A 138,896-nucleotide genomic window follows, 5' to 3' on the forward strand; every position below is an offset into this window, starting at 1 on the left:
GACTCCTGGGTTCTCTCCCCAGCTCTTTCACTGGCTCACCCCGTGCCTGTAGACTATTGGCTCCCCTGCCTTTCTAGATCGAAGGGATCCCCCGTGCTCCACCCTCGCCGGAGCCAGGAGGCATCTGTCCAGCTTGCTTGGCTTGGATCTGTCTTTTTCTCCTGAGACACCCTGCCTAGCCCCACAACCTTGTCCAGCCCCCCACGTCCTCCCCAGCTGGCTGGGTTAGCATCCCTCAATGGGGCCTCGGGCTCCCAGTCGTTCTCTGTGAATTTCCTGGCTCTGGGCGATTTCCACTGTAAACAGATCGGGGGGGCCGGGGCCGGGGTGACATTGTCCAGGAGGCCTGGCCAGCCCTGCCAGGAACATGGAGCAGCTGGGAAACTGATGCAACATCAGCATGGCTGGCTGGCTGGGGGGGCCTCCCATCCGGCCCCAGGGAGGGGACTGGCAGGTTTGGAGGTGGGGAATGAGGCACGGAGCATTTTCTCTGGGGGAGCGGGGAACCAGGACTCCTGGGTTCGCTCCCTGGCTGGTGGTTAGAGCAGGGAGAGGCTGAGCACCAGGACTCCTGGGTTCTCTCCCTAGCTTGGGGAAAGGAGCGTGCTCTGGTGGTTAGAGCAGGGAGAGGCTGGGAGCCAGGACTCCTGGGTTCTCTCCTCGGCTCTGGGAGAGGAGTGGGGTCTGTTGGTTGGAGCAAGGGGGAGTTGGGCACCCGGACTGCTGGGTTCTCTCCTGCCTGCTGGGTGGGGGGTTACAGTTCAGACACTAGGACAGTTCCACCTTATCTCAGTATCTTTCCTGCCTTCCACTGACGCTGTGTCCAGTAGACAGTCGCTAGGCAGGGGAACGTTAGTGTAGTCAAGGAAGTTGGCATAGGTGGGGCTGGTAATGGGGCCTGGCCTGTGTCACGCATGGTGCTCGGCGCTGGCCCTGGGAGCCAGGACAGGCTAGGGGAGGGGAGCAGGGTCTAGTGGTAAGTGCAGGGGCTGGGAGCTAGGACTCCTGGGTTCTGTCCCTGGCTCTTGGAAGGGAGCAGGGTCTAGTGGTAAGCGCGGGGGCAGGGGCTGGGAGCCAGGACTCCTGGGTTCTGTCCCTGGCTCTTGGAAGGGAGTGGGGTCTAGTGGTAAGCGCGGGGGCAGGGGCTGGGAGCCAGGACTCCTGGGTTCTTTCCCTGGCTCTGGGCAAGGCCAATCAGCAAATTGCTCATTCACCATGAACACCCTTTGCCCCCTGCTGGAGGCCTGGGGTTTAGAGCCATATAAAGCCACCGCCTTTCCCATCAGCCCTTGCAGCTCCCTTTACAGTCCCGGGCAAGTGGCCAGGTTGGGAGGGGCTGGAGCCCAGAGCAGAAAAGCCTCCTTCCGGGCCGGCTCAGGGCAGGTAACTGCTGATCAATGCAGCAGGATCGGCCCCGGCAGCCTGCTCCCAGCAGGTCAGGCCCCATCCCCTGTCCCCTGAGCCAGCCAGTCCCTGCCCTGGGGCCGGCTGGGAGCCAGCGCCCCCTAGAGGGGACAGGCCCCTGCCCCATCCCCTGCCCCCCTGAGCCAGCCAGTCCCTGCCCCGGGTGGGAGCTGGCGCCCCCTAGAGGGGACAGGCCCCTGCCCCCCTGAGCCAGCCAATCCCTGCCCTGGGGCCGGATGGGAGCTGGCGCCCCCCCGGAGGAGAAAGGCGCCGGGCCCCATTCTCTGCCCCCCTGAGCCAGCCAATCCCTGCCCTGGGGCCGGATGGGAGCTGGCGCCCCCTAGAGGAGAAAGGCGCCGGGCCCCATTCCCCGCCCCCCGAGCCACCAGTCCCTGCCCTGGGGCCGGCTGGGAGCTGGCACCCCCTAGAGGAGAAAGGCGCCGGGCCCCATTCTCTGCCCCCCTGAGCCAGCCAGTCCCTGCCCTGGGGCTGGGTGGGAGCCGGCGCCCCCTAGAGGGGAAGGTCCCGTGCCCCATTCCGGATTCCACCCCCCCTCAGAAGGGGAAAGGCCCCACTCCCTGTGCTAATTCTCTCTTTGCCTTGCAGACCAGACTCTGGTGACGCAATGGAGGGACGGGGCCCATCCACTGGGAAAGCTTTTGCTGCCCCCCAAGCTGACCCTGCAGGGGGAGCCCCGCACACGGGATCCGATGGGCCGGGGGCGACAGAGCCAGCCCTCACGCTCAGCTCCCCCTGCCGCTTCTTCTTGGAGGGCGGTTGCCGCTTTGGCGCCCGTTGCCGGAACCTCCACCCCGGTGCCCCGCCCGGCACCCCCCAGCCGTCCCCTGAGCCCAGCAGCAAGAAGCCCTCCAGCAAGAAGCCCCCCATGAAGACAGCAGGGGACGTCATCTCCCGCATCCTCTGGGACCATCAGCTGCTGCCCAGTGAGTTCACCGTGGGCCACCTGGACCGCTTCTCCGGCGTGCGGGAAGACGCCTTCACGGCCTTCTGCTGGGAGGACCTGGCCTCGGTCGGGCCGGAGGTACTGGCCATACCCCAGCACAGGATTCAGTACTTCAAATATCGCGGCCGCGTGGTGTGGGACAAAGCCAGCCGGCTGGACGATGTCTTCGGCTCCACCGGTGGTGGCCGGACCATCCTGGAGGTGATGGAGGAAGAGGCCAGGCACCAGCAGGCCGTGGGAATGGGGGACGGCGGAGCCGGGGTGCTGGAGGAGGTTGTAGCTCTAGAGAGTGAAGAGGAGGAGGAAGATGATGAAGCTGAGCCTGGAGATCAGAGCCACCCCCCAGCAGCCTCCCGCCCCACCCATTTTGTGGCCGTGCGCATCACCAGCCCGGAGCTGCGGGGTTCGGTGGCCCGGCTCCAGGCGGCCCTAAGCCAGGCCGACCCTACCTTGGCCGAGTTCTGCGCCCCACTGGCTACCCTCCACCTCACCCTCTGCCTCCTCCGGCTGGACGGCGCTGGTGAGATGCAGGCGGCTGTCACTGCCCTGCGGGAGCTGCAGGCCGAGCACCGGCGCCTCCTGCCACCCGCCCCGCTCCTGCACTTCTGGGGCCTGGACACCTTCCAGCGCCGGGTGCTGTATGCTGCTCCTGCGCCCAGCCCGGAGCTGGCGGGGCTTGCCCATGCCCTGGAGCGGGGATTTGCCTGCAAGGGTCTGACCGTCATCCCGCTCCTGGCCGACGATTGTTTCCATCTCACCGTGGCCAAGATCCCGGTGGGTGGGGAGCCGAAGCTGAGCCTGCCCCCGGAGGCCCCTGGGGAGGAGCTGGGGACCCAGGCCGTGGAATCGCTGTGTCTGTGCCAGGTGGGTGGGGGCAGACGAACCGACGGGTTTTACAGCACCCTCGTGGAGCTGGATCTGTACTGAGACGGCGCCCCACGCCAGTCCCCAAATCCCAGCGCAGATCCTCTCAGCTGGTTTTGGGGGGGGGGGGGCGGGGAGGAGGCTGGGAGTTAGGACACCTGGGTTCTTTCCTCACTGCAGGGAAGGGAATGGGGCTTAGTAATTATGGGGGCGGGCAGGGCTGGGAGTCAGGACTCCTGGGTTCTAGCCACAGCTCTGACAAGGGAGAGGAGTTGAATGGTTAGAGCAGGGATGTAGGAAGCCAGGACTCCTAGGTTCTAGCCGCAGCTCTTGGAGAGGAGCACGGTCGAGTGGTTAGAGCAGGGGCATCTGGGAGACAGGACCCCTGGGTTCTAGCCCCAGGCTCTGCTCCCCAATTCACCTTGCCTTCCATGCATATAATCCCCTTCTCTGGCATCTTCCACCTTTCCTGAACCCGGAGTCATTCACCCAAGCGGCAGCCACCGGGGAGGGCATTCCCAGCTGAGATGCAGGGCCCGGCTCATCGTACAAGCTGCCTAGGGGCTGTTAGTCCTTTGCCAGCTGCCTCTCCCCCTGGCAATCCAGGATGCCAGGCTCCTGCCGAGCAAGCTCAGCTCCCGCAGGCAGAGGGTCCAGGCTGGGTCTGTTCCCCTCACCCCTGGGGGTTTGCCCACGGAGCTGGGTAGAATTTGATGCTCTTGGATCATTTTGCCCCACACTGCAGCTGTTTCTTTTTAAGCAATTTTCTCTACAATCAACAGCAATTTTCATAGCTCCATTATACCCAAGCTGGTAACAGCCCAGGACAACCTGTACCAAGGAACTAACCCTTCTCAAGCAGCTTTCTCTTTGCCTCTCTCAGTTCAAAGTGCTGCAGCTAGAAATGGTCTTTCATCGACATGTGCAGATGGCAAAAACTGGCATCCACCATTGGGTCCCAATAAAAACATCTCACTCCTTCCAGGCTCTTGCTACGGATACGAACAGGCTGATCTGCAGGCTTTGCTGGTGCTACCAGAGGACTAGACTATCTGCTCTCGCTGGAGCGGGAATTAATTCACAGCAGGGGTCGGGACTTGGCTTCTCCAGTTCAGACTCAATGATGAACAACCAAGTGAGAGGTATATAGACACCTAAAGATGCAGAGGCCAGCAGCATTCACTAAACTAGCTTAGCACAATGAGGGTGCGATTAAATTGGAATGTTCTTAAGGTTTTCTCTGAATACTGTGTGGGTGCCTCAGTTTCCCTTATGCATTTCTTAAGTATCTAGGTGGTAGGAAAAGGGGGTGCAATTGTTGCAGAGCCCTAGAGGGCAGATGTGATGGTGTCTGCACAGAGAATGGACGATACCCTGTCTCCTGCTGGCCTGGGCCCCCACCTCTGCAAAGGTGCCAACTGGAGGAGTTGGAGAATCAGAGATCAGGTGACCTCTTGGCTGCAGGAGACACAAAGGCCAGAGGAGGGGCTGGAGGGGTCTGGGCTCCCCCTGGACCTGACTGAGGGGTCCTGTTCTCTGTACCTACAAGCTTTGTTTGGGACTAGGTTCCTGTCATCTAATAAATCTTGTTTTACTGGCCGGCTGAGAGTCCCGGTGAATCACAGGAAATGGGGGGTGCAGGGCCCTGACTCCCCCTCACTCCATGACAGACGGTTAACCAAGTCCGGCACCTAGGCCCACTTGATGGCACATCAGGCATCTGCCTGCATCTTTCAACATCTAAATCCCTTTGGAAATGTGGCCCCGAGCGGTTTGCCCAAGGTCACAGGCACTAGGGGCAAACGCCGGCATCCCAAGTCCCCCATGGGAGCCCCTGATCCAGCCTCAAAAGAGAGACAGCGGCCTGAGGCATTTCTTCCTACGTTTGTCATTTTTATTAATGTTCAATTTCGAGAAAAATACTCCTCAAAAAAGGAAAAAGTTTCTGGAAAGAAAAAAAAGAGCATTTGAAATCCAGCTATTCATGCTGTCGAGTGCACATCAGAAAGTTACATATGTCCAACAAAACGGAAGGAAGGGGGAAGGCTTGGGAGGAGAATGAGACGCTAAAGAGACTATAGGAAGAAAGGGAAAAAAACTGAAAATAAAAAGACGATTAAACTGAGGGCGGGGAAAGGGGAGGGAATGGATCATTACCGAGTTACCTGTAAAGAAACTGAGGAAATAGGGGGAAAATAAATAAAATAAAAATTAACTAAAAACTGAGCATAGACAAAAAAACTCCAGGACATAGAAACGGTGAAACTTAGACGTGATTGGAAGATTTGCTGGCGACCGGTTGAATCCATTAGCGGAGGGATGACCAATTCCCGGCAGCTGCGTGGTCTGCATCACCCCAATTTCACTCTCTGCAGCAGGTTCCCCCAATTCTTTCAATGTCTCTAAGCAACAGTCTCTGAGGCGGGGGGTGGGGGAGCCGATTGGGGCTCGACCTTTCGGCTTTTGTTCTCCACCACTGCTCTTTCGGCTGTTTTCTCTTTTTGCCCAGATGTGCCTTTTGGCTTTCTTTCGAAGGCTGGCCAAAAAGCTCAGAAGCAGGGGTAAGAGAGAAAGAGAAAACTGAGACAATGTTAGTTTCAGATCAAGGTGGAAATATATACAATATCCAAAGGATCTACTCTTAAAAAACAAAAACAAAAAACCAGCCCCCAACAATGTCAACAAAAGAAAACTCACACCCCGACCTGCTAAAGTTTATAATTAAAAAAAGTAGAAAAGATACTTTACAAAATACAATGGATTTATCTCCTTATTTACATCGGGGGGGGGGGGGGGGCGCTGTACAGCGTATCCTGAAGAAATATACACAGAGAAATCACATTTCCAAGAAAGGATCAGCATTGCACAGAGGAAATGGTTTCCTTGGCTTTTAAAGTGCCAGGAGGATCTAGACTCGAGTTCTGGAAAACATTTCCAGCCCGGCCGGCTCTAGACGTTTGCTTCCTGTTGCTAGGGTGGTTTAACTAGGCAGCCCAGCTAAGTTCTGGGTTTCTTTCCTTCCGGAGTTCACTTCCGATTGCTCCGGGCGGGAGGAAAGGAAAGTGTGTTGTGTTTCGTAGCTGATTCCTCCCGACACCCTTTGCACAGATCGCTGGGGGTAGGGGTGGTTCTTCGGCGCAGCACACGCCCCGCCCGTGTTCGAAGACTGAGGCGGTGCGGGCTGGCACGGCCGAAGCAGTCACACTAGGTGAGGACATTTGGCTGCGGAGGACAGGCTGACCCTCCCCACCCCAGCGCCCCTGGAGAACCAACGATCCGCTGGCAAAAGACTAAAGAAAAGCGTTAACATCGCATGGGCCCCTGCCCGACACGCCATGGAGGAGCTGTCCAGCAGCTGGCCGGCCGGCTTACCCTCGTCCGTCTGCGGGGGTGTGTGGGGGCAAGGGGCATTGCCCCGGTGGCTGGCCTGTGGCACACACCGAGCCACCATTACCCTTTGGTTGCGAATAGAGGGGTTTGGGGGGTGGGGGGGGCGTGTGTTAGAAGTTGGCCAGGACTGCTAAGCTCTGCCTGCAGTCAATCTTGGTTGCGTCGGTGCCCGTGTACACCAGGGACAGAGCGGCTAGGAAGAGCTGGCACTCCTCCGCAGCCTCGAAGGCCAGCTCGGACTGAACGTAGGAGACGGGGAGCACCGGGCGGAAACTGAAGGAAACAAAACGAAACAAATAAACAAAACCCACCAAGGAACGGGGGGGAAAAACGCAGCAGGAGGCAGGTTAGGACAAGCACAGACTGAACCACCACCTAACGGATCTCGGCCCCAGGGATGTAGCCAGTACACCCCTCCCCCTCACCATGCCCTGCCTCCCAGGTCTGATCCCAAGGGACTTGCCCCCCACAACATCCTGCCCCGTTAGATCTGACCCCACACCACCATTCCCCCCGGACCTGACCCACAAACAGCCTGCACACACACTCCCCCCCCCCCCCCCCGTATCTGATCCCCCCACCGTTCCCAGACCTGACCCCCAGGCAGCACCCCACAACAGAGATCAGAGCCAAACAGGTAACTGCCTGCCCCAGACCGCTAGCTTCCACCCATCACCGCCATCAGTTCAGTAGCCTGCACCCCCCACAGCAACTATCCGCATCCCAGGTCAGGTGGTGGGTAGCAGATACCTCCTTCCCCTCACACCCCATCTTCAGCCCCATGTCCTTAAGGAGCAATACGAGGTCCCTGGTTTTGAGAACAGGGAAGGCAGCTGCCGTGGGACACGATCTGACTGCTAGAATCTCCCTGTGTGGCCAGAAGACTCTCCTACAGTGGCCTCTTAGGCCACTCCCAACCCTCCCCATTCCTCTGGCCTCACTCTCTAGCCTTGTTCCCCCGCCAGCAAGAATTTGCCTCCTCCACCGCTTTAGGCAGCAGCCTGGCCCCTCTGAATCTCAGCGAGGGCAGCAGAGCCTCCTCCGCTCTGGGAGGGAACCACCAGCACTTTCCGAATCAGAACGGAGAAGGTTTCAGGAATCTGACCTCCAGAAAAGTGCCACCATCCAGCACAACAGGATCCCCCCCATCCCAGTCCTGTCTGGGGGCTACAGCACTAGGACACCTGGATCTGCCACCCTTCGGCAAGGTGCCAGTGTTGATCTCCCACAAATTAAGCCCCCCATGCCTGGAAGATTCGCTGCTGGGCTGCAATCCCCTGCCTCAGCACAAACCAGGATGGTCCCAGCTCCCTGCTTTGAGCCAAGGGCTGCCCAGCATCTGGGCATGGAGCAGAGCCAAGTCCCCGGAGCGGGCCCCACTGCACACTGGCTACGTTCTACTTACCTGCTGGAGGGAGACGGCTGCTCAGGACCAGAGGGGCTGGTTAAGATTATGGACAACCCTCTCACCCCCCCACCACACCCCTGAGCTAGGTCACCCCCCTACCAGTGTGAGATCCTTCCTAACCCCTGCCCTGTCTGGCCAATCGGACACAGCCATACAGACGACCGGAGGAGAAGGAGAGAGGTGACTGGATGCACCCACATCTCTACCCTGATTGAGACAGGAGGCGCCTCCGGAGGCCAGTGCTCAGCCAGCGAGGGGGCACCTCGGCCCAGCCAGCAGGCAGGGGGTGAGGTTAGTGGGCAGGGCGCCCTCCCGGCCTGACATACGTTTTGATCATGGCTTTGAGTGCCGCTTTCCTCTCCCGCTCGGCGAACTTGTCGATGAGGTAGCCGGACATGCAGGGCGCCTGGCGGTAGAGCCCGAAGAAACGGTGGTAGTTGGACAGGGCCCAGGCAGCGCGCAGGGCCAGTGCGTGGGCCACGCAGGGGTCTGCCTTCAGCTCCTTGGTCAGGTAGGCCAGCTCCGTGGTGATGTCTGCAGGGGAGGGGAGGCAGGCGGTTATGGTGGCTGGCCACAGGCCCGTTCCCAGCCCTGGGGTCGCTGCAGAGCAGGTGTGGTCTCCTGGCACCGGCTGGGAGGCTCCCCATCTCCGATGGCCATTTTCATTGGTGTCCCTGGGACTCTATGGCTCGGAATCCCTGGGGAGTCCTCCAAGGCTCACCATAGAGCACCAGACTGAAGCAGGGTGAAGGGAGAGTGGCAGGTATGCAGGCAGCTGCTCTAGGCACAGATCTGCAGCCCAGGGGGGGACCCCACGCGAGGGCTGGGCAGCCCCGCTCTGTGGTCAAGGGCCGAGCTGGGAGAGGGATGACTCCCCTCTAGGGCAGGAGCTCTATGGTTAGGGAACGTGGGGCCAGCTGGCAAGGAGGCTCTGCGTATTCACACTGCGTGACCCTTCCCCTCCCGTTCCCGGCCCGCTCACCGCCCGAGTTCTTGGTGAAGATGTAATAGAGGATGCGGTAGGCGGTGAACTCCCCCACGTTGCCCGGCAGGTTCTCCGCATAGAGAGACTTGAGCTGGGTCTGGCACTGGTTGAATTCCTCATGATCTCCCTGGGGAGAGACAGGAATTCCTGTCAGCGGGGCGCGAGTCACCCAAGGCCCATTATTGAGGGATTGGGGAGAGAACCCAGGAGTCCTGGCTCCCAGCTCCTCCTGCTCTAACCACTAGGCATCGCTCCCCTCCCAAAGTCAGGGATAGAACCGAGGAATCCAATTGGCTGCTCAAACTGACTTGTCCTTTTCTGCCCCCCTTAAACCCAGCCCATTCCACATTGCCCCCAACGCTCAGGTTTTATCTCAGCGGACAGACATCCACCCCACCTGCCCCCCAACAGCTACCCCCCCAACGACGGAGCGAGCAAGCAAGCAGGCGACAACCCAGACGCCCACCTCTCCTCACCTTCTCCAGCGCTATCCGGGCGTGGGTTTCGTACACCTCCACTGTGAACTCCGTGCGGATGCCCTGAACCTGCATGGAGCGGGGGAGAGGGGTTACTCCAGACACAAGCAGGGATCCCCATGAGACGCTGCCACCTTAAGAGCTCTGACTAGCTGTTCCCCCAGGGGTGCCAATAGGGCAGGCCAGCGAGGTGGGCAGCTGCGGGGAACGAGGACACGTTAACCCCGTGGCCCAGGACTCAGCATGGGGGATCCGAGGGCCGGGAGGAAGAGGTTGTACACACTGAATATAGTGATACAGTAACACATGAAGCCCCCTGTCTAGGAAGGGAGAATTCCTCTCCCGACTCAAGACAGGAAGTTGTTTGTAGCTGCCACCGATTTTGAATGAGGTCAAACAGCAAGTGAAGTACAAGTGGAGAGAGAACCCAGGAGTCCTGGCTGCCAGCCCTCTCTGTCTAACCACTGGACCCCACTCCCCTCCCAGAGCTGGGGAGAGAACCCAGGAGTCCTGGCACCCAGCTCCCACCCCTCTAACCACTGGACATCACTCCCCTCCCAGAGCTGGGGAGAGAACCCAGGAGTCCCAAGTCGCACCACGTCTAGCCATTTAGGGCTTGTGTACATGGAGAAGTTAACCAACACGGCTATAGTAGGAGAATGACCCAGTGTGACCCCATGTGGACACCCGAGACTGGAGTCATGACTCTGTGTCCAAAGTGGCTCGTTTCCCCGTGCAGAGGGGCCCTCGGAGGAAGGGCCTCTGCCAAACCCATTTTTGCAGCTCAGCTCTCCATGGACCCCTCCCGGGAGAGTGGCGGCAGCTTACCGTGAGGTCCTGCCGGATGGATTTCATCTGCTCGCAAGCAAAGGCGTAATCCTGCTTCTCCTTCCAGTGCGACTTCACCATGGACAGGGATTTCTTCAGCACCTGGGGACGCAGAGCGCCTGGGTGAGCGGGGGATGCGAAAACGGCGACACCCAGGGGACAGCAGCACCCTCACCAGACAGGACAGTGTTAAGAGTCCCGGCTGTGACGAGGAGCGGCGCCTCAGCTCCCAGCCCCAGTGCTTCACGGGACAGCAGGTCGCGAAGCCAGGCTGGCCTGTGGGCTGGCTGATCGCTGCTTTGGAGGGGTGCGCCTTTGGGGGTGATGACCATAGTGCCAGGGGCTGCCCAGACCCCAACCCGAGATCAGCCCCTCATGCCCAGACCCCAACCCGAGATCAGCCCCTCATGCCCAGACCCCAACCAAGCTCCAGGGCTCACCCTCACCCAGCTTCCATATGTGGAGTGCTGCCTAGGCAGAGTCCCCACACTGGACTACAGCACAGATAAAGCCTGGGAGCGGAAACTGAGGCAGGAAACAGGGAAGTGACTTGCTCCCCCCAAGCATCCTGGACACCAGTCTGGCGCTTGGCCCACTAGCGCCCGACGGCACCAGCAGAGTACTGGGCCTGCCAGCTTTCATGTGGCACAAAGCATTAGCTCCTTGCCTTGCCTGTTCACTGGACACCCTCAGAGCTGCGATCTCAGCTGGGACACATCCTCGCTTCCCAGCATTATGGTCCCCCACCCCCCCACCAATCCCATCTGGGGCCCCGGGGCACTCCAGTAACCTCAGCGGAGGCTGCCCGCACTCACCGAGACAGGCCGAACGGTGGAGGGGTCTGGGGCGCACGTGAGCCGCAGGTAGTGCTTGGTGATCTCCTGACAAGTGCCCATAATCTTCAGCTCATTCCAGTCCAGGCTCTCCGAGCCGGCAGGGTCCAAGCTATTGATAGACAGGATGAGGGGCTCCAGGCGCAGCTTCTTGGAGTGGCCGTGCTGGAAGCGGGCCGCCCGCCGCTGTTTCTTGAACTCCTTCTCGGGGTCCTCGTAGTCCATGGCGTTCCGCCGGCGGTTGCGCTTGGAGGGGCCCTGGTCATGCCTGAAAGGGACGTGGCCGGGAGGCTCGGCTCAGCAGCCAAGTGGAGGGGGCAGCAGATTTTCCCAGGGTCACATGGCAAGGGAGAGGAACTGGGATGGAACCCAGGAGTCCTGGCTCCCACCCCGCAACCACTAGAGCCCACCCCAGTGCCGGGCAGAGAACCCAGGAGTCCTGGCTCCCACTCTGCCCTTGCTCCAACCCACTAGCCCCCATTCCCCACTGAGAACCCAGGAGTCCCGGCTCCCCACCTGCGCTCAAACTCGGCTTCTCTGCACAGCAAAGCCATGGACTGACCTGAAGCTAAGCCAGGCTGGTCCCGAACCCAAAAGCCCCCGACCTAACCACTTCCTGGCTGGTGAGCCCAAGACCGGGACGCAGCAGGGTTACCTTTTACCCCTCTGCATCCTCATGCGGCCCCGGTCCATGTGGCCCCCTCGGCCGCGGTTTTTCGGCGTGCTCCTGCGGCTAGCCAGGCGGCAGTCGGTGCCGGAGAAGGAGCTGTCGGAGTCCGAATGGGAATCGCTGCCCGAAAGATGCAGGGTTAGAGCCCGATGCCAGCCCTGCCCCCTTCCCCCAAAGAGCCTGCCCACAGCAATCCTGGGGCCCCCTCCACCCCTCCCCCAAGAACCAGCCCAGGGCTGTTCCCCAACTGTCCCCGCCACCCCCAAGTCTCCTGCGTGTGTGTGGGGGGGGCGGAGGGGGGGGAAGAGCTCCCCCTGAGGAGAAGATGCACAGGCAGTTCTCCCCACTCTCAGAGCAATGGGCTCAGGCTCTTGGCAGACTCAGGCAGGTGTTGCTATGCCAGTCACACTGCGGTTCCATTTCCCATGTTGTCTCCCCACCCACCAGGGCAGCAGGTTAATTTAGCTTTTCAGTGTCCTGGAGGGGCCCGAGGGGCTGAGCCACGGTGGTGTCAGGGATACCAGCTTGGCTACGCCTCTTGGTCTGATCCAAGGAAAGGCTGGGGTGGGGAATACCAGGCTAGACAGGCCCAGGGGCCTGATATGGGGGAGTGGGGAAAGAGACACCTCAGGAAGGACAGGCCCCGGGGTCTGATCCTGTCTCTGATCACATCACGCCCTCGGGGTCTAGCTAGAGCATCTGAGGGGCTCAGCCCTCATGTATCTCGGTATTGGTGAGACTCCCCGAGGACTGGCTGGGCCCCCACACAGCCCCGGCCCCGCAGACCCCCTACCTGCGCCGGAAGGGGCGGCTGGGCGAGCGAGAGGACGAGCGGGAGCGGGAGCCGGCACTGGAGGACGAGCTGTTCTCCTTCATGAAGACGTTGCGATTCCCGAATTTGGTGGGGAAGCTGTTCCCTCGGGCCCGGCTGGCCCCGCCACCCCCACCGCGCTGGGACTGGGAGCCCACTGCGCCGCCCCCACTGTTGCCCCTCTGCTGCTGCTGCTGCGACAGGCCGGCGGGCATGGGGCCCCGGGGAGTGTGAAGCGAAGACACCTCCCAGCGCTTCTTCTTGGGGCTCTCAGCCATGCTGTCCCTGCCCAGCCTGGAGGGGAGAGCGCACGTTACGAGAGGTGCAGCTGGGGGGCCAGAGCGGGGCGCAGATCATCCCTGTTTTACAACAGTGCCTACTCCTGACAGTATCTGGAGAACACAGGAGTTCTGGCTCCCAGCCTGCCCTGCTCTGACCACTACATCCCATGCTCCTCCAAGAGCTGGGGATAGAACCCAGGAGTCCTGGCTCCCAGCCCTGCTCTGTTCCGCCCCCCGACCCTCACCCCACTGGCACAGTGGCTCACCCCGGCAGCGGCTCCCTGCTCCAGTCGATGGTGTAGGCCGTGCCATCTTGCAGCCTGGCTTGCAGCACCTCTTTCAGCAGCTTCTCCGTCCGGTCCTTGTCCTCCTCCGACTCGCAGGCGGTGAAGCAGCGCTGGACGTACTCCTTCATGTCCTGGGGCCAGTCCTCTGGTTTGCCAGCGGATGAGCTGTGGGGAAAAGGACCAGAACAGAAGCCAGATATCAGAGACCCATGGTGAGCCACTGAAGCAGGATTTGGGATAGGAGATAAACTCCTGCAGTCCAGGGCATAGACCCGCCCTGAGCTGATGGGACTTATAGATCCCAAGATGGAGTAAACATCTGGATCAGGCCAGATGTTTCCAGAAGATATGGGTGTGATATGATGCCCCACATTCTTCACTGAGATACGGTCACGATATGAATATGGCATAACTAAGATGTGTTTTATGCAGCATGGGTCATATGAGGGATCGGAAAAGTTCTGATTTGCTGAACAGGATTATCCAATTTGTATGCATGAATCATGTCTGTATCTGAAGTTAGGAATACCGACTATGTAACAATTACAACTGTGTGTACACCCAGGGAACACCCACCAGACAGTATGCAAACAGCCTGGATGGGCCCTTAGGAAGGGCAATAGGACTTTTAAGATACTAATCTCCTGTCTTCCAGTTTCCTGGGAGGCTGCACTGACATTACAGGGTCAGGTGATCACGTCACCTGGTACTAGGCTCCATCTTGGACTTCTAGTGTTTTTCCATTAAGAGAGGGTGGGTTCTTCTCCACTGCCTCCCCGCCCAAGGAGGGAGACTGCTGAAAACACCTGAAGAAACAAAGGACCTAAGCTGGGGGGAGGGAGGGCAGGGGCTGAGCCCAGGCGAGAAAGGTCTGGCCTGTAAAAGGAATCCCTGGAGATTTAAGCTGCAAGCAGCGCGGTTTACCTTCAAGAAACTCTGCAACCTGCTTGAAACAACATCTACGGTGAGAAATTATTATTTGTAGCCAGGATTCTTTAGTGTATTAAGCTTAGTTTACTGAGCAAATAAAACAAAACACGCCATCTGCTTTGTTCTGTTTGCTCTCTCTTAGAATCACTTACAATTTACCTTTTTCAGTTAATAAACTTTTTTGCTTATTCTGAACCCTGGTTTGTGCAATTCATAACCAGGGAGGGGTTAAAAAGCTGTGCAGATCTTCCTCCACGTTGAGGGTGGGAGCGAATTGCATGAGCTTACGCTGTATAGATCTCGACATAGCACAAGACAATATAATTTTGGGTTTACACTCCACAGGGTCTGTGCACCAGAGTGCTGGGCAATCCCCCGAGCTGTCTTCCCACACACAGCTGATTGCAGACTGTGTGATTCTATAGCTGAGCATGTCCCTACCTGTGTGTGTGTGTGCGCGCGCATGCGAGCAGCAGGACAGGGTGAGGGAGCCCACGCTGGTCGAATGGGTGGGCTCAGTGGGACCCCAGTACGGGGGTCCAACCAGTCACAATGGGAAGTATTAACGCTGTTGGACAAAGCACTGGAAAGCCTCCAACTGGAGTCCCGTGTCCAATTTCGGGCACCCCTGGGTCTTTCCAAAGCCAGGAGGCACCGTTGTGATCATCCAGTCTGATCTCTTTAACACGGGCCGGAGAACTCCCTGGAAATAATTCAAGGAAGAGGAAACCAAGCCAGACGGGAAGAGAAGGGTGCTAGGACAATCGGGGGCAGAGACATGATCTTATGAGAATATTTTGCCCACAGGGAGTTTAGGGGCACAGCTGGGACTCTAACTCAGCTGTCGCTCCCAGCCCTGCATCACTTCCCCCTTTGTAGACCATCCCACCTCCCTTAGGGGTAGAGTGGGACTGATGGAGCGGCAGGGGAGTGAGACACGTACCCTTGGTTGTGATGTTTCTCTGAGTTCTGCTGCGACCCGAAGTTGCCGTGCTGGTCCGAGGCCCCAAAGTTCTGGTTTGTTAGCACGAAGGGGCGTTTCTGGATATTGAATTTCAGTCCGCCGGCTCCAGGGGCTTCTGCTGAGACAAGAGAGAAGTTTACCGGATGGCTCAAAGCAGGAAGTGAATTCTGAGTTTATTAAATCCTTGGATTTGAGGGACTCACTTGAGATCAAGCACCCAAATTAGATACACGGGACCCCAACATCTGTCGGACTTGATTTAAGCCAATCCACCGTCTCTCTAATTTTACTTGGACACAAGCTCCTTCACTTCCTGTCCTGAACTGCTGTCGCCTTGCTGTGCTGATGCTAAAACCCTTGTATAAACAGCCCTATGTCCCATCCCAGAGGTGGCTTCACCTCCGCATCAGGCGAGGGACCCCTGTCCTGTGCCCCACTACCGAGGTGGCTGCATCTCAACACCAGGACAAGCATCTCTGTATAGTCAGTCCCATGCCCCACCCCAGAAGTGGCTGCATCCAAACACAGGGCAAGCAATGCTGAGTTCTCACAGGAGGGGAGGGGAGGGGAGTGCTTCTGGAGAGAAGGCAGAAGGTTAACACACTTGATGCCCCTTAAAGGAAAGTCTCCATTGCAGAGCACGCTCCCACGAGGTGGGAAGGGGGATTAGTTGTTTTGACAGACTGGGAATGAGCACAAAGCGCTGATAAGCTCTGAAGAGCTGTGTACGCAGCTCTGTGTTTATTACGTCTCTGTTTATGATCCCACAAGCTCATTTACGAGTCGAGAGATGCTCTTCCTCTTCCCCTGGGCTCTGAAAGTTACACTGGGCACCAACTCTCACGTCCACCACCAGTGGACAGGATAGGTCAGTGACAGGAACCTCATCAACAGCTGGGATGCTGCGTGAGCCAAAATATAGTCCCGCTCCCAATGCCAGAGCGGGGCTGGCTCTGTGCTGCCAATGGGGTGAGTGACTGACCTGTGAGACCCACTCCAGCTCATCCAGCCACTCAGCTGAGGAGAGCCCAGGAGACCCAACCACCAGTCTCCCCAATCCTGCTTTAACCCCTAAGAACTGCCCAGAGCTGGGAACAGAACCCAGAAGTCTTAGCTCCCCATCCTAACCACTAGAACACGCTCCCCCAGAATGGCTGGGTTCTGTTCCTGCCTCCCTTCCCCCTCCCCCTTGCTCTAACCCACCAGACCCAGGGAAAGAACCCAGGAATACTGGCTCCCAGCCTCCCCTGCTCTAATCCCCTAGTATTCCACTCCCCTCCCAGAGCTAGGGACAGAGCCCAGGAGTCCTGGCTCCCAGACACCCTGCTCTATTCTTTTGACCCCTCCCCCAGCCTGGTACCCAGGAGCAGCCATTGGCACCCAGGGCCAGGACTCACGTTTCATGCGGTTCCACAGCTGCTGCCCCTTCTTGGGCTTGGGTCCCTCTGAGTAGGCGTGCTGGCTATAGGAGGCGCCGGAGTTCTGCTGCAGGTGCTGGCCCCCAGACGAGCCGCCCTGCTGCTGGCCCATGGCGCCCCCGGGGTGGTTGCCATGCTGTGGGGGAGGCTGCGGGGGGTTGGAGGTGGCCATCTGCTGCTGTTGGCTAGGGTAAGCCATGGCTTCCTCCATGCCAGGGACCGGGGGCTGGAGGGGAGAGAGAGAGACTCTCAGGGCACAGGTGTCAAGGCCCGGTGAGAAGCAGATTATGGGTAGAGGTGTAGACAACTGGCCCATCCCCCCTCCCAGATACACCAGTGTAGCCCCATGGCCTTCACGGGGCACCGGGGGGGGGGGGGGACTGGGCGAACAGCCATTTTCAGCTCGTTGTCTTAAGAACTGGAGAGCGGCCAAGGTTTATAGAGGCTTAAGAGGAAAGGTCTGTACTTCAGTTTCTTGCCTGTTGTCATACAACCAGCAGGTGGCAGCCCTGACACCCAGTCCCTGTGCTCTTCCTTACCCCACTCCCAGAGCTGGGGAGAGAACCCAGGAGTCCTGGCTAACAGCCCCCTCTCCCCCAAACCACTGGACCCCACTCTCCTCCCAGAGCGGGGAAGAGAATCCAAGAGTCCTGGCTCCCAGCCCCTGCCCCGCTCTAACCACTAGACCCCACTCTCCTACCAGAGCTGGGGAGAGAACCAAGGAGTCCTGGCTCCCAGCCCCCATCTCTAACTAGACAACACTCCCACCAAGAGTTTCAAACAGAATCCAGTCACTTCTCATTCCCAGTCCCTCCTGTTCCAACTCCCAGGGAACATGGCACCTCTGAGCCAAGGATTGAACCCAGGTGCTCCATGTTCTAACCACTAGGCCACAATCCTGACATGAATCCTGGCCCCGGGCGGGAGGAAAGAACCTAGCGCTCTCCAAAAGGCCGGGCAGCATGACCTCTGAGCACTCTGCAAGGGCTGGGACATTGGGACCTACCTGGTTCACGTTCCCTTGGTGCTGGCCTGGACCTTGTGGCTGCTGGGCTGCCGAAGAGGAATACGACCCCGTGACCCCGTATTGGTTGGCGAAGCTGTAGCCTGGGTAGACGTTCTGCAGAGAAGAGCCCAGCCCCACAGTCTCAGGACACAGCACTTAGCCAGCATTTGTAAAACACTTGCCAACTCCCCCCCTCCCCACACACATGCCCAGCCCCCCGCAAAAGACATTAAAGCCTCCCTGCACGTCCCAACGTCAGCTCCCACCGCCTCTCATGAGCTCATGCGCTGGGGCTACAACCCAGGGCTCCTAAGAGATCACAGACACACAGCAGGGGATAAACTGCTCACCATTGGGTAACAGTAATTATAGGGGTATCCGAAGCTGTACGGCTGGTACCACTGGTAATATTGCTGCTGCTGCTGCATAGCGTTTGGGTCTCCTTGCTGGGAGGCATACTGCAGAGAAACATACGAGATCATCAGGAAAGGCTGTTTGTTATAGAAGTGGATGGGTAGGGTTCTGTGGCCTGCTTTGTCCAGGGGGTCGGACTAGATGATCACATTGGTCCCTTCTGACCCTAGAATCTATGAATCTATAAGGCAATGTCTAGGGAGTGCAGACTGGACCCCACTAGCCTCGTGAAGTGGCCGTGGTTAGTCCTCTGTCGGCTATCCCAGGGTGCACTGCACCGGGTACCAGACCTCTGGATATGAGCTGCTGCTGTGGCAGCAGGGGATGGCAACCCAGATTTTTCCCAGCATGCACCGATACCCAATAAGATAGTGTTGTGTGTGCGCACACACAACACTGTCGACAGAAGACTCCGTTTAAACCCAGCGTGTGGACACAACCCAACCAGGTCAGACAACAGACTGGAAGCTCACTGGGGGCTTTTTGTTCTGGAGTTGTACAGGAGCTCACATGACGGGACCCCAATTCATGGCTGTGGCTCCCGAGGGCGGCAGCCATGCAGATAAAGAGTGAATGTGTCCAATCAGCAAGGTATAACGTAGTCATCTCAAGTGGTCTGAGGTGATTTGTGGTAACAGACGGGGGCCCCGCAGCGCTTGGAGACAGTCCCTGCTCTAGAGAGTTTAATGATCTAAATGGACAAGACAGGCAGAGGAAGGGGACTGGAGGGTGATTTCCCCAGGTTCACCCAGCAAAGCCAGGTCTCCCAAGTTCCAGTCCCGTGCTCTATTGACCAGGTTACGCTGTCAGCTCGAGTCACATAACAAACTAAGTGAAACAGCAGGGAAATGAATCCTTTGATCCTTCTCTTGGGAGCTGGGGTGGGGCAAAATCTCCCGGCACGCTGGCTCCCAGGAGACCAGAATCCCATGAAAAAGCAGGGGGCCTGTTACCTGTGTGTTAGCCGGTCCGTTGCTGGAGCCCTTGCTGGTCCCAGAGGCGGCGTTGGCTTTGCTGATACTAGCCAGCGCCTGCCTGGCTTTCTCCCACTCAGGGTTCTCGTGCGCCTGCCCCTCCATGGTGTTTTCCCGGGCCGCGCTGTTCCCTAGATTGTACTGGGGAGCCCTGGACGTGTCAAGAGAAAGTCAACAGTTACGCTTGGAGCCTGGGAATCCCTCTGCCCTGGCTGCACAGGTACGGGTCAGCCCCATGCAGTGGAGGGTAAAGCAAGCTGCAGTTTTAGCTAAGAGTAGAAGGGAGGCAGGAGTGCCACCAAGAGGACAAATACAGCGATTCTCTTGGCAGTCACTCTACTGCACACACCTCATAACTCTGCTGCTGTGCCCTCCGCCTCCACTCTAGGGTCTCCTGCTCACACATGGTAACTAATGAGGACACACTATGATGCTTATCTGCCCCTGCTTCCCGCTGTAGTATCTAAGCACTCTGCAATCTTAATGTATTAATCCCCACAGCAGCTGCACGAGGATGGGCAGGGCTATCACCCCCATGCTACAGAGGGGAAACTGAGGCAGAGAGGCTAGCAGGGAAAGAAACCCGAATCATTAGGTCCATCCTGCTCTGGGAGTCGTGTCTCCATAACCCCCCACAGCCAAACATGATTTGACCACTAGGAATTGGACTGATACACTTCATTTCACACAGATCACCAAACAGCTAGAGGGGAGCAGCCTTCACTCATGGGATCCGGAGTCAAACTTAGATGTGTCTAGCTCTGTCCCTTACTGCCAGTACCCTCCTCCATCCGAGAACCTGGCCTGCCGTGAAAGAGGCGAATACGCTCAGATAGCCACACCAGACTCAATGGGACTATTGCACTAGATGCCCGGGAGCGACTTTATGATGACACAAACAAATTTTCGTCTTCACAGGTAAGTCAGAGGGCAACATTACAGGGTGTTATACCTCTGCCCTTCCCACCTGCATTTTGCTCATTAATCCACCTGCTGCCACAACTACTTCTATGCATCAAACCTCTGAGTGACTTCAAAGAGTTGTCAATTTAATCTTTTAAAACAATAAAAAAGGAAATCATGCTTCCCACTTCAAAATGACACGGCTTATTTTCAATTGTCCAATATCTGGCAAGCCCCAGGGCTTAGAAAACACCCAGCTAAACCATGAAGAAAACTATACAGTCATCTTGCTTGGCCAGGGAGGGGATATTTTAGGAAGCTGAGAAGAATGCCCCTAAACTGGTCAGATTTCATACCAATGTTGTATCTCCTTTTGCTTATAATGAAGGCGCTAAGAGGTTTTATGGTAGACATTCATGTCTTGTCTACCCAGTTCTTTCCTGGAAGACTCCATGGTTGACTGGATAAAAATCAAAGATTATTTTTACAAAATCAGATTTTGATTATTTAAATTTTAATAAGATTTACTTTTTTTAAAATAAACCTGTTTAAAAGGAAATCTGAATTTAATACGGGCTATGTTAGGCCTAAAGTAATTAAAAAATAAAACTGCTGAATCCATGAGCTTCTACCAAAAACCTTTGAGTTTTAAAGGCTGCTTTTCTATACAAAGAAAGAATCTGTGGAAAAACATCTAACTTTTGACAGCAAACTTTATATATGGCACCCCAGTAATAACTAAGCAATATCTCATTCACCTTTTTCCAACATATTAAAAATGTACAATTAACAATCTGACACTATAAAGCTATATAATTGTTTAAATAAGTGTCTATAGATATACTGTACACCCAAAGACAGCAAAACGATGTACCACATTGACTGTAAAGGAGCTACATTTTAATGGTTCTATCAACCAATGAGAATGCACCTTTCATCAGAAACTAACTGAAGAACAAATGGAAAAGTTGATTTAAATGGATGGTTTAAATGCAGGCTTTCCACCTGGTGATTCAAATCATGACTGATATCTATCCATCCGGCTGGAGAACTGGCAGGACTATGACATCACAGGTACCAAGGTGACATGAGGAAAGTTAAGGTTTTGCAGGATTCTAAGCCAAGGGCTGGGGAAGATTGTCAGACTCTTTTTCCAACACTGATTTAACTCAAACCTGATTGTTAGGAGAAAAAAAACTCTCTGAATCTTTATCCAACGCCCCATCCTCTTGGCTTCATAAAAAGGGTTTTGACCCACATCATGATGCAGCACAAGACCCAGTGGCTAGATGTTAAAGCCAAACAAATTAGAAATGAGTCACAAACATGTAACCGTAAGGGTCAGTGGCCAATGGAAAAATTTCCACAGGTTGTGCTGAATTGAATTCTCCATCTCTTGATGGTATCAAATCAAGCCTGGATGCCTTTCTGGAAGATGCTTGTTTAGTTAAATGCAAGTTATTGGGGTCAGTACAATGGGAATTATGAGAAATGCTATGGCCTGTTAAACAGGAGGTCAGGCTAGATGATTTAATGTTCCTCCCGACCTTAAAATTTTGCTAAGCTATGGCTCGCTTGCCTACCACATAAACCTCCCCCTCAAACATAGGTAAATCCCAACAAACAGTTAACAGTAAGAGATTTCTTTATACATCACAAAATAAGAAAAAAAGAAACACCCTCAGTTTTCCTCCTACCCCCCGACAACTTTTAAAACCCACAACACCCTGGTATGCAGCAAAATGGGTCACACCTAGTTTTGAGGCCTTTAAAAAGGAACTGAAAATGTGTGTCATTTCCACTCCAGGAAGGTCCCATCCTGCAATGAGCTCAGCGTGGGCCCTTCCAATGAAGTGGACAGGGGACTCATTCGGCCAAGTGGTTTTGCCTGCGGAGAATTCATTGCAGGACTGGAGCTCAGAACTTTACAGCACTGAACCCAGCCATGCAAATCACGAATGTTACAGTTAATACCAACATCTGCCAAACAACATTAGCCTATTTGACTAACACGAATTTGACAGGTTCTCATGCTAAGGCAATCTGCTTTGGGCTATATTTCTAAGCCTTTCACTTAATGTTTTGACAGAGAAACCACCCCCTAAAATAATGTGAAATCCACAGACCTCTTAAAAGGTTTTACTGCGGCTCTTTAGTGATCAGCTCTTTAATTTGCTTCTGGCTTCCTTGGCCACTCGGATTGGCTCTTTCAGATTTGTGCTCAGAATTTTTATCCTCACACCCTCAGTACTAACAAACATTTCAACTTACTGAAGCATTTAAAGGGGTTCACCTATCTGCTCTAGTCATACTCGACATAACAAAGATGCAGAAGACTTGTTCAGACACACAAGCCAGACCACTTTGATACTGGTATAATTAAAGCCGGTGCATTAATCTTCCCTGGTGTGGATGCAGTTATCGAGGTGTTTATAGTGGTATAGCTCATTCCCACATGAGGGAAATCAACTTTACTGGTATACCTTTATACTGGTGTAGCTGCATCCACACAGGCATAACTATTTCAGCAATATCAATTGTATCCCTAACTGAAACAGCTATACTGTACCAGCAAAAAAAAACCCAAACGAACTGTGGCTTAACTCACCAGTGCTCTCCCCAACATTTCTTCCCCCCATTTTCAAAAGCCTTGAGAAAAGATGGGCTTTTCTATCGTGCAACAGAAAAAGAGCCTCAACAAGGTCAGAGTCCCATACAGCACATGCCAACTCTTGCCTTAAAAGAGTCAACATGCTCTTCCAAGTCATTTTAAAATTATAGCCACACAAGATGAGGATGATCCTGTGCACAGTTACTAGCTCTTGCTTCAGAAGGAGCACAGTCAGCCGCTGTGTCCGGCTCGCTACAATGCACAGAGAACAAGGACCCATTCCAGTCCCTTCTGAGTCACTACCTTATGCTCTGAAATAAAAGATTCCTTTGTAGCTATTTGGTGACAAGACAATCCAGCCCGGCTAAGTGACTAGGGCATGTGGCAGCCTGGGAGAATAAGCGGCGCTTAGTTTGCTCTGGCCCATAAATCCAGGCTGCTGTCAAATGAAGACAGTCAGGGTTAGAGACATTTCACTGCTTCCTCTGCTCCCCTTCCCCACAAAAACCTCAATGCAGCAGCATAGTACAGAGCAACCTCTGCTGTTCCCACCCAAGCACCCGACGTGCAGTGATCACCATTCAGAGGCGCGCTGGTCGCCTATGTTGGTCGCCATCGTTCAGTCGCTGGAGGGGGGGGGGGAGTATAGATGTGGCTCCCCGGCCCGGCTCCGTGGGCAGCGCAGACAGTCACAGCAGCCTCACGTCTGCGCCTCCTTGGGCAGGAATCTCTGTACGGGCAGCAGGGGGGCCCGCTCGGGGGCCGGAACTCGGGGCGCCCAGCCCCACTGTCCAGGGCAGCAAACCGGGGCCCTTCAGGGCGAGAGGCCGGAAAGCTCCCGCTTCAGGCACCTTCCCAGGCTCCCCCCAGGCCTACACCCTCTCTCTGCCCAACCCCCCCTCACCCCCGCCTTGCGCTCAGCCCCTGGCCACGGGGCCCGACCAGGCCTCCAGCCCGATTCCCCTACACCCCGCCCTGCCCCCCACCTCAGAGCCCCCCCGATCCCTGCCTGCCCCCGCGGCCCCTCGCTAGGGCGTCAGGCCCCCCTGCGCCTCTAGGCCTCAGGCCCCGCCGGCTCCCCGCGGCCCCCCCGCTAGGCCGCGGGCTCCGCTCCAGGCCCGGCCGGGGCGCGCGCTGCGCTGCGCTGTGGGGGCGGGGCGGGGGGTGTCTCGCGCGCCGCGCTGGCTCCGTCCCGCGCTCTCAAGATGGCGGCGGCCTCCCTGGTTCGTTCTTTTTTTTTTTTTTTTTTTTTCCTCCTCCTTCCGGGGCGCCTCCCGCGGCACGTAACGTGACGCACGCGGACCAGAGAGAACGAAGCTCGACGGCGGCGGGATGACGTCACGACGCAGGGCCCTCCGCCCTTGTCTTTCCTCTCCGTCCGACCAATCGGGAGAGAGGAGCTCGGGTTGGAATGGCGAAAGGGGATGGGAGGCGGGCGCATCGGGAACAGCCAATGAGGACAGAGAAGGTGGGTCCCCGGGGAGGGGTGGTGGCTTAGGAGGGACATATCCCTTCAAATGCGGAAGCAATCGAATGCGGGAGGGGCTCCGACCTAGGAGATGCCTGGGTTCTCTCCCTGGCTCTAGGAGGGGAGTAGGGGGTGGTGGTTAGAGCGGGGGCTGGGAGCCAGAACTCCTGGGTTCTCCCCCCTGCGCTAGAAGGGGAGTGGGGTCTAGTGGTTAGAGTAGAGGGGCTGGGAGCCAGGACTCTTGGGTTCTCCCCCCAGCGCTAGAAGGGGAGTGAGGTCTAGTGGTTAGAGTAGGGGGGCTGGGAGCCAGGACTCCTGGGTTCTCCCCCCAGCGCTAGAAGGGGAGTAGGATCTAGTGGTTATAGTAGGGGGGCTGGGAGCCAGGACTCCTGGGTTCTTTCCCCAGCTCTGCAACAATCACCAAGTCCACTATACAATAAGCAGATGCTGGTTTGGTTCTTTTTAATTGCTCATCATGTGGTAAAGGTGGCGGGTTTGGGGGGGTTCTTCCACGTTTTGTTTTTTGGTTGTCATCCTCGCTCACTCTCTGCCGTGCGCATGCAGAGGGTTCTGGGGGAGCTTAAAAGGCTTTAAAAAACCTCCCTTGGTTGGCCCCTGAGGCAGGGAGGCAGAATTGTGTTTATAAACAGAGGGATTAAGATAAGAAAGGGCTGTTCTGATGTTTCCTAAAGTTAAATGATCTGTTCCAAGCTTGGTGAACTGCAAAAACTGAGTCACCCAAATGATAGAACAGGGGTCGGCCCGTCAGAGTAACCCGCTGGCTGGCCAAGAGACATTTTTGTTCACGCTGCAGGCACGGCCCCCCACAGCTGCTAGTGGCTGCGGTTCGCTGTTCCCGGCCAATGGGAGCTGCGGGAAGCCGCGGCCAGCACGACCCCGCGGCCTGCTCCCCCTCATGCAGTTCCCATTGGCCGGGAACAGCGAACCGCAGCCACTGGGAGCTGCGGGGAGGCCATGCCTGCGGACGGTCAACGTAAACAAAATGTCTCGCTGCCAGCCAACAGATTGCCCTGACCGGCCATGTGCTGAAGGTTGCCGATCCCTGTGATAGAAAGTAATTGTAGATTTTTCTACAATTGTTTCAATTGTTAGACAAAGGAAATGCAGTAGATCTCATCTACCTGGGTGTCAGTGAGGCATTTGGCACAGTTCCACATGAGAAATGATTAGTTAAATAGAAGAAGAGGGGGATTAATATGAGAAGTGAAAGGTGGATAAGGAAGGGGTTGAAGGGGAGCCAACAATGGGTCACCTGAAAGGTGAACTGTCAGGCTGGAGGGAGGTTACTAGTGGAGTTCCTCAGGGATCGGTTTTGGGACCAGTTTTACATTTTTCTTACTGACCTTGGCACAAAAAGGTGGGCGTGTGCTAATAAAATTTGCGGATGACACAAAGTTGGGAGTATTGCCAATACGGAGGAGGACCGGAATATTATACAAGAAGATCTGGACGACCTTGTAAACTGGAGACCCCCTCATACCCAGAGAGAGTGAATGTGAAAGGATGGGAAGGGAAGTTGGGAGTAATATTAAATAGGGCTCCTGGGTGCTTTCTGTGGTTCTGGGAGGGCAGTTGGGGCAGGGAGCCAGGACTCCTGGGTGCTGTCCCTGGCTCTGGAGGAGGGGAGTGGGGTCTCGTGGTAAGGGCTGGGAGCCAGGACTCCTGGGTCCTCTCCCTTGCTCTGGAGGAGGGGAGTGGGGTCGAGTGATGAGGGCAGTGGGGGCTGGGAGCCAGGACTCCTGGGTTCTCTCTCTGACTCTAGAGGAGGGGAGTGGGGTCCCATGGTGAGGGCTGAGAGCCAGGACTCCTGGGTTCTCTCCCTTGCTTTGGAGGGGAGTGCAGTCTAGTGGTGAGGGCAGTGGGGGCTGGGAGCCAGGACTCCTGGGTTCTCTCTCTGACTCTAGAGGAGGGGAGTGGGGTCCCATGGTGAGGGCTGAGAGCCAGGACTCCTGGGTTCTCTCCCTTGCTTTGGAGGGGAGTGCAGTCTAGTGGTGAGGGCAGTGGGGGCTGGGAGCCAGGACTCCTGGGTTCTCTTCCCAGCTCTGGGAGGCATGTGGGCGTTAGAGTAAGGGGCTGGAAGCTAGGACTCCTGGGTTCTATCCCTGGCTCTGGGAGGGAGGTGGGAGCCATGACTCCTACGTGTAATGGTGGCTGACCTGCTGCCAGTCTTTCCCAAAGCTTTGGGCCTCAGCTGAGCACTGACAAATCCATCCACTCCCTGGGGTGCTCGGCTAATAACACTGCATTTAGACTTGATGCAAGTTGCTGCCGGCATTAATCTCCCTTCGAATTTCTTTCTCCCCATAGTTTTTGTTTCCTGGCTGTAATAAAACGTTTGCTCAGGATCCGTGACAGGGATCACCCCCCCACCCCCGCCCATCGCCAAGGCTGGCGAAACATGGACATCACAACGCAAAGACATTGCTAATTGCCCCGCGAAGAGGCTACCCACAAACCCGCTCGTCCCAGCCGCTTGAAATTCTGGAAGGAACTAAAACCAGCTGCCGAGAATGTTTTTCTCCGGCCAGGTCTACGCTACAGACCGATACCGGTATAACTACATTGCTCGAGGAGGGTGTGTGAAAAATCCACACCCCGGAGCAACGCAGTTACGCCCACCTAACCCCCGCTATGGGGCCAGAGCGAGTGGCCTCCCAGAGGGGGCTCATGGAGGCAGCCAGGCGGGCTGGAGGCTCAGAGGTGCAGCCCCAGGAGGTGGTGGGGCCTGAGGGCCTAACCCCAGAGAGTGAGTCTGACTCTCGGGGGGGCTGTCACACCAAAGGACTCCCAGGGGCCGTAGGGAGCCGAACGAGAAAGGGGCCTAGAGCTCGGAGGGTTGGCCAGGACTCCTGGGTTCTATCCCGGCTCTGGGAGGGGAAGGGGTGGGAGCTAGGCTCCTGGGTGTGATAGTGGCCAAGCAGATGCCAGCTTCCCCCCGTCCCCCACCATGGGCTATGGAGTGTTAACAGCAGGGACCAGCCTCCACGTGCTCCCACCCAAAGGGTGGCCCCCACTGGGGGCAGAGGGGCATTCAGATTCAGGGGCCCCTTCGGCCTCAATTCTGGGGCCCCGTTTGTGTCAGTCATGATATGGATTGGCCTCACGGGGCAGCGGCTGAACTCATTTAACCTGGGGCCGGGTGGGAGCCAGCGCCCCCTAGAGGAGAAAGGCCCCGTGCCCCATTCCCCACCCCCTGAGCCAGCCAGTCCCTGCCCTGGGGCTGGATGGGAGCCAGCGCCCCCTAGAGAAGAGGCAAATCAAAGCGTGCACGCAGCTCCCTGTAAAATAAAATTTCCCTTTTATTTCTCATTCCGCTGGATCGAAGGCTCGTTAGTGGCCGAGGCTCTAATTGGGACGGCAGGCCCCCAGCTCGCGCCAGTCACCTCTCTCCTCTGCCTACAGGTCTCTGCTCTACAGCCCGGGGGCCGACCCCCTGCAGCAGGGGGGTTAGATGTTAATTGGGGCTGGCGCCCAGGGCTGGCCGGGCCCCGTGTTGCTGCTGGGCTCACTTGTCTGGTTGGCCACTGCTCTCTCTTCTGGTCCACTCGCTCGCTTTCTCGTTCACTCCTTTTCCGATGGGCTCCTTTTCGGCTGTGCTTTTTCACTCCTTCGGTCCTTTACTCTTCCTCGTCCCATCCCCTCTCCTGTTCCTCCATTCGCTCCTTTTCCATCTTTTTTCCCGCCTGCTTTCGCTCGGTTTTTTTCACACTTCATTCCTTCACTCTGTCTCTTTTACTCTCCCTTTCAGTTCAGGCTTGGATTTCTTTTCTTTCATTCTCCTTTGTTCTTTTCCCACTCATCCATCCGTTCATTCTCTCCTTCCGCCTTTCGCTTCCTTCTGGCCTTTCTTTCCCTCCTCCTCCTTTCACTGTTTTTTCACACTTTTTCCTTCCCTCTTTCTCTCTTCATTCTTTTTCCCCCACACATTCCTTCTCCTTAATTTATTCTTTCAACTCTTTTTGCTCATTCATTCATTCGTTCATTTATTCATTCATTCTTTTTAATTTCTCCATTCTTCCCCCCATCCATTCACTCTACTCTTTCACTTCTTCTTTCCTTCCCTTTCACTCTCATGCTCCTTCCATCCTCTGTTCATCCTTTCTGCTCTCTCATGCTCATACTTCCACTCCTCCATTCATCCTTCTGCTTTCCCCATTTTCTCCCCCCTGGGATTCTTATGGGGCAACCCTCCTCCTTCATCCCACCCTCCCTTCTCAGGGGCACAGACCCCTGGCATCAAACCCAGATAGACGGAGGGATGGGTCAGCAGGGGGTGGCCGGGGGTGGGTGGGCAGCCCCGGTCTCTCTCCTTCCCCCTCTTTGGTTCTGTCGGGCCCAGCAGCACTCAGCCCTGGGGGGCAGCCGGTCCATGTGTTAGTCAGGGGTGGGGGCCGTGGGTCAGATTCTAGGTCAGGAAGTCCATTCGGTATCGGGGGCCCGGTTCCTCTTGGCTGGCGCCGACGTAAGATGCCTGCATGCTGGGTGAGTACTGGGGGGTGGGGAGAGATGGGAGAGATGAGAGACAGGTGGGTGGGATAGACTGGAGGGGACGACGTGATGCTCTGTACCTCAAAGCAGCCTCCTGGGACCCCAGCGTTCACCCTGGGTTGGGATTAGGATGTTTGGTATCATCATCTGAAGGCCTGTCCTGTTGGGCTGCGTGTCTTACCATTGTGTGGCAAGTTACAAAGTTTTGCTCTCTGGGTGCGACTGATAATGTATTGTGAGATGGGGAGGCTGGGGACCCTATCCCTGCCCATCCTGCTAACAGGAGCGGCACCAGGGTTTCTGGCGCCTTAGGCAGAATTCAGGGGGCGGCATTTTGTGCGCTCCCCACGGGGCGCGCGGGAGCTTCCGGTTCCATTTCCATTGTGCCGTCGAAGAAGGACCCTCCGCCGAAATGCCGCAGGTGACAGCGGCCGTCATTGAGCTGCTCAATTGCCTGCCGCTGTTTTCCACGGCACGTCGGCAGAAGGTCCTTCTTCGGCAGCGCCATGGGAGCGGAACTGGAAGCTTCCGTGCTCCCCGTGCGGAGTGCACAAAATGCCACCCCCCGAATCCTGGCACCCTAGGCGACCGCCTAGGGTCGCCTAATGGAAGCGCCGGCCCTGCCTGCTAATAGCCATTGATGGGACCGATCCTCCAGCAACTTATCTTTTCTGAACTGCTCGACCAACGGGGGCTGCCTGACCTGCGCAGATCTTTCTAGCAGCTGGAAGCAAGTATGAAAAAGGGACCGGGACGTCCTCACTTGGCCTCTCTCCTCCCCCATCTCCACACCCGGAAAATGGTCCAGAAGACAAAAGCTTTGAGCTAGAAAGACTGGTCCCAGGCTGGAAGGGAACCCGGCCTGCGTCGGGAGGAGCTGCGAGCTGCCTGTTAGAGGGAGAGGTTGTTCGATTCAAATCTTGCTCAGACGGTTACACTGAGACGCCGTTTCTAGTTTTATTTCTTAAGTAACTGACTCCGCTGCCGAGAGTCACTGACTCTCCGTCTTGCTGGAGTTAATAAACCTGATTGATGTTTTACCCAAACCAGCATGTATCCACTCCCCCTTTTGCCGGAACGGCAAACTAACGAATCAGCTTGCACCGTCCGAGGGAGTGCCAAGCAGTGGAAGACGGAGTATTTCTGGGGTGCCAGGCTGGGGCGACTGGCGGGGTCCCTCTCTGAGAGGTTCAGGGAGCCGTCATGCTGTGTTGTTGGGATGTGGGGGGCTGCACATGCTGCTGGCTGAGTAATCGCTGCACCTACAAGGGGTTTGCGGCTCGTCACCGGGGTGATACTGAGACAGCCCAGGCCAGTGAGTTAAGGGGGCACAGCGGTCCCACAGTGCCAGGTTGTGATCCCCCCTGCCCTAGGAGTGGGGGCACAGGCTGGGAAGGGGGGAGACTTACCGAGGGGGGCGGGGAGTGCCGGTCGAGGAGGGGCACGCTATCATATCGAGGACTGCCACTGAACGAACCGCTTTGATTCCTGCCGAGGAGAGCGAGATGGGTGCTAGCGGGGGGGGGGGGGGGCTCCTGCCCCCCATCTCCAAGAGCCAGGCCCCCGAACTGGAGTATATGTGACATCACTGTACCCACATCTCCCCACCCCCACCCTGAGTCTCTGCTCGGTCGTCGAACTCAGGGCTGCCCACTGGTGATGGGGGCGGGGGGCAGAGAGAAACAGCTGGATGTCTTGGTTTAATTGGAGGTGAAGTGGGGCGGGAATCTTTTTAAGATTCCTAGGCCAGCCGGGATACCAGGGCCGATGGCTTTGAACCAGGGCAGCAGCTGGGATACCGGGCTAGAGGGGCCCATGGCTCTGAACCAGGGCAGCAGCCGGGATACCAGGCTAGAGGGGCCCATGGCTCTGAACCAGGGCAGCAGCCGGCATACCGGGCTACAGGGGCCCATGGCTCTGAACCAGGGCAGCAGCCGGGATACCGGGCTAGAGGGGCCCATGGCTCTGAACCAGGGCAGCAGCCGGGATACCGGGCTAGAGGGGCCCATGGCTCTGAACCAAGGCAGCAGCCGGGATACCGGGCTAGAGGGGCCCATGGCTCTGAACCAGGGCAGCAGCCGGGATACCGGGCTAGAGGGACCCATGGCTCTGAACCAGGGCAGCAGCCGGGATACCGGGCTAGAGGGGCCCATGGCTCTGACAGGGCAGCAGCCAGGATACCGGGCTAGAGGGGCCCATGGCACTGTCGCGGGGCAGCAGCTGGGATACCGGGCTAGAGGGCCCCATGGCTCTGTCGCGGGGTAGCAGCCAGGATACCGGGCTAGAGGGGCCCATGGGTCTGATTTGGTCTGAACAGTCCTAGAGGCCCATCCCACACTAGCTGGTATTGTTATAATTAACCCTTGAGTTCTGGGCAGAGTAAACCCAGAAACAACAGTAGAGTGGTGGTGGTGGGGGGGGGGGGTGTTGCCATATGCCCCCCAGTGGTGGCTCGGGGGATAGCTTTAATAGCAGAGAGGGACAGAGATTGGCTGGAGGGGTGCGTATGGGAGGTCGGGGCCCACTGATGGTTGGGGAGCGTCTCCTGGACTGCCCCCCACCCCATCCATCAAGGCAGGACAGGGGGCAATATGGAGGAGGCACCCATCATCGCCAGGCCCAGCTCAGCACCGGGGCACCTGACCCCTAAGTCCCAGGCAGGATGGGATCTGGTGAGTGCCGGCGCGGCTGAGCCAGAGCTGTTGCAGGGGCCGGTGGGGAAGGGGACGGTGGGACGGCTGGGGGACAAGAGTGATAAATTCGGGAATGAAGGAGAGAGGGAACGGAGGGAGCGGTACCTGGGGGGGGATGGATGGATGGGGGTGTAATGGGGATGGACGGGTGCTTGGATGGACAAACGGAGAGACAGATGCAGTGGGGACAGAGAACCACAGCGGGGCTAGCTGGCTGGTGGGGTGGGACAGACAGACACAGGGTGGGGAGCGAAGGATGGATGCCCAGCACCCGCCAGGCCCTGGCTGCAGTCCATGGGGGGGGAAGGGTGGGCTACTCACATGTACTGTGAGACGGGGGCGTTGGAAATGGGTGGGGCCGAGAGGCGCAGGCTGGAGCGGGGCGGGGGGCTACGTGCCTGAGGGGTGAAGGGGTCATCATCCTCCGTGTCCTCGTACTCCGTGTCCCTGCCAGCCGGAGGGGGGGAGGGTGTTGGTGGGGGGGCTGCTTGGCGATGCCCCCCCATGACATGTTCCCTTGCCTGCCCCCCAGATGCCCCGCCCACCACCATGACTGTCCCCGCCCCCTGTCCAGATGCCCCGCCCCTGCCAGAACCCGCCTTTCCCCCAGCAACCTGCTGCCATGCCACAACAGGCCCCACCCCCACTGCAAGCAGTCCCGCCCACCCCAGATGACCCGCCCACTCCCTCCACTCTGAGAAGCTCCACCCACCTGCCCCAACCATCCCCATCCAGCACCTCAGACGCCCCGCCCCACAATGTGAGTGGCCTCACCCACCACAAATAACCCTGCCCCCTCACCCCAGATGTCCCACCCCCTATACCTGCCTCCTCCCCACCCCTTGCTGCCCGCTTGGCTCCACCCAATCAGAGGCCCCGCCCCCTGCACCGTGCCCCGCCCACCTGCTGTGGAACCTCTCCCAGGCGCGGGGCAGGCTGCAGACGGCCGTGGTGAAGGCGAGGGCCGAGAGGAGGGAGAAGAGCAGCAGGAAGAGCAGCCCCTCCATGCCGTCGTAACAGAGCCCCTTGAGCGCATCCACGTAGTCCTGGGGGAGAGACAGCGTCACCGGCCCGCAGGGGGCGGAGCCTAGGGGCTATCACAGCCCAGGAGGGCGGAGCCTGGGGAAGCTACCACAGCCCAGGGGGCGGAGCCTAGGGGCTATCACACCCCCAGGAGGGCGGAGCCTGGGGAAGCTACCACAGCCCAGGGGGCGGAGCCTAGGGGCTATCACAGCCCAGGAGGGCGGAGCCTGGGGAAGCTACCACAGCCCAGGGGGTGGAGCCTAGGGGCTATCAAAGCCCAGGGGGGCGGAGCCTGGGGAAGCTACCACAGTCTGGTGTGGGGGGGGTGGGCGTGGGGGCGGAGCCTGGGGAAGCAACCAGACCTGGGGGGGGATGGAGCCTGGGAGCTACCACAGCCTGGGGGGGAACAGCTTGGGGGAAACTACTACAGTCCAGTGGGATGGAGCCTGAGGGGAGCTACCACAGCCCGGTGCGGGGTGGGGGGTGGACGCAGGGACAGAGCCTGGGGAAGCTACCACAGCCCAGAGGGCGGAGCCTGAGGGGAGCTACCACAGCCTGGCGGGGGGGGTGTGGGCACAGGGGCAGAGCCTGGGGAAGCTACCACAGCCCGGAGCGGGGGTAGGCGCGGAGGTGGAGCCTGGGGAAAACTACCACAGCCTGGGGGGGAACAGCTTGGGGGAAGCTACCACAGCTCAGGGGGGTGGAGCCTGGGGAAGCTACCACAGCCCAGGGGGTGGAGCCTGAGGGGAGCTACCACAGCCCGGCGGGGGGGTGTGTGCAGGAGTGGAGCTTGTGGAAGCTACCACAGCCCGGAGCAGGGGTGGGCACGGAGGTGGAGCCTGGGGAAGCTACCACAGCCCAGTGGGGCAGAGCCTGAGGGGAGCTACCACAGCCCGGGGGGGGTGGAGCCTGGGAGCTACCACAGCTCAGGGGGGCTACCATAGCCAGGGGGAATCCTGCCAGAAGGGGGCCCAGCTGCGGGACACCCCCCGGGGGGGCAGGAGCCGATACCTTGTGAAGTCCCCGGCAGTTGAGCAGCGCGACCAGCTGGTGGAAGTTGCTCTCCGTGGAGTTCAGGGTGCCCTGCACAGAGACCAGGTTCCTCTGGGGGAGAGAGAGAGAGAGGAGGGGATGGAACCCAGGCGTCCGGGCTCCCAACCAGTCCCCCCACCCCCTGGCTTTAACCCCTAGCCTGCACTGACCTCTGCCGCAGGGAATTGCGGGATAGCTTCTCTCTCCAGGCCGTGCAGCTGGGAGTGGATGCTGGACAGCGCCCGCTGCGACATGGTCAGCCTCTGGGGGGGTGAGAGCGGGATTGTGGGGCGCAGACGGGGGAGGGGTGCACCCCCCCGGTCAGCAACAAACCAGCTGCACGGCGGTGTCTGGCGCCCTCTAGTGGTGAGTTCAGGTAGCAGTGTAAGAGCCCCCCCTTAACTGCCCCCCAGCCCTCCTGGTGCCCCTCACTCCCACCCTGCAGCCCCCTGCCAGCCCAGCCCTGGGCTCCCCCCAGCTCTGCTGGTGCTCCTCACTCCCGACCCGCAGCCCAGCCTGGGGTCCCCCGCCCCACACACTCAGCCCCCAGAATCCATGGCCCAGGCCTCCCTGCTGGTGGTGCTGGCGTGCTCCTCCCCACCAGGCCCAGGGCCGAGCCCCAGAGAGCTTGGTTCACGGGTGAGGTGTTGGGGTCTCACCTGCTGGAAGGGGTTCGGGACGTCCTGGCTGCAGGTGAGATAGTACTGGAGGATTTCTGCCGGGGGGCAGGGATGGGGGGTGAGAGAAGGAAGGGGTTAATAATGGGCCCCTCTAGTCTGGTCTCCCCTCCCCCACCCCCATCAGACCCATGGGCCCATCTAGTCCAGCCTCCTGCCCCGGTGCCTACCTGGGCTCAGTTCTGTCTTGGCCTGGGTCAGGTTTAGGATGAAGCTGTCTGGGTCAGAGCAGAAGTCGCTGAGTCCCTGCGGGGGAGGGAGTTATTGTTACTGATGCAGGGTGGGGGGAATTGGTTGGATCACAGAGACCCCCTTGGGAGCTGCCAACTGATGTGCCAAGACTACTTCTGTCCCTGCTTTCCCTGCCAGCTCAGGACCCCAGCACCCCAGTCTTGCTGAGCCAGCCACGCCCGTCTGCTCCAACACAGACCCAGGGTCTCACCTGAACTCACCCCCAGAGCTGCAGGTTTACCTGAAAGCAGCTCACAGACGTGTTTCTGTCTTTAACACGCAGATGCCCAGCTCCCAATGGGATCCAAACCCTAAATAAACCCATTTTATCCTGTATAAAGCTTATGCAGGGTAAATTCATAAATTGTTCGCCCTCTATAACACTGATAGAGAGCTATGCACAGCTGTCTGCTCCCCCAGGTATTAATACATTCTCTGGGTTAATTAATAAGTAAAAAGTGATGTTATTAAATACAGAAAGTAGGATTTAAGTGGTTCCAGGTAGTAACAGACAGAGCAAAGTGAATTACTAAGTAAAATAAAATAATCCCTGCAAGTCTGGGTCTAATACAGATCAAATCTCACCCTCAGAGATGTGCCAATAAGCTTCTTTCACAGACTAGACTCCTTCCTGGTCTGGGCCCGAGCCTTTCCCCTGGTACAGCCCTCGTTAGCTCCAGCTCAGATGGAAGCTAGGGGATTGCTCATGATGGCTGCAGCTTGTTCTGTTCCACCCACTTCTAGATCTTTGGCCCAAGGCGGGAATCCTTTGTCCCTCTCTGGGTTCCCACCCCTCCTTCTCAATGGAAAAGCACCAGGTTCAAGATGGATTCCAGTTCAGGTGACATGATCACACGCAGGGCCGGTTTTAGCAAGTGCAGGGCCTGATTCGTACTCACCCAGCGGCGCTCCGGGTTTTCGGCGGCACTTCGGCAGCGGGTCCATCACTCGCTCCGGGTCTTCAGTGGCACTCAAGGACCCGCCACCGAAGACCAGGAGTGCTGCCGGGTGAGTAAAAATTAAAAAGGCGCCAGCGTGGGGCCCTCTTAGGCGTGGGGCCTGATTCCAGGGAATGGGGCGAATCGGCCTAAAGCCGTCCCTGATCACATGTCCTGTGAGACCCCCCCAAGCCCTCATTCCTCCCAGCCTGACTCACAGGAAGGCTCCTGCAACCAGAACCCTCCACAGTCAATTGTCCTGGTTGCTGGGAGCCATCAAGATTCCAAACCACCTTTAATGGCCCCCACTTTGCATAATTACAATAGGCCCTAAGAGTGATAGTTCATCTTTCTAGTCCCAGATACAAGAGTGATACATTCCTACAAGCAGGATGGCCACACTCAGTAGATCATAAGCTTTGTAATGATACCTTACAAGAGACCTTTTGCATGAAGCACTGCTGGTGCCCCTCACTCCTGACCCACAGCCCCTGCTATCCCAGCCCTGGGCTCCCCCCACAGCCCTGCCAGTGCCCCTCATTCCCAACCTGCAGCCCCAGGAGGCAGTGATCTCCTGGCGAGAACGGGGCTGAGACCCACAACTGCCCCCCCCAGCCCTTCACTCACCACAGCTGCTGCCATCTCCAGCCCCAGGGAGCCCCAGCTCAGGATGAGAACGAAGAAACTCATCACAGTCATTCTGGGGGGTGGGGGGAGACACTCGAGTCAGCATCTGGGAAAGGCCCAGCTCAGCTCCTCCCCCAACTTGTGGGGCAGAGAGAAACAGCCTCTCAACCCAGCCCCCTCCCAGAGCCGGAGAGAGAACCTAGGCGTCCTGGCTCCCAGCCGCTCCCTGCTCTAACCACTAGACCCCACTCCCCTCCCAGAGCTGGGGAGAGAATCCAGGCATCCTGCTCCCAGCGCCCCGCCCTGCTTTTACCACTGCACCGCATTCCCCTCTCACCACAGCCCCCCAACTCCATGCCCAGGCAGGGGGGCTGTGAAGCAGGACTGGGGGAGGTGGGACAAATGGGGAGGTTGCAGGGAGGAGGGAGGGATCTGTGGGGGTGGTGAAGGGAAGAGTGGGGGCTGTGGGTGGAGGGAGGAGGGGGCGGTGGGGGGATCAGGTCCCAGTGAGTGCAGGTGCCCCACCCGTCAGGTCCCCCCTGTCTCACCCGACCACCAGCCACTTGCTCTGCTTGCCGAGCCCCAGCAGGGTGAAGAGGCAAATGACCAGGTCCAGCAGCAGCAGCAGGAGATACGCCAGCCACCTGCAGGGGAGAGATGAGCCCAGGGTGAGCCCAGCCCCCCGACCTCCGACCCCCCCACCAGCCACCTGCAGGGGAGAGGTGAGCCCAGGGTGAGCCCAGCCCCCCGACCTCCGACCCCCCCACCAGCCACCTGCAGGGGAGAGGTGAGCCCAGGGTGAGCCCAGCCCCCCTTCCCCGACCCCCCCACCAGCCACCTGCAGGGGAGAGGTGAGCCCAGGGTGAGCCCAGCCCCCCGACCTCCGACCCCCCCACCAGCCACCTGCAGGGGAGAGGTGAGCCCAGGGTGAGCCCAGCCTCCCTTCCCCGACCCCCCCACCAGCCACCTGCAGGGGAGAGGTGAGCCCAGGGTGAGCCCAGCCCCCCTCCCCCGACCCCCCCACCAGCCACCTGCGGGGGAGGGGTGAGCCCAGGGTGAGCCCAGCCCCCCGACCCCGGAATCCCCCACCAGCCACCTGCGGGGGAGGGGTGAGCCCAGGGTGAGCCCAGCCCCCCTTCCCCGACCCCCCCACCAGCCACCTGCAGGGGAGAGGTGAGCCCAGGGTGAGCCCAGCCCCCCTTCCCCGACCCCCCCACCAGCCACCTGCAGGGGAGAGGTGAGCCCAGGGTGAGCCCAGCCCCCCGACCTCCGACCCCCCCACCAGCCACCTGCAGGGGAGAGGTGAGCCCAGGGTGAGCCCAGCCCCCCGACCTCCGACCCCCCCACCAGCCACCTGCGGGGGAGAGGTGAGCCCAGGGTGAGCCCAGCCCCCCGACCCCGGAATCCCCCACCAGCCACCTGCGGGGGAGGGGTGAGCCCAGGGTGAGCCCAGCCCCCCGACCCCGACCCCCCCACCAGCCACCTGCGGGGGAGGGGTGAGCCCAGCCCCCCTCCCCCCGACCCCCCCACCAGCCACCTGCGGGGGAGGGGTGAGCCCAGGGTGAGCCCAGCCCCCCGCCCCCCGACCCCCCCACTAGCCACCTGCGGGGGAGGGGTGAGCCCAGGGTGAGCCCAGCCCCCCTCCCCCCCACCAGCCACCTGCAGGGGAGGGGTGAGCCCAGCCCCCCTTGCCCCCTCCATCCCCTGCCCCCCACCCATCACCCATGGGGGGGCAGCTCTTGGATCCCCCCCGCACCCGCCTGTTCCCGCCCGTCTCCCCCCAGGTCTCACCTGTAGTCCTCCAGGAAGGCCAGGCCCTGGGCCAGCTGGCTGGGACTCCTCCCCAGGGCCCCCCAGAAGGGGAGACCCACCAGGATCTGGGCCACGGCCTCGGCCTGGCGCCGCGTGTTGCGCACGACAGCCACGAACTCGGTGCGGGGGGCCAGCGCCTCCTCCAGCCGCGTCAGGTCCCCCCCCACAGCCCCCGACAGCAGCCCCAGCGTCTGCCGCACCTGGGGGGAGGGGCCCGGGTCAGGTGCATGGCACTCACGTATGTCACCATCACATCTCCCTCCAAAATGTGTGTGTCACCGTCATGCCTCCCCCATGTGTGTGCCACTGTCACGCCTCCCCTCCACGTGTTGAACACTCTCACTCCTCCCCCATATGTGTGTGCTAGTGTCATGCCTTCCCCACACGCATGTGTCATGGTAAAACCTCCCCACACACGTGTGTGCCACCATCATGCCTTCTCCATATGCCTGTGCCACCATCTCGCCTCCCCCACGCGTGCCATTGTCACGCCTCCCCCACACGTGTGTGCCACTATCATGCCTTCCCCACACACATGTTATGGTCGCCTCCCCCCACACGAGTGCGCTGTCACCCCTCCCACATGCCTGCGTGTTGCCACATGCCCCCTCACATACTTCCCCCACATGTGTACACAGTGTCCCCGTGCAGGCTGGGGGGCAGGACACGCGGAGGGGGCACAGGGTGGAGGAGTTGCTCCCTGGGCAACTAGCAGGGGGTGCAGTGAGGCTCTGGGAGGTTTGGGGGGCTGTGGGGAGTTGGGGGCAGGGGGCTCAGGGGCCTCACCAGCATGTCCACACCGTGCAGCATGTGGTTGGTGCTGGGGTCACAGTGGGAGGTCAGAGGTCAATGGGGGCACGGGAGGGATGGGGGCATGGGAGTACAGGGGGCATAGGGCAGTGGGGGGTACAGGAGGGAATGGGGGGCACAGGGAGGCTCACCAGGGTGTCAGTGCCCTGCAGCATGAGGTTGGCGATGGGCTGGGGCTCAGGGGGAGGTAGGCGGCAGTGGGGGGCACAGGGGTATATGGGGGCACAGGGGTATATGGGGGGGCTCACCAGCGCGTCAGCACCTTGCAGCATGAGGTTGGTGTCAGGGGCTGGGGGGGGCAGCGGGAGGTAGGGGGCAGTGGGGGGCACAGGGGGAAGTGGGGGGCAATGAGGGGCACAGGCGGGCACGGGGGGACTCACCAGCACATCAGTGCCCTGCAGCGTGAGGTTGGCATTAGGGGCTGGGGCGCAGGGGGAGGTAGGGGGACAGTGGGGGGCACAGGGGGGGCATGGGAGGCTCACCAGTGCGTCGGCACCCTGCAGCGTGAGGTTGGCGTTAGGGGCTGAGGGGGCAGCTGGAGGTAGGGGGCAGTAGGGGGCAGAGGGGGAAGTGGGGGGGCAGTGAGGGGCACCGGGTACTCACCAGCACGTCGGCACCCTGCAGCGTGAGGTTGGCGTTAGGGGGCTGGGGGGGCAGCGGGAAGTAGGGGGCAGTAGGGGGCAGAGGGGGAAGTGGGGGGGCAGTGAGGGGCACCGGGGGCTCACCAGCACGTCGGCGCCCTGCCGCTTGAGGTTGGCGTTAGAGGCTGGGGCACAGGGGGAGGTAGGGGGCACAGGGGAGCAGTGGGGGGCACAGGGGGGCACGAGGGGCTCACCAGCACATCGGCGCCCTGCAGTGTGAGGTTGGCATTTGGGGCTGGGGCACAGGGGGAGGTAGGGAGTAGTGGGGGGCAGGGGGAGCAGTGGGGGACACAGGGGGGCACGGGGGGCTCACCAGCACGTCAGCACCCAGCAGTGTGAGGTTGGCATTAGGGGCTGGGGTGCAGGGGGAGGTAAGGGGTACAGGGGGGCACAGGGAGCAGTGGGGGGTACAGGGGGGCACGGGGGCTCACCAGCACGTCGGCGCCCTGCAGCGTGAGGTTGGCGTTTGGGGCTGGAGGGGCAGCGGGAGGTAGGGGGCAGTGGGGGCACAGGGGGGCACGGGGGGCTCACCAGCACGTCGGCGCCCTGCAGCGTGAGGTTGGCGTTTGGGGCTGGGGCACAGGGGGAGGTAGGGGGCAGTGGGGGGCAGGGGGAGCAGTGGGGGGCACAGGGAGCAGTGGGGGGCACGGGGGCTCACCAGCACGTCGGCGCCCTGCAGCGTGAGGATGGCGTTTGGGGCTGGAGGGGCAGCGGGAGGTAGGGGGCAGTGGGGGCACAGGGGGGCACAGGGGGCTCACCAGCACGTCGGCGCCCTGCAGCGTGAGGTTGGCGTTTGGGGCTGGAGGGGCAGCGGGAGGTAGGGGGCAGTGGGGGCACAGGGGGGCACAGGGGGCTCACCAGCACGTCGGCGCCCTGCAGCGTGAGGTTGGCGTCCAGCAGCGCGGCCGTGGCCTGCCCGACCCCGTCGTTGGTCTCGCTGTTCCCGTAGAAGCCGATGCCAATTCCTGCACTGGGGGGGGGCACATGGGGAGTTGGTACCAGTGGGGGGAGCAGTCCCAGCGCCCCCCCAGCTCAGCCCCATCCACTGGAGCTCCAGCCCCCTGGGCAGCCCCAGGCTTGGGTGCAGGGGGGTGGCCATGGGGCAGCAGCTGGGGAGAGCGGCGGGGGGGGGTGATTGATAAAGGCCCATAAGCTTCTTAGCATAGAGAGGTGAGGGGGGGCAGCTGGGGGGGGCCGGACCCAGCCAGCCTGGGATCCCACCCCCCCATCACACCCACAGGCCCATCCAGCTGTCACTCCCCCCCGCCGGAGCAGCTGGTTCCTGACAGCCAGACCCGCCCCCCACCCAGCAATCAGCATGTGGCGGGGGGGGGGGGGTAATTACAGCCCTGTGGATAACGAGACACCCCTCGAGCTCCGGGGTAACAGCCGCTGATCAGCCCCCCACGGACTGTCCTGGACCCCTCAATACCCCCATACGTCCCAACCCCCCCATGCTCCCCCAGACCCCTCCATCCCCCCATAGCTCCCACCCCCACACCCCAGACCCCTCCATCCCCCCATAGCTCCCACCCCATACACCCCATACCCCTCTATCCCCCATACCTCCCACCCCCCCCACACCTCAGACCCCTCCATCCCCCCATAGCTCCCACCCCCATGCACCCCAGACCCCTCCATCCCCCCATAGCTCCCACCCCATACACCCCAGACCCCTCCATTCCCCCATACCTCCCCCCCCACACCCCAGACCCCTCCATCCCCCCATACCTCCCATCCCCCATACACCCCAGATCCCTCCATCCCCCCATAGCTCCCACCCCCATACACCCCAGACCCCTCCATCCCCCCATACCTCCCATCCCCCATACACCCCAGATCCCTCCATCCCCCCATAGCTCCCACCCCCATACACCCCAGACCCCTCCATCCCCCCATAGCTCCCATCCCCCCACACCCCAGACCCCTCCATCCCCCATACCTCCCACCTCCCCACACCTCAGACCCCTCCATCCCCCCATACCTCCCATCCCCCATACACCCCAGATCCCTCCATCCCCCCATAGCTCCCACCCCCATACACCCCAGACCCCTCCATCCCCCCATAGCTCCCACCCCATACACCCCAGACCCCTCCATCCCCCATACCTCCCACCCCCCCCACACCTCAGACCCCTCCATCCCCCCATACCTCCCATCCCCCATACACCCCAGATCCCTCCGTCCCCCCATAGCTCCCACCCCCATACACCCCAGACCCCTCCATCCCCCCATAGCTCCCATCCCCCCCACACCCCAGACCCCTCCATCCCCCCATACCTCCCACCCCCCCACACCTCAGACCCCTCCATCCCCCCATACCTCCCATCCCCCATACACCCCAGACCCCTCCATCCCCCCATAGCTCCCACCCCCATACACCCCAGACCCCTCCATCCCCCCATAGCTCCCATCCCCCCACACCTCAGACCCCTCCATCCCCCCATACCTCCCACCTCCCCACACCTCAGACCCCTCCATCCCCCCATACCTCCCATCCCCCATACACCCCAGATCCCTCCATCCCCCCATAGCTCCCACCCCCATACACCCCAGACCCCTCCATCCCCCCATACCTCCCACCCCCCACACCTCAGACCCCTCCATCCCCCCATACCTCCCATCCCCCATACACCCCAGACCCCTCCATCCCCCCATACCTCCCACCCCCCAACACCTCACACCCCTCCATCCCCCCATACCTCCCATCCCCCATACACCCCAGACCCCTCCATCCCCCCATACCTCCCATCCCCCATACACCCCAGATCCCTCCATCCCCCCATAGCTCCCACCCCCATACACCCCAGACCACTCCATCCCCCCATACCTCCCACCCCCCCACACCTCAGACCCCTCCATCCCCCCATACCTCTCATCCTCCATACACCCCAGATTCCTCCATCCCCCCATAGCTCCCATCCCCCCACACCCCAGACCCCTCCATCCCCCCATACCTCCCATCCCCCATACACCCCAGACCCCTCCATCCCCCCATAGCTCCCACCCCCATACACCCCAGACCCCTCCATCCCCCCATACCTCCCATCCCCCATACGCCCCAGACTCCTCCATCCCCCCATAGCTCCCACCCCCATACACCCCAGACCCCTCCATCCCCCCATAGCTCCCATCCCCCCACACCCCAGACCCCTCCATCCCCCCATAGCTCCCATCCCCCCACACCGCAGATCCCTCCATCCCCCCATAGCTCCCACCCCCCCACCCCCCCACCCCCCAGACCCCTCCATCCCCTAATAGCTCCCACTCCCCCACACCCCAGACCCTTCCATCCCCCCATACCTCCCATTCCCTCCACACCCCAGACCCCTCCATCCTGCCATACCTCCCATCCCCCCACACCCCAGACCCCTCCATCCCCCCATAGCTCCCACCCCCATACACCCCCAGATCCCTCCATCCCCCTATACCTCCCAGCCCCCCATGCCCCCATTCCCCTCCATCCCCCCATACCTCCCATCCCCTCACACTCCAGACCCCTCCATCCCCCCATAGCTCCCACCCCCATACACCCCCAGATCCCTCCATCCCCCTATACCTCCCAGCCCCCCATGCCCCCATTCCCCTCCATCCCCCCATACCTCCCATCCCCCCCACACTCCAGACCCCTCCATCCCTCCATAGCTCACACATCCATACACCCTCAGACCCCTCCATCCCTCCATCCCCCCATGCCCCCTTTCCCCTCCATCTCCCCATAACTCCACCCCCCATTCACCTTCATCCCCCATCCCACCCCTCATGTCTCCATCGTCCCCCAGACCCCTCTATCTCCCTCCCATTCATACACCCATCCCCCACCCCATGCCCCCATCCCCCCAGACTCCTTCATCCCCACCCCCCATGCCCCATCCCTCTCAGTCCCCACCCTCTTGTACCTCCCAGCCCCCCCTCATGCCGCCCTCCCCCCTCCATCCATCCCCCCTCCCGCCATCTGTCTGTGACTGAGGCCGGCTGGCTCCCAAAATCCTGCTGCCATGGCAACCGCCCCCTCCCCGCGGGGGAGGCAGCCCCATTCTCACGGTAATGAGGCCCCTTCCTTACAGGGCAGGAGCGATGGGGGGGGGGGATCGGTGTGGAGGATGCCAGTTTCTTTCCCCATCATCAAACCAAGCTGGGTAGGAGGGGGGCAGGGAGAGAACCCAGGTGTCCTGGCTCCCAGCCCCACCCCCTCTAACCACTAGACCCAACTCCCCTTGGTAGCAATGGGGCCGGGCGCTCTGGGGTTTGGTCCCTCCTCGTCCGTGGCCTGGCTGCTCGGGAGCCGGCCTGGGTCTGTGCGCAGGGGAGTTGGGCTCCTCTCCCCCCAGCCAGCCCCCTGGCACACAGAGGGGCTCATTGTCTGCTGTTTGAATGGCCCCAGGCTGGGGTCTCAATGGGGCCCTTCTCCCCCCAGCCTGGCTCATTCTCAGGGGGGTGCCAGCGACCCCCAGCGAGGGGCGGGGTGGGGCTGGGATGGTGGAGGAGCGAGCCAGTAACCCAGCCCGGAGAATGGAGAGTCTGGTGAAATTCGCCACAGTGCAAAGGGAGTGGTGTCTAGTGGTTAGAGCAGGAGGGGCTGGGAGCCAGGACTCCTGAGTTCTCTCCCCAGCTCTGGGAAGGGGAGTGAGGGCTAGTGGTTAGAGTAGGGGGGCTGGGAGCCAGGACTCCTGGGTTCTCTCTGTGGCTTTGGGAGGGGAGTGGGATCTAGTGGTTAGAGAGCGGGGGCTGGGAGCCAGGACTTCTGGGTTCTCTCCCTGACTCTGGGAAGGGGAGTGGGATCTAGTGGTTAGAGCGGTGGGGGCTGGGAGCCAGGACTCCTGGGATCTCTCCCGGGCTCTGGTGCGGGAGGTGGACTGGATGCGTTTTTGTCCCATGAACTTGGCTTTCTGCCTTGGCGCCCGGGGTTGGGAAGTTTTGTTTCCCATCCCCCCCCATGTGGCAGTGAAGGGGGGGAGGTTGGCAAGGGGGGGGCGAGAGGACCACGCGGGGGCCCAGCCATGGTGGAACAAAGAGACAAAGGAGCCGGGGGACCCTGGCTAGGGCCGGGGCCAGAGGGAGAAAAGGGACCTGGCTTCCTATAGTGCTGGGAAACAAGCAGCTCTTTATGGCAGCTGGGGGGCAGGGGGGTGGGGGGCACCGACAGCCAGTGCCAGACAAAGCCAGGACAATGGGGAGTCTGATGGGCCCAAGGGCAGGCGGGCGGGTGGGGGGGGGCAGAGAGAATGAGAAGGAGGGGGGAGGAGGAGGGGGAGAAATGTGGGGGAGGGACGGGGGAGGACAGATACCAACCCCAACAGCCTCCTCAGCAAAGGCTTAGAGAATGGTGGGGGGGCAGGGTCTGGCTGGCTCAGGGGGGCAGGGAATGGGGCGCGGGGCTTGTCCCCTCTAGGGGGCGCTGGCTCCCATCTGGCCCCAGGGCAGGGACTGGCTGGCTCAGGGGGGCAGGGAATGGGGAGTGGGGTCTGTCCCCTCTAGGGGGCGCTGGCTCCCATCCAGCCCCGGGGCAGGGACTGGCTGGCTCAGGGGGGCAGGGAATGGGGCGCGGGGCCTGTCTCCTCTAGGGGGCACCAGCTCCCATCCCATGCTGGAACCATCGATGAAGTGAGTTTGTTGAGGCCTCAGCCTACCTGCCCCAGCCCCCTCCCATTCTCACACAGGATGGGGGGTTTGACCCCCCCACTCATCCATCTCCCCCCTTGCCCCTTCCCTGGGTCCCCACCAACAGACGACGATGGCGGCCACGCAGCTCCAGGTGATGCAGCAAACCCTGTGCGGCTTGGGCTCGTCCTCGTCCTCCGGGTCGCAGCAACAGAACCGGATCAGGTAGACGCAGATCAGAACGAGGCTGATAGCCAGGCAGAGTCCGGCCACGCTGGCCAGGAGCAGCAGGGCCTGGGGGACGAATGGACAGACGCATATCAGCCAATGGACAGACCCCCCGCCCAGCTCTGGGAGGGGAGTGGGGTCTAGTGGTCAGAGCAGGGGGCCTGGGAGCCAGGACTCCTGGGTTCTCTCCCTGGCTCTGGGAGGGGAGCAGGGTCCAGTCGTTAGAGCAAGGAGGGGCTGGGAGCCAGGACTCCTGGGTTCTCTCCCCAGCTCTGGGAGGGGAGTGGGGTCTAGTGGTTAGAGCAGGGGGAGCTGGGAGCCAGGACTCCTGGGTTCTCTCCCCAGCTCTGGGAGGGGAGTGGGGTCTAGTGGTTAGAGCAGGGGGAGCTGGGAGCCAGGACTCCTGGGTTCGCCCCTATATTTCCAGGTGGAGCTGCCTGGCCCTGTGGCGATCTCTGCCCCCCAGGGCCCAAAGGGGGCAGATCGGGTCATGTCCCGCTATTCCCCCAGCCAGCCCCAATTCCCCACCCCCCCAGTCTCCCCCCAGCAGATTACAGCTTCTCTCAGTTTGCTCCAGGCTTAGACAGTGAAACCGCCCCCAGTGAAGCTGCGTGGGCCAGGCCTCCACCCCACAGCAGCTGGCAGAGTGAGGGGGCGGGGAGGCGGGGGCGCTGAGGGGGGAGGGGGGGCCCTGAGAGACATTTCTCAGCCTGCTTCTGCTGGAGAGCGGCCAGGGTTTGACAGTCTGAGAAATACAGCTCGTCCGGCTGGCTGTCCCCCCTCCATCCCCCTCCCCACATACCCCGTGTCCGTCCGTCCATCCGTCCCCATCCCACATACCCCGTGTCCATCCGTCCATCCATCCCCATCCCCACCCCTCCCCACATACCCCGTGTCCATCCATCCATCCCCATCCCCACCCCTCCCCACATACCCCGTGTCCGTCCATCCATCCATCCCCACCCCTCCCCACATACCCCGTGTCCGTCCATCCATCCCCATCCCCACCCCTCCCCACATACCCCGTGTCCATCCATCCATCCATCCCCATCCCCCCCTCCCCACATACCCCGTGTCCATCCATCCATCCCCATGCCCCATCCCCCTCCCCACATACCCCGTGTCCATCCATCCATCCCATCCCCACCCCTCCCCACATACCCCGTGTCCATCCATCCATCCATCCCCATCCCCTCCCCACATACCCCGTGTCCATCCATCCATCCCCATCCCCACGCCTCCCCACATACCCCGTGTCCATCCATCCATCCGTCCATCCATCCCCATCCCTACCACTCCCCACATACCCCGTGTCCGTCCATCCATCCATCCCCACCCCTCCCCACATACCCCGTGTCCGTCCATCCATCTGTCCATCCATCCCCATCTCCTCCCCACATACCCCGTGTCCGTCCATCCATCCATCCCCACCCCTCCCCACATACCCCGTGTCCATCCATCCATCCATCCATCCCCACCCCTCCCCACATACCCCGTGTCCGTCCGTCCATCTTTCCATCCATCCCCATCCCCTCCCCACATACCCCGTGTCCATCCATCCATCCATCCCCACCCCTCCCCACATACCCCGTGTCCATCCATCCATCCGTCCATCCATCCCCATCCCCACCCCTCCCCACATACCCTGTGTCCATCCATCCATCCCCACTGCTCCCCACATACCCCATGTCCGTCCGTCCATCCCCACCCCCCCTCCCCACATACCCTGTGTCCATCCATCCATCCCCCACACCTATCGGTCCAGCGAGGGGTGTGTGGGGACGGATGGACACAGAGGGTATCGGGGGGCAGGGGGTGATGGATGGACAGATAGACAGAGGAGCGTGTCTGGGGATGCAGAGACAACCCAGTGCCATTTACTTTGTCCTGGCAGGTGGCGGGGGCCTGTGGGGCTATAGCCCGTTCCCAGCCGGCAGCGGGGGTGAGAGGCAGGCAGAGGCCCATGGGGCTGTGTGTGGGGAGAGAGGGAAGGGTGGAGGGGATGAAGGGATGCATGGGGACACAGGGATAGGGAGGGATAGGGGGTGGGGAGGGAGGGAAGGATGGGGTCTGTGTGGGGAGATGGAGGGAGGGATGAGGGGTGCATGGGGATGGAGAAGAGCATAGGGACGGAGGGAGGGGTGCATGGGGATGGAGGGGCATGGGGGGCATGGATGGGCAGGGATAGAGGGATGGGGATGGGGGGGTGGGGAGGGAGAGGACAGGGATGGCTGTGAGGTGTGTGTGGAGATGGAGGGAGGGATGGGGGGCTGTGTGTGGGGATGGAGGGGCTGTGCATGAAGGGGATAGGGGGCTGTGCGTGGGGAGGGATGGAGGCTGTGTGTGGGGACAGAGGGAGAGGTGCGTGGAGGGAGATGGGGGACTGTGTGTGGGGATGGAAGGAGGGGTGCATGGTGAGGGGGGTGCATGGGGGGAGATGGTGGCTGTGTGTGGGGATGGATGGAGGGGTGCATGGTGAGGGGGGTGCATGGAGGGAGATGGCTGTGTGTGGGGAGGGAGATGGTGGCTGTGTGTGGGGATGGAGGGAGGGGTGCATGGTGAGGGGGTGCATGGGGGAGATAACGGCTGTGTGTGAGGGGAGATGGGGGGCTGTGTGTGGGGATGGAGGGAGGGGTGCATGGTGAGGGAGGGGTGCGTGGGAGGAGATGTGGGGCTGTGTGTGGGGAGGGATGGAGGCTGTGTGTGGGGATGGAGGGAGGGGTGCGTGGAGGGAGATGGGGGACTGTGTGTGGGGACGGAGGGAGGAGTGCATGGGGATGGGGGGTGCATGGGGGGAGATGGGAGGCTGTGTGCGGGGGGAGATGGGGGGCTGTGTGTGGGGATGGAGGGAGGAGTGCATGGTGAGGGGGGTGCATGGGGGAGATAACGGCTGTGTGTGAGGGGAGATGGGGGGCTGTGTGTGGGGATGGAGGGAGGGGTGCATGGTGAGGGAGGGGTGCGTGGGAGGAGATGTGGGGCTGTGTGTGGGGACGGAGGGAGGGGTGCATGGTGAGGGGGGTACATGGGGGGAGATGGCAGCTGTGTGTGGGGATGGAAGGAGGGGTGCATGGTGAGGGGGGTGCATGGGGGAGATGGCAGCTGTGTGTGGGGATGGAGGGAGGGGTGCATGGTGAGGGGGGTACATGGGGGGAGATGGCAGCTGTGTGTGGGGATGGAGGGAGGGGTGCATGGTGAGGGGGGTGCATGGGAGGAGACGGTGGCTGTGCGTGGGGTTGGAGGGAGGGGTGCATGGTGAGAGGGGTACATGGGGGGAGATGGCAGCTGTGTGTGGGGATGGAGGGAAGGGTGCATGGTGAGGGGGGGTGCATGGGGGCAGATGGCGGCTGTGTGTGGGGATGGAAGGAGGGGTGCATGGTGAGGGGGGTGCATGGGGGAGATGGCTGTGTGTGGGGATGGAGGGAGGGGTGCATGGTGAGGGAGGGGTGCATGGGGGGAGATGGCAGCTGTGTGTGGGGACGGAGGGAGGGGTGCATGGTGAGGGGGTGCGTGGGAGGAGACGGCGGCTGTGCGTGGGGATGGAGGGAGGGGTGCATGGTGAGGGGGGTACATGGGGGGAGATGGCAGCTGTGTGTGGGGATGGAGGGAAGGGTGCATGGTGAGGGGGGGTGCATGGGGGCAGATGGCAGCTGTGTGTGGGGATGGAAGGAGGGGTGCATGGAGAGGGAGGGGGCTGTGCATGGGGGGAGATGGGGGGCTGCACGTGGGGGCGGGGGCATGAGTGGGGGGGCGGGCGGCTGAGCGGCTGCACCCTGCCTGTCTCGGAGGCAGAGGCGCTGGCTCGTGGCTCGGGGGCCCCCGGTGACCTACATAGCAGCGAATCCAGAGCTCGGCTCCTGGTTCCGCCTGCCAAGGGAATCACCAGCTAATGTGGCTCCCGCCCCTGGCCTGGCCCCCCTGCTGCCCCCGCAGGGAGCCAGGCTGCTCGGGGTCCTCGAGTGACCCCCTAGCCCACCCCACTGCTGTGAAGCCAACGCTCCCCAGTGAGGACCCCTCCCAGGAGCTCATTAGAAACGGAGCCGCACGCTGTACAACAGGAACATGCTGCCAGGGACGGGCCCCGCCAGCCCAATTCGCCGGCCCCCATTCCCGGCGCACCTCTGCGCAGGACGGATCCCCTGACCCCCCTGGGCCCCGCCAGCCTGGTATCCCCCTGATTCCCCTGGGCCCAGCCAGCCCAGTATCCCCCCGATGCCCCAATCCCCCAGGCCCAGCCAGCCTGGTATCCCCCTGATGCCCCAATCCCCCAGGCCCAGCCAGCCTGGTATCCCCCCAATTCCCCCAGGCCCAGCCAGCCCGGTATCCCCCCGATTCCCCTGGGCCCAGCCAGCCTGGTATCCCCCCGATTCCCCTGGGCCCAGCAAGCCCAGTATCCCCCTGATGCCCCAATCCCCCAGGCTCAGCCAGCCTGGTACCCCCCAATCCTCCCAGGCCCAGCCAGCCCGGTATCCCCCTGATTCCCCTGGGCCCAGCCAGCCTGGTATCCCCCCAATTACCCTGGGCCCAGCCAGCCTGGTATCCGCCAATCCCACCGAGCCCAGCCAGCCTGGTATCCCCTGATTTCCCTGGGCCCAGCCAGCCCAGTATCCCCTCAACCCCCCATCCCCCCAGGCCCGGCCAGCCTGGTATCCCCCCAATCTCCCGAGGCCCAGCCAGCCGGTATCCCCTGGATCCCCCTGATCCTCCAAACCCTCCCCCCAGATCAGCCCCCTGGGCTCAGCAGCCTAGAGAGGAGAAGGACCCCCCCCCCCCGCTGGTCCCTAGAGAGGGGAAGGGCCCCACCCCCCCCGCTGGTCTCTAGAGAGGGGAAGGGCCCCACATCCCCTGCTGGTCTCTAGAGAGGAGAAGGGCCCCACCCCCCGTGCTGGTCTCTAGAGAGGGGAAGGGCCCCACATCCCCTGCTGGTCTCTAGAGAGGGGAAGGGCCCCACCCCCCTGCTGGTCTCTAGAGAGGGGAAGGGCGGTGACTGGGCTCCCCAGCAGCAATTCACTCAGCAGGGGTGGGGAAGAGGAGAAGAAATATTAATTAAAAGCAAAGGGAGGGGTGTGTGGGGAGGGATGGAGGGGTGTGGGGGGAGGGAGGGAGTGGCATGAGGGAGGGCAGGAGGGATGGAGGGGTGTGGGGGAGGGAGAGATGGAGGGGTGTTGGGGGAGGGAGGGATGGTGGGGTGTGGGGGGAGGGAGGAATGGATGGAGGGGTGTGGGGGGAGGGATGGAGGGGTGTGGGGGGAGGGAGGGAGGGATGGAGGGGTGTTGGGGGAGGGAGGGATGGCGGGGTGTGAGGGGAGGGATGGAGGGGCATGGGGGAGGGATGGATGGCAGGGTGTGGGGGGAAGGAGGGAGGGATGGCGGGGCGTGGAGGGAGGGAGGGAGGGATGGATGGGTGTGGGGGGAGGGAGGGGTCGATAGACAGGATTAAAGATCATAAACAAGCTGCCTCCCGCCTGTTACGCAGACAACTCCTGACACACATTAATTCCCAGCTAATCTGCATTTTGTTTTTTTTAAAAAAAGAGGCGCATTTTTGATATTTGCATCTCGTAATCCCCAGGACAGGATTGGGGGTGGAGGCCAGATTTGGTCTTAATCTGCCCAGAGATAGATCCCCAGCTGGTGTCAATCGTCCCTTGCTCTGTCGGAGACAATGGGGCCAGACCCCCAGCTGGGAAGGGGAGGAGGGGTGTCCATTGGCCATCGCTCCATCGGAGGCAATGGGGCCAGACCCCTAGGTGGGAGGACTGGGAGGAGGTCAATCAGTCATCAAGGGATAGACTCCGCCACTTCCTTGGTAGCTTATTCGGATGAGGCATTTTGACTCAGTTAAATTACACCCTTCCCCAGCCCCCGCTGTTCAAAACTGGAGTCTTTTTCCCAGTTTGAGGGTATCTGGCTTCCAGCCCTTGGGTCTTCTGCCTTCCAGGTCAGAGAGTAGCTGATACTTCCTGCCCGGGAAGGTCCCTCTACATCGTAATCAAGTTACCTCTTGATCTTTTCAATCAGCAAATTTTATTTTTTGAATTCACACTTCGTTACTTCTGTTTGAGTCTTAATTCGATATAAAGGTATTGAGCTGGGGCAATGCCTCAGATGGTTCAACTCTCAAAGCAGCCAACGCAGACTTTCAGAGAGGCCACTCTATAGGCAATTGTGTACCTGGAATGCATTTGTTATAGATCGAGGGTACAGCATCAGTATCAAAATCAAACTGCCTAGGTCTTTCCCTACCAGAGGAAGGTCTCAGAACTTCCTGGTCGCCGATGTGAAAGAGCCTGCACACACATTGTTTCCATCCTAACCTTGTAGCGAAGATCTTGGCTAAAGCCTGAAGTCTGAGGTTTAATAGCCCATTGGTAGATCTCAAAGCACCTGACCAAGGAGGTCAGTGTAATTATCCCCATTAACTGAGGCAGTGACCTGTCCACAGTCCCCCAGCCAGGAATAGCTATAGCAGTATAAGCAACCCATATTCCTGCAGCCCCTCCAAGGAAGAGGTATAGTGGGACCATGATTGTGCGTAGACAAGTCTTTGAAGATGGTCTTGAGAAGCGCTGAGAAGGCGTTTCGACTCAGTTGTGTTAATTCACTTGCACTAATATGATGGAAGAAAAGATCCAGTAGATCAGACTCCAAGGAATGGAGACTCTACCTCATCTCTTGGGGAGCTCTTCCACAGATATTTCTCATCTGGATTGATCTTGCTTTAGCTTTTCTGGGATGCTGTGTTCAATTCTGGCCTCTCACGGGCAAGAATGAGGAACCTGAACTGGACCAGTTGCTAGGATGATCCGGAGACCGGACAGTCGATTTTACGAGAAGAAACTCAAAGAGTTTGGCATGCTTAGCTTAAAAAGGAGGCTGGGAGGGGATCTGATCGCTTTCAGGGGGGCAAACGGCAGGGAGGGAGAAGGTGTGTTGAAACCGAAGAACAGTGCCTGGCTCAGGAACAAATGGGCATGGATAAACTGAGGCTGGAAATTAGAAGGAAGTTTCTAACCATCTGGATCAGCCTAAGTGGTTCGAAGATGGAGCTGTACATCTATGAATGGGACGGCAGGATGATGTTGCTGACGATAGCAGGGGACTGCACTCTGTGACCTTCCCAGTCCTGCGTCCTTCTGAATTTCTAGACTGTGGAAAAGTCACCCCTTTTGGCTGGGCCCAGTCAAGTGAGCTCCTCGAGTCTCTTTGCTTGTTTACATGGAGATGCTATTCCCGAACCAGGTTGGATGTGCCGTCGCTATATCGGGATGACTCCCAGTGTGAGGACATGTTTATACCACAATCAAAGGGGCCCATATTTTGGTTCAGCTTGGTCCAGCAGCCCAGCTGATGGCATCTTGCTCCTATGCTCAGGGTCTGACTGATCACCAGCTTTGGGGGCAACATCCCCAAGCTTCCTCCACAGTCTTGGCGGGTGGATCATCTGGGCTCAACTCCCCTAATTCATCCCTTGCCAGTGTCAGGGCTGTCACGGGGCTTGCTTGCTGTTAGGGCGCCTCCTCCTGGCTGCTCTAGGAATTATTTCCTTCCAGGTCTGATGCCCCCTTCCGTCACTCAGTCGTGCAAACCACAGTCTCTCTCTCGGAGTGCTCCCTCGTCATGGCTTGGCCCTCCGTGCTCACAACACACTTTCCCGCTCCCGGGGTATCAAAGTCAAACAGGATGAAACATCCCACAACCCAGCCTGTGCCCCTTACCCAGTGGTTGGTAGGGGAGCCCGGGCCCACCCTTCACTCCAGGAACCAGCTTGAAGACCCTCTTACTAGTGTCCAAGGTCTGCAGCATCCTAGTCAGGGGTTGCTCAGGTCACTTAATTCCCCTCAGCTGTGGGACTATCTGAGTAACTGGTCCCTTCTCAGATAGCGTGGGGCAGCCCCCCACTTCAGAGGGGCATTTCCCACTGTCTCTGTTTGGGGCTGCAAAATGTGAATCAACTGTGGATAATGGTGTTCAAAGCAGGGATGAACATGACCTGTGCTTAGATGAGGTGTGGGGATGTCTTTCTAGGATGTCCACCGTGCATCGGATTATTTTGTACAAGCTCGTCTGGGCAATTGCCCCATGTGTTATCCTAGAACTGTGGGGCCGGAAGAGATCTTAAGGGGTCATTACATCATCTCCAAGTCAACTTGGATCAGCTCTGGCTGACGTTCGTTCCACTTGTTCTTAAAACCCTCCAAGGACCAGCCCCGAGACGGGTTTTACAGGCACATTGGCTCAGACACCTCGCCCGGATAATTCAGAGTAAGGTTTGAGAACTCCATGGCCACATGGTCTAAGAACCTTGCGTCCACACAGTTTTCATCCTAATCTCGTAGCTGCGAGCTCGGTTTAAGCCTGAGATTGAGTGGCCCAGACGGAATTTGGATCCTTGTTAATGACTGCTCTGGATATTGTTGGTGCCCATCTAGGCTTCCTAACTTGCCAAGATCCTGGCCCCTACGCCACCCGGTGGCAAGGAGTTCCACAGGCCAATGATGCCTTGCCTTGGATCATGTGTGAAGTTACCACCATTTAATTTCACGGGATGCTCCGTGCAAATGTTCTCCAGGCCTTGGGGCATCCTCATGGCTCTTCCCTGCAGGAATCTCTCTGGCCTGGATTACACAGGGTTACTTGCAAATCTAGGTGTCTGGGAATCAGGCCAGATGGGACCCCCCTTGAGAGGAGATGGCAGGTTCAGGGACTCGGGAACTAGGGAGCGGCTCAGAGATACACAGGAAGTTTTTGGGGGGGATGGAGGTAACATGTTGATGTAATTCTATATCTAGCTAATGTCACCGTCTGAGTGGTTGTAGTTTGAACAGAGATGGAAAGACAGATGGATGGAGGGATGGGGATGGAGGTAGAGGAGTGTGGGGACGGATGGCCAGATAGACACAGGGATGGGATGGATGGATGGAAGCAGGGATGAGAATGGAGATAGAGGGATGGGGATAAATAGATAAAGGGCTGTGTATGGGGCTGGATGGATAGAGGTGAGTGCATGGGGACAGACAGGTAGCTCTGGGGATAGATGGACCTACAGACAGCGCGACCCCACCACTGTAGGGAGAGGAGCTGCCCCTGTTGGTGGGGCCCCGGATGGTAACATCTGAAGTAGGGTATGATGCCGCCCCAGCCTCCCCCCAGCACACATAACAGGTGGCTCCCAGCATAACAAGAGATTAGACACACACACCCCGGTCAATTACCCCCCACCCCTGCTGGCCCCACTGCCTGGTCAGACCCAGGACACAGACATGTCCCCTTCACCCCCACTTGTGCCCACTCTGCCCCCTTCCCAGCTCTGCACTCCCTCTGCCCTCTTGTCTGTCCTGGCATTGGGACCAGGCTCACCTTCACTTCTCTTGATCCCTCCAGCTGCCAGTCTCTCTCCCTCTCTATCTTTCTCTCCTCGGGTCCCTACATTGCTCCAATCTGTCCATCCCTCTCCACCCTCATTTTCTTCCTCCCTCTGTCCATCCCTCTTCTCTTTCTGTCTCCCTCCCTCCTCAACTCCTCCATCCCCTCCCGTCTCTTTCTATCCATCCTCGTCCTCCAGCACTCACACTGCTCCATCCATCTCTCCTCCATCCCTCCTGTCTCCTTCTATTCATCCCATTCCCTCCAATACTCACACTGCTTCATCCATCTCTCCTCCATCCCTCCATCCTCTTTCTATCCATCCCCTTCCCCCAACACACACACTGCTCCATCCAACTCTCCTCCATCCCTCCATCCCCACCTGTCTCTTTCTGTCCATCCCCCTTCCTCCAACACACACACTGCTCCATCCATCTCTCCTCCATCCCTCCTGTCTCCTTCTATCCATCTCCTTCCCTCCAGCACTCACACTGCTCCATCCATCTCTCCTCCATCCCTCCATCCCCACCTGTCTCTTTCTGTCCATCCCCCTTCCTCCAACACACACACTGCTCCATCCATCTCTCCTCCATCCCTCCATCCCCACCTGTCTCTTTCTGTCCATCCCCCTTCCTCCAACACTCACACTGCTCCATCCATCTCTCCTCCATCCCTCCTGTCTCCTTCTATTCATCCCGTTCCCTCCAATACTCACACTGCTTCATCCATCTCTCCTCCATCCCTCCATCCTCTTTCTATCCATCCCCTTCCCCCAACACACACACTGCTCCATCCATCTCTCCTCCATCCCTCCATCCCCTCCTGTCTCTTTCTGTCCATCCCCCTTCCTCCAACACACACACTGCTCCATCCATCTCTCCTCCATCCCTCCTGTCTCCTTCTATCCATCTCCTTCCCTCCAGCACTCACACTGCTCCATCCATCTCTCCTCCATCCCTCCATCCCCACCTGTCTCTTTCTGTCCATCCCCCTTCCTCCAACACACACACTGCTCCATCCATCTCTCCTCCATCCCTCCATCCCCACCTGTCTCTTTCTGTCCATCCCCCTTCCTCCAACACTCACACTGCTCCATCCATCTCTCCTCCATCCCTCCTGTCTCCTTCTATCCATCTCCTTCCCTCCAGCACTCACACTGCTCCATCCATCTCTCCTCCATCCCTCCTGTTTCCTTCTATCCATCTCCTTCCCTCCAGCACTCAGACTGCTCCATCCATCTCTCCTCCATCCCTCCTGTTTCCTTCTATCCATCTCCTTCCCTCCAGCACTCAGACTGCTCCATCCATCTCTCCTCCATCCCTCCTGTTTCCTTCTATCCATCTGCTTCCCTCCAGCACTCACACTGCTCCATCCATCTCTCCTCCATCCCTCCTGTCTCCTCTATCCATCCCCTTCCCTCCAGCACTCACAGTGCTCCATCCATCTCTCCTCCATCCCTCCTGTCTCCTTCTATCCATCCCCTTCCTCCAGCACTCACACTGCTCCATCCATCTCTCCTCCATCCCTCCATCCCCTCCTGTCTCCTTCTATCCATCTCCTTCCCTCCAGCACTCACACTGCTCCATCCATCTCTCCTCCATCCCTCCTGTTTCCTTCTATCCATCTGCTTCCCTCCAGCACTCACAGTGCTCCATCCATCTCTCCTCCATCCCTCCTGTCTCCTTCTATCCATCCCCTTCCTCCAGCACTCACACTGCTCCATCCATCTCTCCTCCATCCCTCCATCCCCTCCTATCTCCTTCTATCCATCCCCTTCCCTCCAGCACTCACACTGCTCCATCCATCTCTCCTCCATCCCTCCTGTCTCCTTCTATCCATCCCCTTCCTCCAGCACTCACACTGCTCCATCCATCTCTCCTCCATCCCTCCTGTCTCCTTCTATCCATCCCCTTCCTCCAGGACTCACACTGCTCCATCCATCTCTCCTCCATCCCTCCTGTCTCCTTCTATCCATCCCTTTCCTCCAGCACTCACACTGCTCCATCCATCTCTCTTTCTCTCTCCCTTTTTCTTTCTTTCCATCTCTCCCTCCCTTTCAACCTGCTTCTATCCCTCTATTCCTCCGCCCTCCTTCTTACTGCGCCCCCGCGCCCCCCTTACCTGCTGGTACTCCCTGTCCTGTGGGGCGAAGCTGCTCTCCACCACCTCGAACTGGAAATTGGTGCGCGGCACCTGGTGGAGCAGGTAAACCCACCACGACGCCTGGTACCCCTGGGGAGCCCCCATAGTCCCCTCTGGGCGCACGTGAGGGGGACCCTCTCCCCGGACGCCTGGGTCCCCTGGCTCACCGCCTCGGGCCGCCCATGGGGCTGCGGGGGCCGGAGTGGGCGCAGGGGCGCCCGGCGGGCAGGGAGGTGGAGAGCGAGTGAGCGAGCGGAGGTTTGGCTGGGGGGGGGGGCGGGAGGATATTATGCATGGGGGAGAGATGGGGGGGTGTATGAGGGAGGGGCAGTGCCCCCTGGTGGTGACATCCTGGAACTGCCAAGCTATTCCCCCCCACCCTGTCCCTAGGGGACCCCTTTAAATTAACCCTTCGCTTCCCAGTCCATGGGGGCTGCAGCGCCCCCTGGTGGTGACATCCGGGAGCTTCCTAACTAGTCATTAAATCCGCCCATAGGGAGGGGGCGGAGAGAGGGATCCGCTTTAAATTAACCCTTCATGTCCCAGCCCATTGGGAGGGCGGAGCCTGGGGAAGGGACAGCACCCCCTAGTGGTGAGCTGATATAATTCATCAGCTGTTCAGTCTCCACCCTCCCATAACAGGGACCCTTGAAATTAATTTAACCTTTAACCCTTTAAATAAACCCTTAAATTAACCCTTCGCTGCTCCATCCACTCCCAGATCCTCATGACCCTCCTTCCCCGTGCTCCTTATTATAATTCACTACCAATACTTGCCTTGCCACTGCTCCTAAATGGGCCGGGCCAGGGCTGCCCCGCGCCAGGCGCTGTACAGACACAGAATGAAGAGACGGTCACTGCAGTGGGTGGAGACAAATGGATTGACCCTGGGGGGCGGGGAGCACAAAGAAACAGGCTGGTCAGTTTGAGCGGCAGGTGTCCCAGCAAACCAGCTGCCCTAATACCTGTCACCATTCACGTATGTGTCCCGGCAAAGGGGCGTTTTGGAAGCCTGGGATGTGTCAAGTCCTTGGCTTTATGCAAAATCCTGTAGCAATGAGTTCCACAGGCCAATTGCGTGTCATGGGGAAAAGTGCTTCCTTGGCTCAGTTTTTAATTGGTCCCCCTGAATCCCAGCTCCATTGTCCCCCCCACCCCCAACCCACTAGACCGCTGTGGGCAAACTTTTTGGCCCAAGGGCCACATCTGGGCATGGAAATTGTATGGCGGGCCATGAATGTTCATGAAATTGGGGGTTGGGGTGTGGGACGGGGTAAGGGCTCTGGCTGGGGGTGTGAACTCTGGGGTGGGGCCAGAAATGAGGAATTCAGGGTGCGGGAGGGGCTTCCAGGCTGGGGCGGGAGGTTAGGGTGCAGGGGTTGCTGGCTCTGGGGTGGGGCTGGGAATCAAAGGGTTTGGAGGGCAGGAGGGGGATCAGGGCTGGGGCATGGGATCAGGGGTGCAGGCTCTGGGCGGCGCTTACCTCAAGCAGCTCCTGGAAGCAGCAGCATGTCCCCTCTCCAGCTCCTATGTGGAGGCACAGCCAGGCGGCTCTATGCACTGCCAAGTCTGCAGGTGCCGGCCCTGCAGCTCCCATTGGCTGCGGTTCCCAGCCAATGGGAGCTGCAGTGCTGGCATTTGGGGTGGGAGCAGCATGCGGAGCCCCCTGGCTGCCCCTACGTGTAGGAGCCGGAAGGGGGACATGCTGCTGCTTCCAGGAGCCACGGCACACACAGAGCGGCGCAAGTCCCTGCTCCCACTCCCTGGCAGGAGCTCAAGGGCCAGATTAAATGGTCTGATGGGACTGTCTGCACTGGTGGTGGGATACCAGGGTGACGATACGTGAGCCTAGAGAGAGACCTGCCTAGGAGGGGGAAACCCTGTGTCCTAGCACCTTCCCTCCCTCTGCAATTGCTTAAAAATAAAGTATCTGACTTTGCTGCACCCAACCGAAAAAAGTAAGAACTCTGTTTTTCTCCAACCTGAGTGAGCATCGTAGGCTTCGGTAAGTGTGTGCAAGAAAATCCAGTGTGGGCTGAAGGTCATTCTCAGCATGCGCCAGGATGACACAATCGTCGGCGGACTGAAGATCAGTGATGGATGCCCTGAAGACTTTAGACTTCAAGCGGAGATGTCGATTAAAGATTAAAGAGCCGCCCGTCCATTCTGTATTGAATGTCAACTCCATGGGGGGTGTGGGGTGATCTTTAATGAGGACGATCTACAGCGAAATACGTTGAAAACAGGGTTGGGGTAATGACGGATCCTTGCCTAACCTCAGTTTTGATGACCAATGGGCATTACAGAGAACTGGGGCAGTTATCTGCTCGTGGAGAAGCCTCAGGACCTTAATAGATATTGGAGGGCAGCCAGATCTGGCCAGACTCTTCCACAGGGCTCCATGATTGACAGAGTCAAAGGCCTTTGTCAAGTCGATGAAAGCCACGTACAGGGGCGGATTCTGTTCCTGAGATTTTTCCTGGATTTGGCAGGCAGTGAAGTTTGTGTCTAAAGCTGCACTGAGATTCCAGCACAATGGCCTCAGCGAGGGGAAGTAATCGGTTTAAGAGGATACCGGCAGGAATTTTCCCTGCTGTAGATAGCAAGGCAATGCCTTGAGAGTCTAGCCGCCTCCAACACCCTCCCCCATTTTGTGCCCCTTGCTCCTCCCAGGGACTGGGCCTGGGCAACACGGGCTTCTTTAACCCACTATCTCTCTGCACCCCCAGGAGCCTGGATCCGACCATGCAGGGAAAAGAATCTCTCAACAGAGGAGCCTCACTCGGTGCCATGGTTCGTGTCGCATGTGGGCAAGTTTGCAGACTGAGAAGGAAGTATGCAGAGTCAAACCCTCCAGTACCAGGAAATGCCAGTTAAGGTTTCCTGAACACCCTTAACTCTGCCCACTTGAGCACGTGCATTACGATGCCATCCTTTAATTGCATGATCACGTATTAATTTTACCTAAATGGGTCCTTAGCTGCTTGAATCCAAAATATAATAATTGGGGACAGGAGAAATCTGCAGTGGAAGATTGAAGACCAGACCCGGTTGTCTCCTGGCTCCCAACCTGGTGCACCTTCCCCAAGGCTGCAGGGTACATTGAGTGTGACCTGTCCCCACTGCCCACAGAGACAGGGAAATGCTGCAACTTACGTGACACTTGGCCAAGCTGACAGCCCCAGGATTTCCTGGGCGTTGCAGAGACCGCAACTTATTTTGCCTCCAATAGATCTGGCCGGCAGATTAGAACCAACATGTGAGGGATACAGGAAGAGATGAGCCATCCCTGACTTCCTGTGTCTGGAGCTCCCAGCAGAGTTCTTCATTTAAGGCTTGGTGGAGCTGGGCACTGGGGTGTTGGTGGCAGCGCGAAGGGGCCCCTCGCTGCCCCCATCATGGCATCTGCTCTCACTGTCCTTTTCCTCGGTGAGTATTGGAGATAGCCAGGAAGTGTGTCCATGGCGGGGTCTGATACTAGGGCATGTGTCCCTGGGGATGGGGGGGAAATCTGAGACTGGGGCGTGTGTCCATCTGGGGGGATGTGAGACCACGGTGTGTGTCCATGGGGTGGGGGGAGCATCTGAGACCAGGGCATGTGTACATGGTGTGTCGGAGGGTGTCATCTCACACCAGGATGTGTGTCCATGAGGGGGGCAGGTTCTGAGACCAGGATGTGTGTCCATGGTGGAGATCTGAGACCAGAGCAGATACCTGGGGGGAGGAGGGTATCTGAAACCAAGATGTGTGCCCATGGGGGTGGGGGTCTGTGACTGGGAATGTTCTTAATGTTTTCTCTGAATACTGTGGGGGGGGGGGGCTCAGTTCCTGGCCAACCCTCTGTCTCCTGGCAACTAATGGCCAGGCCTATCCTCCCCTGCAAGGGGATGCTACAGGTGTTGGAGACAAAGATCAGGTGACCTCCTGGCCCGGGAAAGGAACTGAGAAGAGGAGGAGGGGCTGTAGGGGGTGTCAGTCTGGGGCTGGCTGGGGACAAGGAGTGAAGTGCAGACATGGGAGTCTGGCTCACTGCCCCCCAGAATGGACCCAGCTGAGGGGTCCTGTTCTCTGTACCTACAAGTTCTGGTTTAGACCCTGTTCCTGTCATCGAATAAACCTCTGTGTTACTGGCTGGCTGAGAGTCACGTCTGACTGCGAAGTGGGGGTGCAGGACCCTCTGGCTTCCCCAGGACCCCACCTGGGCGGACTCGCTGTGGGAAGCGCACGGAGGGGCAGAGGATGCTGAATGCTCCAAGGAGAGACCCAGGAGGTGAAGCCATGTGAGCTTCTTGCCCTGACAAAGTCTGCTCCAAGGGAGAGGAGGCTCCCCAAAGTCCTGCCTGGCTTTGTGGGGAGCAGTTCCAGAGCATCGCCTGGGGACTCTGTGACAGGGTCTGAGACCAGGGTGTGTCTCAATGGGGGGGGATGTGAAACCAGGGCGTGTGCCCATTGGGGTGGGTGTCTGATACAAGGGTGTGTCTCCATTGTGGGGGCGGATCTGAGAACAGTGCATTTGTCCATGGCGGGGATATGAGACCAGGGCGTGTGTCCATGGCAGGCGGGTGGGTGGGGGTGGGGGTAGGGGGGCTCTGGGGATCTGAGCTCAGGGTGTAGGATCCAGTTGCTCTGGGATCTGGACCCTAATGACTTGTCTTCTCTCCAGGCTGCTGGCTGGCTGGGCAGAGCGGGATGTCAGGATGTGAGTATCTGTGGGGCTGGGGAAACTTTAGTGTTTAGGACAGGGCTTAGGGAGGAGAAAAGAGGATCTGAGTCCTGAACCTTTGCCCCGAAACTCACTTCAACCTCCTGTGATTGACCCCATGGGGATGATCCCCAGTGCAGTCAGGGGTGACTGTAGATTGACCCCGGGGGGCTGAGATCTGGGCTGAGAAAGTAGTTAAGGACATTGAGGTCAATGGTAATTGGGAAAAATTACAACATGGTTTCACAAAAGGTAGATCGTGCCAAACCAACCTGATCTCCTTCTTTGAGAAGATAGCAGATTTTTTAGACAAAGGAAACGCAGTGAATGTAATTTACCTTGATTTCAGGAAGGCATTTGACACGGTTCCACATGGGGAATTATTAGCTAAATTGGAAAAGATGGGGATCAATATGAAAATTGAAAGGTGGATAAGGAACTGGTTAAAGGGGAGACTACAACGGGTCGTACTGAAAGGTGAACTGTCAGGCTGGAAGGAGGTTACTAGTGGAGTTCCTCAGGGATCAGTTTTGGGACCAATCTGATTTAATCTTTTTATTACTGACCTTGGCACAAAAAGCGGGAATGTGCTAATAAAGTTTGCAGATGACGCAAAGCTGGGAGGTGTTGCCAATACAGAGAAGAACCGGGATATCTTACAGGACGATCTGGATGACCTTGTAAACGGGAGTAATAGTAGTAGGATGAAATGTAATAGTGAAAAGTGCAAGGTCATGCATTTAGGGATGAATAACAAGAATTTTAGTTATAAATTGGGGACACATCAGTTGGAAGTAACAGAGGAGGAGAAGGACCTTGGAGTATTGGTTGATCACAGGATGACTGAGCCGCCAATGTGATATGACTGTGAAAAAAGCAAATGTGGTCTTGGGATGCATCAGGCGAGGTATTTCCAGTAGAGATAAGGAGGTGTTAGTACCATTATACAAGGCGCTGATGAGACCTCACCTGGAATATTGTGTACAGTTCTGGTCTCCCATGTTTAAGAAGGATGAATTCAAACTGGAACAGGTACAGAGATGGGCTACTAGGATGATCCGAGGAATGGATCCTGTCTTATGAAAGGAAACTCAAAGAGCTTGGCTTGTTTAGCCTAACCAAAAGAAGGCTGAGGGGGGATATGATGGCTCTTTATAAATATATCAGAGGAATAAATACCAGGGAGAGAGAGGAACTATTTAAGCTCAGTACCAATGTGGACACAAGAACAAATGGCTATAAACTGGACACTAGGAAGTTTAGACTTGAAATTAGACGAAAGTTTCTAACCATTAGAGGAGTGAAGTTCTGGAACAGCCTTCCAAGGGGAGTAGTGGGGGCAAAAGACATATCTGGTTTCAAGACTAAGCTTGATAAGTTTATGGAGGGGATGGTATAATGGGACAGCCTGATTTTGGCAATTAATTCGTCTTTGATTACACTGCTCTACAACCAAAATGCTTCTGAAATAAATGTAGTCCAACTTTACTAATTCTGGGTCACTGAGAACGAAAATGATGCTTAAAATTGTTGATTGGCTCTAGTTTTCAAGATATGCTGTTGGGTCAGTATATACGACCCTTAACTTGGGAATGGAGGAGGATAAGTGAGTTATAAAGGGAAGGGATCTCAATTTAAACCAGAAATGACTAAAATACATCTTTGACTGGATCTATGAGTAAATCTATGACTAGGTTTGGACAGTACTTGCTTTTTAGGCAAAACAATGAATGATGCAATCTGAAGCTGGTATTGTGTCATATATGATATGAATTGCATCATGTTATTCCTAGAAGTCATGGATGATGCAATCATAACGAAGCTTACATCACTCTGCTGAACAAATTGCCCTATATCAGCTCTAGAAATCATACAGTGTCTTGCTCTCTTATTTGTCAGCGTTTGATTTTGCAAAGGGACACATTTCTGTTTAGCCAAAGTGAGCAGAGATGCCTCGTACTTGTGTGAACAGTGCAGATAACTTCTGCTACGTTTGTGGTGAAGTGACTTTTGTATCACAAAAGCGCAGCATAACCACTATGGTTAAGAAAGCCTATCACCTTTATTTTGGCTGCAAAATTGGAGATCAGGACAAGAGGTGGGCCCCACACATATGCTGCAACACTTGTGCAACAAATCTTCGCTAGTGGTTGAACAGGAAAAGGAAATCTATGCCTTTTGCAGTGCCAATGATTTGGAGAGAGCCAACAGATCATACCAGCAATTGTTACTTCTGCATGGTGCCTCCAGTTGGGAAAGGTGTGTCAAAGAAGAAAGAGTGGACTGTGCATTATCCAAACATTCCATCAGCTATACGCCCAGTACCCCACGGAGGAGGACTGCCGGTTCCTGATGCATATCAGAATCATTCTCACTTGAGTCAGATGAGGAAGAGGAAGAGGATGAAACTTCTGGTCCTGAACCATCAATGTCACAGGACCCACATTTTCTCCCATCCTCCTCCTCTGACCCACACCTCATAACACAAGGTGAACTGAATGACCTTGTCAGGGATTTGGAACGACCCAAGAGTAAGGCAGAGCTGCTGGGCTCCAGACTACAGCAGTGGAATCTCCTGGCAGGCTGTCAGGGCAAATGGAGCCCATCAATGCTTGCAGACTATTGCTGGACAGTGACAAGAGATGCTCCATTTAATGAATACAAGAGACAAGCCAAGAAGCGCCGAGTAGACACTGAATAGGACTAAACTATGTACGTAATAGTTTTTTGCCTTTTGTTTCATAATAAATTTTATTTATATAACCCTTCTGCTGATTTTTAAAGTGTTACATAAACAGGACAGGTGAAATATTATCATGTAAAGCAACCATAAACACATGAAAAGACCTAGGTTTACAATTTATGATTAAAACTCTACTATCTACACAATATACATAGACATAAAATGTAAAAACTTAAATATCTTAGAAACAGTAGCCAATCAGTTGTTTTAATTGTCATATTTGAATTCAGCACATCAAAATACATAGTAATTATCACATTTTATCTCTGAAGCAGACGACTTCTCAAAAATTGTAGACCAGTGTTATTAGCAGGTAAATATGCCGAATGGCCTGTGATGGGATATTAGACGGGTTGGGATCTGAGTTACTACAGAGAATTCTTTCCTGAGTGCTGGCAGGTGAGTCTTACCCACATGCTCAGGGTTTAACTGATCATCATATTTGGGGTTGGGAAGGAATTCTCCTCCAGGGCAGATTGGCAGAGGCCCTGTGGGTTTTTTGCTTTCCTCTGCAGCGTGGGGCACGGGTCACTTGCTGGAGGATTCTCTGCAGCTTGAGGTCTTTAAACCACGATTTGAGGACTTCAGTAACTCAGACATAGGTCAGGGGTTTGTTACAGGAGTTGGTGGGTGAGATTCTGTGGCCTGCATTGTGCAGGAGGTCAGACTAGATGATCATAATGGTCCCTTCTGGCCTTAAAGTCTATGAGTCTATGAGGTCAGAACCAGGCCCACAGGTTCCCTGTGGATGCAGTGAGGTGTATGTTAGCCCTGGCGCTGTCCCTGAGGCTGGGTGCTGAGGGCAGGTTACAGACACACAGGGAAGGGTTTGTGTCTCCCCATCTCACTCTTGTTTGTGTGTGAACGCAGCATTCCTTCGGTCCAGCCCCTCCATCTCCGTCAGCCCCAGGGCGGTGATCGCCCCGGGGGCAGCCGTCACCCTCCGCTGTCAGTGTTGGTGTTGGGACAGGAGGCTATTTCTGTATAAAGATGGAATCGAAATCTGGGAGCTGGATCCTGCTGGGGATGAATTCACTATCCCCAGTGCCAGGTGGGAACACGCAGGAGCCTACAGCTGCCGATCCCACGCCCTATGGGATCCTCCCAATTGGTCGTATGCCAGTGACATCGTGTGGATCATTGTAGCAGGTGAGGGGCCTGGTTCGGCATCCCTGTTCCCAGCCCCACACCCAGTCAGACTCTTGATGAGTGTCTGCCCTGATGGGACGTTCAGAGCCGGGCTCTGCCCTGAGCCCTGGGCCCAGCAGAGGGACACCTGGCTGGAGACCCAGAGATGCAGCAGCTACTGGTGGCTGCTGTGCACTCATCTGGGGGGAGATACTGGCTAGATAGGCCTGTGGGGGGTCGGGGATGGGGAGGGAGGATACTGGGTTGGAGGGGCCCATTAAGTAGCTAGACGGGTACAGAGGGGTGCTCTGAATTTAGGTCCTTGGGCAGTTTCTGGCGTAGCTCCCAGGAATCTCTGGGATCTCAGAGAGCTTCCTCTGGCTGGGTTTTCTCCCAGGGGCCCCATTTCTGGGATTGTGCGGTGAGGACGGGGAGCAGTGACTGTGCTGGGGTCTGTTTCATGGCCTGTCTCCTTCTCGCTGCAGAGACCTACTACCCCAAACCCTCCATCTCTCTGCGCCCCAGCATGGGGGTCGCCCTGGGGGGAGCCGTGACCATCCAGTGTTGGAGTTGGTACCAGAACATGAGATTCCTTCTGTACAAAGATGGAAACCCGAACGTGCTGCAGGACGTGGAGCCGGCTGGGGATGTGACTCAGTTTCCCATCCACAATGTGAGCCGGAGGGACGCAGGGATCTACAGCTGCTATTATCGCTCCAAATCAGACCCGCTCATCTGGTCGTACCCCAGCGACCCCGTGGAGCTGGTGGTAGCAGGTGAGTGGCCCAGCTCCACTTCCCCACTCCCAGCCCCACACCCAGCTGAACCCTCAGGGGGTCTCGCCCTGGTGGGACGCTCAGAACCAGGCTCTGCCCTGGGCTCAGCAGAGGGGACGCCTGGCTGGGTAGTGGGGATGGAGTCACTGGGGGGTCCTGAGCCAGGGGAGAGCAGCAGCTGCTGGTGGTTCAGGGCCAAGGGAGGGGGGATCCCTGCCCCCAGCGGGAGCTGCTGAGCAGCCATCCTTTCCCAGGGGGATGCTCCCCCGGGCTGCCCCTGTTCAGGGGATGCACAGAGGCGTCGAGGCCAAAGGGCTGTCCAGCCAGCCCTACCCCCAGTACTGAATTCTCTTCCCAGCAGCCTGGAAAATGGTATACTCCTGAGGGAATTCTGCACCAAAAAATTAAAAATTCTGCACAAATATTTGAAAATTTGGCAAAATGTTGCAGATTTTATTTGTCAAAATAACACAATATAATTATGACAGTTTCAATTATTTTGGTCATTTATTTCAAAATATCTGTCTGTGAGTGTGTCTGTAACACTGCAGACCAAAACCGAAAGATTCTGGTAATTTTTTTTTTAAATGTATTCCTCACTAGGCACATTAACACAGAACTTTGGGTATTTCATTTAAATCACACAACAGAACTGTATTTCCTGCATCTGTCAGAAGCAGTGCAAAGGCTTGGGGGAGTCAGGGGTAATGGAGGAGCTGAGGAAGAGGGGAGGAACCTGGCAGTAAAACTAGAGATTGTTGGGTGTGGGTGGGAGAAGGTTTTTTTTTTGGGGGGGGGGGAATTGTTAGGGAGCTGAGAAGCCTCCCCCATGCAGACCCTGGCTGACCTCAAGCCTCCCCCATTCAGTCAGGCACATCAGCCCCTGTCCCCACAAACCCCATCCCCATGGGTCTCTGCAGCTTCCTCCCCTGTCCTCAGACCCAACACTGTCACCCCACTAGCTCCTGAGCCCCAGTCTGTGACCCCCCAGCAGCCCTGGGTGCCCCCACTCTGCCCTAACCGGGCTCTGCGGCAAGTGCTGTGATGAACTTCTGCTCCTGGGGGGATTCTGCAGCACGGGGCAGGCAGAGAATTTTCCCCCCCACAGAAAATAAATTCTGCCCCCGAAGTGCTGCAGTTCCGCCTCTTCCCACCAGGGGCCGCTGTGGCGCCAGAACAGGGGGCTCCGTTCATGCTGCTGGCTGCAGTGGCGCTACAGCGGCCTCTGGTGGGAAAAAGGCGGAACTGCAGCACTTCTTGGGCAGAAGGTATTTTCTGCGGGTAAAAAGCAAAATTACTCAGGATAGCTGAATTATGCATGTCCTAGGGTTGCCAACCCTCCGGGATTGGCCTGGAGTTTCCAGGAATTATAGATTAATCTTTACTTAAAGATTATGTCATGTGATAAAATCTCCAGGAATGCATCCAATCAAAATTGGCAACCCTAGCACATCTGCAGATGTGCAGAATTGTCCCAGGAGTAACAGATTGTGGATGCAGTGAGGTGGCTGTTAGCCCTGGTGCTGTCCCTGGGGCTGGGCGCTAAGGGCAGGTTACAGACAAACTCCTGTTTGTGTGTGTCAAAGTTAGAATCAGGACTCACAATTTGTCAGACCACTCTGTTTTATTAGCACAGCGCTCTGCCAATAACATTCAGAATATGTGAGCGGCCATGCAAGGCCAAAACAGTCTTATTTATACAGATAAAAGAGCGGGAATCAGACAAAGGAACAAAGAAAGCAAAACTGTAAAATTCACCTGGGGCACAGCATGCATATCCTACTTCCTTACTAACTCTTTATGGATCTGAGGCTAATACTTCACCAATTGCCCTTAAATGGTGCAATTGTTCTATGTGAATGTCTGTATTCCTGACACCTGGATTGCAGCATTCCAACAGTTTTTCTTAAAGGTACAGACAGCATTTCTTTAATCCTTTCTATTTTCACAATATAATTCATTCTACTTTCACAATCCCTCCTTTTGGTCAAGCGCACGCCATGACCAACAATTACTGGGTTCCACAAATTAACCGTTTCTTATCTTTTTGTTCATCAGTGATATTCAAAATCATCATATTAGCACTCTGTTTTGGGGCAGCCATCTGGGTGACACAATTCTGGATACAACAGATTAACTGAAAGCATACAAAAATCACTAAGATTTCAAACAGGATAGTTAGGGCTCCCTGAAACAACCAGTTTCCTATGCCAGAGAAATTGAACAGGTTACTTAGCCACTTCCATAAAGAACTCAGCTCTTCATGAGGAAGATATGCGATTTGTTCTAAGTGGCTGTAGCGATCTATTACCTTATTGGTATTGTATAAACATACAACATTGTTTTCCAGTGAGAGCACAGGTCCCTCCTTTGGCCGTGAGCACTATGTCCAATGCCTGACGGTTCTGGAGGGCCACCTGTCCGATCGCCTCTGTTTCCTTGGCCAGGGCTCTTAAACTTTCTCTGGTTTTATTTGCCATTATTTAACTACTTAGGAGCCTTTTTGCCTGGTGTATTGCTCCCCCAAGTGGGGTAAAGGAACTGCCAATAGCCTCTTCCCAGGTGTCATTACTGTTCCATATTGTGTTAAACAGACAAGGTCCTCCAGTGAGGTCTGGGGAATTGAGTGGGATAGCCAGGACAGGAACACCAGTTTGAGAGTGGGCTGGGATGTGGCTGCAGACCCAGCATTTAGAAATAATAAGGATCTGAGCTATCCACACTTGCTGCTGGATAAAAGAATTGTCATTGTGTGCACCCCAGACCTTAAGATACCAGCAGCCGAGGAACAGGCGCTACCAGAGCTGCATGTTGGAGGCAGGGCCCTTCTGGTTCTGACAACCTCAACTGAGGGAACTGCACTCACAGTTTTATGTCCACCAGGCAGCAGGCGCTTGGCTCACTACTGCTTCTTCTTGGGCCTTGCTTTATGTAGTCATCTGCTTCTGGCAACCCTTACGAGAGCGTAGATTGTAAGGTATTGCAGGCTGTTCCTCTACGTCTTCTTCTGGAGTCAAAAAAATTGACTCTGCGTGGTCCTGAGGTGGTGATTGGTTCACTGGGGTCTGTGCATTCTTACACTGCGAAGCATGTATCCACTCTGAGATGCCAGACAGTTTAACAGCCGTCCCTTGACTCTGGCTGTAACAATGGCCTTCACACCTTATCTTTTCCTGATGCATACATTCCTCATTCACACAAATAGATTTGAGAATACAAACAGTAGTATTTTATATAGAACAAAAAAAGCATTGCAAATTAAACCTTGCTAAGTTTTACAATTGATAACTAAGACAATTTACATTGAGACCCAGGCCTTCAATGTTTCTCTAATTTACTTAACACAGACACAATAGAGAATCCTGTCTCTTACTACCTAAATCTTAAAACAAAGAGTTAGAGAGGGCCCAATTTGTAATGCATATGGGAAAACAGAATCCTATAGTCCCAGGGGGTCATTTCTTTCTGCTATTTAAAAATAGTGACTAGCAGGATGAAATCAAATTATACTTTAATTCTTATGGGATATTATAAAATCCTGCTCCTACATATCCCCCTTTTGACACTAAGATTATTAATCGCCAGTGTCACTTCTTATTTAGTCCACGTAATAGAAAATACTGGGAGGTGATTTGGGCCTGTGGCTTTAGCTTTACATACATTTGTTTTATCCACCAGCACATTTTAAACATTTCAATTAAACACATACAATGTAAAACCAAAAACAATTAGGGTAGTAATATTAGTATGCCAGTAGTTGTGGGAGACCATCCAGAAAATGTTATACCAATGGTAAGCTGTTATGCTTTTATGCAGTGGCAATTTTTAACATGTCCCCATTTGCGTGTATAATATGAACAGTTCAGTTTTCCACATTTTTGTTTTTATTTTATTTTTTTTTTAGGAGCCATGTTACCTTTTTACCTTTTAACAGATGATTGGTAACTGTTTGCCATTTACTGCCAAGGTTGATAGAGAACTCAGCTAAATCAGTGCTTACAGTAAGCGGAGACTCTTTTGTTGTTGTTGTTGTGGCAAATAGTAAATGTGATTATTGGTAAACACAGTACTTACATTACATTTACATTTGTCTTCTGGTGGGTTGCTAGCACTTTTTAAACACTTTTCCCCAAGAATTAACACATACACATAGTCCATTATACAGTACTTTGGATTATCTGAAAGACAAAAAGAACAGTTTTCTACCCCTTTTGGGGTGGCATTGATTATTGCTTAAAGATTTCATTCTTTTACAAATACTCTCCCTGACTGCAGGCAAAACAGAGGAATTACCCCCATATTTTCCTGTGGTTTTTTTTTGTTTTTTTTGTTTGTTTGTTTTTTTTAAGGCAGGCCAGGTTTTAATGGCTTCTACATTTTAAGGGTTATGCAAAAATTATTTCACTGTTTAGTTATTAAATTCATGAGGTGGTGTACCTCAAGTTTTGCCTCTTATATAGCAGACCAAGTTTGTAATGTTTTCCCTGCTGTGTTAAGCTTTAAGTTTATTCACAGGTAATAGCTGAGAAGCATCATTACCATATTACTTTAAAGGATTTTTCCAAAAATCATACACACTACAAGTTGTTACAGGGGTACTCACTAACATTAAAGTTATTTTAATGTTTAATATTAACAGTAACATTAGCATCAAATTAATTAAAGGTATCTTGTTATACCATGCCTTTTATGTAGGCAGTTTTCACCTTTCTTTATCAGTTAGGTAATTTGCATCAACACAGGCTAGGCTTTTGGATTCAAAGCCATCAGCAGAGCTCAGAGACTCTGTTTTAACACACAGGGATCTGAAAAAGAAAACACAGCCTATTGCGGCTCTTTTTGGAGCCCTAATAGGATTTTAATTCAGCAGCATGTTTCATTTGCATTTTTTTTACATCCCTTTCTACAATATACGCTGCACATGTCCTACGGAAAATGCACATTCTTTCTATACTATAACTTTTCAAAAACATTAGCCATATTAATTTGTACATAAGGTATAACTTTGTTTTGTTTTTACGGAGTTTTCATGTACTTTTATTAAAGTGACAGTCTGATTACACATAGTCATTTTAAGGCTCAGTGTTTTTAACATTGCTTCTTTTTGTTTTGTGCACCTCACCTCTGCTGTTGCTTCAGAGGGTCACTGTTAACTTCTTATTCTGTCATTACAGCTCTTATCTGCTATTGTTACAAAAAAAACAAACCAAACAAACAAAAAAGACTCCAGAATCTCTACCTATTCTCCTGATTCTGACTGCCCTATTGCAGCCATGACTTGGTCTTTATTTAAAAACATTTTAATTTTTGTAAAGAATCAAGTTACCCCTTAAGGGTTAAATGCTAAATCCCAAAGCCAAACAACACTAATTACCTGTGTCTTGCAAAAAGGTCTGTCAGTTTTGCAACTTTGAATCAAAGAGTCAAATGAATTTTTAGTGGCATTAAAAACAAAAACAAAATCAATTTATCTTACACCTACAAAACAGTAGTTTTACAAACCAGATGTGTTGGTTTAGATTCTTAGAACTTTACATACACAGACAAATAGATACATACATTTTCTTTTCCTTAACATTTTTTTTTACACTGCTTTGTTTTTGCATAGCTGTATATATATAAGGATTATTTACAGGCACTCTTCTGGAAAAGGGCCCATTTTCCCTTCAGAATGTCTGCAAAGAAACCAAGAATTCTCTCTCTTTAACATGGTCCTTTTTAACATTTTCCACAAAGTTTAACTGCTTAATTCTCTCCAGCATCTATAGTTAACTTTTCACTCTCTTTTCTTAAATCACTTGTTTATGTGCCAGAATGACACCTTTATCACCTTAGATTTCACCCTTTTAAGTATTGTTCCAGGGGTTCATGCCTGCACTTACTACTTTTTTTTTACTCCTGACACTGTTCCCTTAGGGCTTTCAACCTGTTTCTTTTCTGTTGCTTGCCTGCTTGTCTGGGCCCGATCCTGCTTTTTTTTCAATGAACCGTTTGTGAATGATGAAAGAAATGTTCAAGGAAAGGGACCAGGAAGGGTGGGGGCTAGTTGAGGAGCTCCCCCCGCCCTGAGTCTTGCTGAATTGGTAGTGGGACACTATAAAGAATCAGTTTCTGAGGCAGACAACAAAGAGGAACAGAACAAGGGACTTTTTGTCCTTTTTACAATGAGATGGGAGTATGAAGGGGTTTGGATCGATCCGGGGTTTGGAGAACGGGGTAAAGGGGAGCGCTCGGTCTAGTGGTGGGAGAGGAGGCTTTTAATAAAGCTTTTAACTTATTATTTGAATAAGTGAGAGAGGCCAGTTTTGATTTTGTCCACCTATGATTTGCCTCTTCCCACCACTGCATGAAACAATTAACCTCTCCTTTAGCCAATTTAGTTTTAGGTTGGCCGAGTTTGTCCTTTAAGACGTCCACTCAGTCTTTGTTCCAAGATTTTAACAGTGTCCACTGAGTTTTGGGATCCCCCTGAGTTAGCCTAGACCATTTTCCCAGAAATTTACAGGAGTCTTGACCCTTTTTACAGGAGTCTGGACCCATCCTAAATACATAAAATGAGCCGGCGTTCATTTAGGGAACTGTCCCGACTTAGACGTCTGGTTACCAGTACAGGAGGACTTTCACACACCAATCACACAAGAAGGAAATTCAGGTTCGTCAGAGCGATGCCTGCTGCAACACATAAAAGGAGCCCACAGGCTACTGCCTCAATTGCCCTTGCTTTCACACTAAGGGTTTTACCCAAGGTGTGGTGCGGCTGCAATTGTGCAGATTTCACTCACTCAGACCGCGGGGACAGGAACCTCTTGGTCGGCCGATCCCCAGACAGAGACGGCACCCAGACTCAAACACTCCACAAGAGGACAGATAGACACAGAGACAGGACAGTCCTCAGTCCGGACAAAACACAGAAATAATTACCTGACCAGATTCCTGATGTCAGATCCCGGGATCCCTACCAGAACAGAGTGGGAACCAACAGGTTCGATGGCGTAGACCTCACTGTGGCTGTGCGCCTTTCCGCTCTAGTGGGGGACCGGTTGGGCCAAATGCCCAGGTGCCGGCTGCCACGGTCATCCCACAAAAACAGTCAGGAATCACACAGCCCCAGTGAAGACGTTTGCCATCTCGGTGGAACCTCCAAATTGTCAAAGTTAGAATCAGGACTCACAATTTGTCAGACCACTCTGTTTTATTAGCACAGCGCTCTGCCAATAACATTCAGAATATGTGAGCGGCCATGCAAGGCCAAAACAGTCTTATTTATACAGATAAAAGAGCGGGAATCAGACAAAGGAACAAAGAAAGCAAAACTGTAAAATTCACCTGGGGCACAGCATGCATATCCTACTTCCTTACTAACTCTTTATGGATCTGAGGCTAATACTTCACCAATTGCCCTTAAATGGTGCAATTGTTCTATGTGAATGTCTGTATTCCTGACACCTGGATTGCAGCATTCCAACAGTTTTTCTTAAAGGTACAGACAGCATTTCTTTAATCCTTTCTATTTTCACAATATAATTCATTCTACTTTCACATGTGTGAACGCAGAGCTCCCTGCTCCCGGACCCTCCATCTCCGTCAGACCCAGCGGGATGATCGCCCTGGGGGGAGCCGTCACCATCCGCTGCCAGTGTCAGTGCGAGGCCAGGAGGCTATTTCTGTACAAAGATGGAATCGAAATCCGGGAGCTGAATGATGTTGGGGACAGGGGTGAATTCACCATCCCCATAGCCAGACGGGAAGACTCAGGGGTCTACAGCTGCCGATCTCGCTCCAGATCGGAGCCACCCAACTGGTCAGATCCCAGTGATTACATGCAGATTGTTGTAGCAGGTGAGGGGCCCGGCTCAGTGTCCCCACTTCCAGCCCTACAGCCTGCCAGACCCACAGGGGGTCTCTGGGCCAATAGGACCCTCAGATCCAGGCTCTACCCTGAGCCCTCGGCCCAGCAGAGGGGACGCCTTGCTGGGGAGTGGGTACGGAGTCACTAAGGGGTTTCCCAGCCACTGGAGATTGGGGGATGAGGGAGGGGGGGATCCATGCCCCCAGGCAACCTTGGGGTGTCACTGAACTTGTGTGTCCCTCCATTTCCCTTTGTAAGAATGGGTGATAATCATCTTTCATCATCTTGTGTCTGTGTCTGTGGAGGACTCAGCACCTCTGACTCCCAGGAGTCCTGGCTCCCAGCCTGGGGTACAGAGGGGTGCTCTGGATTTTAGGCCGTTCCGGGTGTAGTTCCCAGCGGTTCCTCTGGCTGGGTTTTCTCCCAGGGGCCTGTCTCTGGGACCGTGCAGGGAGGACAGGGAGCAGTGACTGTTGCAGGGTCTGTCTCATGGCCTGTCTCCTTCTCACTGCAGAGCTCAGATACCCCAAACCCTCCATCTCCCTGCGCCCCAGCGCGGGAGTCACCCTGGGGGGAGCTGTGACCGTCCAGTGTCGGGGTCGGCACCAGAACATGAGGTTCCTTCTGCACAAATTTGGAAACCCGAACGTGTTGCAGGACGTGGTCCTGGCTGGGAATGTGGCTGAGTTTCTCATTCGCAACGTGAGCCGGAGAGATGCAGGGAGCTACCGCTGCTATTATCGCTCCAAATCTGACCCGCCCGTCTGGTCGGAGCCCAGCGACCCCGTGGAGCTCGTGATAGCCGGTGAGGGGCCTCCTCAGCGTCCCCGTTCCCAGCCCCACCCCCAGCCAGCCTGTGATGGGAGGCTTAGAGCCAGGCTCTGCCCTGAGCCCTGTGGCCCACTGGGGGCGGGGGGTTCCCCAGTCACAGGGGGAGCAGCAGCTGCTGGAGGTTTGGGGCTCAGGGAGGGGGGATCCCTCCTCCCAGGGGGTGCTGCAGAGCAGGCCCCTTTCCCAGGAGGATGCTCCCCCGGCTGACCCCGTTCTGGGGAGGCACAGAGGAATCAGGGCCCAGGGGCTGCCCAGCCGGCTCTGGCCCCAGTGCTGAATTCACTCCCCACCACCAGCTCAGACAGTTAAAGCCGAAGGAAACGCCAGGTCATGGGCCGAGCAGTATCACAGTTTCAGCAGCTTCCCCCCGCCCTCCCCAGCCCTGTGTGCTCGGTTCCCTCCCTTCCCCGTCTCAGCCGAAGCTCATTTTTATTCCCCAGAGGGAACCAACTCAGATGGGCCCCAGGAGCCGCATCCACCCCCGACGGAGCCGGCAGGAGAAGGTGAACGAGTGAAATGGAACAATTCATCCCCCAGGGAACAGGGCTCCCGGCTCAGACGCCCACGGGGCCATTTGGGCCATTTGGAGGGGGATGGTCCCTGCAAACAGAACTGATGGGTTCAGTTCTTCTAGATAGAGGGTGATGGACAGATCCATGGGGACGGACGGCCAGGAGTCCATGGGCATGTAGGTCCTTGGGAACGTAGGGCGGTGGACAGATGGGATCACGTCTGGTCAGGGATAGAAAGACGAACTAACATCTTATCTACATGAAAACTGGACCCGAAATGACGGATCCCATGTGGTTCCCAACCCCCACTGGTGATCTCAGAGTGTGTCTGGGCTGTCGGAATTAGCGCCCCTGGTTTGATACAGTGAGGGAGGGGGGGTCCCTGACCCACCCCCCAATAGATGTTCCGCTGCATCTGGCTGGGCCCCGGGCACCACCAGGACATGGGGGGCAGCGGGTGACGTCCCAGCCTCCCCCTGTGCGCAGTGCCTGGCTGTGTGTGATAGGAGCCGAGATACCCCGGGGAGGGGCTCACAGCGCAGCAGACAGGCCGGGGCAGAGGTACCTGTGGGGGTGGGCAGAGGGGCACTACGAGGAGCTGAATGGCTCGGGGGAAGTTCAACTACCCAGGTGACCTGTTCTCCAGGGAAGCTGAGGCTCAGCCCCCCAGGGCATCAGGATGTGGCCTCCCCTGAGGGGTCCAGAGGAGGCCCCAGAGCCACAGCACCTGCGGGACCCTAGAGAGGGGCTGGGCCAGACCTGCTGGATGGGGGGGTTGGTGGCTCTGCTCCGAGGGCAGCGCCAGCTGCTGATTTTCCCATCTGAGCCCCTAAGTAACTCTACCCTTCCCCCGCAGCAGCCCCCCCCAGGCACCTGGATGTCACCCACGCCAACATCACCCGCCTGGTGCTGAGCGCCATGGTCCTGCTCGTCCTGGGGCTGATCCTGGCCGAGGCCTATTACAGCCTGTCATGAACAGATAGTAAGAGTTAATAGAACAGGAGTACTTCATATCTCTTTTGCCTGGAAAGGGTTAACAAGATCAGTGAGCCTGGCTGTCACCTGACCAGAAGACCAGTCAGGGGACAGGAGACTTTCAAATCTTAAGGGAGGGAAGTTTGTGTGTGTGTGTGTGTGTGGTGTTAGTGTTTGGTTGTTGTTCACTCTGGGGGCTCAGAGGGACCAGACATGCAACCAGGTTTCTCTCCAATCTCCCTGATACAGGTTCTTATAGATTCAAAATAGTGAGTACTAGGTGATAAGGCGAGTTAGGCTTATGTTTGTTTTCTTTATTTGCAAATGTGTATTTGGCTGGAAGGAGTTCAAATCTGTATTTGGCTGGAAGGATTTTACTTTGTACTTGTATACTTAGGCTGGGAGGGTATTCCCAGTGTCTATAGCTGAAAGACCCTGTAACATATTCCATCTTAAATTTACAAAGATAATTTTTTACTGTTTTTTCTTTCTTTAATTAAAAGCTTTTCTTGTTTAAGAACCTGATTGGTTTTTTATTCTGGAGTGAGACCCCAGGGGACTGGGTCTGGATTCACCAGGGAATTGGTGGGGAGAAAGGAGGGAAGGGGGAGAGAGAGGTTAATTTCTCTCTGTGTTAGGATTACTTTATCTCTCAGGGAGAGTCTGGGTGGGGGAGAGAGAAGGAGGGGAAAGGTGAATTTTCCTCTCTGTTTTAAGATTCAAGGAGTTTGAATCACAGTGATCTTCCAGGGTAACCCAGGGAGGGGAAGTCTGGGAGAGGCAACGGTGAGGGAAAGGGTTTACTTTCCTTGTGTTAAGATCCAGAGGGTCTGGGTCTTGGGGGTCCCTGGGCAAGGTTTTGGGGGGACCAGAGTGTACCAGGCACTGGAATTCCTGGTTGGTGGCAGTGCTACAAGTACTAAGCTGGTAATTGAGCTTAGAGGAATTCATGCTGGTACCCCATCTTTTGGATGCTAAGGTTCAGAGTGGGGAATTATACCATGACACAGCTACCTGAGAGGGGTGCCCTAGGTGAGGTGACCACCCCTTCTGTGTCCCTTGCTCCCCCCAGGGCCTGGGTGCAGGGTGACATGGGCCCCTCTAACCCGCCATCTCTCTTCACCCCCAGGAACCTGGATCTGGCTGTACAGAGAAGAGAATCTCCCCAGGGAACGAGCCGCTTCCCCTTGGGGGGCTGAGATGCTGGCACAAATCCCCCTGCCCTCTAACATCCCTGCCTCAAGCATCCTGCCCCCCAGACTGCTCCTGATCCAACTGCTGCACCCCAGGATGGAAGCCCCTTTCTCCCTAGACCTCCCCCACTCTGCATTTCTATTGTATAAATCCCCAGAACTTCCTGTTCCTCTGCTCTGTCCCCCAAATCTCCCCACCCCAAGGAGCTGTGATACCAGAGCCTTGAAATGTCCCCTCGTGGTGGGTTCAGCCGAAGAAGGTGAGTGAGAAGGTCAGGCAGCGTCACGAGAACCTGGACGAACAAACGTTGGGGGGAAAGCTGGCGAGACAGAAAGACGGGATTAGTCCAACTTGAGCGGCCGCCGGACAGAACCCACGGGCTGGACTGGGGCCCACCTGAGACACGGGAGAAGTGGGGAAGCAGAAATCTGTGACCCAAAACTGGGGTGTTGGAAACAAGGCCTCATTAGTGGATAAAATATTGTGGGGACAGGCTGTGCTGCCCACCACCCCTTTTAGGGGCGCTCAACTCACCGCTACGAATCCTGCTCCGTGGAGGCATCCTGAGCAGAGCGGCCATAGAGAGGGACCCCAATGCCATTGCCCCTCCCCCAGCTGAACCCCAGCCTGGGAGGAAACGGGGTCGGACTTTAACAGCAGCCGCGGCGACGCCGGCTCCAGCCCGGCTCTGCTGGCTCCTCTGCCTCCCCCAGGACAGTCGCTAGCGTCTCCGGGGCCAGCAGGGAGACGCCCAAACCCGGGGGATTTTCCGGCTAGAGACTCGCTCCAGCGAACGGGGCCGAGGCTGGAATAAAACCCTCGTTTCACACGGCGCCTGCCACGGCTCCCCTGGTTCCTGCTCTGCTGGATCTGTAACATCCGGTCCCAGGGGACAGTGGGGGGTTTGCCGTGGGGCTGAGCAGGCTGCAGGCTCTGGACCCCACCCTGTCTTTAACCCTGTTCAGTGTGGGGAAGGGGCTGGGGCATGTTCGCACCTTGGGCTTTTTATTGCATCGGTTCAGGGTTCCTTCCCCACTCTGAACTCTGGGGTACAGATGTGGGGACCTGCAGAAAAGACCCCCTAAGCTTATATTCCACCTGCTTAGGTTAAAAACTTCCCCAAGGCACAAATTCCTTTCTAGCCTTAATATTGCTGCCACCACCAAGTGATTTAAACAAATATTCAGGGAGGGGCCACTTGGAGCCCTACCTCCCCCAAAATATCCCCCCAAACCCCTTCACCCCCTTTCCCGGGGAGGCTTGAGAATAATATCCTCACCAGTTGGTACAGGTGAACACAGACCCAACCCCTTGGATCTTAAGAACAATGAAAAAATCAGTCAGGTTCTTAAAAGAAGGATTTTAATTAAAGAAAAGGTAAAAAGAATCACCTCTGTAAAATCAGGGCGGTAAGTACTTTACAGAGTAAGAAAAGACTCAAGAACACAGAGGATTTCCTCTCTAGGCAAAACCTTAAAGTTACAAAACAGGGATAAACCTCCCTCTTAGCACAGGGAAAATTCACAAGCTAAAACAAAAGGTAACCTAACACGTTTCCTTGCGATTACTTACTATTTCTGCAAGTCTAGATGCTTAATTCAGATACGCTTAAGGAGATGGAATTTCCCTGCCTGGTTTCCTGGCTGGCTCCAAGAGACACAGACCAAAACCTTCCCCCACAGATCTGAAAGTATCTTCTCCCCTTATGGGTCCTGATCTCCTTCTTTGAGATGGTAACAGATTATTTAGACAAAGGAAATGCAGTAGATCTAATTTACCTCGATTTCAGTAAGGCATTTGACACAGTTCCGCATGGGGAATTATTAGTTAAATTGGAAAAGATGGGGATCAGTATGAAAATTGAAAGGTGAATAAGGAACTGGTTAAAGGGGAGACTACAATGGGTCGTACTGAAAGGTGAACTGTCAGGCTGGAAGGAGGTTACTAGTGGAGTTCCTCAGGGATCGGTTTTGGGGCCAATCAGATTTAATCTTTTTATTACCGACCTTGGCACAAAAAGCGGGAATGTGCTAATAAAGTTTGCGGATGACACAAAGCTGGGAGGTATTGCTAACACAGAGAAGGACCAGGATATCATACAGGATAATCTGGATGACCTTGTAAACTGGAGTAATAGTAATAGGATGAAATGTAATAGTGAAAAGTGCAAGGTCATGCATTTAGGGATGAATAACAAGAATTTTAGTTATTAATTGGGGACACATCAGTTGGAAGTAACAGAGGAGGAGAAGGACCTTGGAGTATTGGTTGATCACAGGATGACTGAGCCGCCAATGTGATATGGCCGTTAAAAAAGCTAATGAGGTCTTGGGATGCATCAGGTGAGATATTTCCAGCAAAGATAAGGAGGTGTTAGTACCATTATACAAAGCACTGGTGAGACCTCATCTGGAATACTGTGTGCAGTTCTGGTCTCCCGTGTTTAAGAAGGATGAATTCAAACTGGAACAGGTACAGAGAAGGGCTACGAGGATGATCCGAGGAATAGAAAACCTGTTTTATGAAAGGAAACTCAAAGAGCTTGGCTTGTTTAGCCTAACCAAAAGAAGGCTGAGGGGGGATAGGATTGCTTTCTATAAATATAGCAGAGGGATAAATTTAGGGAGGGAGAGGAATTATTTAAGCTTAGTACCAATGTAGACACAAGAACAAATGGGTATGAACTGGACACTAGGAAGTTTAGACTTGAAATTAGACAAAGGTTTCTAACCATTAGAGGAGTGAAGTTCTGGAACAGCCTTCCAAGGGGAGCAGTGGGTGCAAAAGACATATCTGGTTTCAAGACTAAGCTTGATAAGTTTATGGAAGGGATGGTATGATGGGATCTTTGATTACCAGCAGGTAAGTATGCGTAGTGGTCTGTGATGGGATGTTGGATGGGATGGGATCTGAGTTACGACAGAGAATTCTTTCCTGGGTGCTGGCAGGTGAGTCTTGCCCACATGCTCAGGGTTTAGCTGGTCGCCATATTTGGGGTCGGGAAGGAGTTTTCCACCAGGGCAGATTGGCAGAGGCCCTGGAGGTTTTTCACCTTCCTCTGCAGCATGGGGCACGGGTCACTTCCTGGAGGATTCTCTGCAGCTTGAGGTCTTCAAACCACAATTTGAGGACGTCAGTAACTCAGACATAGGTTAAGGGTTTGTTATTGAAGTGGATGGGTGAGATTCTGTGGCCTGCATTGTGCAGGAGGTCAGACTAGATGATCATAATGGTCCCTTCTGACCTTAAAGTCTATGAGACTATGAGAAAGTATCTTCTTCCCTTATGGGTCCTTTTGGTCAGGTGCCCCCCCAGGTTCTCTGAGCTTCTTAACTCTTTACAGGTGAAGGAGAAATTAACCCTTTACAGGGTAAAGAGGGATTTTATGCTACCCTTAGCTATATGTTTATGACGGCATCTCCATGAGCACAACAGGGCGCAGAGCGATTTAGCCGCTCTTGCTTCTGGCCCCCCCATGCGGGCGTTTGCGGGGAGGTGGCTGGGAGGCGCCGGGAGTTTGAAGGAAGTAGGTTGGGGGTGTTGGGAGGGGGGTTGAGGGTGCTGGGATGGGGGACAGGAGTTTGAGGGCAGACAGGCTCCCCTCAGAAGGTTAGTAAGGGGGTTAGGATTGTTGGGGTGTCTGAGGGGGGAGGGGCAGATGGTGCCAGCTGGAAGGGAGCTGCCATTGCTACCCCTCAGAAGCTTCCCCTCTCAGTATCCCCCTCTTGTTCCTGCCCCCTCAGTCCTGGGTCCCCCACTTTCTTTCAACTCCGTCTCCTGCCTCCACACCTCCCTCTTCCCCACATTTCCTGCCTCATAATGACCCCCACATGCCTCCCCTTCCCCTCCCCTCTTCCTCCTCTCCACCCCTCTAGATACTCCTGCCCCCCCCACATTCCCAGCCCCACAGTGCCCTCTCCTGACCCCCCTTCTCTGCTCCCCACACTTTGCCATGTAGCCCCCCCAATGGGTCTGGGCTGGGAGTGGAGAACAGGATTGTTTTCTGCCAAAACCCCTGCAGAGATGGGCAGGGGGAGGGAGAGGGGCAGGTTCAGCCTGAAACACACATGTCACTGTCCTGCCCCAGCCTCCCCTCAGCTCTTGCCCCCTCAGTCTCAGCCCCCCTTCCCCTCTCCCCACATTCTTCTTCCCTCCCTCAGCCCCACACGCTGCCTGGTCTTTAATGACCCACATATCCCCATGTCCCCTCAGCCTCCCTGCCTCATGGGGAACTGGCTAGGTGGGAGATGGGGGCTTTGTAGAAGATGGACTGATGGGGGAGGGTGAGTGTGGGGGGGCAGGCCATGTAGCTGCCCCCACACAGCAAAGCAGGGGGTCAGGATTGCTGAGATGGGGCAGCTATGTGAGGGGATGGGGGAAAAAAGGGGGAGGGGATGTGGGGCATGATGGGACACAACAGGGGGTGAAGGGACACAGGATGGGGGACAGAACTGGGGGAATGGGAACCTGAATGGGGTGAGGGGGGGACGTGAGAGAACTCAGGCTCGGGGGACAGAATAGGAGAGGGGACAAAGCCCAGGGGGCAGAACAGGGGGCTGAGGGGCCCAATGTGTGAATGTCATGGATGGGGGGTGAAGGGCAAACGAGCTGGGAAGCCAGAGCTGGGGCATCTGCCGGGGAAGGGGTTGTCTTGAGTTCTGTCCCCATGTTCTTGCCCCCTCCCCTTTCTGGGGGGCTGGTCTCTGCCCCCCCCCCCGTGTCCCTTTTGCAGCATCCTGGGGTCGGAGAGGGAAGCTCGGCTCAGCCGTCGACCCCTGTGAGCTCTACCCAGGGCCCTGAGCTGCGCAGACCCATGGCCCTGGGGATGGGCTGGGGAAGGGACACGGGGTCTGTGACAATGCGGTTCTGGCAGGACCCAACTAAGAGTGCCAATTCAGGGCCAATTGCTCAAACAGGGCAGTTACAGCCCTAGGCTGGGGTTTTTCCACCTCTAAGGCAAACCAAACCAACCAGACAAAAAGGACTTTGGTCTCACCTCACTGGCTAACCACAAGTCACACAAGCAATTTCCTTAGACACTCCAGTCTCCCAGTATCACCACCAGTCCCACATGTCCCAGGGATGAATGGTTATGAAAACCAACACCCCAATGAAAAAAAAAGGTTCTCTCGATCCCAAAGAATCAAGCCCAAACCCAGGTCAATATACACATCAGATCTTACCCACAAATCACGCTGTTGCCAGTCCTTTAGAATCTAAAATCTAAAGGTTTATTCATAAAGGGAAAAAGGTAGAGATAAGAGCTAGAATTGGTTAAATGGAATCAATTACATACAGTAATGGCAAAGTTCTTAGTTCAGGCTTGTAGCAGTGATGGAAGAAACTGCAGGGTCAAATCAAGTCTCTGGAGAACATCCCCCGCTGGGATGGGTCATCAATCCTTTGTGTAGAGCTTCAGTTTGTAGCCAAGTCCCTCCAGAGGTAAGAAACAGGATTGAAGACCAGATTGCGATGAGGCGTCAGCCTTATATAGACTCTTCCAGGTGTAAGAACACTTCTTTGTCCTTACTGTGGAAAATTACAGCAAAATGGAGCCTGGAGTCAAATGGGCCAGTCCCTGCAACCCTGCTGAGTTACAAGGCGTATCTGCCTCCTCTCAATGGGTCAACTGTGTAGCTGATGGTCCTTAATGGGCCATCAAGCAGGCTAGGCAGAGCTAACACCAACTTGTCTGGGATTTTTCCCAGAACTACAGCACCAATTTGAAATACAGACAGTATACAGCCAATACTCATAACTTCAACTACAAAAGGATACAGACATACAGACAGCATAATCATAACCAGCAACCCATAACCTGATCTTAGACACCTTATATGACCCCCATTACATACGATTTGGTGCCACTACAGGACCTTGGTTGCAAACCATGTTCTATATGGTTCCAGTTTATATCAATAACATCACAGGGCCTATAGGGGACAGGGTCTAATCTGTGTTCTTTTCTCTAAGCACCAGACCCCAACCCCTAACCAGAGCCAGGGAGAGAACCCAGGAGTCTTGGCTCCCAGTCCCCCTGCTCTAACCACCAGGCACCACTCCCCTGTCAGGGCCAGGGAGAGAAACCAGGAGTCCTGGCTCCCAGCGCCTCCTCTCCAATCACTAGAGTCCACTCTCCTCCCAGAGCTGGGGTATATTACAAGGTAGCTGCTGGGGCATCAGGTTTATGCCAAGTTTCACTAAATTTTAGTCTCTAAAGTGCAACAAGGATCCACATTGTTGTTTTTTCAGTACCAGAAACAGGATGTGAGTGCTGGCTCTGGGCAAACTTCCCCTTTTCATGGATTTACCGGTTCCTCCTTTAACAACTCAGGGTCTAAATTTACTGCTACATCGACCCCCTCACAGGTGCCGGAAACCACAACCCCTCCCAGCCCCACAACCTTCTATCCTGTCTCTGTCTCACACCACTGCACTAAGAACCGCGTCTGCAGTGACACTACCTGAGAAGGAGGTTGGCCAGGCCCCTCTACCCTCATGCTCCAGGGTGGGATTTGGGCCCAGCCGGGTCAGGAAGGAACCTCTGCTCCGCTCCATGGGAGAGGGTCGCTCCATGGAGGGCACAGTGTGTGTGTGTGGGGGGGTGTCCCTCCTCTGCTCTGAGCTGCTGCTCCAGGGAGGCTAGACGGGCCTGTTGGAATAGGTCAGGGCAGCCTGGGCACCTCTTGACACCTCCTGAGATTCCTCTATTCCCAGCTGGTCCCTGGACTGGGCAGCTCCCATGTGGGGCTGGGAGGTGATGGCGGCGGCTGGGCAGCTGCAGGAGGGGATGTGGTTTTCTGGGTGCTGCAGGGATCTGGCTTTGCTCTGAGCACGGTAGATTTGGCCTGGAGATTGCAGAGGAATCATCTGATGTAGAAGAAAGGGGCCAAGCACATCATGGGCTTCCTGTGGCTGCAGCCCCCGGCACAGTTCCTCATTCTGCTCGCACTTGGGCTTCAGGCTTGGTGGAGCTCAGCACCGGGGTGTTGGTGGCAGCACTGAGGGGCCCCCCACTGCCCTCTCATGGCATCTGCTCGCACCATCCTCCTCCTCGGTAAGTATTGGGGACAGCCAGGGCGTGGGTCCATGGGGGGTGGGATCTCAGACCAGAGTGTGTGTCCATGGGGGGTGGGGATCTGAGACCAGGACGTAGGATCCAGTTACTCTGGGATCTGGTCACTAATGAGCCGTCTCCTCTCCAGGCTGCTGGCTGGCCAGGCACAGTGGGGTGTGGGGAGGTGAGTATCAGTCTGTGGGGAGGATGGTAACATCAAGGATGGGAGAGGGGATGTGTGGGGTGGGGAAAAGAGGAACTGAGCCTTGAACGTTCCCCGAAACTCAACCCAAACTCCCCCTGTGGGCTTAGACCCGGCCTCATTCTTCTGTGCCACCCGTCCCCCACCTTAGAGTAACTAGGAGCAGAAACTGGCTCCCGGGGTCTGAGGAAGCAGATGGGAACCGTCCCCTGATTCCAAGTCCTGTCCCCGACAGGCTGTGAGGATCGGGGTTGGGGGCAGCACGTGGATTTATTTCAGCTCATACAAACGCTAACAGGGCCCGTCCGTGGGCTCTAGATCCCCCGGGGGAACCCCCCAGATCCACCCCCACCCCCAGATCTTCCCCTAGACCCAGATCCACCCTCCAGCACCCTCCCCTGCGCTCACAGCCCCCCTGGTTCCCAAGGCCTGGGGAGGGGGTGGAGTGGGGGCGAGGCGGGATGAAAAGGGGCGAGGCGGGGGTGGAGCACGGGCAGGGGCCATGGGGAGGGGGTGGAGTTGGGGCAGAGAAGGGGAGGGAAGAGGCAGAGCAGAGGCTGGAGCAGCACATAGCTTTCCTGGTGCCGTACCCAGCTGCATATTTTGTGTATGGGTAGGGACGGCCTTGACTACAAAATCTACCTCATTTACCTGCCTGAGGACTTTGAAGGGGCCATCCCAGGCAGCTTGTTCTTCTTCACAGGGATGAGGAGCATCACCTGGTCCCGATAGCGTAGGAGCAGGCACGTGCTGAGCGGTCGTACCAGACCTTCTGCTTCCACTGAGCCGTGGCTAGGTTTCCCCTGGCCAAGCCCATGAGCTCCACGAGCTCTTCCCGGAAAGCCAGTACATACTCCACCACTGATTCCCCGTGGGGAGAGGTCTTTCCCTCCCACTAGGCCCTCATCAAGTCCAGGGGCCCCCTCACCCTCCTCCCGCACAGCAACTCGAAAGGGGAGAACCCTGTGGATTCCTGGGGCACTTCCCTGTATGTGAACAGCAGGTGGGGTAAATACTTATCCCAGTCCTGCGGATGCTGGTCCATAAATGTTTTCAGCATCATCTTTAGGGTCCCATTGAATCTCTCCACCAGCCCATTGGACTGAGGGTGGTAGGCCGAGGCCCAGGTGTGTCGGACCCCAAGCTTCTCCCACAAGCACTGGAGCAGGGTTGACATGAAGTTCGACCCCTGGTCTGTAAGGACCTCCCTGGGGAACCCCACTCTGCTGAAGATGGTCAGCAGTGCATCTGCCACAGTGTCTGCTTCGATAGAGGACAAGGCCACTGCCTCGGGGTAGCACATAGCAAAATCTACCACCACCAGGATGTATTTCTTCCCTGCCCGGGTCACCCTGCTGAGGGGCCCCACTATGTCCACAGCCACCTTCTGGAAAGGCTCCTCTATGATGGGCAAAGGTCTCAGCAGGGCTTTACCCTTGTCCCGGGCCTTCCCTACCCTCTGGCAGGAGTCACAGGACCTGCAATACTGTCGGACAGTGTCAAAGACCCCAGGCCAGTAAAAGTTCTGCAGCAGCCTCTGCCTGGTGCGCTGGATGCCCTGACGGGGATATCGTGGGCCAAGTACAACAGTTTGCGGCGGTACCTCTGGGGAACCACCAACTACCTCCTAGCTTTCCAAGGTTCAGTTTGCCCCAAACCAGCCCATTTCCAGTACAGGAATCCCTTCTCCCACAGGAATCGCTCGCAGCGGTTCTCCCCCTGGAAGGACTGCTGTGGCCAGCCAGGGCCCTCGGCTTCTCCAGGGAGGGATCCTCCTGCAGCTCTGTCTGGAATTCAGCTGCTGGGTTGGGGGATACTGCCCTGGCTGGTGGTGCCTCAGGTTCCCCACTTTGGGGCAGAGGCTCTGGCCCAGCTCTGTTGAGCTCTACCCTCAGTGCTTCACTTTCCCCCTTCGGGAGGTCCCACATCCCTCGTTAGCTCTGGCTAAGGACCAGGGCGCTCTGTGTGCCATCTGGCCAGTTCTCCAAGTCATAGAATCAGAAGATAAGGGTTGGAAGGGACCTCAGGAGTTTCTAGTCCAACCCCCTGCTCAAAGCAGGACCAATCCCCAGACAGATTTTTATCCCAGTTCCCTGAATGGCCCCCTCAAGGACTGAACTCACAACCCTGGGTTCAGGAGGCCAATGCTCAAATCACTGAGCTCTCCCTCATTACCCCCTAGCACCTCGGTAGGTAGGTGATCGTGCACCCCAACCTCTTTGGGTCATGTTGTACTTAAAGTATTTCACAGGGTCTTTTCAGGGGGGATAAGGCAAAGCGCCACATTTATTAATTAAGATACTTGTATTAATTAACACTGTATCATATGCATCTGACCTATATTACACTCACACACACGCACACACACACACACACACACACACACACAAGCACACTCCGTCTTGTTGTTACCAACTAGTTGCTCCCCTTAACTGCACTGGCCAGGCGTGTTAGATAGGGGGTGGAGCCGGGCTTCTGCCGATCCGGATCAATGCTCCCATGTTGACAAGACGAGACCTGGTATCCTCTGCAAGACACCTCACATTTATAGCAGCTCCCCTCTCATGCAAATCTGCACCAGATGCAAAATCTGTGTCTGTGTCAGTCGGTTACCCGTGGCGCTTCCTTCTGGGTATTGTCTAAATGCTGCCACATGTATTTTCAAAGAAGGGGTTTTTTTCAAAAGAAGGTGCTCGCTTCTAACTTCCAAGGGCCTCAGTATGTCTGATCTTTAGTGAGCCCACTGCACAAGTTTTACTGTCCTTGGGTCTGGCTTCCATCCCCTCTCCAAGGGGTGCAACTGTCTGGAGGTGCTGCCTTCCACACCTTCCTCATTCACACCTCGTTCATTCAACAGGGCAATTGATTAAAAGGGGGCAGATCTTATTCTACTCCTGGGGAAAAGACATTTTTCTTCTGCCTGACCTATCCTTAGAGGCTATAGCATTATACCAATGCTCAATTCAAAGTTTCTGTATAAGGATTTGATACAAAGTTCCCATATCAAAGGACTTGATACAAAGTTGTATGAAAACAGGGGGTGGGGGTGTCACACATTGATAAACCCAATACAAGGTTATATGAAGAGCCATAATACAAAGTCATAGGAAAGTTAAGTGAAGATGCCTAATGCAGAGATTTATCTATACATCTCCCTCCGTTCACAGACTCTATTTCCAGGGCCAGCTCCAGGCACCTGCTGACCATGCTTGGGGAGGCACCTTGGGGTGGAGGGGTGCTCGGGTTTTCTTTTTTTTGGTTCAGCGAGGTGGTGCTGGAGGGTTTTTTTGGTTCGTTTTTGTTTCCGCTGGGCAGCGCTCGGAGGGGGGGCATGTTTCGGTGGCACGGCGCTTGGGGGGGGCTTGGGCGGCACGGCGCTTGGGGGGACGGGGGCTTGGGTGGCACGGCGCTCAGGGAGGTGGGGGCTTGGGTGGTGCGGCGCTCGAGGGGACGGGGGCTTGGGTGGCACGGCGCTCAGGGAGGCGGGGGCTTGGGCGGCGCGGCGCTCGAGGGGACGGGGGCTTGGGTGGCACGGTGCTCAAGTGGGTGGGGGCTTGGGCATCATGGCGCAGGGGGGCTTTGGCAGCTCGGGGGGGCAGGGGCTTGCGCGGTGCCACACTCGGGGGGTGGAGCTTCAGGTGGCGCGGCGCTGGGGGGGCTTTGGCAGCATTGCGCTTGGGGGGTGGGGTTTCGGGTAGTGTGGCGCTTGGGGGGGCGGGGGCTTCAGGAGGAGAGGCGCTCGGGGGTGCGGCTTTGGGTGGTGCGGCGCTCACGCAGGGTGGGGTGTTACGGCGAGGCGTCACTCTTTTTTTTTGCTTGGGGCGGCAAAAAAGTCAGAGCCGGTCCTGTCTATTTCCAACCACAGGGTGGGGGGCAGAGCTTCTGGGGGGCACAGGTCAGGCCCCCTGGCTGGCCTAAGGTGGGGCCGGGTGGGGCAGGTGATCTCTCATGCAGTTGGGTCCTAAGCTACTTCTGAGTGAACCCCCTGCCCCCGAGCCCCATGGGCAGGCAGTGCCATCCCTGGTAGGCAACAGACTCCTAGAGAGGCCGAATGACCGATGGACTGAATTGGGGTGAGAGGAGGCAGGGGGCTGTGTCTCCCCTGTTTAACTCCTGTCTCTTGTTGAAAGCAGGGCATGAATTTCTCAAACCCACCATCTGGGTGAGCCCCAGCAGAGTGGTGGCGCTCCGGGGAAACGTCACCATCCGCTGTGAGGGTCGGTACCTGGGCATGGAGTTCGTTCTGCGTAAAGCTGGACACCCGAACCAGCAGGTGCAGTCGGTGGTACCTGAAGGGAAAATGGCTGAATTTCCCATCACCAGTGTTGGCCAGGAAGATGGAGGGAGCTACACCTGCAACTATCGCTCCATAATGGAACCGAGTCGCTCATCCTATCCCAGCGACCCCGTTGAGATCATTGTAGGAGGTGAGGGAGGGGCCTGGCTTAGTGGCCTGGCTCCCAGCCCCACACCCAGACAGACCCACAGCGGGTCTCTGCACAGATGGGACTGTTAGAGCCAGGCTCTGCCCTGAGCCCTGGGCCCAGCAGAGGGGACACCCGGCCAGGAAGCGGGGATGGAGTCTCTGGTGGGTTCCCCAGCCACGGGGGAGAAGCAGCTGCTGGAGATTTGGGGCAGAGGAAGGGGAGATCCCTGCCCCCAGAGGGAACTGCGGATCGGGGTGGGGTGGGGGCTTTTCCCAGGCAACACATCGGTTATGGAGTGATGGACGGAGCTGAAGGTTATAAACCTCAGTGTATAGTAGAGACTTGCACCATGCCCTACAAATCGGGGGTGGTGCTGTGCACAGAACTCGGGAGTCCTGGCCCCCATCCTCCCTGCTCTCACCCACTAGACCCCATTCTCCTCCCAGAGTCAGGGAGAGAACCCAGGAGTCCTGGCTCCAATCCTCCCTGCTCTCCCCACTAGATCCCACTCCCCTCTGTCAAAGTCAGAGTCAGGACTCACAATTTGTGAGGGCTTGTCTACATCACAAAGTTGCACCACTGGTGAGGGGATTACAGCGCTGCAACTTAGGAGGTGTACACATCTGCAGGGCATCACCAGCGCTGCAACTCCCTGTTTGCAGCGCTGGCCGTACTCTCGTTTTGTCTCGGGTGTAGAGGATCCAGCGCTGGTGATCCAGCGCTGGTAATCAAGTGTAGACACTTACCAGCGCTTTTCTTGACCTCCGTGGAATAAGCAGGTATCGCAGCATACCTGAGGAAGCCTCTCTGGTAATCAAGCAGGTCTCCTTCCCCGGTTTGCTCTCGCGTTCCCTGAACCCCCGAGCAAGCAGGTCTCCTTCCCTGCGGTTTGCAGGGGGGTTCGGGGAACGCGAGAGCAAACCGCGGGGAAGCAGGTCTCCTTCCCCAGTTTGCTCTCGCGTTCCTCGAACCCCCGTGCAAGCAGGTCTCCTTCCCTGCGGTTTGCTCTCGCGTTCCCCGAACCCCCCTTGAAGCCACCCAACAGCGCTGCAGTGTGGCCACATCTAACACCACTTGCAGCGCTGGTTGCTGTAAGTGTGGCCACTCTGCAGCGCTGGCCCTATACAGCTGTACTAATACAGCTGTAACAACCAGCGCTGCAAAATTGTAGATGTAGACTACTCTGTTTTATTAGCACAGCGCTCTGCTAATGCACCCAGACAAGGTGAGCACCACGCAAAACCCACACTACCTTATTTTACACAGATAAAAGGGCACAAACTTAACAAGAGGACAAAGGAACCAGAAGTGACATGCTTACCGGAGGCCAGACATGCATAGTTAATTTCCTTACTAACTTTTACCAATCTCCAGCTAATGTTCCACCATTAGCTTAAGTGGACTCATTGTTTATGCCTTAATGTTTCTTTTCCTGACACCTGTATCTCAACATTCCTTATTTCTGCTTAAAGGGACATACAGCGTTTCTTTAATCCTTTTGATTTTTACAATATAATTTATTCTACTTTCACACCTCCCAGAGCTAGGGAGAGAACCCAGGAGTCCTGGCTCCCAGCAGAGAAGCCAGGGAGTGACTGGACGTGGAGACTGTCCTGTCCTGTCACCCGCTGGGGAGCAGAGCTCTGGGCCCCCAGGGGCTGGGGTTGTTCCCTGTCTCATGCTGTAGCCCAGGGCTCAGAGGAAACTCTGGCCCCTGTGAAAAGGCATCCAGGAGCCCGTCCCCAGGGCCACCGGATCTGACCCACCACTGAGGCCGCGGGGTGAGGACAGGCCCCAGGACTGAGTGACGGGGCCTGTGTCTCATGGCCTGTCTGCTTCCCACTGCAGAGCCCAGCTACCCCAAACCCAATATCTCTGGGATCCCCAGCAGAGGGGTCTCTGTGGGGGGAGCCATGGCCATCTGGTGTCGGAGGCAGAGCCAGGGCATGCGGTTCGTGCTGAATAAAGAGGGACGTCATTTCCCAGCTGTGGATTCAGACGGGTTTGGGGCTGTGTTTCCCATCAGCAACTTGAGCTGGGAGGACAGCGGGAGCTACAGCTGCTCCTATCACAGCAGATCGGAACCATTCGCCGTGTCGGACCCCAGCGACCCCGTGGAGCTGGTGGTGAGAGGTGAGGGGCCCGGCTAGACATCCCTGTTCCCAGCCCCACCCCCAGCCAGACCCTCACGGGAGCTCGGTGCCAATGGGACACTCAGGGCCAGGATCTGCCCTGAGCCCTGACCCCACAGAGGGGACGCCCGGCCGGGGAGCAGGGACGGAGTCACAGGGTGCCCCAGCCAGGGGGGGAGCAGCAGCCCCTGGAGACTCAGGGCAGGGAGGCTACTTTAATGCTGCCCCTTGTGTGTAGGAACCGTGAGTCTCTATTTAATCCCGTGATCCCATCCCCTCTGTTCTCCAGGCCCCGCCCCAGGCAGTGCCCCGACCAGAGCTGAATGAGGCAGGGGCTGCAGGAGGAGCGGTGGCTTGGTGGACATGGTGCTAGGGTGGGACCCAGGAGATCTGGACCAGCTTCTGGCACGACCACAGACTCTGTGTCATGGGAGCACATTGCAGTTTTAAGAAGTGTCCTTCCTTGTGGGAGGGCCTCAATCTTGGGGGAATCTCAGGCCACGTGCCCACAATCTGAGATGCCCACAGTTAGCGAAGACCTCTGCAAACGCTGGCCTCAATAGCGCTGCAGCCCTTGTGCTGAGGGAGCATGCAGGGGCCACATCATGATCAGGGCCCCATTGTGCCAGGTGCTGCATAAACACAGAGTGAAGAGAGTCCCTGCCCCTGGGAGCTCACTAAAGAATGCGAATCTGTTTGTGCCTCCGTTTCCCCCTGTAGAATGGGGATAAAGATGCCTTGCTGACTCTCTTCCTGAGAGCTCCCCCAGCCCTGAGACCACTGCAGGTAGTGAGACCTCCTCCCGTCCTAGTGCTCAGGCTTCCCCTGCCCCCTCCCACTCCCTCGTGCTTCTGTGGGGGACCAAGGTCGGGGTGCTGGGGCTTCTTGCAGCCTGCTTGCCCGGCGTCTGATCCACCACTGGTTGTGAAGGGTGGGGGGCTATATCTGAGTTGGTGTTTCAGCCCCTCCCTCCACCCTGACAGACGCTGATTCTATTCCCGCAGAGGGAACCGACCTGATCCAGCCTGGAGCGGTGCCGGCTCCCACCCACCCGGGCAGCACGGGGCCAGGTACCGGGCTGGGGTGGAATCTACTGAGTCACAGATTATGGGGCAGGTTCTCCCAGTGGTTGCCCAATGGGAGGGATGGAGGCTTTTTTCAGGGTCAGTGACTCCCCCATCCCCCCGCAGACTGATTTGGGAGGGGAGCAAAGCCTCCTGCTCGGACACAAACCAGCTACTAACAGGGCAGCCGGAGGCTTCCTCTGGGGGCAGCTGGGCCCATTAGTGGCCATGTGTGTGAGGAGGGGCCTGGAGCTCCCTGCAAAGCCACCAGGAGAGCCAGCATGGGAGGTGGGTGGGATACCGGGCTAGATGGGCCTGTTGGCCTGAGCCGGTGTGGCCATGAGGAAGGGGGTGAAATGCCTTAGAAATGACAGCCAGGCTGGATCAGACAGTGCCCCCTAGCGCCGTACTGGGGCAATGGGGTCAGCCCTGACGGATGGGGAGAGTGCCCCCTACTGAGCCCCTCACCCTGAGGCCCAGCACCCCCAATGCAACCAATCCCCCAAATCTTGTTGGCTCTGATCTCACCTGATTCCCTGGGACCCCCCAACATCCTCCCCATAGAATTTTCTGTTGCCTGCGCCCTGAGGTGTCCCAGCCCCTTGGGCACTGCCAGGGGTGAGGGAAACAGACCAGCCGCTCACAGCCTACTGCTGTTTCCCAGGTGAATCAAAACCACTGGTTCTGACTTGGCCCATCATCGCCGGGGTGAGCACAGTGGCCGCCATCCTCTTCTTCGTCCTTGTGGCCTTCGTCTGCTTCAGAAAAATCCGAGCCAGTGAGTGCCCTGCCCAGCGAGGGAAGGGTTAAACCTGCCACTAAGCAGGGTGGAATGGGGTCACAGCTTGGATGGGGGATTGTGCCGGGAAAGTCAATTATGGGTGGGCTCAGGGGCTCACCAGGGGGTTCTGCTGCATGGGTAATCCCTGTGCACACAGCTGTCCCGCCCCAGAGGGGCTGCATTTAACCAGTCGCCACACCCCTCCCCAGAGGTGGCTGCATCTCAGCACCAGGTGAAGGGGTCCCTGTATAAGGAGCCACCGGCACTGAGCCCCTCAGGTTCATGGGGTGCCAGGGGAGCTGACTGGCCTGTGGATCAGGTTCGTGCATGCTATGGCAGGGTTCTCAAACTTGGGGTCAGGACCCCTCAGGGAATGGCAAGGTTTCTCCATGGTGGGGTCACGAGCTGTCAGCCTCCACTCCAAACCCTGCTTTGCATCCAGCATTTATAATGGTGTTAAATACATAAATACAAATAAATTAAACACTTTTTAATATATAAGGGGAGTCGCACTCAGAGGTTTGCTGGGTGAAAAGGATCATCAATAAAAATTTTTTTAGAGCCACTGAGCTATGGTGTTGTGCTGCCCCCTGCTGGACAGGCCCAGCCCAGCAGGGATCCAGGCTCAGCACCAGGAGCAAAGGGGAGCCCCCCAGGCACCCCCATCCCTGCTGCCTGTGTGGGGTGAGTGGCTGGCACTGGTACCAGGGGATCCCGATCGGCTCATGGGCGATTCTGGTTTGTGTCCCTCTGCAGGAAAAGGAGCCGCACCGAGACTGAGCAGGTACGAACCTGGATCCTCCCCCTCCTGATCGACCTGCCGGGGTCACAGGGCTCCTGGGTTCTGTCCCCGGCTCTGGGGGGAGTGGGGGTTTGGGGGCCAGGACTCCTCAGAGATGCTCTGGGCCTGCTGACACTGGAGGGGCATGACCCCAGAACAGCTGGAGTCACCCCACCCACCACCCACCCCGGAAAGCAGTGACACCCCCCCCCCCATACAGCTCCTAGCTGTTCCTCTGTTCCAGCCTCTGCCTCTCCCTGTCCAGCAGCTCCCCAGCTTGGCTGCTCCGTGAGGCAGGATGGGGGACTCTCTGGGAGTGATGGGGAATCTCCCTGCGGATGGGGGGATATGACATTTACAAGTGGATTTTCTCTCTTTTAGCACCAGCCCCTTGGGGGTGTTGAAGGCCCCGGATCAGCAAGACTCGATCTGTGAGTAACACAACCAAGGAGATACCAGGGTGGGGCAGGACCCCTGGAGAGGGGTGGAGCTTGTGGGGGCTCCACCCATATGGGGCAGGGCCTGATTTACAGCTGCTGCTGGGTGGCACTAAGCAGAGGGCCCCAGAGGTAGCCGGTGTCAGCTAAGCTTCTTGCCTTTTTCCCCACCAGCCTCCCCTCCCCCTCTAGTTCAGGGACTCCCTCTGTGTGTCCCCCTTTCTCCCCCCAGGCCTGGAGCTTTGTGTGTCTCCCCTTCACTTCACCCAGGCATCCTGATTCCCAGCCCCCCTGCCCCGCCATAACTCCCTAGACTCTGCTGCCATCTCTGTGCCTCAGTTTTCCTCTCTGTAACATGGAACTAATGACCCTGGCCCATGCTGTGGGGTGGGGGATGGGTGGCTGTGCTGGGCTCTGAACCCCCTGGCTGGATACAGGGGTCAGAGCTGGGTGTGCGGTTCTGCTCTGGGCTGGCCGGGGGTGCAGCTCAGCTGGTGTCTCTGTTTCGCAGACTCCTCCATCGATGACGAGAAAGAGCCGCAGACCCTGGTAAGTGTCCTCTGTTCCCCCATGGGGCCTGACCCCCAACCCTGACCCACATGGGCCCCACTCAGCTTATCTGGCACACTCAGTATTTTGGGGTGGGAGTCAGGTTGCTGGGAGGGGCTTATGGGATCGATCACGGAGTCCCCGGGTGATGCTCTGGAACTGCTCCCCACCAAGCCAGTCAGGACTTTGGGGAGCCTCCTCTCCCTTGGAGAAGACTGTCTCCAGGGCAAGAAGCTCACACGGCTTCACTTCCTGGGTCTGACCTTGGAGCATTCAGCATCCTCTGCCCCTCCGTGCATTTCCCACAGCGAGCCCGCCCCAGCGGGGTCCTGGGGAAGCCAGAGGGTCCTGCGCCCCCACTTCACAGTCAGACGTGACTCTCAGCCAGCCAGTCACACAGAGGTTTATTCGATGACAGGAACACGGTCTAAAACAGAGCTTGTAGGTACAGAGAACAGGACCCCTCAGCCGGGTCCATTCTGGGGGCAGTGAGTCAGACACTCATGTCTGCACTTCACTCCTCGTCCCCAGCCAGCCCCAGACTGACACCCCCTCCAACCCCTCCTGCTCTGGGCTTTGTCTCTTTCCCAGGCCAAGAGGTCACCTGATCTCTTTGTTCTCCAACACCTTCAGTTGGCATCTTTGCAGGGGAGCGGCCCAGGCCATTAGTTGCCAGGAGACAGAGTGTCGGCCATTCTCTGTGCAGACACCATCACAGGGGCCTTCTTGGGCTCTGCAACAATTACACCCTGATTGCCCCACCTAGATACCTGAGAAATGCATAGGGGAAACTGAGGCACCCACACAGTATTCAGAAAAAACATTAAGAACATTCCCACTTCATCACAGGATCGCCAGCTGGGATTGCAGAGGTGTGTGTGTGCGTGTGTGCATGTGTATGTCCCTGTCACCCCCTGCTGGAGGGGACAAGCCCTGGTCTGTGTGAATGTGTGTGTGTGGTGGGGGTTGGTTATACACACACACACACACACACACACTCCAGTCACTTTCTCCCCTTGCATCCTCAGGAGCCCAACCCTGGTGCCGACAGACTCACCTACGCCGAGCTGGACAACCAGGTGCTGCAGGCCAAGCGGGGGGCCAAGCCCCCTTCCCCGGAGCCTGCCCAGCCCAGCATGTATGCTGCAATCAACGTGAACTGGGGGGCCCCGTGGTAAGAGACCCCCACAGTCATGGGGCGCCGGCCCACAGGATGCGACAGACTTTAAGGCCAGTAGGGTCCATCCTGATCATCTGGTCTGAGCTGCTGATCGCAGGCCACAGAGCCTCACCCACCCACTCCTGTAGCAGACCCCCAGTGTCCGGCTGAGTCACTGACGGCCTCAAATCATGGGTTAAAGACTTTAAGTTACAGAGAATCCAGCACTGGCATTAGTTTAAACCTGCCAGTGCCCCGCGCCCCAGGCTGCAGACGAAGGTAAACCCCCCCCAGGGTCTCTGCCAATCTGACCTGGGGCAGGGAAATTCCTTCCTGACCTCAGATACGGCAACCAGTTAGACCCTGAGCACGTGGGCAGGACCCACCATCCAGACACCTGGGGGCGGATTCTCTGTAGTAACTCAGAGCCCTCCCCAGCGAGTGTCCCGTCTCTGGCCGTTGGAGAGATTTGCTGCTAGCAGTTGCGGATTGGCTCCATGCCCTTGTGGGATATCTCCTCATCCCGTCCCCTCCAGAAACGTCTCACGCTCAGTCTTGAAGCCAGTTATGAGCCTTGGGAGGCTGCTCCAGAACTTGACTCCTCTGATGTTTGGGCCTTGTCTACACTGCAGAGTGTTATCCACAAAAAGCGCCATGATCACATCGCTATTGCACGTTCACACTGTGCTTCCTCTGCCGGCAGAGCGCCTCCACGTTTGATGCTCCAGCGCCGACAGCGAGAGCAGTGCATTGTGGGTAGCTATCCCACCATGCTACTCGGCACCTTCTGCAGCTAGGACTTGTGGGAAGGCAGGAGGGAATCGCAGCACGTCATGGGGGCAGGCTCAGCGTCCCATGCTGCGTTATTTTCTGTCCCAGCATCCCCTGCTGTTCCGACTGCGTTTCGCGGCATTTTCCAACGGCCCCTGTTTCCGGTGCACCCGCCATCCCGGTGTGAAAGGATGGATCCTGCCTGGCTCTCTGCTGCTGTGAACGCAGAGCAGCTGGCCAGGCCGTATGTCCTGAGCTCCCAGTCTGAACAGGAACCAGAGCTGCCCGAGCTGCTGTGTGCCATGGAAAGAAACAACACCAGGTTCCTCCTGGCATTCAGGGAGAGGCTGCACGAGGTGGAGCGTCGCTTTGGGGCTCGGGAAACAAGCGCTGAGTGGTGGGATCACATTGTTATGCAGGTCTGGGATAAGCGATGTGTGGGGCGGGGGCACGCGGGGTCACATGGCCCCCCACAGATTTCTGCCAGGGTGCGAGTTGGCCTCTGCGTGGGAAAGGCACCAGCAGCGAGTGCTCCCACTGAGACCCACTAGGCATTGCCCAGAGCTGGAAAGTGAGGCTGGGCTGGCAGTGCAGCTCTCTGCCAGAGGGGGCCTGGGGAAGCTGGCTGAGTCCCCTGCCTTCCTCGCCCGGCAGCTGCATGGCCCTGTGAGAATAACTCTTCTTTACGGGTGACACGGGTCTGGTGAACTGAGTATTAATCCAGCAGGGAAATGTATGTACCTGCTCGAGTGCGGGTCTGGAGTAGCCTGCGTGGATGCGCAGAAGGGAGCTCAGGGAGTCGGGGCAATGAGGGGGGAGGCAGCGGGGGCCAGGGGTGATATGGAGGTTGGGGGGTTGGGGGAGAGAGCAGGGGCCAAGGCGCCAAAATACGTTTGCCTGGGGCATCATTTTCCCGAAGGATGACCCTGGCAGGACCGGCCTTAAGTGTGGGTGAGGTGGGCGACCGCCCAGGCACCATGGTCATGATGATGTTGCTGGAGGGGCCTTGGCAGTCACCAGGAAGCCGGCCGTGGCTGTGGTGGTGCTGGTGGTGGGCATCTTTGCAACCCCCCCACCCCACTATCTGCAGTTACCACTCACCCGGTCTGGGACGATGAACCGCGGCTACAGAATGGTCGGATGCAGGAAGCCCCCTCCCTGGGCCTGCGTGCAGAGCTCGCCCCAGCCCTGCAGCGCAAGGACACCCAGATGAGAGACGTCTCTTGTGGAGAAGCGCCCGGTGATCGCTCTGTGGACACTGGCGATTCCAGACTGCTCCCGGTCAGTCGTGAATCCGCAGGAAGTGGGGAAGTCGACCGCAGGTGCCGCGTTAACACTAGCGCACGGAGCCGTTAATCGCACCTCGCCGCGAAGGACCGTGACTCTCAGCAATGTGCGTGAAATAGCGGAGGGGCTTTGCACAATGGGATTCCCTAATTGTGGCACGGCAATAGAGGGAACACAGGTTCCAATTTTTGCCCCGGACCATCTTGCGATGGACACATCAGTAGGAAGGGGGACTTCTCCAGGGTGTTGCAGGCACCTGTGGGTCACTGTGGGTGTTTCACTGACCCCAGCGCAGGGTGCTCTGGGAAGGAGCATGATGCTCACATCGTCAGGAACACTGGCCTGGACAGAAAGCTGCAAGCAGGGACTTTCTTTCCACACCAGAAGATTCCAGTGGGGGTGTTGAAATGCCCAGAGTGATCCTGGGAGACCCGGTGTAGCCCTTACTCCCAGGGCTCATGGAGCCTGACACGAACCCTGGACAGCAGCAAGGAGCCCTTCAAACCCAGGCTGAGCAGGTGCAGCACAACCGTGGGGGGAACCAACCCGACCCAGCCTGGAACTGCGCCAGCTGGGCCAGGTACTGGGAGAGGGGACTCACCATAGAACCAGCCCTGGAAACAGGCTCATGGTATCTAAGGAGCCGCCCCTGGGAGCTGGGGCTGGTTGGGTGGGATGGGGGCAGTGATTCCTGATGCATGGGCCCAGACACTGGGGGGAGGTGCAACCCCCCACCCTTCCCTCACCACCTGACCCCCAGCTCTCCTGATACCTCCTGCCCTGCAGGTCGCTGCCAGGGAGCTGGTGGGGGCATCCCAGGGGTGGGAGCAGGATCTGGGGGACCAGGCTGTGGGGTTGGGCCCAGTTGGGTGCCTGAGTCCTGGGGCAATAACCCCCCCTTCTTGGGCTGCATGACGTCCCCCTGGCAATAGGAGTGAGCATTACTCAGAATTCCCTCTGCTGTTTCTTCCCTTCCCCCCACTGGGGTCTCAGGGGACCCCCCGACCCACCCCCCAATAGACGTCCTGCTGCATCTGGCTGGGCCCTGGGCACCGCCGGGACATGGGGGGCAGCGGGTAACATACCAGCCTTCCTCAGCGTGCCCTGCTTGGCTGGGTTTGGTAGAAGCCAAGACAGCCTGGGACTGAAACTAGAAATATAGCATAACTCTGAGGTCCTGTTGTAATTATGCAAAGCAAGGGCCATTAAAGGTGGTTTAGCATGTTGAGGGCTCCCATTGACTAGGACAATTGGCTGTAGATGGCTCTGTTTTCCTGCGAGCCTCCACTGCCTACCTGATACTGGAATCCATCTTTAACCTGGTGCTTTTCCATTCAGAAGGAGGGATGGGAACCCAGAGAGACAAAGGATTCCTGCCTTGGGCCAAAGCTATAAAAGGGGGTGGAACAGAACAAAGAGGGCTGCCAGTCACGAGGAATCCCCTAGTTACCACCTGAGCTGGAGCTAACAAGGGCTGTACCTGGGGAAAGGCTCGGGCCCAGAGTAGGAAGGAGTCTAGTCTGTGAAAGAAGCTTATTGGCACATCTCTGAGGGTGAGATTTACCTGTTTTCAGTTTCTTAATGTATTAGGCTTAGACTTGTGGGTTTTGTTTTATTTTGTTTGGTAACTTACTTCGTTCTGTCTGTTATTACTTGGAACCACTTAAATCCTCCTTTTTATACTTAATAAAATCACTTTTGTTTATTAATTAACCCAGAGTAAGTGATTACTACCTGGGGGAGCAAACAGCTGTTCATATCTCTCTATCAGTGTTATAGAGGGAGAACAATTTATGAGTTTATCCTGTATAAGCAATAAAGAGTAAAACAAATTTATTGGGGGTTTGGATCCCATTGGGAGCTGGATGTCTGGGTGCTGGAGGTAGGTGACCTGCTGAGCAGTTTTGGGTTAAAGTCTGCAGCTTTGGTGGTGTGGACCACACCTGGGTCTGTGTTGCAGCTGGCTAGCATGTCTGGCTCAACAAGGCAGGGGTCTGGAGTCCCAAGCTGGCAGGGAAAATGGGCTCAGAGGGAGTCTCAGAACATCAGGTGACAGTGCCAAGGAGGTCTCTGTGACCGAACCTTCACAAGGTCCATCAATGGCTATTAGCCAGGATGGGCAGGGATGGTGTCCCTAGCAACTGTTTGCCAGAAGCTGGGAATGGGCGACAGGGGATGGATCACTGGATGATTCCCTGTTCTGTTCATTCCCTCTGGGGCACCTGGCATTGGCCATTGTTGGAAGACAGGATACTGGGCAAGATGGACCTTTGGTCTGACCCCATGTGGCCACTGTTATGTTCTTATCAGGCTTGTAGCAGTGACGGAATAAACTTCTGGCTTGTTAAATCTCTGGTTGTTTCCAAATAACTGGAAGGCCCTCAGGTCCTTGGTTAGATGCTCATAGTTCATAGTCCAGAGGTGTGAGCAGGAAAGAGGCAAAATGGAGATATCTCCAGGGCTTTTTATAGCTTCTGCCAAGTGAAAGGAAACCCATCGTTCTCCCATGGGAAATTACAGGGAACAAGATGGTGTCTGGAGTCACATGTCCGTGCGTGCTGCCCTCAGTCACAGTAGAGGCAGTCCCAGGAAAGGCCAGTCCGTGCAGACAGGCATCTCCCCTGGTCCATCGTGAGTTAAGTGCTCTTTGATGGGCAACTCAACTCGAATGGTTCCTTCACAATCTGCTGGCTAATCGCCTGGCTGTTGTTACCATAGGAGCCAACATCTGAAACACAGGTACATGGTTAATATTCATAACTTCAGATACAAAACCTCTCCATACACACCTCACTGGGATACTTTGTACAAGATTTGTTGAAATTATATAACAGTAGCAACAATGATCGATATGGTCATATTTTAATCAGATAACATCACACCCCCTCTTTGGCATATGGGGTTGCTCTGCTCCTCCCCATCCAGGGTATCAAAGTCCCACTGGACGACGGCCCCAGGCAGCCACTGCCCCGTGGCTGGTAGGGGAAGCCCGGCCCGCCTGCTACTCCAGGGTCCACCCCAGGGACCTACAACCACCAGCCAACCTTTGTCCTGTCCCAGACCTGGGCTCCTTCCTCTCCAACAGGGTCCTTCTCTGCCCTCCTTAGGTCCCCTTCCCTCGGGGCTGACACTCAGGGCATCTGTTCTCCCCGATTTCTTCCCTCCCCTCTCTAGGCCCAGAGACCTGGAAACCTTCACCCAGCAGCCCCTGTCTAGCTCCTGCTTTTACAGCCCCTCAGCCTGCCCCTCGCCCAGCCCAGCATCAGCATCAATTCAGCGTTGATCACCCCGACTCTCCGCTAGATGCCACCCGCCATGGGGTTCATGGGCCTTTTCTTTGGACTCAGGTCCTTAAAGAGATGTGGGAAGAGAAATTGGCTTCACCCTCGTGGCTGCCACCCCCTGTCTCCTGAGTGATTTAGCCACTGGCACTTCTGGGCCCCCCATGGTGGGTGTTTGGGGGGACCCAGTTGGGGGGAGCTGGGAGTTTGAGGGAAGTAGGTTGGGGGACTAGGGAGAGGGGTTGTAGGGAAAGGGGACAGGATAGGGGACAGGAGTTTGAGGGCAGACATGCTCCCTTCGTCAAGGTCAGAGCTGGGGGCAGGATTGTTGGGGAGTCTGAGGGGAGGGGGGGAGCCAGCATCCCCAAGTGCTGCCTGGGCTACCACTTCTACCCCCTGCAGCCTTCCCAGTCACTGCTCCCTCATCATCCCCCCTCAGCTGCAGCCCCCTCAGGGTCCTACATTTTCTTTTCTGTCCCCTCAGTGTCCCCCCCACAAACCCCCGTGCCCCACATTCCCAGCCCTAAGCATAGGCGCCAACTTCTCCTGGTGCAGGTGGGTCCTTGATCTCCCCCCGCCCGACTCCACCCCTGCCCCAGCACCTCCTGCCCCTGCCCCTCCCCCATTCCAACCCCTTCACCAAAGTCCCTGCCCCAGCACCTCCCACCCCTTAGCGCACTGCATTCCTGCTCCTCCCCCCTCCCTCCCACAGCTTGTTACACCACCAAACAGCTGTTTTGCAGCAGCAAGTGCTGGGAGGAGACATGGGGACACGGTGCGCTCATGGGAGGAGGAGGAGGTGGAGGTGAGCTGGGTTGGGTCGGGGAGCTTGGCTGCCGGTGAGTGCAGAGCACCCACCAATTTTTCCCTGTGGGTGCTCCAGCCCCAGAGCACTCACGTAGTTGGCGCCTGTGGGACCAATACCACATTCACCCCTCCTCCACCCTCTGCCCCTCTGGGCAGTCTGGGGTGGGGGGCAGGATTGTTCCCCACCTCCAGACTGAGGCGTTGGCCATCTTAGCCAGGGGCAGCATGGCCGCCTTGCAAGGGCTGCACGGGGGTGGCCATGTCAACTGAGGACAGCCAGGGGCTTCCTTCCCTTGGAAAGCGATGGGAGATGGCGGCCATGACTAGAAGGGGGGCTGTGAGGGGGGACAGGCTGGGGAGTCAGGCAGGAGTGGGGGGCTCAGGTCAGGGGGCTGGGAGAATGACCCTGCTTCACAATGTATCTACTGCTTGTCTCCCTCCTGCTCTGGGGGCCGGGGACAAAGGCTCCTGGGGAGCTGGTGAGTAGGGGGGTCGGGGCATTAGGGGACAAGAGGGCTGATTGAAGGAGGATCATTGGGACCCTTTCGCTGGGCAGCTGATGCAACTTTAATGCAGCCCCGGCCCGGCCCAGGGCTATGTGCGAGCACCGGAGGGCAACACTTAGTACAGCTTTGAAACTTCACCATGCCGAAGAAAAATGCTGCTTTTAGCCATCTTAATTTAAATAAAACAAGCACAGAAACAGTTTCCTTCCCTTGTCAAATCTTGGTTTTTATACTTTGCCTCGCTTTTATTAATAGTTTATGTTTGACACTGAACTGTTCTGTATTGGCTTGTTTTAAGTTATCTCTGCTGCCGTCTGATTGCTCACTTCCATTTCCAAGTGAGGGGTGTGGTTGGTTGGTCAGTTCATAACTCTCAGGTTCTACTGTAGTGATCGATGGAAGATTGAAGACAAGACCCTGTGGTCTCCTGGCTCCCAGCCCAATGCAGCTTCCCTAGTGCTGCAGGGTACACAGAGAGTGACCTCTTCCTCTTCCCCACAGAGACATAGACAAGCCGTGAGCTGCTTGATGCTTTGCCAGGCTGATGGGCCCAGGGCTTCCTGGGTTTTGCAGGGACCTCTGCTTGCTTTGCCTGCCCTAGATTTCATGTGCAGATTAGAGACAAGGTGTGATGGACACAGGAAGAGAAGAAACATCATCAACTTCCTGTAGCTGGAGCCACCAGCTGAGTTCCTTATTTGGGGGTCAGTGGAGCTGGGCTTCAGGGTGTCGGTGGCAGCGCTGAGGGGCCCCTGGCTGCCCCCATCATGGCATCTGTTCTCACCGTCCTCCTCCTCGGTGAGTATCGGATAAAGCTAGAGCATGTGCCCATAGAGGAGATCGGAGCCCAGGGCATGTGCCCATGGGGAAGATCAGAGCCCAAGGCATGTGCTCATGGGGTGGGCAGGTGGGGATCAGAGCCCAGGGTGTAATATTGAGTCACTCTGGGATCTGGTCCCTAATGACTCATCTCCTTTCCAGGCTGCTGGCTGGCCGGGCAGAGCGGGATGTCCAGACGTGAGTATCTGTGGAGCAGGGAAAACTTTATTGTTCAGGACTGGATGGGGGAAAGCGATTTTCCAGCCTGTTCACACCCTGAAGCTTCAGGCTTCACAGGAGCCCCCCAGGCAGGGGTTTAGCACCCCCTTCATCCCCCCACCCCCTCGCCCTGGGTCCTGCCCCCAGGGAGCGAGGGGCTGCTCCGTCCCCTGGGCACCATCCCCTGCTGAGCCACCTCTCTGGTCGGGCTCAATGAGGCCCCTGCAGGCAGGTTCCCTGGGCCCTGGGGCACAATGCAGCCTTACAGCTGAACCCCTTCCTGCCCATGCTGTAGCTGGGGGACAGGAGGCGGCTGGGTTATGTCGGTGGCCAGCAGCAGCCTGGGGGCATTCGCTGCCTTTCCACACTGTGCAGGCAGGAAGGGACAAGCTGCTTCCAGCCATGGGGGAGAGGAGGAGGGATGAGCTCTGCAAAAACAAGGGCCAGGTCATCCCTCCCCCGTTACCCCACTCCCACTCCTCCCCGGTGGCTGGAAGCAGCTCCTGTCCCTTCCCTCCCGCACAGGGCTGAGAGGCTGCTGCTGGCCACACTCCGGTGTGAACCCTGGCAGAAATCTGGGTGGGGGGTGGCATGTGACCCTGTGTCTCTGCGCCCTCACACGTTGCTTTGGGAAGACAAGGCACCAGGTGTCAGGAGAGGCAGATCCATCCCCAGAGGCCCACCCAGGCATGGAGGGTGGAGAGTGCTGGGCAGGGAGGTTCAGGTCGGTCAGTCACCAGCACCCCCCCATGTAAGAGAGGGGTACGGGAGTGTGTGTGTGTTTGTGTGTAACTTCTTCCTGTAGGGGGGCATAGGGGTGTGTGTGTGTGTGTCACCCCTCCCCATGTGAACGCTAAAGCCTTAAAGATAAAGGTCAGTAAAAAGAATCCAGCTACACAGAATTTCTTTTTAACAGGGGCTCAGTCAACTTGATGTTAATTTGAGTCTTTGTACGGCATAGTTCTGATTGATTGTCATTGAACTCATTTGAATACGAGTAATTTTACCAGGTGTCTCATATTCAGCATAGGGAAATATGGTCACCCTACTGGTGGGCTGAGATCAGAATCTGGCCCTACTCCCAGTGCAATCAGGGGTGACTCTGGATTGACCCTTGGGGGCTGAGATCAGAACCCAGCCCACAGGTTCCCTGTGGATGCAGTGAGGTGTCTGTTAGCCCTGGCGCTGTCCCTGGGGCTGAGCATTGAGGGCAGGTTACAGACACACGGGGAGGGGTTTGTGTCTCCCCATCTCACTCCTGTTTGTGTGTGAACGCAGAGGTCCCTGCACCCGGACCCTCCATCTCCATCAGCCCCAGCAGGGTGATCGCCCTGGGAGGAGCCATCACCATCCGCTGCCAGTGCGAGGCCAGGAGGTTATTTCTGTATAAAGATGGAATCGAAATCCAGGAGCTGGATGCTGCTGGGGGTGGGGGTCAATTCACCATCCCCAGCACCCGACGGGAAGACGGAGGGGCCTACACATGCTGATCTTGCTCCACATCGGAGCCACCCGACTGGTCGGATCCCAGCGACATTGTGCGGATCATTGTAGTAGGTGAGGGGCCCAGCTCAGTGTCTCTGCTCCCAGCCCCATGCCCAGCCAGACCGTTATGGGGGTCTCTGGACAGATGGGACATGCCTTGGGGTGTCACTTAACCTGCCTTTGCCTCCATTTCCCCTTGTCTGAATGGGGAATAATCATCCCTCCTGCACCTTGTGTCTGGTTGGATCGTCAGGACTTGGCTTTAGGGTGGGGGATTTTACTCAGCATGTTTGTGCAGCACCCAGGACCTCTGACTCCCAGCCCTCTCCCAATCTAACCACTAGACCTCACTCCTCTCCCAGAGTCAGGGATAGAACCCAGGAGTCCTGGTTCCCAGCCTGCGGGGCCCCATTAAGGAGATAGACAGGTACAGAGAGGTGCTTTGGATTTTAGGCAGTTTTGGGCATAGCTTCCAGGAATCTCTGGGATCTCGGAGAGGTTCCTCTGGCTGGGTTTTCTCCCAAGGGCTCGTCTCTGGAACCGTGTGGCAAGTACAGGGGTGCAGTGACTGTGCCGGGGTCTGTCTCATGGCCTGTCTCCTTCTCGCTGCAGAGCTCATCTACCCCAAACCTTCCATCTCCCTGTGCCCCAGCGGGAGGGTCACCCTGGGGAGACCCGTGACCGTCCAGTGTCGGAGTCGGCACCAGAACACGAGGTTCCTTCTGTATAAAGATGGAAACCCGATCGCGCTGCAGGACGTGGAACCGGCTGGGAACCTGGCTGAGTTTCCCATCCGCAACGTGAGCCGGAGAGATGCTGGGAGCTACAGCTGCTATTATCATGACAAACGGTACCAGTTCACCTGGTCATATCCCAGCGACCCTGTGGAGCTGGTGGTAGCAGGTGAGGGGCCCGGCTCAGTATCCCCGCTCCCAGCCCCACACCCAGATGGACCCTCAGGGGCAGGGCATGTGCAAAGAGGGAAGCAGGAGCAGGGGCCCCCTGAATCAGTGGGGCTGGAGCACAGAACTGCTCCGGGGGGCAGAGCCAGCTCCTCTGGCTGGGGAGGGGTGCACACAAATTGCCCCTCCAAAAGCAGCCTCATTTTTATTCCTGTTCACCCCCCTGATCGGGGGGTCTTTGTGACAATGGGAAGCTCAGAGTCAGGCTCTGCCCTGAGCCCTGGACCCAGCAGAGCGGACGCCCGGCTGAGGGGCAGGGACAGAATCACTGCTGGGTTCCCCAGCAAGGGGGAGCAGCAGCTGCTGGAGGTTAGAGGCCGAGGGAGGCAGGATCCTTGCCTCCAGTTGGAGCTGCAGAGCAGGGACCTTTCCCAGGGGGATGCTCCACTTCCTTCCCCTGCTCTAGGGACACACAGAGGAGTCTGGGCTCAGGGGCTGCGCAGCCGGTCCCAGCCCCAGCACTGAATTCACTCCCCACCAGCCCGGACAATTAAAGCAGAAAGAAACGCCAGGTCATGGGCCGAGCAGTGTCACTGTTTCAGCGGCTTCCCTGTAGGGTCTGGGTACTCAGTTCCCTCCCTCCCCCATCCCAGCAGAAGCTCATTTTAATCCCACCAAGTGAACTGACCCAGCTGGGCCCCAGCAGCCAGATCCCACCCCCATGATGGAGTCAGATGGAAAAGGTGAGCGGGAGAAATGGAACAATTCATCCCCCAGGGAACAGGGCTCCCCGCTCAGATGCCCACGGGGCCATTCGGGCCATTTGGAGGGGGATGATCCCTGCAGACAGAATTGATGGGTTCAGTTCTTCTAGACAGAGGGTGATGGACAAATCCATGGGGACTGACACCACTGGTCCGTGGGAATGTGGCTCCATGGGGATGTAGGGCAGTGGACAGATGGGAGCACGTCTGGTGGTGAGGGATAGAAAGATGGACTAAGAAGGTAGACTATCTACATGAAAACTGGACCCAAAAAGACGGATCCCGTGTGGTTCCCAACCCCCACTGGTGATCTCAGAGCGAGTCTGGGCTGTCAGTATTAGTGCCCCTGGTTTGATTCAGCGAGGGAAGTGGGGGACCCCACTCCCCAGCCACTAAAATGTCCCTCCCCTCCTCCCGGGACTGACAATGATGATTGATGCTGAGTTGGGGGTGGGGTGATCACAAAGTTGCTGTTTCATCCCCTCCCCCTGCCCCGACGGATGGACGCTGGTTCTATTCCCGCAAGGGGAACTGACCCGACCCAGCCTGCAGCAGTGCCGGCTCCTGCCCGCCCGGGCAGCGCAGGGCCAGGAATCAGGGCTGGGGGCGAATCATCATCAAATCAGCCCTGGAAACAGGCTCACGGTGCTCAGGGACTCGTTGCTGGGATCGGGACAGTGAATGTTGGTGGGTGAGGCCCAGACACCACAGGGAGGGGCTCATTGACATGAGGGGAAGGAGAGACAGCCCCACTGCCCCTCCCCCACTGCCAGTCCCCAACCTCCTCTAAAGCCACCTCCCCTGTAGGTTGCTGCCAGGAAGCTCATAGACTTTAAGGTCAGAAGGGACCATTATGATCATCTAGTCTGACCTTCTGCACAACACAGGCCACAGAACCTCACCTACCCACTTCTATAACAAACCCCTAACCTATGTCTGAGTTACTGAAGTCTTCAAATTGTGGTTTGAAGACCTCAAGCTGCAGAGAATCCTCCAGCAAGTGACCCGTGCCCCATGCTGCAGAGGAAGGCGAAAAACCTCCAGAGTCTCTGCCAATCTTCCCTGCAGGAAAATTCCTTCCTGACCCCAAATATGGCGACCAGCTAAACCCTGAGCATGTGGGCAAGACTCACCTGCCAGCACCCAGGAAAGAATTCTCTGTCGTAACTCAGATCCTACCCCATCTAACATCCTATCACAGACCACTGGGCATACTTACCGGCTGATAAGCACAGATCAATTGCCAAATTAATTGTCAAGATTAGGCTATCCCATCATACCATCCCCTCCATAAACTTATCAAGCTTAGTCTTGAAACCAGATATGTCTTTTGTCCCCACTACTCCCCTTGGAAGGCTGTTCCAGAACTTCACTCCTCTAATGGTTAGAAACCTTTGTCTAATTTGAAGTCTGAACTTCATAGTGTCCAGTTTATACCCATTTGTTCTTGTGTCCACATTGGTACTAAGCTTAAACAATTCCTCTCCCTCCCTAATATTTATCCCTCTGATATATTTATAAAGAGCCATCATATCTCCCCCTCAACCTTCTTTTGGTTAGGCTAAACAAGTCAAGCTCTTTGAGTTTCCTTTCATAAGACAGGTTTTCGATTCCTCGGATCATCCTAGTAGCCCATCTCTGAATCTGTTCCAGCTTGAATTCATCCTTCTTAAACATGGGAGACCAGAACTGCACACAGTATTCCAGATGAGGTCTCACCAGTGCTTTGTATACTGGTACGAACACCTCCTTATCTTTGCTGGAAATACCTCACCTGATGCATCCTAAAACTGCTTTAGCTTTTGTAACGACTATATCACATTGGCAGCTCATAGTCATCCTGTGATCAACCAATACTCCGAAGTCCTTCTCCTCCTCTGTTACTTTCAACTGCTGTGTCCCCAATTTATAACAAGAATTATTGTTATTAATCCCTAAATGCATGGCCTTGCATTTTTCACTATTACATTTCATCCTATTACTATTACTCCAGTTTACAAGGTCATCCAGATTATTCTGTAGGATATCCTGGTCCTTCTCTGTGTTAGCAATACCTCCCAGCTTTGTGTCATCCGCAAACTTTATTAGCACATTCCCACTTTTTGTGCCAAGGTCAGTAATAAAAAGATTTAATCAGGATGGTCCCAAAACTGATCCCTGAGGAACTCCACTAGTAACCTCCTTCCAGCCTGACAGTTCACCCTTCAGTATGACCCGTTGTAGTCTCCCCTTTAACCAGTTCCTTATCCACCTTTCAATTTTCATATTGATCCCCATCTTTTCCAATTTAGCTATTAATTCCCCATGTGGAACCATGTCAAATGCCTTACTGAAATCGAGGTAAATTAGATCCACTGCATTTCCTTTGTCTAAAAAATCTGTTATCTTCTCAAAGAAGGAGATCAGGTTAGTTTGGCACAATCTACCTTTTGTAAAACCATGTTGTATTTTGTCCCATTTACCATTGACCTCAATGTCCTTAACTACTTTCTCCTTCAAAATGTTTTCCAAGACCTTACATACTACAGATGTCAAACTAACAGGCCTATAGTTACTCGGATCACGTTTTTTCCCTTTCTTAAAAATAGGAACTATGTTAGTGTCACGGAGTGTGGGGGAGTCCGGCCCTGCACCCCTCTTCCTGGGACCCACAGTGACTCTGAGCCAGCCAGTAAAACAGAAGGTTTATTGGACAACAGGAACACAGGTTACAGCAGAGCTTGCAGGCACAGTCAGGACCCCTCCACCGAGTCCTTCTGGGCTTTCAGGGTGCTTGGATCCTAGCTAGGATACCCTGAATTCCGCCCACACAGCCCCAAGCCCAAACTTAAACTGCTTCCCTCCTGCCACTCCCTTCCTTTGTCCCCTTCCCGGGCAAAGGTGTTGACCTTTCCCCTCCCTTACCTAGCTCAGGTTACAGGCTCGGGCAAAGGTGTTGACCTTTCCCCTCCCTTACCTAGCTCAGGTTACAGGCTCTGGCATCGTCCATCTCCTAAAGTCCTCCCCTGCTCTCCCACTCCCCACACAGACAGTCCCTACTGCATCACATCTCTCCCCCCTTCGAGACTGAACTGAGCGGGGTCACTCTGCCCAGTGACCAGGGGAAGTTCAGGGTCCCCTCTCCGGGACAACGCATCCGCTGTCAGGTTGGCACTTCCCTTCACATGGACCACGTCCATGTCATAGTCCTGCAGGAGCAGGCTCCACCTCAGGAGCTTGGCGTTGGCTCCTTTCATCTGGTGCAGCCAGGTCAGGGGAGAGTGGTCGGTGTACACGGTGAAGTGTCGCCCAAAGAGATATGGCTCTAGCTTCTTAAGGGCCCACACCATGGCCAGGCATTCCTTCTCGATGGCCGCGTAGCTTTGTTCCCGGGGTAGCAGCTTCTTACTCAGGTACATGATGGGGTGTCTCTCCCCCTTTTCATCCTCCTGCATTAACACCGCCCCCAGTCCCGTGTCTGAGGCATCGGTGAACACCATAAAGGGTTTGTCAAAATCTGGGTTTGCCAGAACTGGGTCGCTAACCAGAGCCTCCTTCAGCGCCCGGAAAGCCTCCTGGCACTGCTCAGTCCAGATCACCTTGTCTGGCTTCCCCTTTTTGCACAGTTCAGTGATGGGGCCGGCTATGGCACTGAAGTGGGGCACGAACCTTCGATAGTACCCCGCCATCCCAATAAAGGCCTGGACCTGCTTTTTGGTTTGGGGAGCAGGCCAGTCTCTGATCACCTCCACCTTGGCTGGTTCCGGCTTCAGGCAGCCGCTCCCCACCCGATGGCCCAGGTAAGATACTTCAGCCATCCCCACCTTGCACTTCTCAGCCTTTACTGTTAACCCAGCCTTTCGGAGTCGGTCCAGGACTTGTTTAACCTGGGACACGTGGTCCTCCCAGGTCTGGCTGAAGACGCAGATGTCGTCAATATACGCCACGGCAAAACTCTCCATCCCCCTCAGTAGCTGATCCACCAGGCGCTGGAAGGTGGCCGGCGCTCCCTTGAGGCCGAAGGGCAGGGTCAAAAACTCATAGAGCCCCAGAGGGGTGATAAAGGCCGATTTCAGCCTGGCATCTGCGTCCAGCGGCACTTGCCAGTAGCCTTTGGTAAGATCCATAGTGGTGAGGTACCGTGCACCTCCCAGCTTGTCTAGGAGCTCGTCAGGCCTGGGCATAGGGTAGGTATCAGATACGGTGATGGCATTGAGCTTTCGATAGTCCACACAGAACCGGATTGACCCATCCTTCTTGGGAACCAGCACTACTGGCGAGGCCCAAGGGCTGGAAGACGGCTGGATCACCCCCAAAGCCAGCATGTCCCTGACCTCTCTTTCAAGATCCTGGGCAGTTTTACCAGTGACCCGAAAAGGGCAGCATCTTATAGGGGGGTGTGACCCGGTCTCCACCCGGTGGACAGTCAAATTAGTGCGTCCAGGCTGGTTGGAAAACAGCTGTCGGTACAGATGCAGCACCCCTCTGATCTCAGCGTGCTGGCCCGGGGTCAGTTGCTCAGAGAGGGGAATCGCCTCCGGGGGGGAACCAGCTTTTGTACCAGGGAATAGATCCACTAAGGGGTCATCTCCCTGCCCCTCCCAATGTCCACACACGGCCAACACCACATTCCCCCTGTCATAGTATGGTTTCATCATGTTCACATGGTACACCCGATGGTGATGTGCCCGGTTTGACAGCTCCACCACATAGTTTACCTCATTCAGTTGCTTGATAACCTTGAAGGGCCCTTCCCAGGCGGCCTGGAGTTTGTTTCTCCTCACGGGGATAAGAACCATCACCTGATCCCCGGTGGCGAAGGCACGGGCTCGTGCTGTGCGGTCATACCAGACCTTCTGCCTCCTCTGGGCTCGGGCCAGATTCTCCCTGGCCAGGCCCATGAGCTCGGCCAGTCTTTCCCGGAAGGTCAGGACATACTCCACCACTGACTCTCCCTCGGGAGAGGCCTTCCCCTCCCATTCATCCCTCATCAGGTCTAGGGGCCCCCTCACCCGCCTTCCATACAACAGTTCGAAAGGTGAAAACCCGGTATATTCCTGGGGTACCTCCCTGTACGCAAACAGCAGGTGAGGTAAGTACTTGTCCCAATCTTGCGGATGCTGGTTCATAAATGTTTTTAGCATCATCTTCAGCATCCCGTTGAACCTTTCTACCAGCCCGTTGGACTGGGGGTGATACGCTGAGGCCCAGTTGTGCTGGACCCCACATTTCTGCCATAAGGACCGGAGCAGGGCCGACATGAAGTTGGACCCCTGGTCCGTTAAGACCTCCTTGGGGAACCCCACCCGGCTGAAAATTGTCAGCAGCGCATCTGCCACTGTGTCTGCTTCGATAGAGGACAAGGCCACCGCCTCGGGGTAGTGAGTGGCAAAATCCACCACCACCAGGATGTATTTCTTCCCTGACCGGGTCGTCTTGCTGAGAGGTCCCACTATGTCCATGGCCACCTTCTGGAAAGGTTCTTCTATGATGGGTAAAGGCCTCAAAGCCGCTTTCCCCTTGTCCCGGGCCTTCCCCACCCTCTGGCAGGGGTCACAGGATTGGCAGTACTGTCGGACATGGGTAAAGACCCTAGGCCAGTAAAAGTTCTGTAGCAGCCTCTGCCTGGTGCGCCGGATTCCCTGGTGCCCTGCGAGAGGGATGTCCTGGGCCAGGTACAACAGCTTGTGACGGAACTTCTGGGGAACCACCAGCTGCCTCCTGATCCCCCATGACTCAACTTCCCCTGGGGGAGCCCATTCTCGGTACAGGAACCCCTTCTCCCACAGGAACCTCTCCTTGCAACCTCTCCTCATGGTCTGTACCGCACTAAGGTCAGCCCGGTCCCTGTGCTTCCGCAAGGAGGGATCTTTCTGCAACTCGGCCTGGAACTCAGCAGCTGGGACAGGAATGGGGACCGGCTCTCTCTTGCTGGCTGGGTCTGAGGCCGCAGCCTCTCTGCACCGTGCCCCTGGGCGTTCCTGTCATAAACAGATAGCTAAGGGTTAATGTCTCTTTCACCTGAAGCACCTGACCAGAGGACCAATCAGGAAACCGGATTTTTTCAACTTTGGGTGGAGGGAACTGAGTGTTTTGTCTTTGTTTCTGGCTGCCTGCTTTCTCTGAGCTTTGGAGAAGTAGTTCTACTTTCTAGTCTTCTGTTTCTAAGTGTAAGGACAAAGAGATCAGATAGTAAGTTCTATGGTTTCTTTTCTTTGGTATTTGCATAAATATAAGTGCTGAAGTGCTTTGATTTGTATTCTTTTTGAATAAGGCTGTTTATTCAATATTCTTTTAAGCAATTGACCCTGTGTTGTATCATCTAATACAGAGAGAACATTTGTACTTATTTTTCTTTCTTTTTATATAAAGCTTTCTTTTAAGACCTGTTGGAGTTTTTCTTTACTTCAGGGAAATTGAGTCTGTACTCACCAGGGAATTGGTGGGAGGAAGAAATCAAGGGGAGATTTGTGTGTTGGATCGCTAGCCTGATTTTGCATTCCCTCTGGGGGAATAGGAAAGTACTTTTTGTTTTCAGGATTGGGAACAGAGAGGGGGAGTCTCTCTGTGTAGTTTCACAGAGCTTGTGTCTGTGTATCTCTCCAGGAGCATCTGGAGGGGGGAAGGGAAAAAGGATTATTTCCCTTTGTTGTGAGACTCAAGGGATTTGGGTCTTGGGGTCCCCAGGGAAGGTTTTTCAGAGGGACCAGAGTGCCCCAAAACACTCTAATTTTTTGGGTGGTGGCAGCAGGTACCAGGTCCAAGCTGGTAACTAAGCTTGGAGGTTTTCATGCTAACCCCCAGATTTTGGACGCTAAGGTCCAAATCTGGGACTAAGGTTATTACAGTTCCCCGCTCCCTGAGTTAGGGTCCTGCACCTCAGGTCGAGTACCTTCCCCGTTTTCGGGGTGCAGTGCCATTTGCCGACTCTGACTACGAGTCACGACCAGGGCACTCTGGGTGTTACTAGGCCAGTCCTCAAGGTCCCCTCCCATTAACACGTCAGTGGGCAAATATTGGTGTACCCCCACATCCTTGGGGCCCTCCTTGGCCCCCCATTTCAGGTGTACCCTTGCCACGGGTACCTTGAATGGGGTCCCGCCCACGCCCATCAGGGTCAGGTAGGTGTCGGGCACCATCCGATCTGAGGCCACCACCTCGGGCCGGGCCAGCGTCACCTCTGCGCCCGTGTCCCAGTACCCAGTGACCTTCCTCCCATCCACTTCCAGGGAAACAATGCACTCTTTCCGGAGGGGCAGCCCCGCGCCCACCCGGTAAACCAAAAACCCGGAACCGGGAGCATCCATAGGTGGTATGTTGCCAACCCCCCCTTTCCTGGGAATGTAGCCCCTCCTCCGATTGGGTTTTTACCCAGTCCACCCTCTGCGGGTTGGGTCTGCTTGGTCTGTCCCTGAGCTTGGGGCACTGGGCCCGTATGTGATCTCGTTGGCCACAGCGATAGCAGCCCATATCTCGTGGGTCCCCTTGAGTGGGTCGGAGGGACCTGCTGCTGGATGTTCCCCTTTTGGGGGGGTTCTCCATAGGCCCCCTTTGGGAGGTCCCATGTTGACTCTCTCTCTGCGTTGAGGCAGGCCTGCTCCTTCGAGACTCCTCCCTGCCATCCCCTGCCCGACTGTCCACAAATTGGTCGGCCAGCTGTCCTGCATGCTGCGGGTTCTCCGGCTTCTGGTCCATCAACCACAGCCTCAGGTCGGACGGGCACTGCTCATACAGGTGCTCCAGTATGAATAGGTCAAGCAGGTCCTCTTTAGTTTGGGCCCCAGCTGTCCACTTGCGAGCATACCCCTGCGCCCGGTTGACCAGTTGTAGGTATGTGACCTCACGGGTTTTACGCTGGCTCTGGAACTTCTTCCGGTACATCTCAGGAGTCAGCCCAAACTCGCGGAGCAGGGCCTGTTTGAACAGTTCATAGTCCCCTGCCTCTGCCCCTTTCAGTCGGCTGTACTCGTCCACGGCTGTGGAGTCCAGTAAGGGGGTGAGAACTGCGATCCTGTCTGCAGGGTCAACCCTGTGCAGCTCGCAGGCATTCTCAAAGGCCTTCAGGAAGGTATCTATGTCCTCCCCCTCCTTACGCCGGGGCAGCAAGTGCTTATCAAAGCTCTTTGTAGGCTTGGGTCCCCCCTCACTCACCGCAGCCGGAGCCTCACTGCTCCTCAGCCGGGCCAGGTCCAGCTCATGTTTACGCTGTTTCTCCTTCTCCTCCCACTCACGCTGGCGCTGGTTCTCCTCATGTTTACGCTGGTTCTCCTCATGTTCACGCTGGTTCTCCTCATGTTCACGCTGTTTCGCCTTCTCCTCCAGCTCTCGCCTCTTTAACTCGAGCTCCTCCCGTCTCAGCTCCCTTTCATATTCCAGCCGCCTCCGCTCCACGGATGCCGAGCGTTGCCGGGAGGATCCCCTGCTGGGGGGTGAGCGTCGCCGGGAGGATCCCCTGCTGGGGGGTGAGCTTCGCCGTGAGGCTCCCCTGCTGGCCGGGGGGTGTCACGGTGCCCTCGGTATACACTGGGCTCCTCCCCGCCCTTCCTCTACGCCTAGGAAGGGGGGGTCTCGGGAAGCCCTCGTCCGCCGGCTGACCACTCCCAGCGGGGACAGACACTGGTGCCTGCGCTGCATCTGCTCGGCTGCTTCCCTCAGAGACAGGGCTCCGTTCATTCATGCGGTCTCCCTCCTCCAGCTGGGCAATCAGCTGGTCCTTGGTGCGTCTCCCTGGGTGCAGCCCCCTCTGCTTGCACAGCTCTAGCAGGTCACACTTGCGCCGCTTGTCATACATTTTCCTGCTGGCCACTCACAGGCCGGGGTGCTCGCCGCTCCCCACGGTTTCCAGGGGGACCCCTAGTGCACCAGCCCTTCTTGAGGTCACCACCTCTCTGCCAGGGTTGAGCTGCAGACTCCTCCGCCCCTGGGACCGCTCGCTGCAATCCCCCGGGGGACACTGTTACTGCAAAGTCCTTCTCACTGGGCACACACTCCCAGGGGTTAACCACCCCTTCGTTTTACTGCTCCCCAGTCACTTACTGCAGGAAGCGCCGTCCACGGGGTGCAGTATCTCCCGCCGCTGCCACCAGTTGTCACGGAGTGTGGGGGAGTCCGGCCCTGCACCCCTCTTCCTGGGACCCACAGTGACTCTCGGCCAGCCAGTACAACAGAAGGTTTATTGGACAACAGGAACACAGGTTACAGCAGAGCTTGCAGGCACAGTCAGGACCCCTCCACCGAGTCCTTCTGGGCTTTCAGGGTGCTTGGATCCTAGCTAGGATACCCTGAATTCCGCCCACACAGCCCCAAGCCCAAACTCAAACTGCTTCCCTCTTGCCACTCCCTTCCTTTGTTCCCCTTCCCGGGCAAAGGTGTTGACCTTTCCCCTCCCTTACCTAGCTCAGGTTACAGGCTCTGGCATCGTCCATCTCCTAAAGTCCTCCCTTGCTCTCCCACTCCCCACACAGACAGTCCCTACTGCATCACAGTTAGCAATTCTCCAGTTGTACAGTACAACCCCTGAGTTTACTGATTCATTAAAAATTCTTGCTAATGGGCTTGCAATTTCATGTGCCAGTTCCTTTAATATTCTTGGATGAAGATTATCTGGGCCCTCCGATTTAATCCCATTCAGCTGTTCGAGTTTGGCTTCTATCTCGGATGTGGTACTATCTACCTCCATATCCTCATTCCCGTTTGTCATCCTACCATTATCCCTAAGCTCCTCATTAGCCTCATTAAAGACTGAGGCAAAGTATTTGTTTAGATATTGGACCATTCCTAGATTATTCTTAACCTCCATTCCATCCTCAGTGTTTAGCAGTCCTACTTCTTTCTTTGTTTTCTTCTTATTTATATGGCTACAGAACCTTTTACTATTGGTTTTAATTCCCTTTGCAAGGTCCAACTCTGCATGGCTTTTGGCCTTTCTCACTTTATCCCTACATGTTCTGACCTCACTAAGGTAGCTTTCCTTGCTAATCCCTCCCATCTTCCACTCCTTGTAGGCTTTCTGCTTTTTCTTAATCACCTCTCTGAGATGCTTGCTCATCCAGCTTGGTCTACAACTCCTGCCTATGATTTTTTCCCCTTTCTTGGGACGCAGGCTTCTGATAGTTTCTGCAACTTTAACTTGAAGTAATTCCAGGCCTCCTCTGCCTTTAGATCCACAAGTTCTTCAGTCCAATTCACTTCCCTAACTAATTTCCTTAATTCTTTAAAGTTAGCTCTTTTGAAATAAAAAACCCTCGTCCCAGATTTAATTTTGTTTATCCTTCCATCTAGTTTGAACTGAATTAGCTCATGATCACTCGAACCAAGTTTGTCCCCTACAACCATTTCTTCTATGAGGTCCTCACTACTTACCAAAACCAAATGTAAAATGGCATCCCCTCTTGTTGGTTCTTCAACTACTTGGTGAAGGAATCCACCAGCTATCATATCCAGAAAAATCTGAGCCCTATTATTATTACTAGCACTTGTCCTCCAGTCTATCTCTGGGAAGTTAAAGTCTCCCATGATCACACAATTCCCATTAGTGTTTACTTCATTAAAAACATTAAAGAGGTCTCTATCCATATCCAAATCGGATCCCAGCGGTCTGTAGCACACCCCAAGCACTATCTCAGGGGAGGCTCTAGTAGCTTTCTTTCCCAGTGTGATTTTTGCCCAAACAGACTCTGTCTTATCCGTTCCATCACTTCTTATTTCTTTACAGTTAACCTCATCATTGCTGTACAATGCTACTCCACCACCTTTGCATTTATTTCTGTCTTTCCTAAACAGCACAGACCCTTCAATACCTGTACTCCAGTCATGACTACTATTCCACTATGTTTCTGTTATCCCTATAATATCTGGGTTCACTTCCTGCTCCAATAACTCTAGTTCCTCCATTTTGTTACCTAGGCTTCTCACATTAGTGTACAAACATCTTAATTCTTTCCATTTGGCTACGCTGACATTATCCGGTTAGGCACAGACATTCTACCACCAGTATCACCGATTAGACTGGTATCTACACTACCCGTCCTCCTTATGTCCATTCTCCTACCCACGGCTGTATCCTTTCTTACTTTGTTTTCTTCCCTCTCAATGTTAAATTCTGGCGTGGAGATTACCTGGACATCTCTCAACCATCTCCCCCAAATTCCTATGCCCCAGGGAGGCCCCAGAGCCGCAGCACCTGGGAAAGCCCTGGGGGAAGCTGGGCCAGACCTGCCAGATGGGCGGGTGGGGGTGGGGGCTCTGCTCCTGGGGAAGTGCCAGCTGCTGATTTCCCTGTCCGAGCCCCTGAGTGACTCTCCCCTTCCCTCTGCAGCAGCCCTCCCAGGGCACCCGGATTTCACCTACACCATCATTGCCCGCCTGGTGCTGAGCGCCATGGTCCTGTTTGTTCTGGGGCTGATCCTGTCTGAAGCCTATTACAGTCACCTGAGGGGAGCACCTAGGTGAGATGACCCCCCCATAACCCTTTCTCCCTCCAGGGGCTGGGCCCAGGGCGACACCGGCCCCTCTAACCTGCTGTCTCTCTGCACCCCCAGGAGCCTGGATCTGGCCATACAGAGAAGAGCCTCTTCCCCGTGGAGGGCTGAGATGCCAGCACAAATTCCCTGCCCCCAAACACCCCTGCCTCAGAGAATCCTGCCCCCCAGAGTGTTCCTGACCCAACTGCTGCACTCCAGGATTGAACCCCGACCTCTGGCCCCGCGGGCACCAGTCACTGTGGCACCAGCTAGAGGAGCTGCCCCAGCGCTGAGCGCATCAGGCTCCCCACAGAGCAGCCCCTGGTGGGTGTCAGGGTCCCATTCACTGCCCCAGCTGGGTTGGTCTGTGCCTGGGACTGTCAGTGGGGAGCAGGGACGCTGCCTCTGACCCTGGCGCTGGAATAATGGCACTTACTGCCCCCCCCAGACATCTGTCCCCCTCCTCTCTCTGCAGTGGGGTCTCCCAGCCCCTTTTCTGTCCCCCCTTTTCCCTAGACCTCCCTCGCCCTGTTTTTCTATTTTACAAACCCCCAGATCTTCCTGCTCCCCTGCCCCCAAAATCTCCCCACCCCAGGGTGGGGGGCTGTGAGACCGGAGCCTCCAGATTTCGCCTCGTGGTGGGTTCAGCCGATGAAGGTGAGTGAGAAGTTCAGGCAGCGTCACGAGAATCTGGATGAATGAATGTTAGGGAGAAAGTTGGCGAGACAGAAAGACAGGATTAGTCCTACCCGATCAGCCACCGGACAGTCCCCACGAGCTGGGCTGGGGCCTTCCTGGGACACGGGAGAAGGGAGGAAGCAGAAATCTGTGACCCAAAATTTGGGTGTCAGAAATGAGGCCTCATTGCTGGATAAAATATTGTGGGGACAGGCTGTGCTGCCCACCGCCCTTTGGGGGCCTCAAAGAAAGAGACTCGCTTCACTGCTGTGGCTGCCACCCCCCGTCTCCTGGGCCCCCCAGGCCGTTTGGATCCTGCTCCGCGGAGACATCCTGAGCAGAGCAGCCATAGAGAGGGACCCCGACGCCGTCGCCCCTCCCGCGGCTGAACCCCCAACCCGGGAGGAAACGGGGTCGGACTTTAACAGCAGCTGCGGTGATGCCGGCTCCAGCCCAGCTCTGCTGGCTCCTCTGCTCCACCCAGGACAGTCGCAAGCAACTTCAGGGCCAGCGGGGAGACGCCCAAACCCGAGGGATTTTCCAGCTAGAGACTCGCTCCAGCGAATGGGGCCGGGGCTGGAACAAACCCCTCGTTTCACACGACACCTTCCACTGCTCCCCTGGTTCCTGCTCTGCTGGGTCTGCAACAGCGGGTCCCAGGGGTCAATGGGGGGTTTGCTGTGGGGCTGAGCAGGCTGCAGGCTCTGGACCCCACCCCCAGCCCATGTTTAACCCTGTTCAGTGTGGGGCAGGGATTGGGGTGTATTCGCACCTTGGCCCTTTATTGTGTGTCCAGGAACACAACAGGGCCCAGAGTGATTTAGCCACTGGCGCTTCAGGGCCCTCCCATGGTGGGTGTTTGGGGGAATTAGGTCAGGGGTGTCAGGAGGGGGGTTGAGGGGGCTGGGATGGGGGACAGGAGTTTGAGGGCAGACAGGTTCCCCCAAGAAAGTCAGAGCTGGAGGGGGGGTAGGATTGTTGGGGTGTCTGAGGGGGACGAGGCAGACGGTGCCCCCCAGGAGGGGGCTGCCATTGCAATCCCTTGGCAGCTTCCCCTCTCACTACCCCCTCCTGCTCCTGCCCCCTCAGTCCTAGTTCCCCCACTTTCTTTCCATTCAGTCTCCTGCCCCCACACACCCCTCTTCCCCACATTCCCTGCTCCATAATGGCCCCCCATGCCTCACCTTCCCCTCCTCTCTTCCTCCTCTCCACCCCTCTAAATACTCCTGACCCCCCACATTCCCAGCCCCCCAGTGCCCTCTCCTGAACCCCCTTTTCTGCTACCGCACTTTGCCACATAGCCCCGCCCCAGTGGGTCTGAGGTGGAAGGGGGCAGGATTGTTTCCCACCAAAACCCCTGCTGAGCCAGGCGGGAGGGGGAGAGAGAGGGGATGGGGGCGTCTGAATGGTCAGGGGACAGGTTCAGCCTGAAACACATGTTGTACTTAAAGTCCTGCACAGGATCTTTTCAGGGGGGGTTAAGGCAAAGCGCCACATTTATTGGTAATACAGGTATCAATCAACACTATGTCATATGCATCTGATCTATATTACACTAATGTACTCACACACACATACACAAGCTCCCCTTAACTGCAATTGATTAAAAGGGGGCAGATCTTATTCTACTAGTGAAAAGACATTTTTCTTCTACCTGAAGTATCCTTAGGGGCTATAACATTATACCGAGGCTCAATACAAAGTTTCTGTATAAGGATTTGATACAAAGTTCCCATATCAAAGGACTTGATACAAAGTTGCATGAAAACAGGGGTCACACATGGATAAGCGCCGTACAAGGTTATATGAAGAGGCATAATACAAAGTCGTAGGAAAGTTATGCGAAGATGCTTAATGCAGAGATTTATCTACACACACGTGGGGAGACCCCAAATCCTCCCTCCCTGGTCACTGTGCTGCCCCAGCCTCCCCTCAGCACCTGCCCCTCAGTATCAGTCCCCCTTCCTCTCCCCCCACATTCTTCTTCCCTACCTCCCACTGCCCCCACATCCCCTCACCCTCTCTCCCTGACAGGGACAGGCCGGGTGGCAGATGGGAGGTTTGGGGGAACTGGGCTGATGGGGGGTGAGCATGATGGGGGAGCAGGCCGGAGAGTCTTTCCCACATAGATCCCCCCACACAGCAAACCGGGGGGGGGGGGGTGGGCAGAGTTGTTGAGGCAGCACCAGCTGGGGGGAGGGATGTGGGGGGCAGGCAATGACCCCCCCATGACTATGGGGCAGGCTCAAGAGATGGAAGTTGGGGGCACAGGCTGCAGGTCAGGCTAGGGTCAGAGAAGCCAGGTGGGGCTCGTTCCTATGCAGCCATTGCCCCACCCTGACAGTCTGGCCATCTTAGCCAAGGGTCAACGAGGGGCCGGGCTGCAGGGGCGGCCATGTTAACTGAGGGCAGCCAGGGGTCTTGTCCCTACACCAGGGAGGTCAGGGGCATGAGGGATGGGGGGTCAGAACAGGGGATAGGATGTGGGGCATGAGGGGCACAACGGAGGGTGAAGGGACAGGGCAGAATTAGGGGGAGAGGGGCTGATGGGGGGACATGAGGGAAGTACAGAATGGGGGGGACAGCCAGGGACATGAGGGGACATGGGAGTGTTACCTCCAGGGGAATAAGGCAACGCTTCAAAAGGAAAACTTAGAAATGGCAGAGGAGAAATAGGAAAGGAAAGCCGCTTTTCTCAGAAGATACAAACTCGACTCCCTCCGGTCTCTGTCACTAGTGGATTTAGCCTCCCTCCTTGTGTGGTGTAAATAAAATAAAGAGGGACAAGGTGATGTGGCACAAACAAAGATAAGTGTATTCAGGGTACAGGTACAGAAAGCTGGGAGGAAGAGGGGGAAATGCAAACTTAATGAATACAATGCAACAGTGACTGGCTTTGGGAGCTTAAAGCTCAGGCCCATAAACTCTCTGTGAAGACCCGACCGTGGACGGGCTGTCGCTGGGGTGGACAGCCCTGCACAGGGGCTGAACACGTCCTTATAAAGCTTTTGTGGCGGGAAAACTTCTGAGGAGATGGAACGCTGAGGGCTGGTTTTGGCGGGAAAAAACGGTTTTGACTGGTTTGAGCCTGTGTCCTGATGGTAAACAAGTCCCCTCTCAGAGAGGGAGTCCAGGGGTCAATAGTTCATCTGCTCCATATTGGATCTTATTTTAAAGCCAGTGATTTCCTTCATAAACACCTTATTAAGCAACTAATTGAACATATTAAACAGTTTATACTTCTTACACCTAACAGGATGGGGTGGGGTTGGTAGGGACTCATAGACTCTAGGACTGGAAGGGACCTCGAGAGGTCATCGAGTCCAGTCCCCTGCCCTCATGGCAGGACCAAATACTGTCTAGACCATCCCTGATAGACATTTATCTAACCTACTCTTAAATATCTCCAGAGATGGAGATTCCACAACTTCCCTAGGCAATCTATTCCAGTGTTTAACTACCCTGACAGTTAGGAACTTTTTCCTAATGTCCAACCTAAATCTCCCTTGCTGCAGTTTAAGCCCATTGCTTCTTGTTCTATCATTGGAGGCTAAGGTGAACAAGTTTTCTCCCTCCTCCTGATGACACCCTTTTAGATACCTGAAAACTGCTATCATGTCCCCTCTCAGTCTTCTCTTTTCCAAACTAAATAAACCCAATTCCTTCAGCCTTCCTTCATAGGTCATGTTCTCAAGACCTTTAATCATTCTTGTTGCTCTTCTCTGGACCCTCTCCAATTTCTCCACTTTTTTGCTTGAAATGCGGTGCCCAGAACTGGACACAATACTCCAGCTGAGGCCTAACCAGCGCAGAGTAAAGCGGAAGAATGACTTCTCGTGTCTTGTTTACAACACACCTGTTAATGCATCCCAGAATCACATTTGCTTTTTTTGCAACAGTATCATACTGTTGACTCATATTAAACTTGTGGTCTACTATGACCCCTAGATCTCTTTCTGCCATACTCCTTCCTAGACAGTCTCTTCCCATTCTGTATGTGTGAAACTGATTGTTCCTTCCTAAGTGGAGCACTTTGCATTTATCTTTATTGAACTTCATCCTGTTTACCTCAGACCGTTTCTCCAATTTGTCCAGATCAGTTTGAATTCTGACCCTGTCCTCCAAAGCAGTTGCAATCCCTCCCAGTTTGGTATCGTCTGCCAACTTAATAAGCGTACTTTCTATGCCAACATCTAAATCGTTGATGAAGATATTGAACAGAGCCGGTCCCAAAACAGACCCCTGCGGAACCCCACTTGTTATACCTTTCCAGCAGGATTGGGAGCCATTAATAACTACTCTCTGAGTACAGTTATCCAGCCAGTTATGCACCCACCTTATAGTAGCCCCATCTAAATTGTACTTTCCTAGTTTATCTATAAGAATATCATGCGAGACCGTATCAAATGCCTTACTAAAGTCTAGGTATATCACATCCACCGCTTCTCCCTTATCCACAAGGCTCGTTATCCTATCAAAGAATGCTATCAGATTAGTTTGACACGATTTGTTCTTTACAAATCCATGCTGGCTATTCCCTATCACCTTACCACCTTCCAAGTGTTTGCAGATGATTTCTTTAATTACCTGCTCCATTATCTTCCCTGGCACAGAAGTTAAACTAACTGGTCTGTAGTTTCCTGGGTTGTTTTTATTTCCCTTTTTATAGATGGGCACTATATTTGCCCCCTTCCAGTCTTCTGGAATCTCCCCCATCTCCCATGATTTCCCAAAGATAATAGCTAGAGGCTCAGATACCTCCTCTATTAACTCCTTGAGTATTCTAGGATGCATTTCATCAGGCCCTGGTGACTTGCAGGCAGCTAACTTTTCTAAGTGATTTTTTACTTGCTCTCTTTTTATTTTATCTTCTAAACCTACCCTCTTCACTATATTAGACATTCCTTCAGACTTCTCAGTGAAGACCGAAACAAAGAAGTCATTAAGCATCTCTGCCATTTCCAAGTCTCCCGTTACTGTTTCCCCCTCCTCACTGAGCAGTGGGCCTACCCTGTCCTTGGTCTTCCTCTTGCTTCTAATGTATTGATAAAAAGTCTTCTTGTTTCCCTTTATTTCCATAGCTAGTTTTTGCTCATTTTGTGCCTTTGCTTTTCTAATCTTGCCTTTGCATTCCTGTGTTATTTGCCTATATTCGTCCTTTGTAATCTGACCTAGTTTCCATTTTTTATATGACGCCTTTTTATTTTGTAGGTCACGCAAGATCTCGTGGTTAAGCCAAGGTGGTCTTTTGCCACATTTTCTATCTTTCCTAACCATCGGAATAGCTTGCTTTTGGGCCCTTAATAGCGTCCCTTTGAAAAACTGCCAACTCTCCTCAGTTGTTTTTCCCGTGACATGAATGGGGGAGGGGATGCAGGCAAAGGGGGCAAAACGGGAGGCTGAGGGATCCAATGGGTGAACATCAGGGGGTAAAGGGCAAATCATCTGGGGAATCTGCTGGGGGAGGAGCTTTTCTTGAGCTCTGTCCCCGTGATCTTGTCCCCTCCCCTTTCTGGGGGGCAGGTCGGCTCCCCCTCCCCCAGTGTCCCTTTTGCAACATCCTGAGGCTGGAGAGGCAAACTCAGCTCAGCTGTGGGTCCCTGTGGTGAGGGACCAGGCAGCTACAGGCGGCGATGTGGTTTGCTGGGTGTTGCAGGGAGCTGGCTTTGCTCTGACCACGGTAGATTTGGGCTGGAGATTGCAGAGAAACTATCTGATGGGGAAGAAAGGGGCCGAGCACATCACGGGCTTCCTGGGGCTGCAGCCTCCGGCGCAGTTCCTCATTCCGCTCGCACTCGGGCCTCAAGCGGCTGCAGCCATTGGGACACGGGCACTCTAGGTGAGAGCTCCGGGCCCTACAAGGCAGCTGGGGGTCGTTCGCACTGTTGTGGTTGTTGAGCCTGCGAAGCGGCCCTGGCTGCAAGCTCACGTGTAAAACCCATGGGCAAGTTCCCCAGGTGTGCCAGGTCTCCGAGAACCAGGGGAAATTGGGGACAACGCTGAATGTTGTAACCCGGGCGAGAGAACCAGCCGCAGACGCTGGGTTGGTCTGACCCGAAAAGCCCCCTGGCTACAGCCCCAGGACTGTTGCAATCGCGCTAGGTGAAAACAGAAGCTGGAACCAGGAGTTAATTGCCCCAGATTGGTGGGAGGGATTTTGGGCCAGCACAGGGAGACGGCCCCAGCCAAGAGGCCCTGCAGGCCGGAGTCGAGGGGGGATCATAACACAGATGGGGGGACGATGCTGGGAAGAAGGGTCCTGCCACCTAGCGTCTGAAGGCGTGTGGCACCCGCCAGAGCAAGTGTCTGACCTGTGTGTGACGGGGTCCCCGGGGTGAAACCTGGACTATGGGACCACTGAGCCCTCCAAAGCCACCATCCTGGGCTGCCTCTGACACTATGATGCTGATGTCAAGCTATGAACCTCAGAGGCTCTGCACTCACACAGCCAGCCACAGGCAGGGACCCACCCAGCTGTGTTACACGAATGATCTCCCAGCCACTCAGGTACCAGCAATAGGGGGCTCCAGCCAATTACCCACAGCTCCCCAGTCTTGCATCCCAGACCGGTACCGTCCTGCACTGCTCAGAAGCCAGTCTAGTGTCAGTTCATTAAGTTCCCCCCTCCCTCAGTGTGGCAGGGACACACACTAGCCTTTGTAAACTGAGCTGAGATTTCCCAGCACTTCCAACAAAACACGCTGTTTTAGGTCAAATATAAAACAGATTTATTAAGTGCAGAAGGAGAGATTTTAAGTGGTTATAAGGAGCAGGCACAGAGATCAGAGTTGGCTACTTAAGAAATAAATATAAATTTGCAGTCCAAGTTGTACAATCTAAACAGGATTTGAATCAGGCAGTGTCTCCCCCTGACAGATGGTACAAGCAGGTTACAGATCCTCAGTACACAGACTGGACTCCATTCCAGCCTGGAACCAACCTTCCTCAGTGCAAAGTCTTTGTCCTAAAATCATAGAATATCAGGGTTGGAAGGGACCTCAGGAGGTCATCTAGTCCAACCCCCTGTCAAAGCAGGACCAATTCCCAACTAAATCATCCCAGTGTTGGGGGGTGCAGGGCTCCAGGTAACTGGCAATATGGTGTGGGGTCAGAAGTTTACATTCTCAGGCCTACGACTGCCTTTCGAGCTAAACCATATGTTCCTTTAAAGTTAGCATGAGTACATGTAATCATTTATCATTTTCTTGTGTTCTTTTGTTTATGGTACAAGATGTAATCGATCAAAGGGGGGGGGTCAGTAGTATGGGTAAAGGATATAGTTAATTAAAAGATCCGGTAGTTAATGAATTGTAAATGATGAATTGTAGCACCTGTGAACATCTTTGTAAACAAGTAAGGTATATAAGACATGGCAACGGATAGTGATGCGTGCATGATCTGAGATTTTATATCTCCTTGCACCTTATTTGACTCAAATAAAGCTACTTGCTTCTCCACTCCGGTGTGGTCATTGGGGATACGCACACCGGGCCAACGAACCCCAACTGTTGCCCCCTGCAACACCAGCCAGGGCTTTGTCAAGCCTGACCTAAAAAACCTCTAAGGAAGGAGATTCCATCACCTCCCTAGGGAACCCGTTCCAGTGCTTCACCACTCTCTGAGTGAAAAAGTTTTTCCTAATATCCAACCTAAAACTCTCCCACTGCAACTTGAGACCATTACTGCTTGTTCTGTCATCTGCTACCACTGAGAACAGTCTAGATCCATCCTCTTTGGAATCCCCCTTCAGGTAGTTGAAAGCAGCGATCAAATCCCCCCTCATTCTTCTCTTCTGCAGACTAAACAATCCCAGTTCCCTCAGCCTCTCCTCATAAGTCATATGCTCCATCCTGCTAATCATTTTTGTTGCCCTCCGTTGAACTCTTTCCAATTTTTCCACATTCTTCTTGTAGTGTGAGGCCCAAAACTGGACACAGGATCCAGATGAGGCCTCACCAATGTCGAATAGAGGGGAATGATGACATCCCTCGATCTGCTGGCAATGCCTCTACTTATACAGCCCCAAATGCCATTAGCTTTCTTGGCAACAAGGGCACACTGTTGACCCATATCCAGCTTGTCGTTCACTGTAACCCCTAGGTCCTTTTCTGCAGAACTGCTGCCTAGCCACTCGGTTCCTAGTCTGTAACAGTGAATGGGATTCTTCTGTCCTAAGTGCAGGACTGTGCACTTGTCCTTGTTGAACTTCATCAGATTTCTTTTGGCCCAAACCTCTAATTTGCCTAGGTCCCTCTGTATCCTATCCTTACCCTCCAGCGTATCTACCACTCCTCCAAGTTTAGTGTCATCTGCAAACTTGCTGAGAGTGCAGCCCACGCCATCCTCCAGATGTTCCCCCAGGTGTTGAGTTGTGGGGAAGAGACGCCTAGGGATTATGTCCCTTCCCCCCTTTTATATTTTCTTCCAGTTTGCTGGAAAGTTCTTTGCTCTGACCTGGGGACCAGGCAGTCCCCATTGGTACAAGCAATCTCCATTGTCTCTGGGAAAGTGAATTCTTCCCTTGAGGGGTGTTGATGAGCCATTAACAGTGTCTGCCTGGTCCTTTGTTGCAGTTGAAAGGTTGGCTGTGGGTGTCTTCCAACCTCACAACATATTTCAATAACGCACCCAGCAATGCCTCATAATGTCCCACAGAATGATAGACAGCACATACAATGCAACAGGACATGAATGTTTAACAGATCGAGGCTTTTAAAATGATGCCTCACAAGGCAACTTTGTACCTAACCGATCATAATTCTATCGCAGTGGTGAATACGGGGGCTCCTCAGTGCTACTTTGAGATACAGATTGTCACTCTGTGGTATCACCCTGGCGTGACCAGGGCCTGGGAAAGAGACGTGGAACGTTTGAGGAAGAGGCTGTGAACTTTCTTTCCCTTGCAGAGGCGGCTGTTTGTGGTGTCCCTGTGCCCACAGGGTGGGATGACTTGTTTACTTTCACCTTCCCCATCTTTTCCTGATTTGTTTATGAGTTGCTGTTTAATAAATTGTACATGCTCTGAACTTTGTGCAATGATCAGTGGGTCAGGGCAGCATCCGGTGCAAGGAGAGTGCCCTGGAGTGGGGACGCCCTCGCCCCTGTCCTAAGTGACCATGACAAGACTGGAGGTCGAGCCCCCAGGGATCCAGGGCCCAGCCTTGCCGGGGTTACAAGGACTCTGCTGCACGGGAGGGAAGAAGGGGAGCCCTCGAGGTCAGGCAGGCCTCTGGGTAAAGGAAGTGGGAGCGAGGACTAGCCAATCCCACTAGGGAGGGTATAAGCCAGGAGAGTTCCTCACAATAGTGGGACTCTTCCCCCTTTTACACTAGGAGCGGGGTCAGTGGCCGCCCTGTCCATCCATCCGGAGAGTGAAATGAACCGGTTCCTCCCCCCACAGCCCAGCTGGTCTGGACACAAGCGGCTCTGCTCCAGTGACTCCAGAAGGAGTGAGACTTGGAGCCGGGCTGACTCCGGCTGTTGGCTGCAGTCACTCAGCCCCTGTTTCAGTAGGCAGACCAGGTGTGATTCCTCGTCCGGGGGGTTAACCCGAAAGCTTTGCCTGTGAGCGGCTGCTGCTGGGAGTTTGCCCAGGAGCCAAGTAGAACCAGGGGCTCGGTTTGAAATGAGCCCCAGCCCCTGGCCTGTGTAACGCTGGTGAGGGAGAGAGTTTCCAACCCCCCGAGCCCTCTGGGCCTGTGAGACCCTCTGCATAGAGCAGCAGGGAATGGTAGCTTGGGGGGACAGGCCAAGGGTGGGGCGGGGAAGGGGTTAGAAGGGAGATGGGCTAAGATCAGGGAGCGAGTGGGAACAGGAATTCGAGGGGAGATAGAAACTGGGTAGGTGTTGAAGGGGAGATGGGAGAGGGCAGTGAGGATTGGGGGGGACAGGGATGAGGGGGAGATGGGCGGAGGTTCGTGCAGGGAGTGGGAGTTTGAGGGAGGATGGGACAGGGGCAGAGAGGTCGGGGATTTGAGGGGAGATGGAATGTCTATATAAACAAGCCTGTGTCATACCCCTCTCTAGGGGTCTGGCCACATAACCACTGACAAGGTCTCCTCCAGCTTAGGGGCAAGGTTTCTGCGGGTGTGAAGAGGAACTTCCTTTTATTTGTTTTAAACCTGCTGCCCATTAATTTCATTTGGTGACCCCTAGTTCTTGTGTTATGGGAACAAGTAAATAACTTTTCCTTATTCACTTTCTTCACATCAGTCATGATTGTATAGACCTCTATCATATCCCCCCTTAGTCTCCTCTTTTCCAAGCTGAAAAGTCCTGGCCTCTTTAATCTCTCCTCATATAGGACCTGTTCCTAACCCCTAATCATTTTAGTTGCCCTCTCTGAACCTTTTCTAGTGCTAGAATATCTTTTTTTGAGATAAGGGGGCCACATCTGTACGCAGTATTCAAGATGTGGGCGTACCATGGATTTCTATAAGGGCAATAAGATACTCTCCATCTTATTCCCTATCCCTTTTTAATGATTCCTAACATCCTGTTTGCTTTTTTGACTGCCTCTGCACTCTGCATGGATGTCTTCAGAGAACTGTCCTCAATGACTCCAAGATCTTTTTCCTGACTTGTCGTAGCTAAATTAGCCCCCATCATATTGTTTGTATAGTTGGGGTTATTTTTTCCAATGTGCATTACCTTACATTTATCCACATTAAATTTCATTTGCCATTTTGTTGCCCAATCACTTAGTTTTGTGAGATCTTTTTGAAGTTCTTCACAGTCTGCTTTGGTCTTAACTATCTTGAGCAGTTTATCATCTGCAAACTTTGCCACCTCCCTGTTTACCCCTTTCTCCAGATTATTTATGGATAAATTGAATAGGATTGGTCCTAGGACTGATCCCTTGGGGAACATCACTAGTTGCCCCGATCCATTCTGAGAATTTACCATTTATTCCTTCCCTTTGTCCCCTGTCTTTTAACCAATTCTCAATCCACGAAAGGACCTTCCCTCTTATCCCATGACAATTTATGTAAGAGCCTTTGGTGAGGGACCTTGTCAAAGGCTTTTTGGAAATCTAAGTACACTATGTCCACTGGATCCCCCTTGTCCACATGTTTGTTTGACCTCTTCGAAGAACTCTAATAGATTAGTAAGACACGATTTCCCTTTACAGAAACCATGCTGACCTTTGCCCAACAATGTATGTTCTTCTATGTGTCTGACAATTTTATTCTTTACTATTGCCTGGTACTGACGTTAGACTTACTGGTCTGTAATTGCCGGGATTAATCCTGGGGTTCCCTCCATTTCCCCAGCCAGCTCCAAACTGAAACACCCTCCAGCTGTCTCACACCCCCTCCTCCTGGTTCCTCCTCCAGCCTTTGTCCAGTTTCCCGGGCAGAAGGCATCACCTGGCCCCAACCCCCCATCCTGGGCTCTCATGTTACATGCTCAGATATCTGCCCTCAAGGAAAGTCTCCCACCATACACACAGTCCCAGTAAAACTCCCCTGCAACATTCCCAGGTCAATACTCCCCACTCCCTGCTGCATCACAGTGACCTTTCCTGAGTCCCCACAGAGACATAGAGAAGCTGGGAGCTGCATGATGCGTGGCCAGGCTGAGGGGTCCAGGGTTTCCTGGGTTTTGCAGGGACCTCTGCTTGCTTTGGCTGTTCTAGATTTCACCTGCAGATTAGAGACAATGTGTGATGGACACAGGAAGAGATGACACATCGTCAACTTCCTGTAACTGGAGCCACCAGCTGAGTTCCTCATTTGGGGCTTGGTTGAGTTGAGCTTCAGGGTGTTGGTGTCAGCACTGAGGGGTCCATCGCTGCCCTCATCATGGCATCTGCTCTCACCGTCCTCCTCCTCGGTGAGTATCAAATAAAGCCAGGGCGTGTGCCCATGGGCGGTGGGATCTGAAACCAGGGCGTGTGCCCATGGGGGGTGGGATCTGAGACCAGGGTGTGTGCCTACGGGGGGGTGGGATCTGAGACCAGGGCGTGTGCCCATGGGGAGTGGGATCTGAAACCAGGGCGTGTGCCCATGGGGGGTGGGATCTGAAACCAGGGCGTGTGCCCACGGGGGGTGGGATCTGAGACCAGGGCGTGTGCCCATGGGGGTTGGTTTCTGAGACCAGGGCGTGTGCCCATGAGGGGTGGGATCTGAGACCAAGGAGTGTGCCCATGGGGGGTGAGATTTGAGACCAGGGCGTGTGCCTATGGGGCGTGGGGGGTGGCAGAATCTGAGTCCAGGGCATGTGTCCATGCAGGGAAACTGACACCAGGGCATGTGCCCATGGAGTTGGGGTGGGGGTCTGAGACCAGGCTGTAGGATCCAGTTGCCCTGGGACCTGGTTATTAATGAGTCATCTCCCCTCCAGGCTGCTGGCTGGCCGGGCACAGCGGGGTGTGGGGAGGTGAGTATCAGTCTGTGGGGAGGACGGTAACATCAAGGATGGGAGAGGGGATACATGGGGTGGGGAAAAGAGGATCTGAGCCCTGAACCTTCCCCCAAACTCAGCCCAAACTCCCCCTGTGAGCTCAGACCCATCCCGGCCCCGCTAGGGAATAACTAGGAGCCGAATCAGGCTCATGGGGTCTGATGAAGCAGACTGGAACCGTCCCCTCGTTTGTCCTCTTCCACCCCCCACCCCTGGCTGTGAGGATCGGGGTTGGGGGTGGCATGTGGATTTATTTCTGTCACAGACTCACAGATCGTGGCCACTCTTGGCCCTGTACGGTCCGTGGGGGGTGCCCCTTTCAGTGAGACAGCCCTTCTTGGGGGTCCACTCTCTTGGGTCTGGCTCCTCCACCTCCTGGAGCCGCACCTCTCTGAGCCTTAGCACGTCTGTTTCTGCCCTGGGCCCCCTCAGGGAGTCTACATGCTGTGGACCCCTGGGGCCTCCACCCCCGAAGGGGTGGATGCCCCTGTTCTCTAGCCCGGAGCGACTCTCAGCCAACGTAAAACAGGAGGGTTTATTGAGAGTTGAACCCAGCACAGGAAACTCTCAGGGCCTCAGGCCTGGCCTCCCTCAGCACAGCACAGCACATCCCAGTCCCCCTGCATCCAGGTGGACTCTGCCTGCTCCCCCTCTCCAGCCCAAAGTTCCCCTGCAGCCAGCTGGGCCTCCGATACCCAAGCCCCACCTCTGTCCATTGTCTTCTCTCCAGGTAAACAGAGTCCTAAACAGGGAGGCCTGGGTCTCCTCTCCTCTCAGCCCTCCTCTGGCCCCTCTAGCTGGAACCGGCTGGTCAGGTCACCGGGGTCCTCTCTCTGCAGCCCATTGTCCTCCCACTGGCCAGAACCAGCTGTGTCTCCTGAGCTGGGTCTCCAGGTCACCAGGTCACCAGTTGCTGGGGTCTCCATCCTCCAGGCCGTTGGCCGGGGTGTCGAGTCTCTCTCTGGTCCTCTGTAAAAACAAACTCCCTCTCCCCTCACTTCGTTAAACCAGTAACACCGAGGGACACTGAGTCCCACCCCTGTGCATGTAACCCACTGGAAAACACAGAAAACCCCCCACTCGTCACAATTTCAGCTCATACAAATTCTAACAGGGCCCATCTGTGGGCTCTAGATCCCCTCTGGGAACCAAAATGTTCATGGTCAGTGCAGCCATGGGGGAAAACCCCCCATATCATCCCCTGCCCCCAGATCCACGCCCAACAGCTCCCTCCCCTGCACTCACAGCCTACCCACCCCACATCACAAGGCCTGGGCAACGGTGGGTCTTGTGAGTTTCCTGCCAGTCACAGACTCTATTTCCAACCCTGGGACGGGGGGCAGAGCTGCATCAGGCCCATGGCTCAGGCGCCCTGGCTGGCCTCAGATGGTGGGGCGTGGCAGGTGATCTCTCATGCAGTCGGGCCCTGAGCTACATAATAATTGGAGATATACCAATCTCCTAGAACTGGAAGGGACCTTGAAAGGTCATTGAGTTCAGCCCCCGCCTTCACTAGCAGGACCAATTTTTTTGCCCTGGATCCCTAAGTGGCCCCCTCAAGGATTAAACTCACAACCCTGGGTTTAGCAGGCCAATGCTCAAACCACTGTGAACCCCCTGCCCCTGAGCCCCATGGTCAGGCAGTGCCAACCCTGATAGGGGACAGACTCCTACAGAGGCCGAATGATGGATGGACTGAATTGGGATGGCGGGAAGCAGGGTGCACCGATGGGATGCTCAGAGCCAGGCTCTGCCCTGATCCCTGGGCCCAGCAGAAGGGACCTCTGACTGGGGAGTGATGACGGAGTCACTTGGGGATTCCCCAGCCAGGAGGGAGAAGCAGTCCCTGGAGATTTGGGGCAGAGGAAGGCCAGAGGCTGGGGCTACTCTGGCCTAACACAAGGCTGGAGTCACCCAGACCAGCAAACGTAGCTGTAGCTGCTCAGCATCGCATGGCTGGAGCTGGAGTCAGTTGGCTGGCTGGGGCTGACCGGGGACTGGGGCTGTGCCGGGGGTCCTCTGGCAACGGGGGTGGGAGGCTGTCGTGGGGTTCTCGCAAGCCGGGGTTTCTCCGGCCGGGGGAGGGGGTGTCAAGGGGCACTCGGGGCTCCTGCCACTAGAAGCAGGGCCTTGTGCAGTGTGTGTGTGTGGGGGGGGGGGGGCTGCAGGGCCAGCCTCCCGGGAATGGGGGTCCACCCAGTGCGCATGGGAGATGGAGTCACTGGGGGGGAGCAGCAGCCACTGGAGATTGAGGGGGGGGGGATCCCTGTCCCCGGGGGAGCTGTGGAGCAGGAGGCCTTTCCCAGAAGGATACTCCCCATCTCGGGGGACACACACAGAGCTAGGGGCCCAGGGGCTGCTCAGCCAGCCCTGCCTACTCCCCTGGAAACCCAGTACTCAGTCGGGAGCTGTTCTGGGGAGGGGCCGGTGGCTGGGTCATCGTGTTGGCCCCTCCTCGCCCGGGGTCCGCGTCTCACGGCCTGTCTGCTTCCCGCTGCAGAGCCCAGCTACCCCAAACCCAGCATCTTTGGGATCCCCAGCAAGGGGGTTTCCTTGGGGGAATCCGTGAGCATCTGGTGTAAGGGGCAGCGTGAGAGCGTGCAGTTCGTGCTGAATAAAGATGGACGCCATATCCAAAGTGTGGATTCGGACTTACTCGCTCTGTTTCCCATCAACAACGTGAGCCGGGAGGACGGCGGGAACTACAACTGCTCCTATCACAGCAGATCGGAGCCGTTCGCCGTGTCGGACCCCAGCGACCCCGTGGAGCTGGTGGTGAGAGGTGAGGGGCCCGGCTCGGCATCCCCGTTCCCAGCCCCACCCCCAGCCAGACCCTCACAGGGGCTCCGTGCCAATGGGACATTCAGAGCCAGGATCTGCCCTGACCCCACAGAGGGGACACCCGGCCGGGGAGCAGGGATGGAGGCACGGGGTTCCCCAGCCAGGGAAGAGCAGCAGCCCCTGGAGACTCGGGGCAGAGAGGCTACTTTAATGCTGCCGCTTGTGCGTAGGAACCATGAGTCACTATATAATCCCATGATCCCATCCGCTCTGTTCTCCAGGCCCTGCCCCAGGCAGTGCCCCGGCTGGGACTGAATGAGGCAGGGGCAGCAGGAGGAGCAGTGGCTTGGTGGACTCGGTGCTAGGCTGGGACCCAGGAGATCTGGACCAGCTTCTGGCACAGCCACAGACTCTGTGTGATGGGAGCACGTTGCAGTTTTAAGAAGTGTCCTTCCTTGTAGGGGGGCCTCAGTCTTCAGGGATCTCAGGCTGAGTGCCCACAAACCGAGATGCCCACAGTTACTGGAGACCTCTGCAAACCCTGACCTCAATAGTGCTGGATACCTTGTGTTGGGGGAGCATGTAGGGCCCTTTTGTGCCAGGCGCTGCTTAAACACAGAGTGAGGAGACAGTTCCTCCCTCTGGGAGCTTAGTGAGGAAAGTGAATTTGTCTGTGCCTCAGTTTCCCACTCTGTATATTGGGAGGCTGACTCCCTTCTTGTGTGCAGCTTGGGGCCTGTGGTGCTGGACACCAGAAACCAGCCTGTGAGTTGCTCTGTGCTCGGGGGGCTGGATGCAGTGAATGAGGCAGGGGCCACACACGGGCATATGAGGATCCCAAGCACTAGGGAGCTGTGGCTCCATGTCTGTGGGGCTGGGAGCCTAGCTCACAGGGCGGGATTCTGGGTAGGGGGAAATCTGGGAGAGAATCTCTTCCCGGGGGCCCCTGGATCTGCCCATGGCTGGGGTAGACCGGGAGGGCCGGGGCTGGGTGGGTGCCTCGGTCTGGCTCTCACAGCCTGTCTCCTGTGCGCAGATCCCAGCTTACCCAGACCCAACATCTCTCTGAGCCCCACTGGGGTCATGGCCCCAGGAGCAGACGTCACTGTCCGGTGTCAGGGGCAGCTCCGGGATGTGAGGTTCTTCCTGTACAAGGCTGGAGACCTGAACCCGCAGCAACATATGGACCCTGCTGGGGCCGGGGCCGAGTTCCGCATCCCCAGCTTGGGCCGGCAGCAGGAAGGGAACTACAGCTGCAGCTACCGGCCCCGGTCAGAGCCCTTCGTCTCCTCGCAGCCCAGCGACACCGTGAAGCTGGTGGTAGCAGGTGAGGGGCCCGGCTCCACGTCCCCGCTCCCAGCCAGACCCTCGTGGGGGGCTCCATGCTGCTAGGATGCTCAAAGCCAGGCTCTGCCCTGAGCCCTGGGCCCAGCGGATGGGACGCCTGGCGGGGGAGTGGGAACGACATGGGTGGTGGGTATAATAGTCCAGAGAAAACTCTGCCTTCCCTGTCTGGAGCTGCTGCCGAGGGACACTGGGCTGTGGTTGGCCAGCTGGCCGGGGCCTGGGGCTGGCCGGCCAGGGGCTGGGGGCTGCTCTGGCCTAGCACAGGGCTGGGGTCACCCAGGCTGGCAGGTGCCGCTGGGGCTGCTTGGCATGGCATGACTGGGGCTCGGGTTGGTTGGGTGGCTGTGGCTGACCCAGGACTGGGCTGGGGCTGGCCAGCCAGCCGAGGCCTGGGGTTGGTCAGCTGGGGGCTGGGGTCGCTCAGGCCGGCTGGCGTGACTGGGACTGGCCATGCTGGGACTGGGCTCAGTTGGCCGGCATGGCTGGGGTTCAGGTCAGTTGTCTGGCTGCGGCTGACCTGGGACTGGGGCTGTGCCGGGGGTCCTCTGGCGGTGGGGATGGGGGGCTGTCTTGGGGTTCCGGCCAGCCCGGGGGTTCTCTGGCTGGGGAAGGGGGTGATGAGGGGCACTAAGGGCTCCTGCTACTAGAAGTGGGGCCTTGTGCAATGTGTGTGGGGGGCAGCAGGCCAGGCTCCCGGAAAGGGGGGGCCACCCACCGCCCATGGGGGATGGGGTCACTGGGGGGGAGCAGCAGCACTGGAGATTTCAGTCCGAGGGCTGGGGGATCCCTGGCCCCAGGGCCCCATCTCGGGGGACACACAGAGCTTTTGGGGCCTAGGGGCTGCCCAGCTGGCCCTGCCCACTCCCCTGGAGGCCCAACACTCAATGGGGAGCTGTGCTGGGTGGGGGCCGGTGGCTGGGTCACCATGTCGGCCTCTCCCTGCCGAGGGTCTGCGTCTCACAACCTGTCTCCTTCTGCTCCCAGAGCCCACTCTGCCCAAGCCCTCCTTCCACCCCAGCAGGGAGGTCTCTCTGGGGGGATCTGTGTCCGTCCGGTGTCAGGGGCTGCGCCCGGGTGTGCGGTTCGTGCTGAATAAAGGGGGACGCCATGTTGCACACGTGGATACAGAGAGGCTGGAGTTTGTGTTTCCCATCAACAACGTGCAGCGGGAGCAGGGCGGGAACTACAGCTGCTCCCATCACAGCAGATCGGAGCCGTTCACCGAGTGGAGCGACCCCGTGGAGCTGGTGGTGAGAGGTGAGGGGCCCGGCTTGGCGTCCCCGTTCCCAGCCCCACCCCCAGCCAGACCCTCGCGGGGGTCTCAGAGTGAGTCTGGGCTGTCAGTATTAGTGCCCCCTGGCTTGATACGGCCCCGTTTGGCCCCCTCCTCCTCCTCCTTCTCCTGCCCTTCCTCTGCTACAGGAAAACCTAAGGAGGTGAGTGCCCCGCCCAGTGAGGGAAGGGTTAAACCCGCTGCTAAGCCAGGCTGGGAAGGGGTCACGGCTTGGATGGGAGACGGGGAAGGAAACCCAGAGGGTGGGACAGGGGCCCAGCAGGGGGCATCTCCCCTGGCAGTGAGAGCTGGCCCCAAAGCCCCTGGGCAGCACTAGGGGGCGCTGTGCTGCAGGAGGTGGGGCAGGGAGCTCAGCAGGGGGCCCTGGGGTGCAGGGGGTGGAGTAGGGGGTGCACTAAGGGGTACTGCTCTGCTGGGGGCAGGGCCCTGTTTCTAGGGTATCCAGGCTCAGCAGCTGGAGGGGGGCTGGCTCCCCCTGGCAGAGTGTGGGGGGCAGGGATTCTTTCCTCCCCCCCCCCCCCCCCGTCCTGGCTGCTCTGTAGGGCTGAGCAGCAGCACTGATACATGGGGAGCAGGGTCAACTCATGGACAAATCTGCTTCGTGTCTCTGCAGGATAAGGACCAGCCCCGAAACAGAGCAGATGAGACCCCAGCTCTGCTCCCCACCCTGATCTACCTGCCCTAGGATTCAGGACTCCTGGTTTCTCTCCCTGGCTCAGGAAGAGGAGTGGGATCTAATGGGTAGATAAGGGGGGCTGGGAGTCAGGGCTCCTGGGTTCTCTCCCTGGCTCAGGATGGGAAGTGGTGTCTACTGGTTACAACAGGGGGGTGAGGAGGTTTTAATGTTGTACTTTTTAGTTATTTTCCTAATGATAGGTTGATTCTCATTAGTTGATAATGATTAAAACTGTTGATTTGCAACTCAATATAGTCTTTACGCTAAATCTGGTGCTTTTTCTATTGCTAACCATGACGACAAACTATAGCTATGCACATTGATTTAAGCAGTTCTATGGAGTAATTTACATTTCTTCCATCTAATTTTTACATTTTGATTATGTTGGAAAATGGCAAATGATTCATTTATTTCCTAGATGATGATTTTTATTTTTTTTTTTTACTTCTGATTTGTCCAAGGTCTGTTTGGATGGAAATTCAAATGCACAGAAACAGCATTTTCAATATGTTTATTAATTAAATAAAACTACTTTAAATCTGCTGAATACATAATAACAAAAAAGTTACCGAAACGTATTTTTCATTTAAACCTAACTGATGTAAGGAGGTATCTGCAATTAGTGACATGAACTGATTGTTTCTGGTCATCGTATCTCTCAGATATTAGAACTAATAGATCTGACACCCCCACATGTAGTATTTATTCATCAATTGGAAGAGGAAAAGAAGCTTTCCTGCTTTCTCAACTCCCTGTCAGTATCTGAAATTTGAATGAACATGTATTGAACTGAATTAGCTGAATACACCGAAATAAAGAAAATATTCGTTCTGGGCCTGCAGAAGAGGCTACTGCTGTCAAGAGCTGGTTTTACCATTTCAACGCACTCTGGTTCCAGGGGCTCAGCCACTGACTTCCTCAAATTCAGAGGTTTAACTTCCATTAAAACTGGGCAGCAAACATGGACTAAACTAGAGCAAGTTTAGGCTTTAACACAGGTTGTCAGAATTTCAGATTTAATTGCCAATAGCCTTATTTTAAAAAAAAACAAAACAAAACAAAAAAACCCCACCCATGTTTTTAATTTAAATGAAAGCAATTCAACTGACATTTTTCTTAAACCCCTTTTGTGGTTTTTTTGTTTTTGAAAAAATCCTTTTGATTCACCCTGATTTTAGAAGAACTTCCACATTCAAGAGAACCATAAACTGCGCGTATTCAGTTAAAGGAGAGAAGGCAGCAAAATTCATCACATCAATAATTCACTGAAAATTATTCACTCGATCTTAGAAGAGACTAACTAGAGGGTTGGACATTGGTTTGTTACAGGTTTCCATCCCTGAACCGGTAACAATTGCAAGGGATAGTGCCCCGAACCCTCCAGTTTATTGGCAAATCGTCTGAGCCATTCCTCGTCCGGCCTTCTTCTTTTATAAATTTCAGATCAACAACTTCCCTGGGCAGTCGGTGCCCATGTGGGGCTGCAGGCAGAGGAGGCTGAGCAGTCACCTTGTGACATGGAAGGTAACTCAGCAACCTCCCATCAGACACTCACTCCCCTGATCTTAAATCCTCCCCTGCCACCTGCCTGGCTCATCTCCCCCATTGAAACCGGCAGGGTCATTTGTTGACTCATTTTAAGCAATAGGGTTGAATTATGCAAATCACCTGGAGAGAGTTAGCACTGACTGGCTGAGTTAACTCTGATGTCACAAAGCGCCTCTGCCTAGGGCACCAATTTTAATGGGGATGGTGCAGAAAATCAGGCTTTTGTGGTGCTGCTGTTTTCCAGTTGTCACCAAAACCAACAAGTTTCCTCCCACCGATGCCCAGAAATTTTGGAATCAATTTAATGTTGTCTTAAAAAATGATTGTGTTACAGACAGACGAAGAAATGCCACTGAACTGATGTAGGGAGC

The 138,896-nt window shown here is 56.0% G+C and overlaps 5 protein-coding genes across 12 annotated transcripts in view; 3 read left to right on the forward strand and 2 right to left on the reverse strand.

Annotated features, from left to right (window-relative positions):
- The first annotated feature begins 521 nt into the window (after positions 1-521).
- Positions 522-3,335, forward strand: LENG9 (leukocyte receptor cluster member 9). 3 transcript variants are annotated; one of them, XM_050927948.1, is made up of 2 exons: positions 522-976; positions 2,011-3,335. In XM_050927948.1, the coding sequence occupies exon 2, from the start codon at positions 2,030-2,032 to the stop codon at positions 3,293-3,295; it is 1,266 nt and encodes a 421-aa protein (XP_050783905.1). In that variant the 5' UTR covers positions 522-976; positions 2,011-2,029; the 3' UTR covers positions 3,296-3,335. The 3 variants fall into 3 exon arrangements, with proteins under 3 accessions (XP_050783905.1, XP_050783906.1, XP_050783904.1); XM_050927949.1 differs by lacking the exon at positions 522-976 and adding an exon at positions 1,345-1,383; XM_050927947.1 differs by lacking the exon at positions 522-976 and adding an exon at positions 1,348-1,435.
- A 1,766-nt stretch (positions 3,336-5,101) lies between these two features.
- LENG8 (leukocyte receptor cluster member 8) lies at positions 5,102-23,102 on the reverse strand. 2 transcript variants are annotated; one of them, XM_050927936.1, is made up of 15 exons: positions 23,000-23,102; positions 18,887-19,058; positions 17,870-17,977; positions 17,520-17,633; positions 16,493-16,739; positions 15,075-15,213; positions 13,181-13,366; positions 12,616-12,927; positions 11,808-11,942; positions 11,135-11,420; positions 10,320-10,421; positions 9,492-9,560; positions 9,013-9,142; positions 8,357-8,564; positions 5,102-6,895 (listed from the first exon to the last, which is right to left on the reverse strand). In XM_050927936.1, the coding sequence occupies exons 1-15, from the start codon at positions 23,035-23,037 to the stop codon at positions 6,733-6,735; spliced, it is 2,409 nt and encodes an 802-aa protein (XP_050783893.1). In that variant the 5' UTR covers positions 23,038-23,102; the 3' UTR covers positions 5,102-6,732. The 2 variants fall into 2 exon arrangements, with proteins under 2 accessions (XP_050783893.1, XP_050783894.1); XM_050927937.1 differs by having other exon boundaries at positions 15,075-15,210; positions 23,000-23,096.
- A 4,089-nt stretch (positions 23,103-27,191) lies between these two features.
- TTYH1 (tweety family member 1) lies at positions 27,192-56,451 on the reverse strand. 3 transcript variants are annotated; one of them, XM_050927945.1, is made up of 14 exons: positions 56,195-56,451; positions 44,605-44,777; positions 39,741-39,852; positions 37,411-37,631; positions 36,168-36,263; positions 35,620-35,692; positions 33,994-34,069; positions 33,806-33,861; positions 33,317-33,409; positions 33,126-33,218; positions 31,995-32,137; positions 31,413-31,538; positions 29,808-29,886; positions 27,192-28,399 (listed from the first exon to the last, which is right to left on the reverse strand). In XM_050927945.1, the coding sequence occupies exons 1-14, from the start codon at positions 56,318-56,320 to the stop codon at positions 28,316-28,318; spliced, it is 1,551 nt and encodes a 516-aa protein (XP_050783902.1). In that variant the 5' UTR covers positions 56,321-56,451; the 3' UTR covers positions 27,192-28,315. The 3 variants fall into 3 exon arrangements, with proteins under 3 accessions (XP_050783902.1, XP_050783901.1, XP_050783903.1); XM_050927944.1 differs by having other exon boundaries at positions 29,808-29,910; XM_050927946.1 differs by having other exon boundaries at positions 28,301-28,399; positions 31,490-31,538.
- Positions 56,452-64,730: 8,279 nt separating this feature from the next.
- On the forward strand, positions 64,731-77,340 carry LOC127036759 (leukocyte immunoglobulin-like receptor subfamily A member 6). Of its 2 annotated transcripts, XM_050927958.1 has the most exons (7): positions 64,731-64,809; positions 65,274-65,564; positions 73,119-73,403; positions 73,928-74,218; positions 74,685-74,747; positions 75,613-75,738; positions 76,861-77,340. In XM_050927958.1, the coding sequence occupies exons 2-6, from the start codon at positions 65,315-65,317 to the stop codon at positions 75,729-75,731; spliced, it is 1,008 nt and encodes a 335-aa protein (XP_050783915.1). In that variant the 5' UTR covers positions 64,731-64,809; positions 65,274-65,314; the 3' UTR covers positions 75,732-75,738; positions 76,861-77,340. The 2 variants fall into 2 exon arrangements, with proteins under 2 accessions (XP_050783915.1, XP_050783916.1); XM_050927959.1 differs by lacking the exon at positions 76,861-77,340 and having other exon boundaries at positions 75,613-76,251.
- A 6,122-nt stretch (positions 77,341-83,462) lies between these two features.
- The window catches only part of LOC127036753 (immunoglobulin superfamily member 1-like), a 75,427-nt gene continuing 19,993 nt past the window's right edge, over positions 83,463-138,896 (forward strand). Inside the window, exons 1-5 of one of the 2 annotated variants that reach the window (XM_050927941.1) lie at positions 83,463-83,982; positions 84,131-84,166; positions 88,318-88,611; positions 133,380-133,661; positions 134,697-134,987. In XM_050927941.1, coding sequence (XP_050783898.1) covers positions 83,952-83,982; positions 84,131-84,166; positions 88,318-88,611; positions 133,380-133,661; positions 134,697-134,987 — 934 coding nt within the window. In that variant the 5' untranslated portion in view covers positions 83,463-83,951. Of the gene's footprint in view, positions 83,983-84,130; positions 84,167-88,317; positions 88,612-130,007; positions 130,310-130,819; positions 130,856-133,379; positions 133,662-134,696; positions 134,988-138,896 lie in introns of those variants that run through there. The other variant, XM_050927943.1, reaches the window with a different exon arrangement.

Source organism: Gopherus flavomarginatus, chromosome 18 (genome assembly GCF_025201925.1).
Source record: "Gopherus flavomarginatus isolate rGopFla2 chromosome 18, rGopFla2.mat.asm, whole genome shotgun sequence".
Classification (NCBI taxonomy): domain Eukaryota; kingdom Metazoa; phylum Chordata; order Testudines; family Testudinidae; genus Gopherus; species Gopherus flavomarginatus.

Excerpts from the sequence above, each read along its gene's own strand:
- LENG9 (XM_050927947.1), top strand. The coding sequence starts at position 1,398 with ATGCAGCAGGATCGGCCCCGGCAGCCTGCTCCCAGCAG. Across the intron at positions 1,436-2,010 it reads CGGCAGCCTGCTCCCAGCAG|ACCAGACTCTGGTGACGCAA; the intron begins GTCAGGCCCCAT and ends TTTGCCTTGCAG.
- LENG8 (XM_050927936.1), bottom strand. The coding sequence starts at position 23,037 with ATGGCGACCAACATAGGCGACCAGCGCGCCTCTGAATG. Across the intron at positions 17,634-17,869 it reads ATAATTACTGTTACCCAATG|AACGTCTACCCAGGCTACAG; the intron begins GTGAGCAGTTTA and ends TCTTCTCTGCAG. Across the intron at positions 9,561-10,319 it reads CCATCCGGCAGGACCTCACG|GTTCAGGGCATCCGCACGGA; the intron begins GTAAGCTGCCGC and ends CGCTCCATGCAG.
- TTYH1 (XM_050927944.1), bottom strand. The coding sequence starts at position 56,320 with ATGGGGGCTCCCCAGGGGTACCAGGCGTCGTGGTGGGTTTACCTGCTC. Across the intron at positions 33,410-33,805 it reads TCCCGAACCCCTTCCAGCAG|AGGCTGACCATGTCGCAGCG; the intron begins GTGAGACCCCAA and ends TCACCCCCCCAG. Across the intron at positions 31,539-31,994 it reads TGGGAGAGGTTCCACAGCAG|GGACACGGAGTACGAGGACA; the intron begins GTGGGCGGGGCA and ends TCCGGCTGGCAG.
- LOC127036759 (XM_050927958.1), top strand. The coding sequence starts at position 65,315 with ATGGGGGTCGCCCTGGGGGGAGCCGTGACCATCCAGTGTTGGAGTTGG. Across the intron at positions 65,565-73,118 it reads CGTGGAGCTGGTGGTAGCAG|AGCTCCCTGCTCCCGGACCC; the intron begins GTGAGTGGCCCA and ends GTGTGAACGCAG. Across the intron at positions 73,404-73,927 it reads CATGCAGATTGTTGTAGCAG|AGCTCAGATACCCCAAACCC; the intron begins GTGAGGGGCCCG and ends TTCTCACTGCAG.